General features: G+C 39.6%; 5 protein-coding genes and 1 non-coding gene across 6 annotated transcripts in view; 2 read left to right on the top strand and 4 right to left on the bottom strand.

Annotated features, from left to right (window-relative positions):
- Positions 1-1,050, bottom strand: part of LOC127108422 (uncharacterized) — a 10,758-nt gene extending 9,708 nt beyond the window's left edge. Inside the window, exon 1 of the mRNA XM_051045882.1 lies at positions 729-1,050. Within this exon, the coding sequence (XP_050901839.1) occupies positions 729-767 (39 nt within the window). The 5' untranslated portion in view covers positions 768-1,050. The remainder of the gene's footprint in view (positions 1-728) is intronic.
- A 45,917-nt stretch (positions 1,051-46,967) lies between these two features.
- LOC127104605 (uncharacterized) lies at positions 46,968-50,473 on the top strand. Its single transcript, XM_051041783.1, has 3 exons — positions 46,968-49,264; positions 49,343-49,654; positions 49,741-50,473. The coding sequence occupies exons 1-3, from the start codon at positions 46,968-46,970 to the stop codon at positions 50,471-50,473; spliced, it is 3,342 nt and encodes a 1,113-aa protein (XP_050897740.1).
- Positions 50,474-51,296: 823 nt separating this feature from the next.
- On the top strand, positions 51,297-55,595 carry LOC127104604 (uncharacterized). Its single transcript, XM_051041782.1, has 6 exons — positions 51,297-51,985; positions 52,135-52,261; positions 52,364-52,642; positions 52,749-52,850; positions 53,027-53,107; positions 55,104-55,595. Exons 1-6 carry the CDS (start codon positions 51,297-51,299, stop codon positions 55,593-55,595), a joined length of 1,770 nt encoding a protein of 589 aa, XP_050897739.1.
- A 7,987-nt stretch (positions 55,596-63,582) lies between these two features.
- Positions 63,583-67,930, bottom strand: LOC127104603 (uncharacterized). Its single transcript, XM_051041781.1, has 6 exons — positions 67,194-67,930; positions 66,918-67,044; positions 66,537-66,815; positions 66,216-66,430; positions 66,072-66,117; positions 63,583-64,074 (listed from the first exon to the last, which is right to left on the bottom strand). Exons 1-6 carry the CDS (start codon positions 67,928-67,930, stop codon positions 63,583-63,585), a joined length of 1,896 nt encoding a protein of 631 aa, XP_050897738.1.
- Positions 67,931-68,753: 823 nt separating this feature from the next.
- LOC127104600 (uncharacterized) lies at positions 68,754-72,259 on the bottom strand. The gene is made up of 3 exons (XM_051041779.1): positions 69,963-72,259; positions 69,573-69,884; positions 68,754-69,486 (listed from the first exon to the last, which is right to left on the bottom strand). Exons 1-3 carry the CDS (start codon positions 72,257-72,259, stop codon positions 68,754-68,756), a joined length of 3,342 nt encoding a protein of 1,113 aa, XP_050897736.1.
- Positions 72,260-140,227: 67,968 nt separating this feature from the next.
- On the bottom strand, positions 140,228-140,334 carry LOC127108964 (small nucleolar RNA R71). Its single transcript, XR_007796457.1, has one exon. It is a non-coding gene; the product is annotated as a small nucleolar RNA R71 (small nucleolar RNA).
- Positions 140,335-144,179: the final 3,845 nt, after the last annotated feature.

The raw sequence follows: 144,179 nt of genomic DNA, 5'->3' as shown, positions 1-144,179 counted from the left end.
ATAGTTTCAATTTAATAATATATCATTACAAAGAACATAGAAATGTAATAATCTTTAAAAAGTAAAGCAAGATTTCGAGCACTGCCTTCAAATTTGAATTCAAATCTATAAACAAATGAAGCAAAAATTTCCATTAGAAAAATAGAACAACCGGGAACTGCCTTCGAAATTTGAATTCAAATCTACAAAAACACAAAAGCTAAAAAGTTTTTAAAGAAGCTTTTCATCAGATTCTTCTTTTCTTTCATTTTTCCACAAAACTCGCAGGAATCTGATTGTATAGCTTTAACCACTAGAACTTTCCAATAATCAGTAAACATATGCCCAAATCATCACCTTAAGATAGGGAAGGTAAGAAAAATTACATACAAAACATCAACTGTTATTAAATTGAATAATTCACAACCGAATTAAAGCATAGAAGGAAAAAAACGAAAGTTAAGCTAAATTCAGTCCAGCAAATGAAAAAAAAAACTACGCTAATTAAAAACACGCGAAGCTAGAAATTAACTAAGCAAAGTGAAAGAACAATTAATCGTTAGCAATTAAAGAGAAATTAACTACTGTTAAGTAATAATTATGAATTCGAAAGAGAGAAACAAAAATTAACTGATACTCCAACTGAAGAGGCAAAGAAAACTATAAACGAGAGAAAGAATTGAAGAGGAAATTGAATACAACAGAACATAACGGAATTCGAGTATTTTCAGTAAGAGTGAGAAACTCACCGGAGAGGAAGCGGATATGGAGGGAAGCTTCCAAAACATGACGGCGGAGAAGAAGGAAGCGGCGGAGGAGGATGGGATCTGTGAAGCGTTGGTGAATCTAGCAGCGGAACATGGAATTGGAGAGGTGTAGATAGGGAATTGTAAACCCTAATTTCGATGGAGGAAGATCAAAAATACGCAAGGGCTTGAAGAATGATAGAAGAGTGGAGAGAGAGAGAGAGAGAGAGAGAGAGAGAGAGAGAGAGAGAGAGAGAGAGAGAGAGAGAGAATGATGGTAGCTACGGGAATGGAATGAGGAGTGAAATGAAAAGGAGGGGAAAGGGATTCAGTACAAAAATTATAATGTACTCTCGGAAATTATTAGTTTCTTTTCTTTTTTGTAAGGTTTTTGTAAATATTATTTTATTTTTTTTTAAATTTTGGGCAATATTAAAATACGTCTACTGGTCTACGACTACACACATTCGTTCAATGTCAATCATGTTTTATGAAATTCCGTGAATTATTTATTTTTATTTTTGCTAAATACATGGAAATTTTAATTTGACTTAGAGATTTTATATTTTTACTCACTCTTATAAAATTGGTCAATTAGTTTTTAAAATTTACTTGTTTGGTTTGATTTTCCATTCATAGTTTTTTAGGTTTAAATGTATTTTTTTATTTTAAAATAATGAAATTTTAATTTTTTATTTTATGAGAAAATGGATTATACATTAAAGGTGTAATAATAACTATTATTTATTCCGTCAAATAAGACTAAGTATTATATTTATATTGGATGTTAGATTATTTTCATTAAACTTGTATTTTAAAAAATCTTAAATATGTTTTTCGTCCAAATATATTTAATCTCTCTAAAATTTTCCTTCAAATAATGATACTCTTAAATTTTTTCATCCTTAAAATTGGTCCCTCCATTGAGGTTTCCTTGACATGTCAAATGTGTTTTTTTACCTGTATGACTTTTATTAAATTAATTATTTTTGTTTTATATTAATTAAATTGTGGGGTTATAAACCTCCCATAAATGCATAAATTCTCTCACACTTTTCATCAAGTAGTTTCTGAACAATCTTTCAAAAATTCATCTTATAACATAAAATTCATGAGTGGGAGTATATATTTTTCTCCTTTCTATCACATATCAACACAATTATCCGCAACATCTTTTCCAAATATAAACTTCATATAGAAAACATCATATTAGATCACTAACAAAAAGTATACATAGAAAAATTGGATTATAAAACTCAAAAAATTTCTTTTGACATTTATTACTTTGTTAAAAAAAGAAAAGAAATACGGTTGTACCAATCACATATTCACAATAACAAAAATAACTTTCACTCTACTTACTCTAATATTCATAAAACAATCTAATTATAATATATATATATATATATATATATATATATATATATATATATATATATATATATATATATATATATATATATATATATTATTTACATGCTTGTAGTATTGAAATTTTGTTATGAAGAATTTATCAAATTTCTAAATCACTTTATTGTTTTTTTTAACTTGATTGGTCATGGAACTTTTATTTTGTTGTTTATTGTTTCCTAGGAAACTTAAGTTTCATAGCAAACTTAAAAAACCCACATGCCAAGCATATCAATTTTACTATAGCATTCATAGATTGGATAATATATTGAGGAAAATCTTACAGTTTAGTCCTTGTCTTGTCTAATTGTATGCTTTTGATGTTGAATTTTTAGGTCCATGAAGAAAACATGGTTATAGATTACAAAGACCGGCAAATTCCTCTTGAGCGTCGCTTTAGGTGTGTCTTTCAAATTTTTACTTTGGTATTAACAGATATATGGGATCCAGAGCATTAAAACTTTGGATGGTGTTGCGACTCTATGGATTGGAAGGCATGCAAACCCACGTAAGAAAGCATATTGCACGAGCGGCTTATTTTGAGGAACTTGTTGTTCGGTACATAAGATTCAAGGTATTCTTCACTTTAAGGCAAATTCCATTATGCGTCATATGAAAAAATGCAACATGGTATTAGAGTCGTACTCTCCATTATTTATTTTGAGGTCAAACATGCATTTCCAAATAATTCATGTCATGGCTACTTACTGAAGATAATGGCAATAAGCAAAACCATGATCTACTCAGCTTAGTAAACTCAACAGGATGTGTTTTCATAACAGACACAATATGCATAAATTAACTTCAGGGTTTTGTTTTCTTTATTATCTATGTAATGTGTTCTTCCTCGTTGATGGTAAATAGTATGTGCATGCTCTGTCAAGTGAGTATATTATATGTTTTGCAATAGGAGCACCCTTGACAGAAGTGAGACATGTCAAAGCTGCTTAGAAACTGTTTGATGAAATGTGTGAGAGAATTTAAGAATTTAGGGGAGGTTTATAACTCCTCAATTTAACTAATATAAAACAAAAATAATTAATTTCATAAAAGTCACATGTGTTAAAAAAACACATTTGGCATGCCACGTAAGTATCTGTTAGTGGAAACTAACGGTAGGGACCAATTTTAGGGACAGAAAAGTTTGCGAGGACCATTGTTTGAAGGTAAATTTTATAGGGACTAAAATTGAATGTTGGCATATTTATGAGGACCTCTGGCATATATTAACCCTTTTATAAATTAATTTTTTTGTCTTCGTTTTTAAATATTTATATGTTTTTATCTTCATTTTCATTAAACTTTTAATTGGTTATGTCATATTATGATGTTGATTTTTATGAAGTAGGAATGTTTACATTTACGTGCTATCATATTTATCCATATGTTACGAATATTAAATTTGTCTATCTAAAGACTTAATTCAAAGGATGAGAAATTTCCCGTGCAAGAAAATCATCAAGAATTTTAAATAGATTGTTTCTTTCAATCTTAGTCTCTCAGTCCTTCTTTGTCTCTTTTCACCTCTAATCTGTTCTTTTTCTCCATGTCGGATCATCGGCATCGCTTTTATTAGGTGTTGTTTGTTTGTTTGTTTTGTCGAGTGTGGGTTTCCTCTTGTAGGTGTTTGCATTTTAGTTATCCTTTTCATGGTATCTTCTTGTTGTTTCTCTGATTTTTGCTTTGTGCGTTTAGGTTTGATTTGTCTTATGTTATACAATAGGCAACTATCTAGAGGAGGTGAATAGATCTCACGTTAAAAACTCGAACAAAAATTATTTTGAAAATTTTTATGGCGCAGCGGAAATGACCCAGATCGAATTGTTTAACCGAACTGCTATCGAAAAGCACAGATATGCATAAATGCAATCAAAGTATGATAATTAACACAAATTTTATCAACAAACTTTCAACCACAACCAATTGAATGTTATGCTAAAGGTATAGACCATTCCGAATGATAAACACACACAAAAATATAATAGAGACAAATTATCGAACAACTTGTGTGCAATCGATTTCGTTTAGAAGTATGTATGGTTTTATTGATATTCAAATCCAGCCACAATCTAATGGATTGTTATCAACTCAACGAAACCTTTTTCAAATGGTTTTCAGATGGATTAACCAAACGTATTGGTCGCATAATCTATGAATTCAACAATTTGCAAATGAAACGTAAAAGAGATAGAGAGAGTACACAAAGATTTGTTTAGGGAGTTCCTCAATCGGCCTTGCTAGGGGTACGTATAACCTCAATTAGAACTTGAATTAAGATAATGAAATTAAAATTACTTTGCAAAAATAGTATACAAGAGAAATGTAATAACCCAAGCCTACAAACCATATGTTTGATGTTGATTCTAACATTTTCTCTTCCCTTGACCTGAGCTTGATCAAGTCACCTAACAATGTCAATTTGATTCATCGTCTCACACTACTCCATTGCAATAACCTTTCGTTCTTCAAAGTCTTCACTCGATCGAATCCAAATTGAGAATTGTTGTAACCCAAGATTTACCAATATGATCAATCATCTCACGCTAATCCTTTGCAAGAAACCTCTGTTCTTCAAAGCATTCACTCGATCGGATCTAAAATGTGTAATCTTGTCCAAAACCTTCAAAGCCCTAATTGATCTTGAAGGAAAATCCCAGGTCAGTTTTCTTATTTGAAACCCTCAAATATCTCAACCTAATTTATAATTTAACAACCTAAATTGGACGTTATCAACATTGATTCTAGATGGAACCCAAACAAAGAATTGTTATGTGTAGTTTGTTTATGTGTATGCATAGAATGTAGGTTGAAAATGATGAGAACTCTTTGAAATCCTGGTTTCATGTAGGTTTACTCTATAACCTTAATAGAAATGATGCATGCATGAAGTATATATATATATATATATATATATATATATATATATATATATATATATATATATATATATATATATAATATATATATATATATATATATATATATATAATATATATATATATATATATATATATATATATATATAGTGTGTGTGTGTGCGCGCGCACGCGCGTGCGTGCAAGTTTGAGGCAAAAAGGAATGCAAAAGATTTGAAAAAGTCATTATTTTTTGGAAAAATATGTTGCATGTGTCGACCTATGTATGTCATGTGTCGACATATTCGATGCATGTGTCGACCTATATAGGTCATGTGTCGACACATACTGTTGGCACATCAAACAAAAGCTACATGTTTTAAAAATTACTTACATGTATTGACCTGTAAATCGTATGTGTCGATCTGTAGAAAAAAGTTTCTTCTATGTGTCGACCTATAGAACGTATGTGTTGACACATAAATTATTTTTCCCATAAAAAGTTGTTTTTAATGCATGAAACCTTTTATAACTCATTTCAAAGTGTTTTTATGCTTCCTAATGATAAGATGCACATTAAGATTCAGAGGATACCGTTCAATATACATAAACGCTAAAGTATCCTAGTTTTGACATCATACAAAATACATCTAATGGAAAGTTGAACTCACAAACTCCCTCTTTCTTATGATGGCAAAACTTGAGACGATGTGTTTTGTGTCTTCATGAAGGCGTCCCATGAACGTATGCATCCCAACTTCATCTTACATATGCTTCTCCCCCTTTGACAACATCAAAAAGAGACAAAATAATTTATGAGAAGTATCTTATATCACACATATACCAATATAACACACATAGGCATTTGCAAATATAAGATCATCAATAAAATAACACTCACATAGAATGATGTAAATATTTAAAATGCCTAAATATAAATAAAAGTGTTTAAAGCAATAATATAGCATGGTTGCTACAAATCATTCCAAATAACGAATATAATATACATGAAAGATGAATGATACAATGCAATCAAAACTCGTAAGTTGCTACAAAAGCGACACATTTACGTTACATATACCTTTGGTGCTCCCGAATGTTGCACATGCATGTGCTATAACAATGCGATTATATAGATTTATCACCACTCAAACTAAAAACATAAATGTTATCATAAAAATGACACACTACAAGAATTTCATTTACATTATCACATGTTCAAACATATTTCATGTCGAAATAGATAAACAACAATCTCACATATACCATGCAAGAACTAATAATAGATAAGATATCATGCTTATACACCAAGAACATATTCCAAGTATGTAAGAAGAATATCACGAGGTCACTATAAGCATATAAATTTAAATACATCAATTGAGATTTTTGGAAGTGAACATTCATGAAATATCTCATACATCAAGCATATCAAGCATTTGGAACATAAACAATATGCAAAAGTAAATGACTTACTTTCAAAGAGAAAAAAATGGAACAATATTACCTCGTGTATGAATTGATAGAGGATGAACTCATATGTGTTTGAACTTCCAAGGAAAGTTAGAGAAAAAGTATATAAATTGCATGCAAGAAAACATATTTAGGTAATATTTGAGATATCAATTATGCCCAATTCCCTTCGAATGTTGAAAAATGGTTTTGTCGCAAGAGGTTTGGTAAAGATATCCGCGAGTTGACTTTTGTTATCAACATGCTTAAATACGACGTCTCCTTTTTCAATATGGTCACGTAGGAAGTGGTGATGTGTCTCAATATGTTTAGTGTGAGAGTGTAACACCAGATTTTTGGTTAGATTAATAGCACTAGTGTTGTCACACATAATAGGAATATATAGTAATTTAATATCAAAATCAAGTAGTTATTGTTTAAGCCATGACATTTGAGCATAACAACTACCGGTTGCAATGTATTCCGCCTCGACAATTGACAAAGCAACAGAAACATGTTTCTTGCTATGCCAACATATTAAGAAGTTTGAAAACATGTGGCAAGTTCCACTAGTACTTTTCCTATCCAATTTGCAACCGATAGAATCAGTATAACCAACCAAATTACGATCGCTTCCCTTGGAATACTAAAGCTCATACTTATATGTACCATGAAGGTATCTAAGGATGCATTTTACGACTTTTTAATATGATTCCTTAGGAGTCGATTGATAATGAGCGCACATACACATGTCAAACATAATGTCCAACCTAGATGCAGTAAGATATATAAGAGAACTAATCATACCTCTATACTTCTTGACATCAACACCCTTACCATTTTCATCTTTTCAAGTTTCCATTTATGGGCATTGGAGTGCCAATTGATTTTACATCTTCCATACAAAATCTCTTTAGAAATTCATTGCAATATTTTATCGACACACGAATGTCCCTTTGTTGAGTCGCTTGATTTGAAGATCAAGGAAGTAATTCAACTCCCCCATGAGACTCATGTCAAACTCACCTTACATTTGCTTAGAAAACTCCTTGACAAGTTGCATGTTATTGGGACCAAAAATGATATTATCGACATAAACTTGAACTATAAGAGTATGTTTTTCTTTACGATTATGAAAAGTGTAGTATCTACCTCTCCCCTAGAGTATCGTTGATTGATTAAAAACTTACTAAGTCGCTCATACCAAGCCCTATGTGTTTGTTTGAGACCATATAAGGTCGTTTTAGTTTATAAACATGATTAGGATACTCATTATTTTCAAAATCGAGAAGTTGAGCAATATACTCTTCTTCATTAATATATCCATTAAGGAAAGCACTTTTCACGTCCATTTGAAATAACTTGAAATCTTTGGAGCAAGCATAAGCTAGTAAAAGGTGTATAGCCTCGAGGCGAGCAACCAGAGCATAAGTTTCCTCATAAGAAATGTCCTCCTCTTGTCTCCTCTTTCGTCTTCTTGATGAAGCTACCTTGAGGTTTTTTGGCCACTACTTACTAATTAACAGCACCAACAATCTTTCCAGTTTTCAAACTGTAACACCCTTCTAAAATACCCCAATAATAATTAAAATAACAAATATAAATCAGAGTAGATATGCAATTAAGGGTGTCACACTTGACACTTCACACCATTCACCAAAATAGTTTGTCATGCTCATTTATTAAACAAAATAAAACATTGCATAATCCGCAGCGGATAGAGATCAAATCAATCATGCAAACCATGCAACACATTACATGTACAGTTGTTCAACAACCAAATGAAAACAAGTAAAACATCCCGTCCCGATGTTACATCTACCAGAGCATGACTCACTAATGAACTACGCTAGACTCCAATCACTAGCTTCTACTCAATCACTGCTCGTTACCTGAAAACATAGTTGTAAGGGTGAGTTCCTCAATCGATATAATAAGCATTATAAAATATCATGTAATGCTGAGTAAATTAACACATTTCATCACCCTAATCAGATCACACATTCAGTAACGGCAACACCAACTCATAATCACAATCATATTCAGCACAAACACCAAAACACACGTATAATATTGGAATACATCCATTCATATTATACGCCATACATACATTATGCAATGAGACTCCATGCATGCGGTACCGACTATTCGTGAACACATAGTTCAACCTCACCGATCAAATCCAGATACGGCTACCAAGCTCACTAGTCCCACTCATTTGAGACCTAGTGACTCACATCACTAATTCCTCACCATGGGAATTAGCTACCACCCCAAGGGCTATGCTATGCACGCTAAATCACCTAGCATGCAAACATCAACAACAATCCACAATAATTCATCACTAATTCCTCACCATGGGAATTAGCTACCACCATAAAGGCCATACTATGCACGCTAAATCACCTAGCATGCAACATCAACAACAATCTACAATGGACATATGCTCACACTCTAAGCCATAAACAGTCCATCCACAATTGCATACATAATAGATATATTCACAGCATTATGCATACCACCACACATCATCAGCATATTTATCACATAATCATATCATGTCAAATAATAAATCACAGTATTAGCACACTCTACTAATACCTATACTGCTCAAAACAACGGGAAATGATCCCTACTATATCATACACCAATATAGGCCAATCATCAAATATGTTCACAATATTTAAATATCAAATTTCCACTTTTCCAATAGTGTTAACCGGTTAACGCCCTGGGTTAACCGGTTAACGCAACACAGAACACGCTTCCTGGCACATTTTAACAGTGTTAACCGGTTAACGCCCTGGGTTAACCGGTTAACGCAAGACAGACAACAATATTTCTCAATTCATAACAGTGTTAACCGGTTAACACCCTGGGTTAACCGGTTAACGCAAGACAGAAAGCTGTTCCTGCGCTAACACGAAGCAGAATGCAGAATTCTCCGCATTTTCCGCCGTTGGAGGACTTCCGGACCTCCGATTCCAATTCCGTAAAAAGCTACACGTTTGGAAAATCACAACTCACCCAAATATAGATTCAATTACAGCTTAATCATAACTTATTCATCACAATTTTTCAGCACTCATCATCCCAATTAGGGTCAATTCAACGGCTTATTACTACCCATTACATGTTAACCTATAATACCCATTAAACGACGATAAACCCCCCTTACCTGAGTTAATCCGGCAATCCTTTAGCTTCAAGCTCTTCCCTTCTTCAACCCTCGTTCTCTTGTTCTTCCTCCTTGCCCTTTTCTCACTTTTTGTCGCTTCTCTGGTTTTCACGTGGAAACCCTTTTTACCAAATGGAACTCTTTATATATATTCCAACTTATTATTCCAATAATAATAATTCCAAATAATATTCCAATAATAATCCAATTATTTAATTAAATTAATAAATATACTATTAACTTAATTTAAATAATTATCATATTTTATCGGGGTGTTACAACTCTCCCCCACTAAAAGAGTTTTCGTCCTCGAAAACATACCTCAAGCGAATAACTCTGGATAAGACTCCCTCATCTGACTCTCAAGTTCCCAAGTCACATTGCCACCTGCTGGTCCTCCCCAAGCTACCTTCACCAACGCAATCTCCTTACCCCGCAACTGCTTCAACTCTCGGTCCTCGATCCTCATAGGTGATGTTTCAACAGTCAGGTTATCTCTCACCTGTACATCATCTACTTGGACCACATGCGACGGATCAGGAATGTACCTCCTCAACTGAGATACATGAAAAACCTCATGCAAATTCGCAAGTGACGGAGGTAAAGTGATACGATAGGCTACCTCCCCTATCCTCTCCAAAATCTGATAAGGACCAATAAATCGAGGTGTCAACTTCTTCGATTTCAAAGCTCGACCAACCCCAGTTATCGGAGTAACACGAAGAAACACATGATCTCCCTCTTAAAACTCAAGTGACTTCCTCCTCTTGTCGTGATAACTCTTCTGACGACTCTGAGCAATTCTCATCTTCTCCTGAATCATCTTAATCTTTTCCGTAGTTTGTTGAACAATCTCCGATCCAACCACAGCACTCTCACCGGACTCATACCAACATAAAGGTGTTCGACATCTCCTACCATACAAAGCTTCAAACGGTGCCATACCAATGCTCGAATGAAAACTATTGTTGTAGGTAAACTCAATCAAAGGTAAATAACAATCCCAAGCACCTCCCTTTTCCAAAACACAAGCCCTCAAAAGATCCTCCAGTGACTGAATCGTCCTCTCAGTATGACCATCAGTCTGCGGATGATATGCAGAACTCAATCTCAGCTTAGTTCCCAAAGCCCTCTGCAAACCTCCCCAGAACTTCGATGTAAATCTAGGATCTCTGTCCGAAACAATACTCGACGGAATACCATGCAAACTTACAATCTTCTCAATATACAACTCAGCTAATCTCTCTAACGGATAATCCATTCTGATCGGAATGAAATGAGCCGATTTTGTCAATCTGTCAACAATCACCCAAACCCAACAATGAAGCATCACAGTAAACCTCAAATAGTTCTGACGGACTCGGTAATATCAGAATAGGAGCAGTAGTTAACCTTCTCTTTAACTCTTGGAAACCTTCTTCACATTTTGAGTCCCAAACAAACGCTTGCCCCTTTCTAGTCAACATCGTCAACGGTAACGCCAACTTAGAAAATCCCTCAATGAATTTCCTATAATAACCTGCAAGTCCAAGAAAACTCCTTATCTCAGAAACTGACTTCGGAGCTTCCCACTTAGATACCGCTTCTATCTTAGAAGGATCAACAGCAACACCACCTCTTGAAACCACATGACCAAGAAAACTAACCTCTTCTAACCAAAATTCACACTTAGACAGTTTAGCAAATAACTTCTTTTCTCGTAGAACTCCTAAAACCACTCTCAAATGTTCAGCATGCTCTTCTTCAAATTTCGAATACACCAAAATATCGTCAATAAACACCACAACAAACTTGTCTAGGTACGGATGGAAAATCCTATTCATATACTCCATAAATACCCCAGGCGCATTAGTCACACCAAAAGGCATTACAGAATACTCATAATGTCCATACCTTGTTCTGAAAGCAGTCTTCTGGATATCCTCAGCTTTCACACGTATCTGATGATATCCCGATCTCAAATCTATTTTACTGAACACACTCGCACCAACCAACTGATCCATCAAATCATCAATCCTCGGCAAAGGATACCGATTCTTGATCGTCACTTTATTCAGTTGCCTGTAGTCCACACACAACCTCATAGTACCTTCTTTCTTCTTAACCAATAACACTGGTGCACCCCACGGTGACACACTCGGACGAATAAATTTCTTATCCAACAGATCTTCTAACTGACTCTTCAATTCAGTTAACTCAACAGCAGACATACGGTACGGAGCCATCGATACCGGCCTAGTACCAGGTACCAAATCAATCGAGAACTCAACTTCACGCTCTGGCGGTAATTCATTCACTTCTTCCGGAAACACATCAGGAAAATCACACACCACGGCTAGATCGCAAATCACCAGTTTATCTTTAGCCTCCAAAGTCGCTAACAGCATAAACAACTCTGCCCCATCTGCTACTGCCTCATTCACCTGCCTTGCTGATAGAAACAAACTCTTTCCTTCCTCAATCCCAGGAAAAATCACAGTCTTATCAAAACAGTTGATATAAACTCGGTTAAACACCAACCAGTTCATACCCAAGATAACATCAATCTGCACTAGGGGAAGACACACGAGGTCCATCCCAAAGTCTCTACCAAAAATACTCAAAGGACAATTTAAACAAACTGAAGTAGTAGTCACTGAACCCTTCGCAGGAGTATCAATCACCATACCCCCATGCATCTCAGATATCTCTAATTTAAGTTTCATAGCACAATCCAAAGATATAAAGGAATGAGTCGCACCTGTGTCAATAATAGCTACAAGAGGAAAGCCATTAATATAACACGTACCTCGGATCAAACGATCATCTACAGAAGTCTCAGAACCCGATAAAGCAAAGACCTTGCCTCCCGACTGGTTCTCCTTCTTCGGCTTAGGACACTGTGGGCTAATATGACCCACCTCTCCACAGTTGAAACAAGTCATAGTCTTCAACCGGCACTCTACAGCCAAGTGACCACCTTTGCCACACTTGAAACACTTCTTCTCAGCACTGGTACACTCATGGAAACGATGTCCAGCCTGACCATATCTGTAACACTTAGCAGGGGCACTGGAGTCTCCCCCACTAGGTCTCTTCATTCCACTCTGTCTCTGGAAACCTTTGCCAATGGCATACGGCTTCCTGTAGCACCTCAAATTTGCACCCATCATTGTACATACATTCTCATATTAGGTCATAGCATATCATGGTCCACTGCATAGCATTGCATTGTTCCATTTGCCTCAAGTGCAAGCCAATCAAGAAATTAGGTCAAACTAGTCAGGAGATCAGTCAGTCAAGCAAGCAAGCACAATTCTCAAGGAGCCAAGGCCCTAGGGTTGGTCCAACATGTTCACATGACTTAGGGATCCATTTGAAGTGTTTTGGTCAAGGATTGGATGTTCAGAAGTCATCAGTCAATGCACAGTCAGTCAGAAACCCTAAAAGTCAACTGTTGGTCAACTGTCCACTTAATCAGTGATTTGATGATGGGATTTGGTTTGAGAGAGCTTATTCATGTCCATATAGGCCTCATATATCATGTCAAATACCATCATGGAAGAATTTGAAGCCAGATCAGAAATTTCCAAAAAGGGAAACTTGACCTGTAACTGAAACTTACCAAAAATGGAAAGTCTTGATCCTCAAACTTACATCATGATACAAGCTTCAAATGAATTTTTGCCCAACATGAAAGTTGAAGATCTTGTTCTCCCATTTCCAAAAAGTCCAAGAACACTCAATTCCCATGTATGGTTGGCAAGTTATGATCGAATCATTTTCAGAAATTCTTGAACTTCAAAAGGCCATATCTCTCAAACCATTTGGCCAATTTGGGTGGGGTTTTTTCCTACAAGTCACATTTGATCCCCTCTTTCCAAATATGTCATCCTCATGCACCAAAACATCACCATGCAAAATGGCCTTTTTGAACTTGCCTTAATTAATTTCAAGTGAGTTGAATTTTGACTTTTCAAAATAATCATTTCTAACCAATTCTACCAATCAAACATGTTCTGAAAATGCATTTAAAACTTGTTGGAGGCCCATTCTTGTGCAGTACATACACACATTACCTACTTGCTTGAAAATTGGAAAGAAAGTACATGTTTCAACAACTACATCCCACATTTTCATGGACTGAGATTTGTATCACAACATAGCAGACATATATCATGATTTTCTGTCATTTTGAAACCCCTAGTGGCAGCCACTCTCACAACCAGAAAATCCTCTTGCTCTCAATATACCATTTTCTACCAGTGGAATTGGACGGGTTTCTGTAGTAGACTGATAGCGGCATCCCCAGCTGAGTTGATTCTACCTATGGATCGCGTGGGTTATCCCTAGCGGAGTAACAGACATTCTCCAAAGCAGGGTTTATCCTATCTGAAGATTGGTTGAGTCTTCCTCCCAGTGAAGTCGCTTTACCATTCCCCAAGCAGAGTTCCCCGCAGAGTATTTCCCCAAAAGGAGTCTCCCCACAGAGTCAGAGTATCTGATCATTTCGGCTCCCTAGCCAGGGTTCATTTGCATTTTGCATGTAGTAATCATTGCATCCTCAAAAATCGCGTAGCATTTCCATTCATAAATGGAGTATTACGCCATAGAAAAATCAAACATATGCATTCATATGTTCGAAACCCCATTAGACCGTATTCCCTGCAGAGACGGATTTTTGTTCAACCTGTACAACGCATTTGCTACAGTTGCTCCAGTCAACAATTGGTGTTGATAATCCCCATAGAGGTTTATTTCCTCATCCGTTGGTGTTCAGCCTAGCCCTGTCATCTTGAGAATGTCAGTATACCCTGTCAGCATGCGTAAGTGTCTGGTATTCTTTGGTGTCGGTAAATACCATCTTTCGGTGATTTTCCAGTCATGCGTAAGTGTCTGGTATTCTTTGGTGTCGGTAAATACCATCTTTCGGTGATTCCCAGTCGTGCGTAAGTGTCTGGTTTTCTTTTGATGTCTGTAAGCATCATCTTTCGATGTTCGTAACATCGTTATCCCTTCCCTAGTGAAGATTACTCCTCTCCGTTGGTGTCGATAAACGTTGAGTTTTTCCCGATCATCCGTTGATGATTTGGTTGTGTTCATTATCTCCATTGCTCCTCTCCGTTGGTGTCAATAAACGTCGAGTTTTTCCTAGTCATCCGGTGATGTCTAGTTGTACCCTCCCTATGTGGACTTACCTCTCCGTTGGTTTCGATAAACGACGAGTTTTTCCCAGTCGTCCGTTGACGTCTGGTTGTGTTTCTCTTATTCCCATTCATCTGTAAATGTCTGGTCGATCTTTTTGGTGTCTGTAAACATCATCTTTCGATGTCTGTAAACGTCGAGTATTCCCATTCATTTGTAAATGTCTGGTCGGTCTTTTTTGGTGTCTGTAAACATCATCTTTCGATGTCTGTAAACGTCGAGTTTTCTCCCATTCATCCGTCGATGTCTGGTCGAGTTCTTCCAGTCATTCATTAATGTCTGGTTACCTCTCCGTTGGTCCCGATAAACGTTGAGTTTTTCCTAGTTGTCCGTTGGCATCTAGTTGTGATTGTTGTTCCCATCCACCATCGTTGTGATGTCTGGATGTGGCCGTGCCCTTTGAAAACAAAACCAAAAAATATATACCCAGTAACAAATATCAAATCCCAGTGGACGTTTCCATTGGTGGATCCCTGTATTGTGCAAATTTCTACGGTTCTTGGTATTCAATCCCTGTTTACCCTGAAAGTCTGACAGCCGTTGCTCTCATCCATTCGGGTTCCCAGCTGATTGAATAGGGGCAGCTGTAGCACCTCAAATTTGCACCCATCATTGTACATACATTCTCATATTAGGTCATAGCATATCATGGTCCACTGCATAGCATTGCATTGTTCCATTTGCCTCAAGTGCAAGCCAATCAAGAAATTAGGTCAAACTGGTCAGGAGATCAGTCAGTCAAGCAAGCAAGCACAATTCTCAAGGAGCCAAGGCCCTAGGGTTGGTCCAACATGTTCACATGACTTGGGGATCCATTTGAAGTGTTTTGGTCAAGGATTGGATGTTCAGAAGTCATCAGTCAATGCACAGTCAGTCAGAAACCCTAAAAGTCAACTGTTGGTCAACTGTCCACTTAATCAGTGATTTGATGATGGGATTTGGTTTGAGAGAGCTTATTCATGTCCATATAGGCCTCATATATCATGTCAAATACCATCATGGAAGAATTTGAAGCCAGATCAGAAATTTCCAAAAAGGGAAACTTGACCTGTAACTGAAACTTACCAAAAATGGAAAGTCTTGATCCTCAAACTTACATCATGATACAAGCTTCAAATGAATTTTTGCCCAACATGAAAGTTGAAGATCTTGTTCTCCCATTTCCAAAAAGTCCAAGAACACTCAATTCCCATGTATGGTTGGCAAGTTATGATCGAATCATTTTCAGAAATTCTTGAACTTCAAAAGGCCATATCTCTCAAACCATTTGGCCAATTTGGGTGGGGTTTTTTCCTACAAGTCACATTTGATCCCCTCTTTCCAAATATGTCATCCTCATGCACCAAAACATCACCATGCAAAATGGCCTTTTTGAACTTGCCTTAATTAATTTCAAGTGAGTTGAATTTTGACTTTTCAAAATAATCATTTCTAACCAATTCTACCAATCAAACATGTTCTGAAAATGCATTTAAAACTTGTTGGAGGCCCATTCTTGTGCAGTACATACACACATTACCTACTTGCTTGAAAATTGGAAAGAAAGTACATGTTTCAACAACTACATCCCACATTTTCATGGACTGAGATTTGTATCACAACATAGCAGACATATATCATGATTTTCTGTCATTTTGAAACCCCTAGTGGCAGCCACTCTCACAACCAGAAAATCCTCTTGCTCTCAATATACCATTTTCCTCATTTTTGAACTTTTCTGAAAAAGGTTGCAAAGAACTCGAGCCTTGGATAGATGCTGCATCCTTTACCATCATTTTTGAACCATTTTCCAGCCTCACATCTCCACTGTAAAGCCTTGTTCACCAACTGTTATGCTTAGCTTCTTCCATGGCAGATCGTGGTTGGAGGAAAATGGAGTGCAACTGAGCTAAAGTCTTCCTTCCATCCATCATTTAAAGCATTGTTGAGCATCTGTTTCACCTCAACGTGGCCCAACTCTCACTGAATCACGACTGTTTTCCAAATTTGGCCAGGTATCGAATCTCTCATTTTCCAAAACCATGATATGCATTAAATAGATCTCCTTGCCATGAGTATTTTGAGCTTTGAGTCACTTGATTTGGTTGGCTATTTATGAAGTTATGTTGTTCTGAAGTTTGGTGATGAAACTTGTTCTTGCTCGATACTTGTTTGTTTAACATGATTTAATGGTTATGGTTGTTGGATTTTGCCTGTATGTTGTTCACTGATCATGATGATGTGCTCATTTCCCATTTCTGGGAATTTTGTTCTTCATGATGAAGAACACACACTGTTCCCACAAACCCTAGAGAATTTGAGCCCAGAACCGTTTTGATCGCGTTTGGCCAAGCATTGCATGGTTTTGGTGTTACTGGGCCATGAAGCCAATGGGTGCGTGACACCTCTTTAAGTGAAACGATGCGTTTCACTTAAAGGGCGGAGATATTACGTTTTTGCCACTGCCAGATTTAATTATCAATTAATTTAATTTCTTTTGCAATTTTTATTTCATTTGGCATGGCTATCTTACAAAAATCATTGCGCATCCATTTTTAATCCAAATTTCATGGGAATTTTTGCATCATCTTTATCATGATCTCTACTTTTTTATCATAATTTTTCCAGAATTTTTTTTGGTGGATGGATTTCAATTGGTACTAGGGTTTGTGACATGTGCTCATATTTTGTACACCTTGCCAAAACATTTGTGAAATGGTGATACTTTATCCAATGGCCCCCAAATTTTTTGTGCTTAAACTAGACACACTCATGGTGATTTTGGTGTAGAGTTTGTGAATTTATCATTGCTGGTTTGTGAGTTATGATTTTTTGAATTAGGGTGTGACAATTTGTGTCACACCATTGATGTCCAACTTCATGATTTTCATTACCATGTTTCTTGACCTCCAAATGAATTGATTTTTTGCATGAACCTACTCTTGTATGTCTAGTTTACATGTGAATTTTATTGGAATTATTTGTGGCATTTCCTAATTGTTTGAGATTTTCTCCCCTGTTTAGTCATATGTTGACTTTTTGTGACACTTGTTCCCATTTCATTTGTGAAATTCTCATACTTTATTAGTTGGACATGAAATTTTACATGAGATAACTAGATATCCTCATATTTGCCATGGTTTTAGTCCCATTCATTTATCATACACCATCTCTGATTTATGATTTTTCTAAGTTGATTCATGTTTGGTTGACTTCTTTGAGCATGTTCAAAATTGCTTTGACTTTCTGATTTTCATTGACTGCCTTACACTTGTCCAAATAAGATGAAATTTGACATGCTTACCATGCTGTGGGTTGTGATTGATCATGATTTATTTGGTGATTTTTAGAAATGTTTAAGTTTGCTTTTGATGCAAGTCTTGCTGTTGACTCCTATGAGCTTCTGTTTGCTATACCTTGACCTAATTTGTTCATGAAATGATGATGATGATTGATATGAATGTGAACCCAATTGGTTGTGTTTCTTAATTGTTTGAACATGATTTTGGATACTTGCCCTTTGCTGTTTTGACTTTTTCATTCCCTTTTGACCCTAGGTTTGCCCTAGTGGTCCTGTTACTCACTTTTGAGCTTGTGTTTTCAGGTTGACCAACAAATGACCAATGAGGCCAATTCTTTTGATATGAGTTTGCTTGAATATCTTTGTCTAACTTGTTTGTTTTGTAGGTGGCTTGGCTCTCAAGCCTTAAGCCTTGTGCCTTGCACATTCATTTGCTTCTGACTGACTGTTGACTTCTGTTTCCTTTTGCTTTGTTTGAGGTTGTATACTAATGTCTGCTTGACTATTTCAGGTGCTTTTAGTTGCTTAGTTCCTTGTGAACTTTTTGCTTTGCTTTGCTTGTATAAGCAATTTGCATTGAGGTATATCCCTTAATCTTCATGTAGTCTGGAAGACCTGGCCTGTTACTTGGCCAGGCAACTGTCTGAAGTCCTCCTTAAGAGGCAATGTTTGTGACTGTTTACATTTGTCCCTGTACATAGTCAAAGACCTCCTAAGTGAAGAGGCAATTGGCAGAACCCAAGGGATATGCAACCTATCCCCTGCTATTCTGTGTGTCATCTGTTTTGCTCACACCACTGTGTTGATGCATTGCAGATACAAACCCAAGATCTTGTACAATCGTACAGTTGAGTCAGTTTTAAATGTGTAGAAGGGTTCCCACTTTCTGAACCCACACATTCTTGTCTTAAGCTCTCCCAGGCCAGGGATAAGAGCTGTGAAGTCTTATCTTCACTCACCTTTCATCCGCTTCACCTTAGCCCCTCAATGGCAAGGTTAAGAGCACATTCACCCAGTTCCAGAGGTTTGTTTGTTGAGGTTGATATGACCCCTCGACTAAAACCTAACCCTTGTTTGAGCCACTTGCTTGTATATAGTGTGTGCTACCTGTGCTTGTGTGTTTGTTTGACTTGCCTCCTGTGCAAGTTAGGTTTAGTTTAGACTTGCTTCCTGTGCAAGATAGGTTGTGCTTGACTTGCTTCCAGTGCAAGTTAAGTGTGTGTGTGGCTCGCTTCCTGTGCAAGTCATGTCTAGGATAGGCTGGCTCCCTGTGCCAGTTAGCTAGAAACCTTAACTTAGGGATGATTTTGCATGACAACATCTAGGCTCGAGTCGTAGTCTCCCTAGTGTTGTGTCTCCCTCTGTTATCTGGTTAGGCTAGTCCTTTATCCCTCTGTAGGGGAACTACGTCGCCCTGATCCTCATACCAGGTGAGGTACGTAGGCAGGAGATGAGCTGATCTCTCCGGGCGCCTGTGTCTTTGTTTTGTCTTGTTGTGTGCTTGGAAGCTGATGTAAGTCCATCGAGTGGCATTTGGGTTCCAGTGTGCGTGTGTTTGGTTCGGATGCTGATGTAAGTCCAGTGATTGGCATTCATGCTCCACGTTTGCCTCTTTGTGTGTGTTTTGGTTCGGATGCTGATGTAAGTCCAGTGATTGGCATTCAGGCTCCAGGTTTGCCTTTGCCTATGTTTGTTTGTGTGCGTGTTAGCCGAGCTACGAATGCTCTGATTCTTCTCTCGTCCGAGAAGATACGTATGCATAGGATGCGATATCCTAGCGAGCATGTGTCGTTTCCCCAGTCCGAACTACTTCGACTCTGATGTCTATGCCTGATAGACTAAGTAGGCCCAGGATACGATATCCTGCCGAGTCAGTTTCAGTCAGTTTCTTTTGTCTCTTTTCAGCCAGTGTGTGTGAGTTTGAGCAGTGTTTAGCAACCATTTTCCTTTCTATTGTGCGTGGATCCCGTCGAGTACGACGGATGCGTAGGGGTGCTAATACCTTCCCTTCGCATAACCGACTCCCGAACCCATTCTCTTTGGTCGCGAGACCTTTCCTTTCCCAGGTTTACTCTGAGCGTTTCCTTTCCCTCTTTTGGGATAAATAACGCACGGTGGCGGCTCTGTTGTTTCTTGTTTTCCCTCCGGTTTTTCGCGTGATGCGACAGCTGGCGACTCTGCTGGGGACTATAGAGAAGTTGACCTGTGCTGGTCCATCTTCCCTAAGCGAGTCTCTCCTAGCGCTCTCTAGGTTAGGGTTTTGGTTGCTGTTTGTTGTATTTATTGCATTCATTTGTATATATTTGCATTTACTGTTTGCATTTATTGTTTGCATTAATGTTTGCATTCATATTCATCTGTTGGCTGTGCTGTGTCTCTCTGTTGGGGTGGGAGTTACTTGAGGTAAAAGGCCCAATACCCAGGCCATGAGTGAAATTTAGGATACTTAGGAATAGAGTGATCCATGGGAAGCGGGTGGTATTGCGCCACTTAGCGGAACATTGATATCACGAGCAGTTCAGACCCTGGTGGGACATTATCGTTACATACTTCGGGTGTGTATATGATGATGTTCTGCGAAAGGTTATTTATGTTGCGTTTCTTTCGACCTTACCCTGGCCTAGATAACACCCGTGAGTGGGGAGGGTTTGATCATTACAGGTACAGTTGCTGATTGGTTGGTGATTTGTTGATAACTCTTGGTACTGATGGCGACTGTGAAGTATGGGGCATTTATTTCTGGGACGCCAGAGTTCTGTCCGTGGTTTATCAGCGGGTTCCGTTTATTTCGGATCCCCGGGTTGAGTTAAGAGTACTTGTTCAGAGGATCCGTTTGTCACCCGTTCAGTGGTTGTTCCTGTGAAGATAGTGATATAATCTCCGGTTCCGTTTATTTCGGAACCCCCAAGTTGGATTTATGGTGACTTGATCCCACAGATATGACTGGTTCAGAGAAGTGTTGGGCTTTCAGATGACTTGGTGGCACAAGGGCCTGCATTCATGCATTTGCATCATATCATCTCGCATTCATCTGCATTCGACTCATGTCTGTCCGTACTCAGGGTCCATTATTTTTTAACTAAGACTCAGGTTGAGAGACATCCGGATGTTAAAAAAATTGTTGATGAAATTTTATATGTCTCAATGAAACCAAAAAAAAAAGAGGACTGAATATTCCTAGTACGGACAGACATTGCATGTGTGAGTCATACTAACCCATTTGCTGTTCTGTAGGATTCAGTATTCAACCAGTGCGCATAACTCGCCTGTTCGGATAACCTGCTGGGGGTCAACAAATCCAAGCTGATGGATCTTCCCAACGCCGACATCCTTGAGCTGAAAGGGATAATGAGGGACTTGTTCAGTGTTGTGCAAGGGTTTGCCTTGGGACAGAAGGCCATGTCTGAGAGATTGGAAAAGATTGAGAAATGGCTGATAGTAGAGAAGGTTCAGGGGAAGGCTCCGTCCTCCGAAGTGAACAAACCTTCTGGTACTGTAGCAAGGAAATCCTCCGACAGTGGTCCATTCAAGAGGGAAGTTGAGCCAGTTGGTGTGCCTGCAAAGAAAGAACGTAGTAAAGATCGTTATCATCCTTATGCTGCCACTGTAACCGCTCCTGTCAGCAACCCACCTGCTCAACAGCAACAACTGCCACCTCAACAGAAGACACCGGGAGCTAAGAGCCAGGTGAAGAAGAAGAATGAGGATCGTCAGTTTGAGGAACCACCGGTGACTTATGCCTTTCTTTTCCAAAGGTTGAGGGATCTGGGATTAGTTCGGCCGAGGATTTTGTTTCCTATAGAACAGCAGCGGAGGCCTGCCAACTATGATGAGAGTGCCAAGTGCGAGTTTCACTCTGGGGCACCCAGACACAGCATTGAAGGTTGCAGAGCTTTTAAGCATATTGTCCAAGATCTGGTGGACTCCAAGGCTATCAGCTTGGCCCAGATAATGAATGAGGATGTCAACCCCATACTCAGGCAGGGACCAGTAAAGGTAAAGATGATGAAAAAGGTCAAGAAAGGAATAGAAGTGATTGAAGAGGGTCAGCTAAAAGTCCAATGGCTATGGTTCCAAAACCTCTGCTACGGGATGGAGCCTTCCCTGCTGTTGATAATGCTTGTGCGACTGTCACTACAGAAGGGTGTGTATTGATGAAGGACCCGACCCAGAAGATGAAGAAAGTAGAAATGGACAATGTAAGATGTAAAGTACCCAGTCTGGCAGTTGAAACCGTCCAGGTGGAGAATGCCTTTGTCGCTGAGAAAAAGAAGAAGCTATCCATTTCTTCTTATAAACAAGCTCTGGAAGTGGTGAAGAACAAAGAGGCCCAAGGCTGGGGGAGGATCATTGACATCGTGGTAAAAGCAGACATGTTTGGAGTCGGTTATCAGCCGGATTTAGAGTCGTCTAGACCAGACAGAGGATGTCGTCCACTGTACGCCTTCGTCAGTGCAGGAATGTTGGATCCTGGTCATGCCCGTTCAGTGGGTGAAGATGTTGACAGCGACCGCGAACTCGAGTTGTGGATAAAGTCGTGCGTACCAGGAAACTGGAAGGACTCCAAAAGCATCACTGTCACTCATTCTGAAGAGTAGTATTTCTATTTTTCAATTTTTGTTTGCATGAAAGCCATACGTTTTGCCCGAAACGTAATGGTCCATCGTAAGGGCCATCTCATGTGTTTCATTATGCAACATTTTGAATCAGTGATGAATGGATGTTTTTGTAGTTAAAGGCGGTGTTCCCTATTTTTCATTTAATTTTGCAATTTAAAAAAGGAAAAAACAAATAAAAATGGCAACGTTTTTTTCATTCTCTTTCCTTTTGATTTTGTCTCGTTCCAAAGTGATTACTCTCCTGATCTCACCGATAACGATTTGGTTACACCTCTGTATGACTTCGACAATTCGATCTATCATGCCAGAGAAAAAGGCGAAGAAGATTGTGATTTGCTGGAATTAGCCAGGTCATTGAAACAAGAGGAGAAGGTGATTCAACCACACGAGGAGCGATTCAAGATTGTTACTCCAAGCTCCGCCAAGGTTAGAAAGCGAAAAGCTGAGGTCGTTTCAGAGGCAAGTCAAGAGCAGAATGGTAGCCCTTTTGAAAGAGAAGGTTGATACATGTGCCTGGTTGTATCTAGATACACCAAGGTGGGATACCAATGTTTTGGGGCATAAACTACCATCAGGAGGAGACTGTGCAAAAGCTGAGGCCGACAAAGGATGAGAAAGAGAGAAGGTGTGAATAGACTATCAAGATGCGAGCAGAGCTAATCTGAAAGATGGATTCCCGGTACATCACAATGAGGTATTGGTTGATTATATGGCTCAGGTCTCAGTGTTTATCTTCATGGATGACTTCTTGGCCCAGACCAGATTGAATTGTTGCCAGATGATATGAAGTAAACCAGGTCCATCACACAAGGGGCACCTTCTTGTTCTAAGTTGATGTCGTTCCGTCACATGAGGCCGGTGCCACGTATCAGAGGTCTACGGTGACTTTGTTTCGTGATATGATTCATCGTGAAAGCAAATGCCATGTTGATGACATGATGGCAAAGTCCCAAGCAGAACAGGGGCATCCGGTAGACTTGGGGCAAGTTGTTTGACCGGTTGAGATAACTCATACTTTTGAGTCTGAATCAGTGCACTTATGGAGTGTTGTCCATCAAGCTACCGAGGCTTGTTGTGAGCGAATCAGAGGAATCGAGGTCGATCCTGCTAAAAAAAAAAAAAAAAAAAAAAGAGGGTAAGTTGTAGGAACCTCTGATTCCGATACCTCAGTGAAAGAAATAACTGTTAATCCGGTACTTGATAACCCTCGAGGGGTCTACGAGGTGCGTATTGAGTCAGCATGACTAGTCTTGTCGAAAAGAGTATGCAATTTACCTAAGCAAAAAGTTTATCGACTGTGAAACAATACACTCACTGTTCGAAAAAACTTGATGTACTTCGGCATAGGCTGCTCGCCGACTGAGACAGTGTATGCTGATTCATACCACTTTATGGATGTCCAAAATGGATCTGATCAGATATGTGTTTAAGAAGCTAGTAGCAACCCATGGAAAGGTTATCAACCAAGGAAGTTTGAGGTCCCTGATGAGGACATCTCGAGGTACTCAAATCGAAAGATTGAGAGTGACTGATCCCGGAGGAGGGGTCTGACCCCGAATCCGAACGGATTCCGATGTCTGAGGGGGAAGGAGATGAGGTGAATAAGTTAGTGCTTCCCGGATCACAGTTGGTTGCACCAACAATGGTGGCTGAACATAAAGTCTGTATCCTGGATATTGAACCTAGGGATGTGTATCTACCTGGGGCAGTGTCTTCCTCACAGAAATATGAGAAATCAGAGAAGACTGAATGGATAAGGACTCGGAATGACACGTTGAGCCCAACTGAGGGAAAGGGCTGACAGTTACCTGGCATGGGGCAATTGTACCCAGTGAACGAAGCATGTTGTTAACCAAGAAGTGTGACCTCGCGTGTACCACGTGGAAGAGTTGGTTGAAAAAGATCATTCCTCCTCAAGACGATTGTGGGGCAAATGGATGAGCAGTTATGAATGTCCATTTGTGGTCAAGAAGGTTTCCCCTGACAGAACCTTGTAGTTGACAACCACGGATGACGACGATTTTCCATCCACTGTGAGCGCGGACGCAGTTAGAAAATACTTCGTGAAAGAAACCCGCTGGACAAAAAGAATAAAGAGTCCAGGCAAAAAAGGGGCATCCCGGCGAACCAAGAAAAAGAGAAAGGTTCGGGCAAAAGTTAGGGATAAAAATAAAAGAAAAGAACTGTACACCCGGCAAGTTGAAAACCCGCAAGGGCGACTTGGGCAAAAAAGGGTATCCCGGTGGACTGAAACCCGAAAGGGCGGTCCAGGCAAAAGAGGGAATGAAACGAACAACTGCGTCTAGCATGATCATTTGTGCTCATGATGACTTGGATAATCTCCGACAGGGACCGATCGGAAGCGTCTTGTTCAGAAGACAGAAGGTGCGGAAAGTCCTGAGGACATATGAGGTGTAACTGAGTTGGAACCCGATGGGATCACAGTTTCGCGTTGCCATTAGGATAGATTTTTTTTCTTTTATGTGCAATCACCTCTTTCCAGGGTTTGCTTCCTGTGTGTTGCTCAATTGTGAGCCATCTTTTATTCCAGTCAAATAAAGCGTGTGCTCGGTCAAATAAATTTTGTTTTTGTGTCATTACTGTTTTGATTACGAAAACATCTATTCATTTTGATAAGAATATTTGCATTTTTGAAACATAGAGGTCCCTTCTGATGCATGCTTGTGAGATTGAAATTTGGAAATCTTACTTGGAAGTCTGAGTGACCTAAGTGTTGAAATATCAGAACACCTGGGGCATACCTGGGACACGTTTTTATCTGACGATCTCTTGTGCAGGTGCTGTTAGATATCTTCATTCACTTGCCAGTGGTAATATGAACCTTTTTGACAAGAGATCCCCTCAGAGTCCAACCAGGGGCAAGGGATAGATGAACCGTGAAAAGACGGTGAAGAATTACGACAACGATCCTGGAAAGTTAATCAAGAAGACTCTTCAAAGTCTGATGATTGGAAAGTATGTATGAATCCCAAGAGTTCAACCTCCGTGAAGTACGGACGAGTTGGGAATACAAGATGATGGAGCAGAAAAGTCCAGAAGAGTCTGGGAATTCTTAAAAGTGGAAAGTCAACACTATGGGTGGATGATGGATACCAGTGTTCGACGAGTCGACCGACACCCCTGTCAAACAAGCTGTATCTCCCCAGAGGATTGAGAGTGTGATCTCCTTGGCAGATTTGAGATCGTTGTCTCCTCAGCAAGCCTGAAGGTTATCACGTCTCCAGCAGGGGCAGGGGCAGAATATTTCTCAGGGTGGAGGACGTCTCCCCAGCCCAAGCCAGTATTGAAACTATCAGAGTTATTTCCCCTGCAGAGATGCCTGTAGACAGTACCTTCTTTCCCCAGCAGATCTAAGGATTGCTTCTCCCCAGCGGGCCTATGCTTGCAGATTTCCCCAGTTGAGAATCCCCGCTGAGCGCCTGGCAGTTATTTTCCCCGGGAGTCCCCTAGTGGAGTTTATCAGTAGACTGTTGGTGTGTTCCCCAACAATTGGTTTTGTGATGCTGTTACCTCCAGTATGGCCGTGAGTGCTTATCCCAAGCAGGTTTGTGGGAATTCATCTCCAGTATGATATGACGTGTTATCATCCTCAACAGAGTTGTTACTCTCACCACTATGGTTGTTCTCTCCACTAGGATCGTTCTCCTCAGCAGAATGGTGTGGTTTTTCCTCAGCAAGTTCCCCAAGTGGAGCGGGTCTCATGAAATACATCTCCAGCAGTGATTCTCCTACATATGGATTGGTTGGATCGTCCCTAATGGAGTAGCATTTATTTCTCCAGCAAAGTTCATCCTACCAGTGGAATTGGACGGGTTTCTGTAGTAGACTGATAGCGGCATCCCCAGCTGAGTTGATTCTACCTATGGATCGCGTGGGTTATCCCTAGCGGAGTAACAGACATTCTCCAAAGCAGGGTTTATCCTATCTGAAGATTGGTTGAGTCTTCCTCCCAGTGAAGTCGCTTTACCATTCCCCAAGCAGAGTTCCCCGCAGAGTATTTCCCCAAAAGGAGTCTCCCCACAGAGTCAGAGTATCTGATCATTTCGGCTCCCTAGCCAGGGTTCATTTGCATTTTGCATGTAGTAATCATTGCATCCTCAAAAATCGCGTAGCATTTCCATTCATAAATGGAGTATTACGCCATAGAAAAATCAAACATATGCATTCATATGTTCGAAACCCCATTAGACCGTATTCCCTGCAGAGACGGATTTTTGTTCAACCTGTACAACGCATTTGCTACAGTTGCTCCAGTCAACAATTGGTGTTGATAATCCCCATAGAGGTTTATTTCCTCATCCGTTGGTGTTCAGCCTAGCCCTGTCATCTTGAGAATGTCAGTATACCCTGTCAGCATGCGTAAGTGTCTGGTATTCTTTGGTGTCGGTAAATACCATCTTTCGGTGATTTTCCAGTCATGCGTAAGTGTCTGGTATTCTTTGGTGTCGGTAAATACCATCTTTCGGTGATTCCCAGTCGTGCGTAAGTGTCTGGTTTTCTTTTGATGTCTGTAAGCATCATCTTTCGATGTTCGTAACATCGTTATCCCTTCCCTAGTGAAGATTACTCCTCTCCGTTGGTGTCGATAAACGTTGAGTTTTTCCCGATCATCCGTTGATGATTTGGTTGTGTTCATTATCTCCATTGCTCCTCTCCGTTGGTGTCAATAAACGTCGAGTTTTTCCTAGTCATCCGGTGATGTCTAGTTGTACCCTCCCTATGTGGACTTACCTCTCCGTTGGTTTCGATAAACGACGAGTTTTTCCCAGTCGTCCGTTGACGTCTGGTTGTGTTTCTCTTATTCCCATTCATCTGTAAATGTCTGGTCGATCTTTTTGGTGTCTGTAAACATCATCTTTCGATGTCTGTAAACGTCGAGTATTCCCATTCATTTGTAAATGTCTGGTCGGTCTTTTTTGGTGTCTGTAAACATCATCTTTCGATGTCTGTAAACGTCGAGTTTTCTCCCATTCATCCGTCGATGTCTGGTCGAGTTCTTCCAGTCATTCATTAATGTCTGGTTACCTCTCCGTTGGTCCCGATAAACGTTGAGTTTTTCCTAGTTGTCCGTTGGCATCTAGTTGTGATTGTTGTTCCCATCCACCATCGTTGTGATGTCTGGATGTGGCCGTGCCCTTTGAAAACAAAACCAAAAAATATATACCCAGTAACAAATATCAAATCCCAGTGGACGTTTCCATTGGTGGATCCCTGTATTGTGCAAATTTCTACGGTTCTTGGTATTCAATCCCTGTTTACCCTGAAAGTCTGACAGCCGTTGCTCTCATCCATTCGGGTTCCCAGCTGATTGAATAGGGGCAGCTGTAGCACCTCAAATTTGCACCCATCATTGTACATACATTCTCATATTAGGTCATAGCATATCATGGTCCACTGCATAGCATTGCATTGTTCCATTTGCCTCAAGTGCAAGCCAATCAAGAAATTAGGTCAAACTGGTCAGGAGATCAGTCAGTCAAGCAAGCAAGCACAATTCTCAAGGAGCCAAGGCCCTAGGGTTGGTCCAACATGTTCACATGACTTGGGGATCCATTTGAAGTGTTTTGGTCAAGGATTGGATGTTCAGAAGTCATCAGTCAATGCACAGTCAGTCAGAAACCCTAAAAGTCAACTGTTGGTCAACTGTCCACTTAATCAGTGATTTGATGATGGGATTTGGTTTGAGAGAGCTTATTCATGTCCATATAGGCCTCATATATCATGTCAAATACCATCATGGAAGAATTTGAAGCCAGATCAGAAATTTCCAAAAAGGGAAACTTGACCTGTAACTGAAACTTACCAAAAATGGAAAGTCTTGATCCTCAAACTTACATCATGATACAAGCTTCAAATGAATTTTTGCCCAACATGAAAGTTGAAGATCTTGTTCTCCCATTTCCAAAAAGTCCAAGAACACTCAATTCCCATGTATGGTTGGCAAGTTATGATCGAATCATTTTCAGAAATTCTTGAACTTCAAAAGGCCATATCTCTCAAACCATTTGGCCAATTTGGGTGGGGTTTTTCCTACAAGTCACATTTGATCCCCTCTTTCCAAATATGTCATCCTCATGCACCAAAACATCACCATGCAAAATGGCCTTTTTGAACTTGCCTTAATTAATTTCAAGTGAGTTGAATTTTGACTTTTCAAAATAATCATTTCTAACCAATTCTACCAATCAAACATGTTCTGAAAATGCATTTAAAACTTGTTGGAGGCCCATTCTTGTGCAGTACATACACACATTACCTACTTGCTTGAAAATTGGAAAGAAAGTACATGTTTCAACAACTACATCCCACATTTTCATGGACTGAGATTTGTATCACAACATAGCAGACATATATCATGATTTTCTGTCATTTTGAAACCCCTAGTGGCAGCCACTCTCACAACCAGAAAATCCTCTTGCTCTCAATATACCATTTTCCTCATTTTTGAACTTTTCTGAAAAAGGTTGCAAAGAACTCGAGCCTTGGATAGATGCTGCATCCTTTACCATCATTTTTGAACCATTTTCCAGCCTCACATCTCCACTGTAAAGCCTTGTTCACCAACTGTTATGCTTAGCTTCTTCCATGGCAGATCGTGGTTGGAGGAAAATGGAGTGCAACTGAGCTAAAGTCTTCCTTCCATCCATCATTTAAAGCATTGTTGAGCATCTGTTTCACCTCAACGTGGCCCAACTCTCACTGAATCACGACTGTTTTCCAAATTTGGCCAGGTATCGAATCTCTCATTTTCCAAAACCATGATATGCATTAAATAGATCTCCTTGCCATGAGTATTTTGAGCTTTGAGTCACTTGATTTGGTTGGCTATTTATGAAGTTATGTTGTTCTGAAGTTTGGTGATGAAACTTGTTCTTGCTCGATACTTGTTTGTTTAACATGATTTAATGGTTATGGTTGTTGGATTTTGCCTGTATGTTGTTCACTGATCATGATGATGTGCTCATTTCCCATTTCTGGGAATTTTGTTCTTCATGATGAAGAACACACACTGTTCCCACAAACCCTAGAGAATTTGAGCCCAGAACCGTTTTGATCGCGTTTGGCCAAGCATTGCATGGTTTTGGTGTTACTGGGCCATGAAGCCAATGGGTGCGTGACACCTCTTTAAGTGAAACGATGCGTTTCACTTAAAGGGCGGAGATATTACGTTTTTGCCACTGCCAGATTTAATTATCAATTAATTTAATTTCTTTTGCAATTTTTATTTCATTTGGCATGGCTATCTTACAAAAATCATTGCGCATCCATTTTTAATCCAAATTTCATGGGAATTTTTGCATCATCTTTATCATGATCTCTACTTTTTTATCATAATTTTTCCAGAATTTTTTTTGGTGGATGGATTTCAATTGGTACTAGGGTTTGTGACATGTGCTCATATTTTGTACACCTTGCCAAAACATTTGTGAAATGGTGATACTTTATCCAATGGCCCCCAAATTTTTTGTGCTTAAACTAGACACACTCATGGTGATTTTGGTGTAGAGTTTGTGAATTTATCATTGCTGGTTTGTGAGTTATGATTTTTTGAATTAGGGTGTGACAATTTGTGTCACACCATTGATGTCCAACTTCATGATTTTCATTACCAAGTTTCTTGACCTCCAAATGAATTGATTTTTTGCATGAACCTACTCTTGTATGTCTAGTTTACATGTGAATTTTATTGGAATTATTTGTGGCATTTCCTAATTGTTTGAGATTTTCTCCCCTGTTTAGTCATATGTTGACTTTTTGTGACACTTGTTCCCATTTCATTTGTGAAATTCTCATACTTTATTAGTTGGACATGAAATTTTACATGAGATAACTAGATATCCTCATATTTGCCATGGTTTTAGTCCCATTCATTTATCATACACCATCTCTGATTTATGATTTTTCTAAGTTGATGCATGTTTGGTTGACTTCTTTGAGCATGTTCAAAATTGCTTTGACTTTCTGATTTTCATTGACTGCCTTCCACTTGTCCAAATAAGATGAAATTTGACATGCTTACCATGCTGTGGGTTGTGATTGATCATGATTTATTTGGTGATTTTTAGAAATGTTTAAGTTTGCTTTTGATGCAAGTCTTGCTGTTGACTCCTATGAGCTTCTGTTTGCTATACCTTGACCTAATTTGTTCATGAAATGATGATGATGATTGATATGAATGTGAACCCAATTGGTTGTGTTTCTTAATTGTTTGAACATGATTTTGGATACTTGCCCTTTGCTGTTTTGACTTTTTCATTCCCTTTTGACCCTAGGTTTGCCCTAGTGGTCCTGTTACTCACTTTTGAGCTTGTGTTTTCAGGTTGACCAACAAATGACCAATGAGGCCAATTCTTTTGATATGAGTTTGCTTGAATATCTTTGTCTAACTTGTTTGTTTTGTAGGTGGCTTGGCTCTCAAGCCTTAAGCCTTGTGCCTTGCACATTCATTTGCTTCTGACTGACTGTTGACTTCTGTTTCCTTTTGCTTTGTTTGAGGTTGTATACTAATGTCTGCTTGACTATTTCAGGTGCTTTTAGTTGCTTAGTTCCTTGTGAACTTTTTGCTTTGCTTTGCTTGTATAAGCAATTTGCATTGAGGTATATCCCTTAATCTTCATGTAGTCTGGAAGACCTGGCCTGTTACTTGGCCAGGCAACTGTCTGAAGTCCTCCTTAAGAGGCAATGTTTGTGACTGTTTACATTTGTCCCTGTACATAGTCAAAGACCTCCTAAGTGAAGAGGCAATTGGCAGAACCCAAGGGATATGCAACCTATCCCCTGCTATTCTGTGTGTCATCTGTTTTGCTCACACCACTGTGTTGATGCATTGCAGATACAAACCCAAGATCTTGTACAATCGTACAGTTGAGTCAGTTTTAAATGTGTAGAAGGGTTCCCACTTTCTGAACCCACACATTCTTGTCTTAAGCTCTCCCAGGCCAGGGATAAGAGCTGTGAAGTCTTATCTTCACTCACCTTTCATCCGCTTCACCTTAGCCCCTCAATGGCAAGGTTAAGAGCACATTCACCCAGTTCCAGAGGTTTGTTTGTTGAGGTTGATATGACCCCTCGACTAAAACCTAACCCTTGTTTGAGCCACTTGCTTGTATATAGTGTGTGCTACCTGTGCTTGTGTGTTTGTTTGACTTGCCTCCTGTGCAAGTTAGGTTTAGTTTAGACTTGCTTCCTGTGCAAGATAGGTTGTGCTTGACTTGCTTCCTGTGCAAGTTAAGTGTGTGTGTGGCTCGCTTCCTGTGCAAGTCATGTCTAGGATAGGCTGGCTCCCTGTGCCAGTTAGCTAGAAACCTTAACTTAGGGATGATTTTGCATGACAACATCTAGGCTCGAGTCGTAGTCTCCCTAGTGTTGTGTCTCCCTCTGTTATCTGGTTAGGCTAGTCCTTTATCCCTCTGTAGGGGAACTACGTCGCCCTGATCCTCATACCAGGTGAGGTACGTAGGCAGGAGATGAGCTGATCTCTCCGGGCGCCTGTGTCTTTGTTTTGTCTTGTTGTGTGCTTGGAAGCTGATGTAAGTCCATCGAGTGGCATTTGGGTTCCAGTGTGCGTGTGTTTGGTTCGGATGCTGATGTAAGTCCAGTGATTGGCATTCATGCTCCACGTTTGCCTCTTTGTGTGTGTTTTGGTTCGGATGCTGATGTAAGTCCAGTGATTGGCATTCAGGCTCCAGGTTTGCCTTTGCCTATGTTTGTTTGTGTGCGTGTTAGCCGAGCTACGAATGCTCTGATTCTTCTCTCGTCCGAGAAGATACGTATGCATAGGATGCGATATCCTAGCGAGCATGTGTTGTTTCCCCAGTCCGAACTACTTCGACTCTGATGTCTATGCCTGATAGACTAAGTAGGCCCAGGATACGATATCCTGCCGAGTCAGTTTCAGTCAGTTTCTTTTGTCTCTTTTCAGCCAGTGTGTGTGAGTTTGAGCAGTGTTTAGCAACCATTTTCCTTTCTATTGTGCGTGGATCCCGTCGAGTACGACGGATGCGTAGGGGTGCTAATACCTTCCCTTCGCATAACCGACTCCCGAACCCATTCTCTTTGGTCGCGAGACCTTTCCTTTCCCATGTTTACTCTGAGCGTTTCCTTTCCCTCTTTTGGGATAAATAACGCACGGTGGCGGCTCTGTTGTTTCTTGTTTTCCCTCCGGTTTTTCGCGTGATGCGACAGCTGGCGACTCTGCTGGGGACTATAGAGAAGTTGACCTGTGCTGGTCCATCTTCCCTAAGCGAGTCTCTCCTAGCGCTCTCTAGGTTAGGGTTTTGGTTGCTGTTTGTTGTATTTATTGCATTCATTTGTATATATTTGCATTTACTGTTTGCATTTATTGTTTGCATTAATGTTTGCATTCATATTCATCTGTTGGCTGTGCTGTGTCTCTCTGTTGGAGTGGGAGTTACTTGAGGTAAAAGGCCCAATACCCAGGCCATGAGTGAAATTTAGGATACTTAGGAATAGAGTGATCCATGGGAAGCGGGTGGTATTGCGCCACTTAGCGGAACATTGATATCACGAGCAGTTCAGACCCTGGTGGGACATTATCGTTACATACTTCGGGTGTGTATATGATGATGTTCTGCGAAAGGTTATTTATGTTGCGTTTCTTTCGACCTTACCCTGGCCTAGATAACACCCGTGAGTGGGGAGGGTTTGATCATTACAGGTACAGTTGCTGATTGGTTGGTGATTTGTTGATAACTCTTGGTACTGATGGCGACTGTGAAGTATGGGGCATTTATTTCTGGGACGCCAGAGTTCTGTCCGTGGTTTATCAGCGGGTTCCGTTTATTTCGGATCCCCGGGTTGAGTTAAGAGTACTTGTTCAGAGGATCCGTTTGTCACCCGTTCAGTGGTTGTTCCTGTGAAGATAGTGATATAATCTCCGGTTCCGTTTATTTCGGAACCCCCCAAGTTGGATTTATGGTGACTTGATCCCACAGATATGACTGGTTCAGAGAAGTGTTGGGCTTTCAGATGACTTGGTGGCACAAGGGCCTGCATTCATGCATTTGCATCATATCATCTCGCATTCATCTGCATTCGACTCATGTCTGTCCGTACTCAGGGTCCATTATTTTTTAACTAAGACTCAGGTTGAGAGACATCCGGATGTTAAAAAAATTGTTGATGAAATTTTATATGTCTCAATGAAACCAAAAAAAAAAGAGGACTGAATATTCCTAGTACGGACAGACATTGCATGTGTGAGTCATACTAACCCATTTGCTGTTCTGTAGGATTCAGTATTCAACCAGTGCGCATAACTCGCCTGTTCGGATAACCTGCTGGGGGTCAACAAATCCAAGCTGATGGATCTTCCCAACGCCGACATCCTTGAGCTGAAAGGGATAATGAGGGACTTGTTCAGTGTTGTGCAAGGGTTTGCCTTGGGACAGAAGGCCATGTCTGAGAGATTGGAAAAGATTGAGAAATGGCTGATAGTAGAGAAGGTTCAGGGGAAGGCTCCGTCCTCCGAAGTGAACAAACCTTCTGGTACTGTAGCAAGGAAATCCTCCGACAGTGGTCCATTCAAGAGGGAAGTTGAGCCAGTTGGTGTGCCTGCAAAGAAAGAACGTAGTAAAGATCGTTATCATCCTTATGCTGCCACTGTAACCGCTCCTGTCAGCAACCCACCTGCTCAACAGCAACAACTGCCACCTCAACAGAAGACACCGGGAGCTAAGAGCCAGGTGAAGAAGAAGAATGAGGATCGTCAGTTTGAGGAACCACCGGTGACTTATGCCTTTCTTTTCCAAAGGTTGAGGGATCTGGGATTAGTTCGGCCGAGGATTTTGTTTCCTATAGAACAGCAGCGGAGGCCTGCCAACTATGATGAGAGTGCCAAGTGCGAGTTTCACTCTGGGGCACCCAGACACAGCATTGAAGGTTGCAGAGCTTTTAAGCATATTGTCCAAGATCTGGTGGACTCCAAGGCTATCAGCTTGGCCCAGATAATGAATGAGGATGTCAACCCCATACTCAGGCAGGGACCAGTAAAGGTAAAGATGATGAAAAAGGTCAAGAAAGGAATAGAAGTGATTGAAGAGGGTCAGCTAAAAAGTCCAATGGCTATGGTTCCAAAACCTCTGCTACGGGATGGAGCCTTCCCTGCTGTTGATAATGCTTGTGCGACTGTCACTACAGAAGGGTGTGTATTGATGAAGGACCCGACCCAGAAGATGAAGAAAGTAGAAATGGACAATGTAAGATGTAAAGTACCCAGTCTGGCAGTTGAAACCGTCCAGGTGGAGAATGCCTTTGTCGCTGAGAAAAAGAAGAAGCTATCCATTTCTTCTTATAAACAAGCTCTGGAAGTGGTGAAGAACAAAGAGGCCCAAGGCTGGGGGAGGATCATTGACATCGTGGTAAAAGCAGACATGTTTGGAGTCGGTTATCAGCCGGATTTAGAGTCGTCTAGACCAGACAGAGGATGTCGTCCACTGTACGCCTTCGTCAGTGCAGGAATGTTGGATCCTGGTCATGCCCGTTCAGTGGGTGAAGATGTTGACAGCGACCGCGAACTCGAGTTGTGGATAAAGTCGTGCGTACCAGGAAACTGGAAGGACTCCAAAAGCATCACTGTCACTCATTCTGAAGAGTAGTATTTCTATTTTTCAATTTTTGTTTGCATGAAAGCCATACGTTTTGCCCGAAACGTAATGGTCCATCGTAAGGGCCATCTCATGTGTTTCATTATGCAACATTTTGAATCAGTGATGAATGGATGTTTTTGTAGTTAAAGGCGGTGTTCCCTATTTTTCATTTAATTTTGCAATTTAAAAAAGGAAAAAACAAATAAAAATGGCAACGTTTTTTTCATTCTCTTTCCTTTTGATTTTGTCTCGTTCCAAAGTGATTACTCTCCTGATCTCACCGATAACGATTTGGTTACACCTCTGTATGACTTCGACAATTCGATCTATCATGCCAGAGAAAAAGGCGAAGAAGATTGTGATTTGCTGGAATTAGCCAGGTCATTGAAACAAGAGGAGAAGGTGATTCAACCACACGAGGAGCGATTCAAGATTGTTACTCCAAGCTCCGCCAAGGTTAGAAAGCGAAAAGCTGAGGTCGTTTCAGAGGCAAGTCAAGAGCAGAATGGTAGCCCTTTTGAAAGAGAAGGTTGATACATGTGCCTGGTTGTATCTAGATACACCAAGGTGGGATACCAATGTTTTGGGGCATAAACTACCATCAGGAGGAGACTGTGCAAAAGCTGAGGCCGACAAAGGATGAGAAAGAGAGAAGGTGTGAATAGACTATCAAGATGCGAGCAGAGCTAATCTGAAAGATGGATTCCCGGTACATCACAATGAGGTATTGGTTGATTATATGGCTCAGGTCTCAGTGTTTATCTTCATGGATGACTTCTTGGCCCAGACCAGATTGAATTGTTGCCAGATGATATGAAGTAAACCAGGTCCATCACACAAGGGGCACCTTCTTGTTCTAAGTTGATGTCGTTCCGTCACATGAGGCCGGTGCCACGTATCAGAGGTCTACGGTGACTTTGTTTCGTGATATGATTCATCGTGAAAGCAAATGCCATGTTGATGACATGATGGCAAAGTCCCAAGCAGAACAGGGGCATCCGGTAGACTTGGGGCAAGTTGTTTGACCGGTTGAGATAACTCATACTTTTGAGTCTGAATCAGTGCACTTATGGAGTGTTGTCCATCAAGCTACCGAGGCTTGTTGTGAGCGAATCAGAGGAATCGAGGTCGATCCTGCTAAAAAAAAAAAAAAAAAAAGGAGAGGGTAAGTTGTAGGAACCTCTGATTCCGATACCTCAGTGAAAGAAATAACTGTTAATCCGGTACTTGATAACCCTCGAGGGGTCTACGAGGTGCGTATTGAGTCAGCATGACTAGTCTTGTCGAAAAGAGTATGCAATTTACCTAAGCAAAAAGTTTATCGACTGTGAAACAATACACTCACTGTTCGAAAAAACTTGATGTACTTCGGCATAGGCTGCTCGCCGACTGAGACAGTGTATGCTGATTCATACCACTTTATGGATGTCCAAAATGGATCTGATCAGATATGTGTTTAAGAAGCTAGTAGCAACCCATGGAAAGGTTATCAACCAAGGAAGTTTGAGGTCCCTGATGAGGACATCTCGAGGTACTCAAATCGAAAGATTGAGAGTGACTGATCCCGGAGGAGGGGTCTGACCCCGAATCCGAACGGATTCCGATGTCTGAGGGGGAAGGAGATGAGGTGAATAAGTTAGTGCTTCCCGGATCACAGTTGGTTGCACCAACAATGGTGGCTGAACATAAAGTCTGTATCCTGGATATTGAACCTAGGGATGTGTATCTACCTGGGGCAGTGTCTTCCTCACAGAAATATGAGAAATCAGAGAAGACTGAATGGATAAGGACTCGGAATGACACGTTGAGCCCAACTGAGGGAAAGGGCTGACAGTTACCTGGCATGGGGCAATTGTACCCAGTGAACGAAGCATGTTGTTAACCAAGAAGTGTGACCTCGCGTGTACCACGTGGAAGAGTTGGTTGAAAAAGATCATTCCTCCTCAAGACGATTGTGGGGCAAATGGATGAGCAGTTATGAATGTCCATTTGTGGTCAAGAAGGTTTCCCCTGACAGAACCTTGTAGTTGACAACCACGGATGACGACGATTTTCCATCCACTGTGAGCGCGGACGCAGTTAGAAAATACTTCGTGAAAGAAACCCGCTGGACAAAAAGAATAAAGAGTCCAGGCAAAAAAGGGGCATCCCGGCGAACCAAGAAAAAGAGAAAGGTTCGGGCAAAAGTTAGGGATAAAAATAAAAGAAAAGAACTGTACACCCGGCAAGTTGAAAACCCGCAAGGGCGACTTGGGCAAAAAAGGGTATCCCGGTGGACTGAAACCCGAAAGGGCGGTCCAGGCAAAAGAGGGAATGAAACGAACAACTGCGTCTAGCATGATCATTTGTGCTCATGATGACTTGGATAATCTCCGACAGGGACCGATCGGAAGCGTCTTGTTCAGAAGACAGAAGGTGCGGAAAGTCCTGAGGACATATGAGGTGTAACTGAGTTGGAACCCGATGGGATCACAGTTTCGCGTTGCCATTAGGATAGATTTTTTTTCTTTTATGTGCAATCACCTCTTTCCAGGGTTTGCTTCCTGTGTGTTGCTCAATTGTGAGCCATCTTTTATTCCAGTCAAATAAAGCGTGTGCTCGGTCAAATAAATTTTGTTTTTGTGTCATTACTGTTTTGATTACGAAAACATCTATTCATTTTGATAAGAATATTTGCATTTTTGAAACATAGAGGTCCCTTCTGATGCATGCTTGTGAGATTGAAATTTGGAAATCTTACTTGGAAGTCTGAGTGACCTAAGTGTTGAAATATCAGAACACCTGGGGCATACCTGGGACACGTTTTTATCTGACGATCTCTTGTGCAGGTGCTGTTAGATATCTTCATTCACTTGCCAGTGGTAATATGAACCTTTTTGACAAGAGATCCCCTCAGAGTCCAACCAGGGGCAAGGGATAGATGAACCGTGAAAAGACGGTGAAGAATTACGACAACGATCCTGGAAAGTTAATCAAGAAGACTCTTCAAAGTCTGATGATTGGAAAGTATGTATGAATCCCAAGAGTTCAACCTCCGTGAAGTACGGACGAGTTGGGAATACAAGATGATGGAGCAGAAAAGTCCAGAAGAGTCTGGGAATTCTTAAAAGTGGAAAGTCAACACTATGGGTGGATGATGGATACCAGTGTTCGACGAGTCGACCGACACCCCTGTCAAACAAGCTGTATCTCCCCAGAGGATTGAGAGTGTGATCTCCTTGGCAGATTTGAGATCGTTGTCTCCTCAGCAAGCCTGAAGGTTATCACGTCTCCAGCAGGGGCAGGGGCAGAATATTTCTCAGGGTGGAGGACGTCTCCCCAGCCCAAGCCAGTATTGAAACTATCAGAGTTATTTCCCCTGCAGAGATGCCTGTAGACAGTACCTTCTTTCCCCAGCAGATCTAAGGATTGCTTCTCCCCAGCGGGCCTATGCTTGCAGATTTCCCCAGTTGAGAATCCCCGCTGAGCGCCTGGCAGTTATTTTCCCCGGGAGTCCCCTAGTGGAGTTTATCAGTAGACTGTTGGTGTGTTCCCCAACAATTGGTTTTGTGATGCTGTTACCTCCAGTATGGCCGTGAGTGCTTATCCCAAGCAGGTTTGTGGGAATTCATCTCCAGTATGATATGACGTGTTATCATCCTCAACAGAGTTGTTACTCTCACCACTATGGTTGTTCTCTCCACTAGGATCGTTCTCCTCAGCAGAATGGTGTGGTTTTTCCTCAGCAAGTTCCCCAAGTGGAGCGGGTCTCATGAAATACATCTCCAGCAGTGATTCTCCTACATATGGATTGGTTGGATCGTCCCTAATGGAGTAGCATTTATTTCTCCAGCAAAGTTCATCCTACCAGTGGAATTGGACGGGTTTCTGTAGTAGACTGATAGCGGCATCCCCAGCTGAGTTGATTCTACCTATGGATCGCGTGGGTTATCCCTAGCGGAGTAACAGACATTCTCCAAAGCAGGGTTTATCCTATCTGAAGATTGGTTGAGTCTTCCTCCCAGTGAAGTCGCTTTACCATTCCCCAAGCAGAGTTCCCCGCAGAGTATTTCCCCAAAAGGAGTCTCCCCACAGAGTCAGAGTATCTGATCATTTCGGCTCCCTAGCCAGGGTTCATTTGCATTTTGCATGTAGTAATCATTGCATCCTCAAAAATCGCGTAGCATTTCCATTCATAAATGGAGTATTACGCCATAGAAAAATCAAACATATGCATTCATATGTTCGAAACCCCATTAGACCGTATTCCCTGCAGAGACGGATTTTTGTTCAACCTGTACAACGCATTTGCTACAGTTGCTCCAGTCAACAATTGGTGTTGATAATCCCCATAGAGGTTTATTTCCTCATCCGTTGGTGTTCAGCCTAGCCCTGTCATCTTGAGAATGTCAGTATACCCTGTCAGCATGCGTAAGTGTCTGGTATTCTTTGGTGTCGGTAAATACCATCTTTCGGTGATTTTCCAGTCATGCGTAAGTGTCTGGTATTCTTTGGTGTCGGTAAATACCATCTTTCGGTGATTCCCAGTCGTGCGTAAGTGTCTGGTTTTCTTTTGATGTCTGTAAGCATCATCTTTCGATGTTCGTAACATCGTTATCCCTTCCCTAGTGAAGATTACTCCTCTCCGTTGGTGTCGATAAACGTTGAGTTTTTCCCGATCATCCGTTGATGATTTGGTTGTGTTCATTATCTCCATTGCTCCTCTCCGTTGGTGTCAATAAACGTCGAGTTTTTCCTAGTCATCCGGTGATGTCTAGTTGTACCCTCCCTATGTGGACTTACCTCTCCGTTGGTTTCGATAAACGACGAGTTTTTCCCAGTCGTCCGTTGACGTCTGGTTGTGTTTCTCTTATTCCCATTCATCTGTAAATGTCTGGTCGATCTTTTTGGTGTCTGTAAACATCATCTTTCGATGTCTGTAAACGTCGAGTATTCCCATTCATTTGTAAATGTCTGGTCGGTCTTTTTTGGTGTCTGTAAACATCATCTTTCGATGTCTGTAAACGTCGAGTTTTCTCCCATTCATCCGTCGATGTCTGGTCGAGTTCTTCCAGTCATTCATTAATGTCTGGTTACCTCTCCGTTGGTCCCGATAAACGTTGAGTTTTTCCTAGTTGTCCGTTGGCATCTAGTTGTGATTGTTGTTCCCATCCACCATCGTTGTGATGTCTGGATGTGGCCGTGCCCTTTGAAAACAAAACCAAAAAATATATACCCAGTAACAAATATCAAATCCCAGTGGACGTTTCCATTGGTGGATCCCTGTATTGTGCAAATTTCTACGGTTCTTGGTATTCAATCCCTGTTTACCCTGAAAGTCTGACAGCCGTTGCTCTCATCCATTCGGGTTCCCAGCTGATTGAATAGGGGCAGCTGTAGCACCTCAAATTTGCACCCATCATTGTACATACATTCTCATATTAGGTCATAGCATATCATGGTCCACTGCATAGCATTGCATTGTTCCATTTGCCTCAAGTGCAAGCCAATCAAGAAATTAGGTCAAACTGGTCAGGAGATCAGTCAGTCAAGCAAGCAAGCACAATTCTCAAGGAGCCAAGGCCCTAGGGTTGGTCCAACATGTTCACATGACTTGGGGATCCATTTGAAGTGTTTTGGTCAAGGATTGGATGTTCAGAAGTCATCAGTCAATGCACAGTCAGTCAGAAACCCTAAAAGTCAACTGTTGGTCAACTGTCCACTTAATCAGTGATTTGATGATGGGATTTGGTTTGAGAGAGCTTATTCATGTCCATATAGGCCTCATATATCATGTCAAATACCATCATGGAAGAATTTGAAGCCAGATCAGAAATTTCCAAAAAGGGAAACTTGACCTGTAACTGAAACTTACCAAAAATGGAAAGTCTTGATCCTCAAACTTACATCATGATACAAGCTTCAAATGAATTTTTGCCCAACATGAAAGTTGAAGATCTTGTTCTCCCATTTCCAAAAAGTCCAAGAACACTCAATTCCCATGTATGGTTGGCAAGTTATGATCGAATCATTTTCAGAAATTCTTGAACTTCAAAAGGCCATATCTCTCAAACCATTTGGCCAATTTGGGTGGGGTTTTTTCCTACAAGTCACATTTGATCCCCTCTTTCCAAATATGTCATCCTCATGCACCAAAACATCACCATGCAAAATGGCCTTTTTGAACTTGCCTTAATTAATTTCAAGTGAGTTGAATTTTGACTTTTCAAAATAATCATTTCTAACCAATTCTACCAATCAAACATGTTCTGAAAATGCATTTAAAACTTGTTGGAGGCCCATTCTTGTGCAGTACATACACACATTACCTACTTGCTTGAAAATTGGAAAGAAAGTACATGTTTCAACAACTACATCCCACATTTTCATGGACTGAGATTTGTATCACAACATAGCAGACATATATCATGATTTTCTGTCATTTTGAAACCCCTAGTGGCAGCCACTCTCACAACCAGAAAATCCTCTTGCTCTCAATATACCATTTTCCTCATTTTTGAACTTTTCTGAAAAAGGTTGCAAAGAACTCGAGCCTTGGATAGATGCTGCATCCTTTACCATCATTTTTGAACCATTTTCCAGCCTCACATCTCCACTGTAAAGCCTTGTTCACCAACTGTTATGCTTAGCTTCTTCCATGGCAGATCGTGGTTGGAGGAAAATGGAGTGCAACTGAGCTAAAGTCTTCCTTCCATCCATCATTTAAAGCATTGTTGAGCATCTGTTTCACCTCAACGTGGCCCAACTCTCACTGAATCACGACTGTTTTCCAAATTTGGCCAGGTATCGAATCTCTCATTTTCCAAAACCATGATATGCATTAAATAGATCTCCTTGCCATGAGTATTTTGAGCTTTGAGTCACTTGATTTGGTTGGTTATTTATGAAGTTATGTTGTTCTGAAGTTTGGTGATGAAACTTGTTCTTGCTCGATACTTGTTTGTTTAACATGATTTAATGGTTATGGTTGTTGGATTATGCCTGTATGTTGTTCACTGATCATGATGATGTGCTCATTTCCCATTTCTGGGAATTTTGTTCTTCATGATGAAGAACACACACTGTTCCCACAAACCCTAGAGAATTTGAGCCCAGAACCGTTTTGATCGCGTTTGGCCAAGCATTGCATGGTTTTGGTGTTACTGGGCCATGAAGCCAATGGGTGCGTGACACCTCTTTAAGTGAAACGATGCGTTTCACTTAAAGGGCGGAGATATTACGTTTTTGCCACTGCCAGATTTAATTATCAATTAATTTAATTTCTTTTGCAATTTTTATTTCATTTGGCATGGCTATCTTACAAAAATCATTGCGCATCATTTGTTAGAAGGTCTTTTCTATCAAGAGGGTAAAGATCCCCAACATTTGAAGCAGAAGATTGTGCATGCTTGGCATAATGTGCATAGGAAAGGAAGATTCGAGCTTGGTTTGTGCAATTGTGTAGCCTTGGAAGCTTACACTCTTTGGGTGAAGAAGAGAGCTTTGGAGTTGAAGATGCCTTCACTACTAGAATAAGTCATTTTAGCCTCCTAGTTTAGAGTCGGCCACCGACACGGACACTATTAGTTTCGGCTAAGCCTACACTAACGGACTCTATCTGCGTACATCATTTAAGACAAGTTATTTTTTTTATCAGTGTCGGCAAAACCGACACTACTTGTTATGTTACCTTTGAAGAATGTTTGATTAATTTATTTAGAGTCGGTGTGACCGACTCTATCTAGTAGCATTATTTTTTAATTAGTATTTATTTACTTAGAGTCCGCGTAGCCGACGCTATTATTATAACATATAATTTTTCCATTTATTTATCTATAATATGTATATATATTTAAGGTTTAAGTATTTTATTTATTAATTAGAGTCCGCTTGGCGGACGCTATGGAATTTTCTATTTCTGACCAAAAATTGCGCGACAGCTTATTTCCCTCTTTCCTTTTCCCTCGTCATTTTTCACTCTCCCTCCATTTCATTTCACAACACGAAAACCCTAATTCCATGCTAAATCGTGAATCCGTTTTTTCCCAATTTCGTGAACCGATTCGTGAATCCCTAATCCGTGAATCCATTGAAGAATCCCTATTTCAAAATCCCTCGTTAAAGGGTTTCTGAATCATCAAAGGTAATGCATATTCATCTCAAGTGATTTCCATGGAGTTTTGGTTTAATGAGTATGAGATAGTCATATGTTTTATGTTTTCTGAATGTAGGTTTTCCAGAACTATCGGCTTTGTGGATGCTGGAATCAACTTTTCTTTGCAAGTTTAGTATTGTTTCCAAATATGTTTAAAGTCTCCTTTAAGTCTGAAACTACAAAAATCAAATTATTTGCTAATTGGTTTTCTGAATGTAGGTTTTCAAGAATGCTCATCTTACTTAGTGGAGGCAGTAAGCAGTTGTTGAATGCAAGTTAATTTGGAACCGAAGCACTATATCATCCGGGATTTTGCAAAGACAACTCTTTCTCAAGGTTAGTCATCCCTATGTTAATTTGGAACCAGACTGAACTGTTAGTGTTTGCAATAGTTAGTGTTTGCATCAGTTAGTATTTCTCAAGGTTGAGAATTATTTATGAATTGATTTTGTGGTTATGAGGAGGCTATGGAATTTCCTAAGTTCTGCTTAATTATTTCTTATGGGGTCAAACTAAAAGAGCTGAAAAAGTTTGTGCTGGTTTAGATTTGTTTTTGTGGAACCAAGGTTTCTGGTATGTTGATGATATTGATGCATGTTTTCATCCTTCCTCTTATCTTGAATGTCCTTCATGTGGTTCTCTTGATGATGTTGCCTCCGAGTAATTTCCAGTTGTTGCATTGTGTATTGATGATGCGGCTGCTTGAGTGCTTTATAGATGAACTCATATCTGTAGTTTAGTTTCCCTTTTGTTGCTTGATGTATGTCCTCTAATGCTCTAGATTGTCCTGTTCTTGATGAGATATTTGCTGTTGAGCCTTCCTTGCTTCAGGCTGAAGGTGATGTTTTCATTGTGCCACCTGATTTGGCTGTTGTGCTTCTTGAATTATCTGCTGTGCCTGCATTCCATAACTGAATTATCTGCTTCTTGAATTATCCTGTTCTTGATTATCTGGCTGTTGTGACCTGATTATTAGTGCTTGTTTTCTAACTGTTGTTGATGTGTCTTAGTTAGTGCTTTGCTTGCTTCTAGTGACTGCAATTGAGAAGTGTTCCTTTGTTCTGTCTTGTGTTGTTGTCCTGTTGTGCATTCCACGAATTCGCGATATAGGGTTCGAAGAGGTTAGAATGGTGATTTATGTTAGAACGTTCGAAGAAGCCGCAAAGTTATGAGAGAGTGAGGTTATAGTCATTTTTCAATTCTGTTTGCAGGTGATTTGCTTGAGAAGTTTGTTGGGAAAAGTTGTTAGGTAACGGTTTAGAATTTGTTGTGAAATTCGGTTAGTTGATTTTGGTCATGAGAGAATGATGGTTCTGTTAGTTGGTTCCGTTAGTTGTGAAGAGTGAAGGTTCAGTTCTGTTATAGGTTGGGAAGAGGAGTTTTGAAGTTTGTTATTTTCGGAGCGGTTGTTGAAGAAACCTGGAAGTTAGAAGTTGGTTAGTGAGGTTCAGTTTCTATTAACAAAGTTAGTTATTAGTGAAAGTGGGATGCTTTCAAAACCGTGCGTCTCATTGACATTCATACGAAAATAACAATAAGTCAGTGTGGTTTACAAACCTGTGGAGAAACCAATAGGAACTAACTGAATTAATATTACTAATACCAAAATTCAATTACAGTGGTTTTAACGGAAATGTACAAGAAATCCAAGTGTATTCTAACTGACTTGCTAATTAACATGCCGCATCATACATTGACAAGCTTTTAACGACAATATAACCGGAATTTCAAGCATTTCACATAAGCAAATTAACAAATAAAAAAACAAACATAGACTAACAGGGAGAATAATTACTAATAATTTTTTAATAACAGGAAGTCACTAACCCAATCATTTCAATAACAGTTCCAAATTTCCACTTAACTGTTTCTTAGTGTCCTAACAGGAATTTTAACAAATTAACATCCTCACAGTCTTTTTTTACTAACTGAAATTAACCTGCATAACTACATTCACATAAAACAAGGAGGGAAAATTTTACAATTTTCATTTCAGTTACATTCCACTTAAATCTCAATTTCGATTCAACTAACTTTTGAATTTCTAAACTAACTGAATTTACAATGGAATTTAATTTCAAAACAGAATTTGAGTTAAACATTTCACTCACCAAATCCACCTCTAACAGATTTTATAACTTCTCATAACAGATCCTAACTAACTAATAACCTCTAACAGAAACAAAATTGCTGCACAGTTTTTGTTATGAACTTCTTAGCTAATTAAGTGTTAGGAAATTAATTAGTTGAATGTGTTATTACTTATTAGTAATGTCAGCTGTGAACTATTGTTGAAAGTCTAATAGTTTGCTTCTGTTAATGTTAATGTTGAGTTGTTATGACTTAAATGAAACCATGATATGCTTTTATTGTGGACTGCTATTAGCGAACTGTTTGGTGATTACTGAATTTCTGTTAGGATGGAGTTAAGTTTCTGTTAGATTTCTTACTTGAGTTAAGTCTGCTATCGGTTAGTAGGTTGTTTTGAATTCTGTTATGACTGTTAATGTTTGTTAAATTTCGGTTAAGTGAAAATTGTGAGAGTTAATTAGTTAGGAAAACAGAATTGAAAAATGACTATAACCTCACTCTCTCATAACTTTGCGGCTTCTTCGAACGTTCTAACATAAATCACCATTCTAACCTCTTCGAACCCTATATCGCGAATTCGTGGAATTGTGAACCCTACAAATTTTTGAACTTTATTTTGATTTCGAACACGCATTGGCTATGTTGTGTTTTTCTCTTTTCGGTTTCCCTTGGATTGCGAATTGGTTATGTTGTAAATGAAATTCTAGCATCGGGATATAACCTTTCACCTTTGTGGCATTTGATTCGCATAGATTTTGTTTATATTTCGAATTAAGTTCTATTCTGTTGTTGTGATCACTGTCCCAGTGTTATGTTTTTTTTTCTGGTTTCGAGGCGGTTGCTTTGTGTATCGGCTAGCTTATGCGTTTTGGTTGCGTATGTTTGTAGGTAGAAGTTTTGTTTTGGTTTGTATGTTGATTTGTGTTGGCATGGTAATAATTTGGTACTACTGTACATGACAGTCTATATAGTGACTACATACTGCAAGTTGTTAGTTATTTCCATTAACATGTAGTTTTGGTTCGGTTTACATTAAAAAATAAACTAAGAATTAAGGCTTACATTGTTTTAGTTAGATTTCAGGAAGTGAGTACAATAGCTTATTGGATTTGTTAAAATATACAGCAGTTTAATAGATTTATAAATCTGTGCAGCAATTTTGTTTACGGTCTGAAATAATAATGTACAATAGTATTAAAATTTGGTATGTTCGTCATGTTTAATTTTTGAACCACTGAAAATAAAATAAAAATCCCTTGGAATGCATGTATTCTATTCTCTCCTAATACCCATTAGGAAGTTATCTGATTTTCTCCTAATACCCATTAGGAACTTATCAGCCATTCATTTTTGTCTAATATATGTTTTAATTTTCAGTGGTTGACGAGTTAATTGTTTGCCTTATAGAAAATGGATCGTACTTGGATGTACGATAGAGTATATTCCAATAGACACGGATTGAAAGAAGAGTATGTTCGCGGGGTTAAAGACTTCGTAAAGAGGGCTTTGAAACAACCTATTTGTAAATCTAAGGGAGGGATAAGGTGTCCGTGTATAAATTGCAAGTGTCTCAAGATAAGAACACCAACTAATGTTAGACTTCACTTGTATCGAGATGGATTTCAACCAGACTATTGGATTTGGACTCAACATGGAGAAGTAGAGCTCAATGTTAATACAAGGAATGATTCAAATAGTAGTGAGCATGTGCATCATGATGACCAAATTGAGGCAATGAATCAGATGGTGTATGATGCTTTTAGGCCTTATGGAGTATTCTCTCACGTGAATGATAACATAGAAGTTGAGGAATATACGGAGGATGAGTTTCCCAACGAAGATGCCAAACGATTTTATGACAAGTTGATATCTTTCAACAAGCCCATTTATGAGGGAGCTACCCAATCAATATTATCAATATCTACTCAACTTCTTGAAATTAGGTCTAATTGGCATGTACCACAAAAAGGTTTAGATTTTGTTGCACAAATGCTTAAAAGTGTATGTCCAGTTCAAAAATGCTTGCCCGATAACTATTACCAAGCAACACAGTTGGTATCTAAGTTAGGGCTAAAGGTTGAGAAGATTGATTGTTGTAAGAATGGTTGTATGTTATATTACAAGGATGATAGCAATCTATCAGAGTGCAAATTTTGTAATGCTCCTAGGTTCATTCCTCGCAAGACTGGCATGGGAAAGTACAAAGATATCCCAGTGAAGAGAATGTTCTACTTCCCAATCATTCCCAGATTACAAAGATTGTATGCATCAACTGAGTCGGCAAGTGAAATGAGATGGCATCACATGAACAAAAATAGTTCCAACATCCTTCGCCACCCGTCAGATGGAAAAGCATGGAAACATTTTGATAGTGTATATCCTGACTTTTCTAGGGAACCCAGAAATGTAAGGTTGGGTCTGTGTTCAGATGGTTTTACTCCTTACATTCAAGCGTCTGCTTCTCCATACTCATGTTGGCCAATAATAGTTACTCCGTATAATCTCCCCCCTGAAATGTGCATGACCAAACCATACTTGTTTTTGGCATGCCTCATACCCGGACCTAAAAACCCTAAATTAAAGATAGATGTCTACTTGCAACCATTGATTGATGATCTACATCGATTGTGGTCCAATGGAATATTGACCTATGATATATCTACAAAACAAAACTTCATCATGAAAGCCTGCTTGATGTGGACAATTAATGATTTTCCAGCCTATGGTATGTTATCTGGATGGGGAACACAAGGTAAATTGGCATGCCCTCATTGTATGGAACACACTGATGCTTTCACCTTGAAAAGTGGCCATAAGAATTCCTGGTTTGACTGTCATCGTCGTTTCTTGCCATCTAATCACTCCTTCAGAAGGAGTAAAAGAAGTTTCCTAAAAAATAGGGTTGTGACCAATGAGCCACCTCCCATTTCCACAGGGAAAGATATATGGGCGGTAATAAGTAATTTTCCAAAAGTTACTGAAATTGGATGGGAGGCGAAATGGAAAGAATTCGAAGGGTATGGAGTGGATCACAATTGGAAAAAGCGAAGTATTTTTTGGGATCTCCCATATTGGAAGGATAATTTGTTAAGGCATAACCTCGATGTGATGCACATAGAAAAAAACGTCTTCGATAATATATTTAATACTGTCATGAATGTTAAGGATAAAACAAAGGATAATGAAAAGGCAAGAGAAGACTTGGCTAAATTATGCTTTCGCGGGGACTTGGAGCTCCAACCCTTAGAAAACGGAAAGAATGGTAAACCAAAGGCTAGTTACACTCTAACCAAATCTGAAGCCAAGTTGGTTTGTAAATGGCTTAAGGAATTGAGAATGCCAGATGGCTATGCTTCAAACCTCAGTAGGTGTGCCAATGTAGAAAAGGGTACGGTGCATGGGATGAAGAGCCATGATTGTCATGTTTTCATGGAATGTTTACTCCCAATTGCATTCCATTCATTGCCAGATTTGGTTTGGAAACCATTAACTGAGCTAAGTCGATTCTTTAAAGATCTTTGTTGCAATACATTGAGGATGGACGACTTAATTAAGTTGGATGAGAATATTCCAATTATCATATGCAAGTTGGAAAGGATTTTTCCACCAGGTTTCTTTGACTCAATGGAGCATCTTCCAATCCATCTTGCCAAAGAAGCAATTCTAGGTGGTCCAGTACAGTACCGATGGATGTATCCATTCGAAAGGTAATTGTTGTGGTTGATTTTATTAAGTTATTGCATGTTTATCATAAATTAATAAACGTGGAATGATTGAATGTGCAGATTTATGGGAGTCTCAAAGAGGGTAGTGACAAATAAGGCTAGAGTTGAAGGTTCCATATGCAGTGATTATATACATCGCGAGACAAATTACTTTTGCTCTCATTATTTCAACTCTTTCCGTTTGTTGCCAACCATAAATCTTAGTAACAAACCTCATTTAGACAATGATGGCATTCTACCTACAATGTCCATTCTACAAAGTGGCGGTCGACCAAGTGGGAAGTCACGAAAATATTTTCTATCTGATAAGGAATGGAAGTCTTCACATGTGCATGTCTTGATAAATTGTGATGAGGTTAAACCATATCTTGAGTAAGTGTGCATCATAATATATTCAATCAAATTATTGATGCATATCATAATAGATATTTACTTATGAATCGTGTGATTTATTTCAGCATATTCTTAGAGAACCACTCTCTAGATATAGAAGATTCATCTGGGCGCATACATATAGAGTTTCCCATATGGCTGAAGAAATATGTAAATGAGGAGACAAATGGAGTTACTAACCAAGATATAATTGCCTTGTCTCGCAGTCCTGCATCAATGGCCATATCATGGAACATGTATTTTATCAATGGGTACAAGTTTCATACTGAAGAATGGAGCAAAGGTAGAAAAACTAGCAATTGTGGTGTGCACGTGAAAGGTCTTGCAGAAGGAGGAAATACTGATTTTTATGGAATAATCAAACATATCTTTGAGCTAGATTACTTTGGTCTGAAGCATAAGATTCCAGTTTTTTATTGTGAATGGTTTGATCCAACAAGGAATACGGGCACAAAGGTTCACCCACAATATAAAACTGTGGATATTAAGATGGATAAACGTTATCGTCCTTATGATCCTTTCATCCTTGCGCAAAATGCAAGACAAGTGTATTATGTCCCATATCCAGAAATGTGTAGAGATATGCGTGGATGGTGTGCGGCAATCACCACAAAACCAAGGGGTCGCGTAGAGATTGACAACATAGAGGATGAAGTACCTTATCAATCTGATGGGATGTTACCGGCGCTACCCAATGTAGAAATTGAAGCAATATCTTGTTTGCGTGACATGTCACAATTAGATGTGTTTGAAGAGATTTTTGATTGCTCTACTAGTGAAGCAGATAGAGGGCATTGATGAAGATAAATTAAGTCGCTGTGCATTTATCTTTTCCCTGTAGAGAACTTTTTCTTTGTTTACCCCTCCTTTGTTAGCAGCATTCCTTTGTATTTGAAATGGCTCCATTTCTAATATCCTTGAATTACTTGATGCTTAGGCAGATATTTGCATCCTTGAATTACTCAACACTTTTTTTGATATTGGTGAACCTGAAAATACTGGTATGTATGATATGATTACAGGGTTTCTATAATGGAATATTTGAACACTGTAGATTTCCTTGATTAATTGATTTTCTGATGACTTGTGAGTACTTTCTATTTTGTCCTTTTTCGGTTGCATTTCTGTTTCCCACTTTGCAACCTTTTCCTTCAATCAGATGCAGGTAGGATATCGTACTAAACTTTTCATTTTGATATATCATTGTAACTTGATGCTGCCAAGTATAGACTGTTAAATTACATTTGCGAGGAATTATTTTATATTATCATATCCACTGTTGTGTAAATGTATCTTATGCATTCTTTCCAACATGATAGTTTTCACGCTCCTTTGTTGCATCTTCCAAAATGTCTATGGTATCTTCTATGTAGTTCTATGCACATACCCAAGATATTTTGCAGGATGTGTGCTTTTTGTTGTATTCAGAAGTGATGCTTTCACAATTGATGAAATAATTTGCAGTGACTTTACTATGCATTTGTTGAACTAAAATTAATTTAATATTATACTCGCCACATCTTTTCTTTTACTTTTAATTTTATCAGAAACTGCATTTGATAATGTTATGATACTGTTAAGAGTGTGAGACTGACTAATCCTTTTATTTTTATGACAACAGATGACTAAAAGAGGTGGAAAAGCTAAGGTATTAGCACCAGGAAAACTTCAAGAAGAACGAAATCGCATAATTAACAAGAAGCATATCGTTAGGAAACCTGCTCAAACAACATTGTCTATGCAGGATGCATCATCGGCACCAACACCAGCTCAGGCAGCACCGTCCATGCAGGTTGCATCGTCGATGCCGACATCAGCTTCGAAAAAATCATCTGTGCAGGCTGCATCGTCGATGCCAACACCAGCTCAGGAAGCATCGTCCGTGCAGGTTGCATCATCAATGCCAACATCAGCTTCTAAAAAATCGTGTGTGCAGGCTGCATCGTTGATGCCAACACCAGCTCAGGCAGCATCGTCCGTGCAGGCTGCATCGTCGATGCCAACACCAGCTCAGGCAGCATCGTCTGTGCAGGCTGCATCGTCGATGCCAACACCAGCTCCAACTGTAGTACCTGTTCATGCCACTACCTCTGAGAAATTCAGTTTTATGCCTACTCCAACTTTAAGCCATCAAACAATGGCTGGCCCTCAAAGTATAAACCTTCAAACAATGGCTAGCCCTTCAAATTTGGCAGAGGAGGAAGATGTGGATGCTGATGAGGATGAGGCGGTGGGTCAAGAAACTATTACCCCTCTTGTGCCAACAATAGATGAGAATGGGAAAGTTATTATAAAACCATCTGGTACTGGGTAAGTCATATATATTCTCATAATTTAATAATTTAGTAGTTTTATTATTGTATTTTGTCTAAAATATATATAACCTGTTAAGAAAGTTGAGAATATTACTATCCATATGATTCTTAATAATTTAGTAGTTTTATTATTGTATTTTGTAGGCTAGTTCCTGCCAAAGAAGTTGCTGGTGCCATTAATTATGCGATACGCAAACAATTTTATAAACCTATACATCATTGGTCTGCACTCGATCCTGATACGAAAGCTGATTGGTTTAAGTTGTTTGGAGTAAGTATTTATTGACTTTTGTCACTTAAGTTGATCAAATTATATTTAAAAAAGTAACTAATTGGTTATTAATATTAATTATGTGATTTTAATTATTTTTAGGAGAAGGTTTCGTGGGATCCTTTCGATCATGCATTTGTCTATAGTGCATTTGAAAAAAAAGGAAGAAAACGATTAAACGACATGTTGGGGAAGGCGAGGAGAAAAGGGACTCGACCTTCATGGATTGGTGATGATGCTTGGGTTGAACTTCAAACTTATTGGAAAAAGACCGAGTTTTTGGCTGTGTCTTCTCAAAACAAGACCAATCGAGCTTCCGCAAGAGGCGGAGCAGTCCACACCACAGGTCGTAAGGCTCATATTGATGTTGCACTTCAACTTGTAAGTAATAAAATCCTAACAAATTATTATTATTATGAAGATTCTTTATATCTTGACAGTTTTACTCGTATTCTGTATTGATTATTGGATTATTTGATTTTTGTAGTCACGTGAACTTCAAAGGGATCTGCGTCCCGATGAGTTATTTTTAAAAACACACAAGAGGAAAAATGGTGAATGGGTTGACAGTCGTGCTGCATCTACTTATGTAAGTTCTCGTAAATTTTACTGCATCAATATTTGCATCCATGCTTTCAGAAGCAGACTTATTCAAATTAAACTCTCCAAAAAGGATCTAGTTATCCATTTTTATAGTCTAATGTAAGTTAGATATAATAGCACAAGTCCTATGTTTAACTATCAGTTTTAAATTCCTGCAATCAGTTTGCTGTGCTGTTTGATATTTGTTTTACTTGCAGTCCTAACACTAACAGTCCTAACACTAACAAATATTTGCTGCAACAAGTATAGATATCAGTTTTACTTGCAGTCCTAACACTAACAAATATTTGCTGCAACAAGTATAGATATCATTGATTCAAGTCAAAAACAGAAGTGTGATTACTCATTAGAACACCTTTTAATATATCCAACTATTTATCTGAATGAAAATGAATAGTACATCATACGATTCCATATACACATTATGTTACTGGTTTTTCATAATACAACATCCATTAATTAAAGAGAGATGATTTGGTGAGAGCATAATAAAACTAATGATAAACTAGGCTTCCAATTAAACAATATAACAGTAAAATAAAACGAAAAAACAGGCAAATGGCATAAATTTAAGAAAAGTAATAAATCCATTAGAAATATCCGAACAAAAATCTCAAACAACAACTGCAAAATCAAAAAGACAGGGATTTGAACAATAGAAAAACACAGTTATACTGTAAAATTCTAATCCACCACCTAAAACAGAGATGTTCCCTTTCCCTTCTTATCACCACCAATTTCAAAATGCTTGCACCTCTGCAAAAAAAAACTCCTAACACTAACAGAAATCAAACATTCAATTAACCATATGCTAACCACTAATTCGAACTATTTTTTTTACTTGCAGTCCAATTAAGGTTGGTATATAATTCTAATAGAGTTTCAAAACTGCTAACTCTATCCATGTAAACTAACTCTAACTTTTGTGATAATTCGTTCTATTAATCAACAAGGAGCATAGTTAGTAATATTTTTTATTAGTTTTTTTGTTTGGTTGTTACACTGTGAGTGAAGTTAGGAAAGAGTTGTTAAAATGCAATTAATTATAACTTCTGTTAGATGACAGTTGGAATGTTAATTCGGTTAGAGTTAATTTGTTAGATGTTTGGACAAGTTGAATTCTGCTAGGGAATCGATTCCATTGAAAATGAAATTCTGTCACATATATTACCTTCTAGATGCATGAGTTTACTAAGTCGATTTTGATCAAATGGAAACTAGCTTAATTGGTTCAGTCACATGAAAATGCTAGCAATCTTGTGGTGCAAATTGATTTGATTCATGATTTATGAAAACCTACTGTTAATTGATTATGCATTATTGTCACACTTATTTGAATATTAAATAGGATGGTTATTACTGTTGGCATTTTATTGAATTACTTCTAACATTTTTTAATTGACGGGTTTGCGTTTTTGTGACAATTGAGAAAATGCAATTTTGCTTGTTTTAAGTGCGACGAGTCTGTAGATCAATAATTATTTGTGGGTATGATTGCAGACATTATTGAACATCTAAGGGACTGAACTATCTAGCTTTTCTCCCAGTTTTTATTCATTATATATTTCATTCTTCGTTTGGATCTTTAACTGTAGTTTTTATTTTTTATTTTGTTATCTTTTGGTTATAACGTTTTTAAGGCTTCAGATTTTGATATTATTCATGCTTGCAGTTTTTGTAGTGGTTAGCAATGTTCCAAAAGAAGCATAGAATCAATATTATGTTGTTTTAGCTTTTAAGCGGAAAACCATTCCATGGGTTCAATGTTCATTTTGTCAGTTTCAATCCATTTTTCTTCTTTTAAGTCTTTGTTATAACATTGGATTTTTGGGCCCTGCTCAAAAAGGGCTTCTTTTTCGGGAACAAGGACTATTTAGTAATATTTATAATAATACTTGTTTATTGGTTGTTGGGAGATTTTCTGGGGACGAGGACTCATGGTTGCTCGTATAATCAAAAGAGCAACTGCGTTAGTTACTCAAGTTGGTTAACGTGAGTGCTCCTTTGTTACGTGGTGACCATAAATCCCGGATTTATCATGCCACTTCACTCAAAGCCCGCCTTTATTTGGGACTGATGAACATGCTTGAACTTGAAAAGTAATGTATACGTTCTATGTTAATGTAGTGTTTAAAGTTTGTGACACAATGGCATTATAACCATCCTATTTAATAGCCCATCTTCATCTCTAAATTCTTAACAGAGCACTAACTTAGCATTATAATGTTTTGTTATGCAGAAGACTTTTAAAGAGAAGTTTGATGCAGAACTTCAGCCAACTGAAGAAGGGAATGGAGAGGTTGTTCAGGTGTTAGATGGAGAGCGTGTAAATCAGCTATGGACAGAGGCTGCTGGGGGCCGTAACCGTGGTCGGGTTTATGGCGCTGCAGATTTAGCTATTAATCTAAAACGTGGATCAAAAAGTTTTACCCAACAATCTCAAACTCCTCAACACTCTATGTTTGGGATGTCATTAGAAGCTGAAAGAGCAGCTAGAATTAGAGCTGAACAAATTGCCGAGGCTGCAACGACCCAATTACAAGAGGCTAACGAAGCAATGCGAGCTGCTACCGAGGCTGCAAAAGCTGCTACCGAGACTGCACAAAGGATGGAGAGGGAGATGAATGCTTGGAAGGAATTTATGATGAAGAAATTTGACACTTCAACTTTTGTATCACATTCTCATCATTATGATGACGATTTGGATGATCAATCATTAGATGAAGATTGATCTTGTACTTTTAGTAGAACGAATTAATCTCGGATGTGATTACTTTTTGTGTATGTTTTTTGAAAGTTAATGTGGGTAGAACTTTTGTAGTTACTTTCACGAATGTTTAAAATTGTTTCCAAATGTTTTACCATAAATATGATATTATGGATTGAAAAAATTTGTTCGAGTGAGGTTGTCATGTTGCAACCCGTTATTGTCCTTTTTTGTTGACTTTAGAGTCGGTGTATGCAAGGCTAAATATTAGTATAGACTTTTCTATGTTGACTTTAGTGTCGGTGACACGGACGCTATCTGTTGACTTTTTTTGTTGACTTTAGAGTCGGACCGGCCAACGCTAAACATAATATTGACTTTTCATGGTTTTGAAACAACATAGCGTCGGTTCCATTAGTGTCCGCTTTATGCAAGGCTAAATATTAGTATAGACTTTTCTATGTTGACTTTAGTGTCGGTGACACGGACGCTATCTGTTGACTTTTTTTGTTGACTTTAGAGTCGGACCGGCCAACGCTAAACATAATATTGACTTTTCATGGTTTTGAAACAACATAGCGTCGGTTCCATTAGTGTCCGCTTTAGCCTCCGTCACCCCGAGGCTACATAGCGTCGGTGTATCTTTAGCCGACGTTACACAGTAGCTTCGCATCTTTTATTCAAGGCCCGACACCGACGCTAAACCGACGCTAACCACATATTAGTGTCTGTTTTTTCACCGTTAGCGTCTGTAAATGGCCGACGCTAAAAACAGTTTTTCTAGTAGTGAGTGGCAATCACCCATCTTTTGTTTGTTTTGCTTGTAGCCACGCGAATTTGCTCTTGCTGAGTATTTTTGCTTTTGATCCTCTCTTTTTTACTTTTGTTTTCCTTGACTTTTTCCTAGATCGATCTTTTGAGTCTGCAGTCCATCAGGATGCCCTAATTTTTGTCTGACTTGTTTTCAAGCTTTCGACTTAGCGGTTTTTTTTTTCTTTTTTGATTGGTTTTATTTCATTCTTTTTTTTGAACAAATCGTGTGACATTTGTTTGTTTGAATTGCTGAAAGGGTTGTGACTACCTTGCTCCTTTTGTTGGTGAAGGACAACCATTATGGACTTGTTATTTTTGACCTCGTATGAGGGATAAGATGTGGTTGATCCTCATATGGGATATTTCCTTTTTAAAATTTGAACACATGGTTAAACTAACTGAAGACTACCCTGCCCCTAGTTAAGATTAAGGGTGTTTTTGTATAGAAAAGAAACTCTTACTTCTAGGGTTAAAGGAGGGTGGCTAGGGATTATCTTCCTTATATCTCTAGTATTTAGGGATTTGAAACAATGCCTTACATCGTCAATAAAGTTTTATTCAAAAGCATACAACCAATTGTTTCGTGTATTTTGACTTCACCATTCTCCTTTTGATTTTTGCTTAACCAGGAGTTTGATACTAATAAAAAATATGAGTAAACATGAATGAATTAATTAGAAACATGCATATTCATTTCATTATTATTATTATTTAAAAACAAACGAGTTTTTACAAGTGAATAGCACTAAAAAACAACAAAGATTACAAATGAAAATGATTGAATGACGTAAAGATTAGTGGCGTGATTAGCCTTATTCCACCCACAGGTTGGGGCCATTGTGCTTGCAGAAGTTGATGTAATAGTTCTAAAGGGTTCCTTTTCAGACTCTTACCATATATGCAACCTCTTCAAATCTATCATTTCTTCCAATTTCACCACTTATGGCATTGCAGATGTGTCTGGCCGCAGAGGCATGGGGTTATTCAGAATGTTCAATCCGTTTGGTGTGAATGTGGTAGCCTTTGAGTCGATCAGGTCTTGTACCTTATGCTTCAAGGCTCTGTTGTTCTCAATTGTATTCCCTGGTGCCCCTGAGTGAAACTTACATATAACATTCGTGTCATAACCTAGAGGAAGAAGTGTTGGAGATGGTCTCAGTTCCCTGAATTGAACAAACGAGCAATTGAGCAATTGAGGGAGTAGTTGACAGTATGTCATATGAATTAGATCAATCCTTCTTTCTAGTTTCCTCTGTTTTTGTTGTCTTTGCCCTTGGGTTCTATTGTTCTGAGCAAGTGGGTGATTTTGGGAAGCTTGAGTATGTGGAGGCTATTGGTACTGAGGTTATGGTTGATACTAGAATGGTGGTTGTTGGTATTGGCCAGCAGCAACATGTGAGTAATATGGAATGGGAGCCATATGAGCTTGTAATTAAGGGTGACCATTTACCATGACAACACTTATCTTCCCTCTCGTCTTCTTGGTGAAGCTACCTTGAGGTTTCTTGGCCATTGCTTGCTGATTAACAACGCCGATGATCAATCACCATTTTATGTTATGTATTTTATCACTTATTCAAAGAAAATGTGGGTAACTTGTATTACTTTGTCTGAATTAATGTTCTGTTGAGTCCATTTCTTTATCCATTAGTTGATTTTACTATTTCATCATTATTAGCGTAGTTTCTATTTTTTGTTGCATTTTACGCTTTGGGTGTGTGCATTTTCTGCATTTCAGGTTCAAGCAGGTACTTAAGCAGGATAGAAGGTAGAAACCAAGGAGAAGCGAACATAATCGGAAAGAGATTTGCACAGTCCAATATGCTTGCTATGGCCATCTATAACACCTGTTACGGGCCGTAGCAGGGGGGCTGGCACAAGAAGCAATCATCCACTCAAACAGTGGCCTGCTACGGGATATAGCAGGGGACCTGGCACCAGACTTCTCAAACAGTGGCCTCTACAGACACCCTTAGCACAGGCTACGAGCCGTAGCAAGCATGCGTGGAAAAAAGCTCAATTTTGACTTTTCTGTATCATTCTTAAGTGAGGGGCAGTTTGGTCAATTGTAAGGCGGATGCGATGGACTTTTGTGGATCTGTTTGAATAAAGAAAAGACTTTTCTATAAGAGGGCAAAATGAGAAAACAAGAAGACACATAGGAAAAGATCAAGAAGTGATACGATTCAGAATTAGAGAAATCAAGGTTTTGGGAAAGTGAGATCTTTCATGAGCGGAAGCAATTGAAGATCAAAGTTCATATGAATACTTGTAATGTCTCCATTTTATATTTTGATTTGCTTGAATATTATGAGTAGCTAAAACCCCCAATTTTATGGGGGTCCCTGATTTGAATCTGTAATGACTTTGCATTTACATTTGCAATGACAATATTGTTTTTCAGAATTACATAATCTTTTGATGTGCTTAGTGTTTTCTCTTTTAGAAGAATTAAGATTGTTGTATGATTATCAATTAGGCTGGACCACCGTTGATAATGCTTTCATAAGATTATTCTGCAGCAGATATTACCTAGGACTAGGGATACCCTGTAGGAACCAAATTGTTCTCGATATATTAAGGCTTAACTTCACCGGTAATTTTCTATGGACATAAAGATTAGGGTTGAATGATTAAAGATTTTCTCACCAAGGCCTTGGGAGAAAATACCCTTGGAAACTGGTAGTAATTAATTAATATTTGTTGATGCAATAGTGACTCAGAGTTGTTACAGGAACAAATCACACACCTTCCTTGGCATGTTCCTTTATCTTGAAAACCCTTTTTACAAGCATTATTTATTTTCTTTGCAACTATTTTTATACAATTGAATCTAAAACCCCCAACACAAGTTTTTGTTTAATTGAAAAATAATTAAAACTCAATATTTATAAGCAGATGATCGGGAAAATAGCAAGTGTGCTATTTTTTCGATGTAGTAATAATAGGGATGTTTCCCAAAGATCGATCTCGAGGATTACGCAGCAATATACGTGTAAATTGTTACTTAATTGAACAAAACTAATTGTTGGGGTTTTGTAAAAAGTCATTGTAAGATAAAGTAAAACAGAATAAATCTTTTCACATTTTATAATAATATGCCAAGGATGGTGTATGAAAATCTCCTGTAATGACCCTTGAGTGTATATCTCCTTAATAATGAAAATTGTTTCAATTATCAGATATGAATATTGTTTCCTCCTAAGACCTCAGAGGGAAACCTTTGGTCATTCAATCTAACATCTAAGTCCTTAGGCGATTATGATGAAACCAAGCATTTACAATTTAACAAGAATAAACCGGTAACCATAGGGTATCCCTAGTCCTAGGCGATATCTGTTATGGTTTCACTGTATAAAAACCTTAACAATTGTAATCCTGCTAATTGTTAACCATACATCAATCTTGATTTTTCTGATAAAGAAAGCATTACGCATATTGCACAGTGAAATTAACAACAAACATCATATATTAAGGAAATTATAACTTCAGAGTCATTACACGATCAATCCAGGGACACCCCCCCTGGAATTGGGGGGTTTAGCCTTTCATATTATTCAAATAAGATACAAAATAAAAATGAGACATTACAAAAGGATGGGAATTTCGTTGATCTTCAATTGCATCTGCTCTTGAAGGATCTCCGTTCTTTACCGCTTTTGACCGCTTCAATCTTTATCGTCTCTAATCTGTAATCGTGAAAAGTCCCTTTCCCCATATTCAAAAATCCCCTAAATAGTTCCTGATCACTAATTTGATGTAGAAAAAGTCCAAAATACCCTCCGGGATCAGCCGTGCCAAAATACAGTAAAAATTGGAAAATGAGGTGTCCAAGCCAACACTGGTCGTATCAGGCAACACGACAGGCCGTGTTGGCTGTCTGGTAAAGAGGTCTTGACACGCCCCTCCAGGGAGGCTAACACGGGCCGTGTCAGCTGACACGGGCACCCGTCAGCTCCCTGTTTTCTTCTTCTGGCTTTCCTTTCCTGACACGGGCCGTGTTGGGCAACACGGATGGCCGTGTCAGGACTACTGTGTTGCCCAATTTCCTCTTCCGACGGGCCCAGAACGTCCAATTCGCTTGGCTATCCCTCTGGTACTCTTGCTTACACCTGAAACCAGTAAAACTACCACAAAGAGACATAAAATAGAGTATAATGATGCAAACCAAATATAATCAACAACTTGAAATAACAATGCAAAACATCTAATTTACTAAACAGAACGATAAAATAGGTAGACTAATGTGTTACCGACTTCGTGAAAAGGTGTCGAATGAGTGTTAGAAAACAAGTAGAATTGGAGACTGATCACAACCCCAAACTTATCTCATTGCTTGTCCTCAAGTGACGCCCGAGACATCAGGATGGTCACCTTCAAATTCTGCATCCACAATGCTACTACGATCTTTCGTGATTCCCTGTTCACTTTTCATTCACTGTTTTACTCTTTCCCGACTTCCGACTTTTGCTACACTTTCACATTGACGCATCTTTTGGCCTGTAGCTTTTCACACTTTCACCAAATCTCTCGGGATCAAAGTGTTTGCACTCAACCGAACAAATCATGCACAATTAACTCTTAGGTTTGAATCACAGATACCTTCATAACAAAAACACACAACACAAATTATTCGAGGGCTTTTTGGGTTGTAGCGGGGCTAAGGTGTAAGGTGGGGAAACTTAACAAATCAAAAAGGGAAATACTAGGGCTTCAGGCTCAGAGTTCGTGTTGCTACCCTCGTAACTGTGTTCAATCTTTTAATCAGAGGGTATTTCTTTTGGGCACCATTCTTGTTGGGATTCATTGGCTCTTATTTTTTTTTCTTTTTATTGCTCTTTTGAGCATGCTTTTTGCCAACTTCAAAGGAGGGGTAATCTGAGCGACAAGCTCTCTCCATCTTTGAGCATACTCCTTGAACGTCTCCTTATCCTTCTGAGACAACGACCTCAACTAGTCTCTATCTGGCGCCATATCCACATTATACTTGTACTACTTCACAAATGCTTCGCCCAAATCATTGAACGTGCGGATGCTCGCACTATCCAAGCCTATGTACCACCTCAAAGCGGCACCCGTCAAGCTGTCTTGAAAATAATGGATCAATAACTGATCATTATCAGTTTGCATCGACATCTTTCTGGCGTACATTACAAGATGACTGAGTGGACAAGTATTCCCTTTGTACTTTTCAAAGTCAGACACTTTGAACTTCAGCATGATTTTCACATTTGGAACCAAACAAAGCTCTGCAGCACTCTTACCAAACAGATCTTTACCCCTCAAAGTTTTCAACTCCTTTCGCAGTTCAAGGAATTGGTCTTTCATTTTGTCCATCTTCTCGTAGACATTAGGGCCCTCAGACGACTCAGAATGATAGATGGTGTACCACACGGGGTAGAGTATGCACAACTAGTGGCGTCACAGACATGACCGAGCTAGATGCCGATATGGAAGCAAAAGTAGGCGCGAAACCCTCTGGCACAAAATTGGGCGGCATTCCCTACGGGAATCCGGCAGGCATGTTAGGCGTAAAATGAGCAGTAGTAGCAGGAATGGTAGAGGTAGACACCTCTGAAATAAAAGTCCTCTGAGGAGGAGGAGTTGCAGGCATTGGAGAAGATTGACTTTGAGCAGCTATGACTGACTCCATCATGGCAGTCAGGCGGCCGATCTCGTCCTTCAAGTCTATGTTCTCTTGCTCTAGATGTTCCATAATCTTTGAGTGATTGTCGCGAGTATTGTATCGATGAGTCAACTTGGCTGAAGCACATAAGAAATACCAATAAGACATCTAGCGAAAGAGAAACTTGCTATTGAAATTATGCATGAAATGCAATGCTTAATTGTTTTTATTTTTCAAGGAACTTACTATTTTATTTGTAGATATATAATAATAACAATTGTAACAATTTGATTGACCATAAAGAATCTCTTTTATTTATATAATTGGAAGGATTACACTGAGTACAATTTCAGAAACCAAATAAAAAATACAAGAGAAAAGGATACTAGTCGTCCTAAGGATCCCTAACAACAATGTCAGAAGATCTGGCCACAGACACGTACTTCCTTCGAATGCGTCGAATCCAGGTCTCAAAAGAAGCCTTCATTTGAGTCTTCTCAAGGACAAGCTGATCAATAATCTTCTTCCAAGCAACAGAAGGCTAAGGCATACTAGAGGAAGATGAAACCTCTGGTTCTCTCTGTCTCTTTGTTACTCAGTCTTCAAGTAGCTCAATAAGTGCATCTTTGTCCTTAGACTCAAGTTGAAACTTCTCATGCTTTCTGCTTAAAGCATGGAAACATTCTTCCCACATATCCTTCTCTTGCTTCATCTTGGCGAGCGCGTCTTCCAACTCCTCTACATCTTGGTTAGAGAGAGTTAATGGCTCAACCACAACCATAGACATAGGTCTTTCACATGCATAAGCACTACTAGAAAAACTGTTTTTAGCGTCGGCCATTTACAGACGCTAACGGTGAAAAAACAGACACTAATATGTGGTTAGCGTCGGTTTAGCGTCGGTGTCGGGCCTTGAATAAAAGATGCGAAGCTACTGTGTAACGTCGGCTAAAGATACACCGACGCTATGTAGCCTCGGGGTGACGGAGGCTAAAGCGGACACTAATGGAACCGACGCTATGTTGTTTCAAAACCATGAAAAGTCAATATTATGTTTAGCGTTGGCCGGTCCGACTCTAAAGTCAACAAAAAAAGTCAACAGATAGCGTCCGTGTCACCGACACTAAAGTCAACATAGAAAAGTCTATACTAATATTTAGCCTTGCATAAAGCGGACACTAATGGAACCGACGCTATGTTGTTTCAAAACCATGAAAAGTCAATATTATGTTTAGCGTTGGCCGGTCCGACTCTAAAGTCAACAAAAAAAGTCAACAGATAGCGTCCGTGTCACCGACACTAAAGTCAACATAGAAAAGTCTATACTAATATTTAGCCTTGCATACACCGACTCTAAAGTCAACAAAAAAGGACAATAACGGGTTGCAACATGACAACCTCACTCGAACAAATTTTTTCAATCCATAATATCATATTTATGGTAAAACATTTGGAAACAATTTTAAACATTCGTGAAAGTAACTACAAAAGTTCTACCCACATTAACTTTCAAAAAACATACACAAAAAGTAATCACATCCGAGATTAATTCGTTCTACTAAAAGTACAAGATCAATCTTCATCTAATGATTGATCATCCAAATCGTCATCATAATGATGAGAATGTGATACAAAAGTTGAAGTGTCAAATTTCTTCATCATAAATTCCTTCCAAGCATTCATCTCCCTCTCCATCCTTTGTGCAGTCTCGGTAGCAGCTTTTGCAGCCTCGGTAGCAGCTCGCATTGCTTCGTTAGCCTCTTGTAATTGGGTCGTTGCAGCCTCGGCAATTTGTTCAGCTCTAATTCTAGCTGCTCTTTCAGCTTCTAATGACATCCCAAACATAGAGTGTTGAGGAGTTTGAGATTGTTGGGTAAAACTTTTTGATCCACGTTTTAGATTAATAGCTAAATCTGCAGCGCCATAAACCCGACCACGGTTACGGCCCCCAGCAGCCTCTGTCCATAGCTGATTTACACGCTCTCCATCTAACACCTGAACAACCTCTCCATTCCCTTCTTCAGTTGGCTGAAGTTCTGCATCAAACTTCTCTTTAAAAGTCTTCTGCATAACAAAACATTATAATGCTAAGTTAGTGCTCTGTTAAGAATTTAGAGATGAAGACGGGCTATTAAATAGGATGGTTATAATGCCATTGTGTCACAAACTTTAAACACTACATTAACATAGAACGTATACATTACTTTTCAAGTTCAAGCATGTTCATCAGTCCCAAATAAAGGCGGGCTTTGAGTGAAGTGGCATGATAAATCCGGGATTTATGGTCACCACGTAACAAAGGAGCACTCACGTTAACCAACTTGAGTAACTAACGCAGTTGCTCTTTTGATTATACGAGCAACCATGAGTCCTCGTCCCCAGAAAATCTCCCAACAACCAATAAACAAGTATTATTATAAATATTACTAAATAGTCCTTGTTCCCGAAAAAGAAGCCCTTTTTGAGCAGGGCCCAAAAATCCAATGTTATAACAAAGACTTAAAAGAAGAAAAATGGATTGAAACTGACAAAATGAACATTGAACCCATGGAATGGTTTTCCGCTTAAAAGCTAAAACAACATAATATTGATTCTATGCTTCTTTTGGAACATTGCTAACCACTACAAAAACTGCAAGCATGAATAATATCAAAATCTGAAGCCTTAAAAACGTTATAACCAAAAGATAACAAAATAAAAAATAAAAACTACAGTTAAAGATCCAAACGAAGAATGAAATATATAATGAATAAAAACTGGGAGAAAAGCTAGATAGTTCAGTCCCTTAGATGTTCAATAATGTCTGCAATCATACCCACAAATAATTATTGATCTACAGACTCGTCGCACTTAAAACAAGCAAAATTGCATTTTCTCAATTGTCACAAAAACGCAAACCCGTCAATTAAAAAATGTTAGAAGTAATTCAATAAAATGCCAACAGTAATAACCATCCTATTTAATATTCAAATAAGTGTGACAATAATGCATAATCAATTAACAGTAGGTTTTCATAAATCATGAATCAAATCAATTTGCACCACAAGATTGCTAGCATTTTCATGTGACTGAACCAATTAAGCTAGTTTCCATTTGATCAAAATCGACTTAGTAAACTCATGCATCTAGAAGGTAATATATGTGACAGAATTTCATTTTCAATGGAATCGATTCCCTAGCAGAATTCAACTTGTCCAAACATCTAACAAATTAACTCTAACCGAATTAACATTCCAACTGTCATCTAACAGAAGTTATAATTAATTGCATTTTAACAACTCTTTCCTAACTTCACTCACAGTGTAACAACCAAACAAAAAAACTAATAAAAAATATTACTAACTATGCTCCTTGTTGATTAATAGAACGAATTATCACAAAAGTTAGAGTTAGTTTACATGGATAGAGTTAGCAGTTTTGAAACTCTATTAGAATTATATACCAACCTTAATTGGACTGCAAGTAAAAAAAATAGTTCGAATTAGTGGTTAGCATATGGTTAATTGAATGTTTGATTTCTGTTAGTGTTAGGAGTTTTTTTTTTGCAGAGGTGCAAGCATTTTGAAATTGGTGGTGATAAGAAGGGAAAGGGAACATCTCTGTTTTAGGTGGTGGATTAGAATTTTACAGTATAACTGTGTTTTTCTATTGTTCAAATCCCTGTCTTTTTGATTTTGCAGTTGTTGTTTGAGATTTTTGTTCGGATATTTCTAATGGATTTATTACTTTTCTTAAATTTATGCCATTTGCCTGTTTTTTCGTTTTATTTTACTGTTATATTGTTTAATTGGAAGCCTAGTTTATCATTAGTTTTATTATGCTCTCACCAAATCATCTCTCTTTAATTAATGGATGTTGTATTATGAAAAACCAGTAACATAATGTGTATATGGAATCGTATGATGTACTATTCATTTTCATTCAGATAAATAGTTGGATATATTAAAAGGTGTTCTAATGAGTAATCACACTTCTGTTTTTGACTTGAATCAATGATATCTATACTTGTTGCAGCAAATATTTGTTAGTGTTAGGACTGCAAGTAAAACTGATATCTATACTTGTTGCAGCAAATATTTGTTAGTGTTAGGACTGTTAGTGTTAGGACTGCAAGTAAAACAAATATCAAACAGCACAGCAAACTGATTGCAGGAATTTAAAACTGATAGTTAAACATAGGACTTGTGCTATTATATCTAACTTACATTAGACTATAAAAATGGATAACTAGATCCTTTTTGGAGAGTTTAATTTGAATAAGTCTGCTTCTGAAAGCATGGATGCAAATATTGATGCAGTAAAATTTACGAGAACTTACATAAGTAGATGCAGCACGACTGTCAACCCATTCACCATTTTTCCTCTTGTGTGTTTTTAAAAATAACTCATCGGGACGCAGATCCCTTTGAAGTTCACGTGACTACAAAAATCAAATAATCCAATAATCAATACAGAATACGAGTAAAACTGTCAAGATATAAAGAATCTTCATAATAATAATAATTTGTTAGGATTTTATTACTTACAAGTTGAAGTGCAACATCAATATGAGCCTTACGGCCTGTGGTGTGGACTGCTCCGCCTCTTGCGGAAGCTCGATTGGTCTTGTTTTGAGAAGACACAGCCAAAAACTCGGTCTTTTTCCAATAAGTTTGAAGTTCAACCCAAGCATCATCACCAATCCATGAAGGTCGAGTCCCTTTTCTCCTCGCCTTCCCCAACATGTCGTTTAATCGTTTTCTTCCTTTTTTTTCAAATGCACTATAGACAAATGCATGATCGAAAGGATCCCACGAAACCTTCTCCTAAAAATAATTAAAATCACATAATTAATATTAATAACCAATTAGTTACTTTTTTAAATATAATTTGATCAACTTAAGTGACAAAAGTCAATAAATACTTACTCCAAATAACTTAAACCAATCAGCTTTCGTATCAGGATCGAGTGCAGACCAATGATGTATAGGTTTATAAAATTGTTTGCGTATCGCATAATTAATGGCACCAGCAACTTCTTTGGCAGGAACTAGCCTACAAAATACAATAATAAAACTACTAAATTATTAAGAATCATATGGATAGTAATATTCTCAACTTTCTTAACAGGTTATATATATTTTAGACAAAATACAATAATAAAACTACTAAATTATTAAATTATGAGAATATATATGACTTACCCAGTACCAGATGGTTTTATAATAACTTTCCCATTCTCATCTATTGTTGGCACAAGAGGGGTAATAGTTTCTTGACCCACCGCCTCATCCTCATCAGCATCCACATCTTCCTCCTCTGCCAAATTTGAAGGGCTAGCCATTGTTTGAAGGTTTATACTTTGAGGGCCAGCCATTGTTTGATGGCTTAAAGTTGGAGTAGGCATAAAACTGAATTTCTCAGAGGTAGTGGCATGAACAGGTACTACAGTTGGAGCTGGTGTTGGCATCGACGATGCAGCCTGCACAGACGATGCTGCCTGAGCTGGTGTTGGCATCGACGATGCAGCCTGCACGGACGATGCTGCCTGAGCTGGTGTTGGCATCGACGATGCAGCCTGCACGGACGATGCTGCCTGAGCTGGTGTTGGCATCAACGATGCAGCCTGCACACACGATTTTTTAGAAGCTGATGCTGGCATTGATGATGCAACCTGCACGGACGATGCTTCCTGAGCTGGTGTTGGCATCGACGATGCAGCCTGCACAGATGATTTTTTCGAAGCTGATGTCGGCATCGACGATGCAACCTGCACGGACGGTGCTGCCTGAGCTGGTGTTGGTGCCGATGATGCATCCTGCATAGACAATGTTGTTTGAGCAGGTTTCCTAACGATATGCTTCTTGTTAATTATGCGATTTCGTTCTTCTTGAAGTTTTCCTGGTGCTAATACCTTAGCTTTTCCACCTCTTTTAGTCATCTGTTGTCATAAAAATAAAAGGATTAGTCAGTCTCACACTCTTAACAGTATCATAACATTATCAAATGCAGTTTCTGATAAAATTAAAAGTAAAAGAAAAGATGTGGCGAGTATAATATTAAATTAATTTTAGTTCAACAAATGCATAGTAAAGTCACTGCAAATTATTTCATCAATTGTGAAAGCATCACTTCTGAATACAACAAAAAGCACACATCCTGCAAAATATCTTGGGTATGTGCATAGAACTACATAGAAGATACCATAGACATTTTGGAAGATGCAACAAAGGAGCGTGAAAACTATCATGTTGGAAAGAATGCATAAGATACATTTACACAACAGTGGATATGATAATATAAAATAATTCCTCGCAAATGTAATTTAACAGTCTATACTTGGCAGCATCAAGTTACAATGATATATCAAAATGAAAAGTTTAGTACGATATCCTACCTGCATCTGATTGAAGGAAAAGGTTGCAAAGTGGGAAACAGAAATGCAACCGAAAAAGGACAAAATAGAAAGTACTCACAAGTCATCAGAAAATCAATTAATCAAGGAAATCTACAGTGTTCAAATATTCCATTATAGAAACCCTGTAATCATATCATACATACCAGTATTTTCAGGTTCACCAATATCAAAAAAAGTGTTGAGTAATTCAAGGATGCAAATATCTGCCTAAGCATCAAGTAATTCAAGGATATTAGAAATGGAGCCATTTCAAATACAAAGGAATGCTGCTAACAAAGGAGGGGTAAACAAAGAAAAAGTTCTCTACAGGGAAAAGATAAATGCACAGCGACTTAATTTATCTTCATCAATGCCCTCTATCTGCTTCACTAGTAGAGCAATCAAAAATCTCTTCAAACACATCTAATTGTGACATGTCACGCAAACAAGATATTGCTTCAATTTCTACATTGGGTAGCGCCGGTAACATCCCATCAGATTGATAAGGTACTTCATCCTCTATGTTGTCAATCTCTACGCGACCCCTTGGTTTTGTGGTGATTGCCGCACACCATCCACGCATATCTCTACACATTTCTGGATATGGGACATAATACACTTGTCTTGCATTTTGCGCAAGGATGAAAGGATCATAAGGACGATAACGTTTATCCATCTTAATATCCACAGTTTTATATTGTGGGTGAACCTTTGTGCCCGTATTCCTTGTTGGATCAAACCATTCACAATAAAAAACTGGAATCTTATGCTTCAGACCAAAGTAATCTAGCTCAAAGATATGTTTGATTATTCCATAAAAATCAGTATTTCCTCCTTCTGCAAGACCTTTCACGTGCACACCACAATTGCTAGTTTTTCTACCTTTGCTCCATTCTTCAGTATGAAACTTGTACCCATTGATAAAATACATGTTCCATGATATGGCCATTGATGCAGGACTGCGAGACAAGGCAATTATATCTTGGTTAGTAACTCCATTTGTCTCCTCATTTACATATTTCTTCAGCCATATGGGAAACTCTATATGTATGCGCCCAGATGAATCTTCTATATCTAGAGAGTGGTTCTCTAAGAATATGCTGAAATAAATCACACGATTCATAAGTAAATATCTATTATGATATGCATCAATAATTTGATTGAATATATTATGATGCACACTTACTCAAGATATGGTTTAACCTCATCACAATTTATCAAGACATGCACATGTGAAGACTTCCATTCCTTATCAGATAGAAAATATTTTCGTGACTTCCCACTTGGTCGACCGCCACTTTGTAGAATGGACATTGTAGGTAGAATGTCATCATTGTCTAAATGAGGTTTGTTACTAAGATTTATGGTTGGCAACAAACGGAAAGAGTTGAAATAATGAGAGCAAAAGTAATTTGTCTCGCGATGTATATAATCACTGCATATGGAACCTTCAACTCTAGCCTTATTTGTCACTGCCCTCTTTGAGACTCCCATAAATCTGCACATTCAATCATTCCACGTTTATTAATTTATGATAAACATGCAATAACTTAATAAAATCAACCACAACAATTACCTTTCGAATGGATACATCCATCGGTACTGTACTGGACCACCTAGAATTGCTTCTTTGGCAAGATGGATTGGAAGATGCTCCATTGAGTCAAAGAAACCTGGTGGAAAAATCCTTTCCAACTTGCATATGATAATTGGAATATTCTCATCCAACTTAATTAAGTCGTCTATCCTCAATGTATTGCAACAAAGATCTTTAAAGAATCGACTTAGCTCAGTTAATGGTTTCCAAACCAAATCTGGCAATGAATGGAATGCAATTGGGAGTAAACATTCCATGAAAACATGACAATCATGGCTCTTCATCCCATGCACCGTACCCTTTTCTACATTGGCACACCTACTGAGGTTTGAAGCATAGCCATCTGGCATTCTCAATTCCTTAAGCCATTTACAAACCAACTTGGCTTCAGATTTGGTTAGAGTGTAACTAGCCTTTGGTTTACCATTCTTTCCGTTTTCTAAGGGTTGGAGCTCCAAGTCCCCGCGAAAGCATAATTTAGCCAAGTCTTCTCTTGCCTTTTCATTATCCTTTGTTTTATCCTTAACATTCATGACAGTATTAAATATATTATCGAAGACGTTTTTTTCTATGTGCATCACATCGAGGTTATGCCTTAACAAATTATCCTTCCAATATGGGAGATCCCAAAAAATACTTCGCTTTTTCCAATTGTGATCCACTCCATACCCTTCGAATTCTTTCCATTTCGCCTCCCATCCAATTTCAATAACTTTTGGAAAATTACTTATTACCGCCCATATATCTTTCCCTGTGGAAATGGGAGGTGGCTCATTGGTCACAACCCTATTTTTTAGGAAACTTCTTTTACTCCTTCTGAAGGAGTGATTAGATGGCAAGAAACGACGATGACAGTCAAACCAGGAATTCTTATGGCCACTTTTCAAGGTGAAAGCATCAGTGTGTTCCATACAATGAGGGCATGCCAATTTACCTTGTGTTCCCCATCCAGATAACATACCATAGGCTGGAAAATCATTAATTGTCCACATCAAGCAGGCTTTCATGATGAAGTTTTGTTTTGTAGATATATCATAGGTCAATATTCCATTGGACCACAATCGATGTAGATCATCAATCAATGGTTGCAAGTAGACATCTATCTTTAATTTAGGGTTTTTAGGTCCGGGTATGAGGCATGCCAAAAACAAGTATGGTTTGGTCATGCACATTTCAGGGGGGAGATTATACGGAGTAACTATTATTGGCCAACATGAGTATGGAGAAGCAGACGCTTGAATGTAAGGAGTAAAACCATCTGAACACAGACCCAACCTTACATTTCTGGGTTCCCTAGAAAAGTCAGGATATACACTATCAAAATGTTTCCATGCTTTTCCATCTGACGGGTGGCGAAGGATGTTGGAACTATTTTTGTTCATGTGATGCCATCTCATTTCACTTGCCGACTCAGTTGATGCATACAATCTTTGTAATCTGGGAATGATTGGGAAGTAGAACATTCTCTTCACTGGGATATCTTTGTACTTTCCCATGCCAATCTTGCGAGGAATGAACCTAGGAGCATTACAAAATTTGCACTCTGATAGATTGCTATCATCCTTGTAATATAACATACAACCATTCTTACAACAATCAATCTTCTCAACCTTTAGCCCTAACTTAGATACCAACTGTGTTGCTTGGTAATAGTTATCGGGCAAGCATTTTTGAACTGGACATACACTTTTAAGCATTTGTGCAACAAAATCTAAACCTTTTTGTGGTACATGCCAATTAGACCTAATTTCAAGAAGTTGAGTAGATATTGATAATATTGATTGGGTAGCTCCCTCATAAATGGGCTTGTTGAAAGATATCAACTTGTCATAAAATCGTTTGGCATCTTCGTTGGGAAACTCATCCTCCGTATATTCCTCAACTTCTATGTTATCATTCACGTGAGAGAATACTCCATAAGGCCTAAAAGCATCATACACCATCTGATTCATTGCCTCAATTTGGTCATCATGATGCACATGCTCACTACTATTTGAATCATTCCTTGTATTAACATTGAGCTCTACTTCTCCATGTTGAGTCCAAATCCAATAGTCTGGTTGAAATCCATCTCGATACAAGTGAAGTCTAACATTAGTTGGTGTTCTTATCTTGAGACACTTGCAATTTATACACGGACACCTTATCCCTCCCTCAGATTTACAAATAGGTTGTTTCAAAGCCCTCTTTACGAAGTCTTTAACCCCGCGAACATACTCTTCTTTCAATCCGTGTCTATTGGAATATACTCTATCGTACATCCAAGTACGATCCATTTTCTATAAGGCAAACAATTAACTCGTCAACCACTGAAAATTAAAACATATATTAGACAAAAATGAATGGCTGATAAGTTCCTAATGGGTAATAGGAGAAAATCAGATAACTTCCTAATGGGTATTAGGAGAGAATAGAATACATGCATTCCAAGGGATTTTTATTTTATTTTCAGTGGTTCAAAAATTAAACATGACGAACATACCAAATTTTAATACTATTGTACATTATTATTTCAGACCGTAAACAAAATTGCTGCACAGATTTATAAATCTATTAAACTGCTGTATATTTTAACAAATCCAATAAGCTATTGTACTCACTTCCTGAAATCTAACTAAAACAATGTAAGCCTTAATTCTTAGTTTATTTTTTAATGTAAACCGAACCAAAACTACATGTTAATGGAAATAACTAACAACTTGCAGTATGTAGTCACTATATAGACTGTCATGTACAGTAGTACCAAATTATTACCATGCCAACACAAATCAACATACAAACCAAAACAAAACTTCTACCTACAAACATACGCAACCAAAACGCATAAGCTAGCCGATACACAAAGCAACCGCCTCGAAACCAGAAAAAAAAAACACAACACTGGGACAGTGATCACAACAACAGAATAGAACTTAATTCGAAATATAAACAAAATCTATGCGAATCAAATGCCACAAAGGTGAAAGGTTATATCCCGATGCTAGAATTTCATTTACAACATAACCAATTCGCAATCCAAGGGAAACCGAAAAGAGAAAAACACAACATAGCCAATGCGTGTTCGAAATCAAAATAAAGTTCAAAAATTTGTAGGGTTCACAATTCCACGAATTCGCGATATAGGGTTCGAAGAGGTTAGAATGGTGATTTATGTTAGAACGTTCGAAGAAGCCGCAAAGTTATGAGAGAGTGAGGTTATAGTCATTTTTCAATTCTGTTTTCCTAACTAATTAACTCTCACAATTTTCACTTAACCGAAATTTAACAAACATTAACAGTCATAACAGAATTCAAAACAACCTACTAACCGATAGCAGACTTAACTCAAGTAAGAAATCTAACAGAAACTTAACTCCATCCTAACAGAAATTCAGTAATCACCAAACAGTTCGCTAATAGCAGTCCACAATAAAAGCATATCATGGTTTCATTTAAGTCATAACAACTCAACATTAACATTAACAGAAGCAAACTATTAGACTTTCAACAATAGTTCACAACTGACATTACTAATAAGTAATAACACATTCAACTAATTAATTTCCTAACACTTAATTAGCTAAGAAGTTCATAACAGAAACTGTGCAGCAATTTTGTTTCTGTTAGAGGTTATTAGTTAGTTAGGATCTGTTATGAGAAGTTATAAAATCTGTTAGAGGTGGATTTGGTGAGTGAAATGTTTAACTCAAATTCTGTTTTGAAATTAAATTCCATTGTAAATTCAGTTAGTTTAGAAATTCAAAAGTTAGTTGAATCGAAATTGAGATTTAAGTGGAATGTAACTGAAATGAAAATTGTAAAATTTTCCCTCCTTGTTTTATGTGAATGTAGTTATGCAGGTTAATTTCAGTTAGTAAAAAAAGACTGTGAGGATGTTAATTTGTTAAAATTCCTGTTAGGACACTAAGAAACAGTTAAGTGGAAATTTGGAACTGTTATTGAAATGATTGGGTTAGTGACTTCCTGTTATTAAAAAATTATTAGTAATTATTCTCCCTGTTAGTCTATGTTTGTTTTCTTATTTGTTAATTTGCTTATGTGAAATGCTTGAAATTCCGGTTATATTGTCGTTAAAAGCTTGTCAATGTATGATGCGGCATGTTAATTAGCAAGTCAGTTAGAATACACTTGGATTTCTTGTACATTTCCGTTAAAACCACTGTAATTGAATTTTGGTATTAGTAATATTAATTCAGTTAGTTCCTATTGGTTTCTCCACAGGTTTGTAAACCACACTGACTTATTGTTATTTTCGTATGAATGTCAATGAGACGCACGGTTTTGAAAGCATCCCACTTTCACTAATAACTAACTTTGTTAATAGAAACTGAACCTCACTAACCAACTTCTAACTTCCAGGTTTCTTCAACAACCGCTCCGAAAATAACAAACTTCAAAACTCCTCTTCCCAACCTATAACAGAACTGAACCTTCACTCTTCACAACTAACGGAACCAACTAACAGAACCATCATTCTCTCATGACCAAAATCAACTAACCGAATTTCACAACAAATTCTAAACCGTTACCTAACAACTTTTCCCAACAAACTTCTCAAGCAAATCACCTGCAAACAGAATTGAAAAATGACTATAACCTCACTCTCTCATAACTTTGCGGCTTCTTCGAACGTTCTAACATAAATCACCATTCTAACCTCTTCGAACCCTATATCGCGAATTCGTGGAATGCACAACAGGACAACAACACAAGACAGAACAAAGGAACACTTCTCAATTGCAGTCACTAGAAGCAAGCAAAGCACTAACTAAGACACATCAACAACAGTTAGAAAACAAGCACTAATAATCAGGTCACAACAGCCAGATAATCAAGAACAGGATAATTCAAGAAGCAGATAATTCAGTTATGGAATGCAGGCACAGCAGATAATTCAAGAAGCACAACAGCCAAATCAGGTGGCACAATGAAAACATCACCTTCAGCCTGAAGCAAGGAAGGCTCAACAGCAAATATCTCATCAAGAACAGGACAATCTAGAGCATTAGAGGACATACATCAAGCAACAAAAGGGAAACTAAACTACAGATATGAGTTCATCTATAAAGCACTCAAGCAGCCGCATCATCAATACACAATGCAACAACTGGAAATTACTCGGAGGCAACATCATCAAGAGAACCACATGAAGGACATTCAAGATAAGAGGAAGGATGAAAACATGCATCAATATCATCAACATACCAGAAACCTTGGTTCCACAAAAACAAATCTAAACCAGCACAAACTTTTTCAGCTCTTTTAGTTTGACCCCATAAGAAATAATTAAGCAGAACTTAGGAAATTCCATAGCCTCCTCATAACCACAAAATCAATTCATAAATAATTCTCAACCTTGAGAAATACTAACTGATGCAAACACTAACTATTGCAAACACTAACAGTTCAGTCTGGTTCCAAATTAACATAGGGATGACTAACCTTGAGAAAGAGTTGTCTTTGCAAAATCCCGGATGATATAATGCTTCGGTTCCAAATTAACTTGCATTCAACAACTGCTTACTGCCTCCACTAAGTAAGATGAGCATTCTTGAAAACCTACATTCAGAAAACCAATTAGCAAATAATTTGATTTTTGTAGTTTCAGACTTAAAGGAGACTTTAAACATATTTGGAAACAATACTAAACTTGCAAAGAAAAGTTGATTCCAGCATCCACAAAGCCGATAGTTCTGGAAAACCTACATTCAGAAAACATAAAACATATGACTATCTCATACTCATTAAACCAAAACTCCATGGAAATCACTTGAGATGAATATGCATTACCTTTGATGATTCAGAAACCCTTTAACGAGGGATTTTGAAATAGGGATTCTTCAATGGATTCACGGATTAGGGATTCACGAATCGGTTCACGAAATTGGGAAAAAACGGATTCACGATTTAGCATGGAATTAGGGTTTTCGTGTTGTGAAATGAAATGGAGGGAGAGTGAAAAATGACGAGGGAAAAGGAAAGAGGGAAATAAGCTGTCGCGCAATTTTTGGTCAGAAATAGAAAATTCCATAGCGTCCGCCAAGCGGACTCTAATTAATAAATAAAATACTTAAACCTTAAATATATATACATATTATAGATAAATAAATGGAAAAATTATATGTTATAATAATAGCGTCGGCTACGCGGACTCTAAGTAAATAAATACTAATTAAAAAATAATGCTACTAGATAGAGTCGGTCACACCGACTCTAAATAAATTAATCAAACATTCTTCAAAGGTAACATAACAAGTAGTGTCGGTTTTGCCGACACTGATAAAAAAAATAACTTGTCTTAAATGATGTACGCAGATAGAGTCCGTTAGTGTAGGCTTAGCCGACACTAATAGTGTCCGTGTCGGTGGCCGACTCTAAACTAGGAGGCTAAAATGACTTATTCTAGTAGTGAAGGCATCTTCAACTCCAAAGCTCTCTTCTTCACCCAAAGAGTGTAAGCTTCCAAGGCTACACAATTGCACAAACCAAGCTCGAATCTTCCTTTCCTATGCACATTATGCCAAGCATGCACAATCTTCTGCTTCAAATGTTGGGGATCTTTACCCTCTTGATAGAAAAGACCTTCTAACAAAGTGTTATTAGGTTTGTATCTCAAGAGGAACCCAAGTTAACGACGAGCCAAAGCAGGGTTGTAGTTAATTCCTCCTTGTGTACCAATGAGAGGCACGTTAGAGAATTCACCATAGCAATCAATAATATCCAATCTGCTTAATGAAGGATCATACCAAACTATATCATCATTAGTGAGAGACATAAGTCTCTAATACCATCGTAGACATTGTTTGTTCTCCATAAAAGTAGGCGTCTAAGGCAAGTGCGAAATAAACCACTTGTACAAGAAAGAAACACATCACACAATCGTTCCACCACCTTTAAAATTCCTCAAATGTAAATAGAAGTACATATCTCCTAACAAAGTAGGCACATGATTCCCAATCAAGAAAATTCTAATGGCGTTAACATCAACAAAACCGTCAATGTTAGGGAATAAAGCCAAACCATAGATGAGCAACACAAAGATGGCTTCAAAAGCATCTATACTCCCGGCTTGAGCAAAGGTAGTAGCTTCCTTGATGAGGAACTTAGAAGTTAACCCAAATAGTCCTCCTTTCTTCACCCAATGAGCCTCTATCTCAGACTTCTTCAAGTGAAGAGCTTCAACAATAAGATGAGATCTGGGAATCTCTTCCAATCCACTAAAGGGAACTTTGTTAGAAACAGGTATTCCCAAGAGATAGGCATACTCCTCCAACGCAGGCACAAGCTGATAATCAGGAAAAGTGAAGCAATGATAGAGAGGGTCATAGAACTGAGCCAACACACTCAAGAGTCCTTTAACCATGTCAGTAGATAACACAGATAGAAGCTTCCCATGACGTTTTTTGAAATCCAAGGGATCTAATACAAAAGATGATAGATTCCTTAACTCTTTCAAGTCGGGACATCTGAAAATGTACTTCCTAGTGTTCCTTCATCCACAATCCATGGTCTGAAAATATTTGCAAATAAGACCTCAGTTCCTTGAAAAAAAAATCGTGTGATGAATGTTATGATGCGCATGAATGCATGAATGCAACAATCACAAATAAGGGATCACACACAAGGCAAACAAACAAAGGTCAATTATGAATCAAGTCATTGTCAAGATCAATCATCCATTTTGGTGGATTATGGGTTTTACCTTATCAACACCCAAGTTCCATTGATATTGACAAGACTTGATTGGATCAACCAAGAATCAAGGGTTTGTTGTGAGTCACGAGCATGAAGTCTGGGTAAGGACCATCCCAAAGGAGTGAACTACAGATAAAACCTGTAGGTCATGTTCTAAAAAGTTCTTAGAGTCTTAATTCCATCCATCGGATATTACAGGTTAGGATGAGTGACTCATCAACCCATAATATTCTTAAGAGAAACTCGTCTGAGTGTAGTATCGCGTAACAACTGTTATCAAGTCTACACTTGAACAGTCTCCGCACTACGTCCTAAATAGGCCAAGATGGTTTAAATGTTCTACGGTCCTTAGCTTCTCGGACCCCAAATCAAAGATAGTAATGCCTAGCCACAAATAACTTGTGTGACATTCATAACTCCAAAAGGGTCTCCACTGAGTAGATGGGTGTCGCAACGCGAAAAATAACCGGCGGGAAAATGCAGGTTTACAGAGCCGCCACCGACGCTATTCATCCTATGACGGAAAGGGAGCGCAGGACTAACCTAAGAAATGGGAAAGGAACGGTCTTACGACCAGAGATTGCAAGGTACGGGATTCGGTTATGCAAGGGGAAGGTATTAGCACCCCTCACGTCCGCCGTACTCGACGGGATCCACGCTCAAAAGAATAGGAAAAGGTTGCTAATAAACTGCTCAAACAGAATGCACATACACTGGAATAATAAAACAGGTGAAAGAGACGGAGGAAGTGGACTCGGCAGGATGTCGCATCCTGGGCCTACGTAGTTTGTCAGAAACAAACATCAGAGTCGACGTAGTTCGGGGAAACGGGAAACATGCTCGCTAGGACATCACATCCTATGTCTACGTATCTTCTCTATCCAGAGTAAGAATCAGAGCACTCGTAGCTCGGCTAACGCACGCCGAAACAAAACACCGAAAAGAGACGCTGAGACGTCAAAAGAAAACACAAGAAGGAAACAGAATGCCAATAGATGGACTTATATCCAACTCCAAACAAACAAAAAGGAAAGAGAATGCCAATAGATGGACTTATATCCGACTCCAAACAAACACACGCAAAAGGAAACAGAATGTCAATACATGGGCTTACATCCGACTCCAAACAAGTAACAATCGCTAACCAGCGAACACCAAAGAAAAAGGTTATCAGATTGACAAGCTAATATGGAGTCTGGAACTCGAGCCTAATAGTTGTCACACAAACACAAAGGGTGAACAGACAAACTAATAGGGAGTCTGGAACTCGAGCCTAATAGTTGTCACACAAACACACACAAAAAGGAAAAAGGGTGCCCGGAGAGATCTCGCTCGATCTCCTGCCTACGTATCTCATCTGGTATGAGAATCAGGGTGACGTAGTTCCCCTTAACAGGGGTACAACTCTCCTAACCAGAGACCAGGGAAGTAACAAACTAAAAGGGAGACTTACTCGAGCCTAATAGTTGTCATGCAATCCACAATCCCTAAGTTGAGGTATCTAATCAGAACCTAACTCGCACAGGGAATAAGTCAATTCAAACAGCAAATAAACATCAACAAAAATGAACAGACATCACACTCTATATACAAACAAGAGGCTCAGACAAATGGTTGGGCTTTAGTCAAGGGGTCATATCAACCTCGACAAACAAGCCAAAACTGTAGGGGTATGCTGAAGCTCTTAACCACTGACATTGACCGTCAGGGTGAGCAGATGAAAAGTGGTAATGAGGATTAAACCTCATGCTCTTAACCCTGGCCTGGGTGAGCTCAATGACAATGAAAGCGTGGGGATCCAGAAAGAGGGACCCTATTCCACTTGACTGACTCTATACAGAGATCTTAGGTTATGTTCAAGAGCATCAACACGTAGTGCGAGCATAATGAACGACTCACAAAATAACAGGGGATTGATTGCTAATCCCTTCTATCTGTCAATTTCCTCTTCACTTAGGAGTACTTAGCAAGTAACATGCCTCACTTGGAGGTCTTTGACACAAATATAAACAATCACAATCATTGCCTCTTAAGGAGGACTTCAGCCAAATACCTGCCAAAAAAAGCGACAGGGCTTCTAGACTACATGGAGTGAGAAGGCTAAACAACCTCAGTGGTATATCAACCACACTCCAAAGGAAAGCAAAAGCTAGCTAGCAAGCGACTAATGTACCTGTACAAAATCCAAACAGTTAATATTGTATTCAGACAAATCAACAGTCAACAACAGTGAAACCAATGCAACTATACACAATGCAAGTCATAAGTGCAAGCACTCAAGTGAGTTCATCACATAAATTGACCTACAAGACAACAAGAGTTAGTAATCAAAGCAACTTGCGTCTCAAGTAATGAGACCAAACCAAACATTAGTGCTAAATGCTCAATACCTGAAACACAAAACACAATTGGTGAGTACAAACCACTAGTACAAAGACTAGGGTCAAAGGCAAGTCAAATGACCAAAACAGAAGTCAATATTTCACATGAAGCATATTCAATCAATCAAGAAAGAGTCCTCAAAAGGACCAAAACCAAATCATAAGCCAAAGCCATCAAATGATCCACGTAACACAAAGGCAAGCAAGGTGCACGCAATTGGACATCTAAATAAGAAAATCCAAATTAAAACAGAAAAGCATCCAATGATCATGAAATTTTTTATGTGAATTCAACATGTTATGAACATACATCATGCAAAAAATTAGATCCAGAAGAGCTCAAATGATAGGCAAATGAAAATGCACAAATGTAACATCAAATATGTGACACAAATTGTCACACCATATGTTCATGTGTCCAAAACAGTGATGGAATATGATAAAAATCTCAAACCAAATCCAAAAAATCACATCACATGTTAGGATTAGGCATGTCAAATTTCAAGTCAATTGGATCAACAATGAGCATTTTACAATCAAATGAATGCAACATATCAAAATGATACAAGGCTCAATAAAAAAATATCAAATAAAAATCCAGAAATCCACAAATCATGAAAATCATATGAAAAAATACTAGACGTTTAAACAAACATGTGAAAAAAAACTTGGATCAAATTGAAGCATTTTACAATTTTTAGTGATTTTTGGAAGTTTGATGAAATAAAATGAAGCAAAATGGAAATAATGAGGGAAAATGGAGTTTGAATTAAAATCAGAAGATACACATGCCAGGTTCGAACTCGCGCCTCAAGGATCAAAAGAAACGCTTAATTAAAATTCAAAAACACATGCCAACGCCAGGAATCGAACAGGTGCACGCATGGTTCAAAAGAAATCAAAATAAATTTCAGAAATACAGGCGCATGGAATCGAACTCGTGTATCCACGGTCCAAGATGAGCGCTCAAATGGAATTTAAAACAAAATGTGCGAGCGAAGGTTCGAACCCGCGTATGGACGGTCCAAAGTGCCAAAACGCAGCGTTTTGATCAACAGCCAGGCAAACCCTAGCGCACAGTTGCAGACGGCGGGGCAACCGTCTTCTCCAGCGAGACAGGCGGAGCTCCGCCACGAAAATTTCCAGAATTCGTCGTGCCTTATATCATTCGAAAGGTCTCGCCACGAGGAATCCAAATCTATGATCATCTAATCCTAATTCATCATACATTTCATGAATCGAGCAAAAACATTATGAACATCAAAACTTTAATTCCACATATCTCACTCATTATCCAGCCAAATTCAAAAATATTTATATCAGCATCATCAGCATAACAAGCTCTACAAGATCATGTACACGAAAAGGCAAATAATGAGATTCGAATTTCACCTTGTTTGAGATGGCAGTGCTTCAAATCGTGTCTTTCAAGCCTCCATAAGCTCCAGATCTGCTCCAATATGATTGATTAGAAGCTTTGAGTAAGAAGCAACACTTGAATCCTCCTAGATCTTGCTGAATTTCAAACTTCCATTGACATGTTCATGTACTTGAATAGCTTCAAAACCAGCTCAATTGCCACGAATAATGGATGATCCTTGCTCAGAATTCCATGAGGATGATGAATCTGCAACAATCTTGAAGAGTTGTGTGAAGAAATTTGAAATTCAAGGAGAGAGAGAAATTGGAGGGAAAGATGAATTTGAGATCTAGAATTGTTGTTATGAGCAAATTCTGTTATAATTAGGCTTATATACCATTCACTAATCACACTGAAATTGGAATTAGGCAATGGCTAATTGAGATTAGAGAGACATAAGGTGTTTTGCAAAATGCACAAGTGTGCTTAGCATGAGCAATGTGCACGTGAACAGTGCCATGCTAAGCTTCAAATCCACTTAAAATCCTTCAATAAACAACATGGGATTGGTATTTTGCTCATGTGATTCACCAAATTCAAATTATCCAATTTCCCTCCAAAATGCACTTGTATGGACACTTGATCATGTGAGCTTCTTTCATGCAATGCAATGGTTGATTTGGAAAGTATTGGTCAAGGCAAGCATTTTGCAAAAAGAGTGGACCAATTTGGAGTTTTGAATCAAAAGTTATGCCATGTTGAACTTCCATGTATGCTTTGTGATCATTTGGCCATAACTTCTCAACCAATCATCATATAATCATGAAATAGGACTTTTTGAAAAGGGGAGAGAAAGATCTTCAACTTTCATGTTCACCAAAAATCCATTTGAAGCGTCTTTGATGTTGATAAGTCAAGTTGAATGTGGACCAAAAACTTGCCATTTTTGGAAACTTGAAATTACAGGTCACTTTCCATTTTTGGAAACTTTTGCTATGACTTCAAATTCTTCAAGATAGATGTTTGAAATGACAAATGGACCTCTTTTGAACATGATTGAGGTGTTGAAACTCATTTCCCCACCTCACAGCCCTCAGTTGACTGCACAGTTGACTTTCTGGTCCATAGATGACCTAGACATGCCCTGATCAGCTTGAACCTCCACCACTTGGGAAAATGGCTCAGAAATGAAACCCTAGCTTATGTAAGCTCCTTATGATACTCATGTGATCCTCATCTCAATAGAATGCCTCATCTCCTCGAGAAACCCTGGTCGAAAGAATGCCATTGATTAGGGTTGACCAGAGGTCAAAACCCTAATCCCAAGGAACTTGAGGATGCACTCTGAAACTCTTGATGATGATAGAACCATGATGATGGTAATATATCCTAGCAAACAAGATAATGCTCACCCTCCTTGAAGAACCAAGAAAACCCTAATTGAAGCCCATGCCCTCAGATGGTTGATCAACAGGGCCAAATGGACACCGCACTATGAGGGTCCGTACGTGGTTAAAAGGATTTTCTATGGCGAAGCTTTGATGCTAACAACCATGGATGGCGAAGACTTCCCATCCCCTGTCAACTCAGACGCAGCTAAAAAATACTTCGCATAAAATAGACCCGCTGGACGATAAAAAGAATAGTCCAGGCAAAAAAAGGGCATCCCGACGAACCAAAAAAAAAAGAATAAAGAGGTTCGGGCAAAAATTAGGGATATAAAAAAAGAGTACACCCGGTGAGTCGAAAACCCAAAAGGGCGGCTCAGGCAAAAATGGGTATCCCGGTGGATTGAAAACCCGAAAAGGGGGCGATCCAGGCAAAAGTTAGGGAATAAGCGAATAACTGTGATCTGAGTTCATCCGTGTTATATCACCGTTTCATTCAATCCGGCAATCTTCGAAGGTTAAAGATCGACTAATCATCCACTTCAGAAAGCAAGATGAGCAGAGCGTCTTGAGGACATACGAGCCATAACAGAGTCGAAACTCGGTGGGACCCCGTATCCCCATTGCCATTAGGATAGTTCTCTTTTTATAGCGATCACCTCTTTTCAGGGATCAGCTTCCTGATACCCTCGCCTATTCCTGGCACAAATTTTCTCCCCAGTAAGAGTCGAATAATTCAGTTAAAGAGCCTCTTTATTTTTCATTTATCAGTTTGTTTGCAAAAATGTCCGAATTTTTGATAAAACATATTGCATATTGTTGCGGTGTATTCGTCGCCATATGATTTATCAATTAAACCACAAGCAAAGCAATACAATGAAGTTTCGAGTCGCCACCGCACTTTTATTTATCCAAAGGATTGGCTAAAAAGCGAACAAAAGCCTAAGAAGTTTTACACGTAGAAAACTAATAAAAGATCAGAGATTCCGGGTAAGGGGTAAGTTACGTAATGGGAAGGTGTTAGGCACCCACTACGTCCTAGGTACTCCTAGGGAGCCCTTTTCACACTTATTGTAAAGGATTGTTATTTGTTAAGACATATGCATTGTGCAAACAGGAGTGAGATGATGAGAAAAGAATGTACAAGTTTTATTGGGTTTGAGCGGATGAACCCGCTGCCTACGTACCTTCCATCAAAGGTAAGGATCAAAACGCCGTAGTTCGGCTAAAAGATTTCCAAAAGTGAGTTGGATTCAATTTTAAACAATAGCACTGAGGCTTTTCATTATCAATGGGAGAACACTCGACCAAAACCAACATCCACCATGCGAGGATAGCTTCGACGTACGAGAGGGGTTAACCCTATTTTCGGTACGGAAGTCTTACTGTCGACTCACTAAAGATAAGGTGAGGTTTACATCAACCACAATGATAATTGAAACCTACAGCTAATGCATGAAAAGATTAATGGACATGGCCAAAACAAGTGAATGAGTGAAGTTAATGGATTGTGATTATGAAAGTGAAGTCAAAGTATGATTAAGATTAATTCAAAAGAAGTATTATGAAATGGAGTTTGTGAAAAGAGTCAAGGACTTGAGTCCAGGTTTTTAGTTCGAAAAACATGAAGATGTTTGCACAATGTCTAAGTCAAGTTTAAGATCAAAGTGTGAAAAGGTTCTAGAACACAATGAGGATGAATGAGTGAGGATGGAAAGTAAAGCTTCTCAGGAGGTTCACTTCTTGAGATCATATGAGAAATGATTCAAGGGTGTCCTTTGGAATGGAAAGCGAGTAATAAAGCAAACAAACAAATGATACCGGATGCCACTCAATGGTCTTACACTAATCTCCTCAAAAGCGGATATCGGATACCAATGGCTGGGTTTACACCAATCTCCTAAAACAGAACTGGATATCAGAGGCCACTCAATGGTCTTACACTAATCTCCTCAAAAAGAAAACAATGAAGAAATATGGAAGTCAACTGCCAGCTTGTGGGACTTAGGTTAACCCCACACATGATCATAGGAAAGCAAATGCCAACTTGTGGGACTTATAATTGCATCCTCTCACAAACAAAGAAAGCAGAACAGGGATGTCAGATGCCAACTTGTGGGACTTACTCTAACACACAGTATGATCCTAGGAAAACAACTGCCAACTTGTGGGACTTACAATTGTATCCTCACATACAAAGAAACAAGGCAACAAAACAAAAGTAAGATGAGTGGCCAATGTGATGGTCTTATACTCACTTCCATATCATAGGAACAAATGCCAACTTGTGGGACTTACAATTGTCCTCAATGGGTAAACAACAATAATGATGTCAAACAGACAAAAGAGATGCTCATGCATTAATGACAATTGATGGTGATAAATGCATAACATATAGGCAAGCAAATGCACATAGAGCAAGCAATCAGTCAATGAATAGCAAACAGCACACTCTATAGCCAAACAATTGGGGGCTCACACAAGAGGGTTTGACTTTGAAAGTCCACTGTAATGGGTGAAGGTCGCTCTTAACCTGGCCATTGAGGGGCTCAGGTGAAGCAGATGAATAGGAGATAAGGGGTGTGCCTCATTGCTTCTATCTCAAATAAGAGAGAGCATCAAATAGAAAGTGGGGGAGTCCAGAAAGATGGAACTCTTTCCCCATTATTGACTCGATTAGATCTTGGGTATTTATCTCAATGCTTCAACCAGGTACTGGGAGCAAAGAGAGGACACACTGAATAGTGGGGGATAGATTGCTTATCCCTACCTTCCACCAATTGCCTTACTTGAAGGACTTTTCCTGCTTAGGACAAATTTAAACAAACACAGGCATTGCCTCTTAAGGAGGACTTCAGACAGTTTGCCCGGTCAAATAACAGACCGGGTCTCCAGACTACATGAAGAAGAAGTAATTATACCTCAAAGCAAATGCTAAAAAGCGAAGCAAGCAAGTTCAAAGAACTTAGGCAACTAAAATACCTGAAAAAAAGTCAAACTCATTAGTAAACAAGTCAACAGTCAAAATCAAAAGAAATGGATAAACAGTCAACCACAGGAGGTCAACTGTGCAAAGCAAGACTCAAGTTACATGAGTCACCTACAAAACAAAAGGTTAGCACAATATAGACAAACAAACATCAATCAAATTGGTATGATCTTGGAAGCACTATGCTCAACCTGAAACAGATAAACTCAACATAAGTCCAAAGGACCACTAGGACTAGCCTAGGGTCAAACATGAAGGAAAAAGTCAAGGCAGCAAGGAAAAGTCAACTCAAAGTCAAAGTCAACCAATTAGAAAGCAATCACAATTGGGCCCACAATCATATCATGCATTATGATCATTTCATGAACATTTGAAACCAAAACAAGGCAAAGGAAAGCATACAAAAGTCAACAGAATGACTTGCATCAAAAGTCAACCTAAGCAATCTCAAAAATCATGAAATAAATCACACTCAATCCTAACATCTAACATGGTATACATGTAAAATTTCATGGCATTTGGATGAGAGGAAGGCAGGCAATTAAAATCATGAAGTCATACAAAGTTCAAGTAAGCATGGTGAAAGTCAACAAGCATGGGTCAACTTCAAAAAATCATATCAATTTGAAAACAGAAGAGAAATGAATGATATTAACACCAATGCAAAGCTTGAGATGTCTAGTTATCACATATAAAATTTCATGGTCATGTGGTATGGTATGAGAATTTCACAAAGGATTTGGCAAGGCATAGCACAAAAAGTCAACAAATGACCAAGCATGGAAGAAAATTCTCAATCAAATGGAAAACAGCAAGGTTAATTCCAAGAAAATTCATACATGAAATAGACATACAAAGGATCATTCATGCAAAAAATGGGGTCAATTGGATGCAAGGAAGCATGTGAACAAAATTGGGGAAAATGCATGATCATGGTATAGCAACAAATGTAACACATGACTTCAAAAAATCATAAACAGCAAACCACAAATGGGAAATCCACAAACTCTATATGGAAACAAAGTTCAACATGTCTAGTTTCATCACAAAAAATTTCAAAGGCAATGGATATGTCAAGAGTATTTCACAATTGAAATGGTAAGATGTATCAATTTGGCATACATGTCAAGAAAATAATTATCAATGAAAAACCAGCCAATGGAAAATTAATTAAAATTCACCATAAAATAGTAGACATCTTCATGAACATGTGGAAAAAATTTCATAATTTTTTGGTGAAAAATGAAGGAGAAAATAATTGTGGAATTTTGGATGAAAATGGGTGAAATATGAAACAAAATAGCAAGGCAAGTGGGGTCAAATGAGGTCAACGATGGCATTTCAGTAAATAATGGGTTCATTAAACGAAACTGCAGCGTTTTAGGCCAACCCAGGAAATGTCCTGATTGGCTAATTTCCAATGAAACAGTAAACGCATGGGAGAAAAACCAAGACAGCCAATCCAACTTCAAGATTCTGGGAAATCATACAGCATTAGGGTTTTAGGAAGCAACCATATGCATTCAACATTCATGCATCAATTAGTAAAGATGAGAACCTATCAACAACATGTAAACAGCATGGCACGACAAAGCAGCATGAACAACTCAAAACCAACCAAACGAAATGCCAATCTGGTTTTAGAAACCCTTAGGATTTGGCAGCAGGGCAACAGATTCCACTTCCTAATTCATCATATCATCAAGAAAATTAAACAAACATGGCAACTAGCATGTCATTGAAGATGGTTCATGTAATCAAAAAAACAAATAACAAGCAGCCAGCAAAAGTTCATGTTCTGGGCAGGTGTTAGGATTTATGCAACAGCAAGTTTAACTTGTTCATGCTAATCAACATAAAACGAATACAAACAAAATTCCAAACACAGCCAGGCCATAGAATATTAACATTCAATGTGACATCAAAACAACACAAACCAAACACACTGCTCATGAATTTCCTGGGCGGATTTCTAAGGTTTCAAAACAGCAGCATAGCATTTCATCATCTTCATCATTAATCACACACAAACACAAATAAACGACATTAATAACCAACATGGCCATGCAACCACTATTATCATCTATCATCAATCAACAACAAACGCACTTATTCATGGGCAGAAAACTGGGCAGGGTTTTATGAGCAGGGTATCACCTTCATTGAAATCCAGAAATCGTGAAAAACTTAACAGTCCAAAACATGGAATCAAACACATCGTTGCGCTCAATAAACAACATACAGTGTAAATCCAGCGAGCATGACCAATAAGACACAACAACATCCAAGAATCGAGTAAAAACAAATTTATGCACAGCAATATAAATCCGGATTTCTCACAGTATAATTAACCATTTGACATGAAACAACTTTCAGAATGCTCAACAACATTGAAACTACATATGGCATAGCAAAGTTTTGTAAAAAAGGTTGGTCGAAAATCTTACTTGTTTTGGAGAAAATCATGATGCAGTGATGTTTTGGATGATTCAAGTGCAAACAGGTGAAGATGATGCTTGGCAATGATGAATTCTTGAGGAAAATGAACTTGATGATGCTTGGAAGTTCCCACGATTCAAGCTGCCATGGTTGGTCCTTTGAAGAAAGCAGAACAAAGAGATGATTCCAGCTCGTGTTGGATAGTGAAAATGAGCTCAGAAATATGTCTAGATGAAGGAACCATGGAGGTTTGTTCAAGGGTCTTTGGTGTTTTAGCAGAAAAAATCCAATCGTGAAAAATGCAATGAGAGAAAATGGGAGAGTTTCTGGTGTGGCTGCTGTGAACTTAGGGTTTGAAGTGACAGAAAACAATGCTTATATTGTCTGTTTAGGGTCACTAATCCATATGGTAAGCTAGCTTTGACTTAATGAACCTATTTGCAAAAAGTGCTAAGTGGAGCAAATGGAAATGGAGGTGTGTATTGGGCACGAATTGGGCTTGAATTATGCTGCCAAAGACCTACAGGTTTGCTGTTTTAAACCTACTCATGAATTGCTCACTTGGTTTTGTGTTTAATGAAGCTAATTGCACTTTTGCTAAACTTGCAAACATGGAAATGGAGGGTGCAAAACCCTGGTCGAATTGGGCCTCAACAGGCTGCACAATGGCTTGTAACTCCACTGTTTTTGGTCTGCACCATGCATTGTCAACTTGTTTTTGTTTTTAATATGCCATTTGCAAAAATTGCACCAATTTATACCTTTGGCCAAAATTATGACATAATGATGAAATGGACATGAAATTATGCTTAGAGCAAGTCACAAATATGATATCAAGTGAATCCCAATTGGCCAAATTAAGAAAAAGTCCATAGATCAAAAAGTCAACTATGAGTCAAACTTGGATTTTTAAAGGAATAGGTCCAAAAATGCCATTTTGAATGGTAAGGTTTTAGGTCATGAAATTTATATTTTTGGAAAGAGGATGAAAAATGTGGTTTGTAGGAAAAAACCCCACCAAATTTGGCCTTATGGTTTGAGAGATATGCTCAGTTGAAGTTCAAAAATTGATGAAAATGAATTGATCATATCTTGACAACCATACATGGGATTTAGGAGTTCTTGGACTTTTTGAAAATGGGAGAACAAGATCTTCAACTTTCATGTTGGGCAAAAATTCATTTGGAGCTTGTATCATGATACAAGTTGAGGATCAAGAAGTTTCTATTTTTTGGCAGTTGAAATTACAGGTCCAGTTCCTATTTCTGGAAAATTTTCTGATTGACTTGATTTTCTTCCATGATGTTGATTCCCATGACATATGAGACCTACTAAGACATGAATAAGCTCCTTCAAACCAATTCCATCCATCAAATCCAAAGAATCAACCACAGTTGACCAACTTTGACTTTCCTAGGGTTTTTGACTGTCTAGGCATGAACTGATAAATTCCAAACCCTAGTTCTTTGAGACTCTGACTTCAAATGATGTAACAAGACATATGAACTCTTGATTGATGACCATGGTGCCCAAATTCCACAAGAATGGCCACCATCCACTGCTTTGACTGACTGTTGATTATCTAGGGTTTCTGTCCTGGCTTTGCACTGACTGCTGACCTCTGAGCCTTCAACCCTTGACTTGAACACTTCAAAAAGACCCCCAAGGCATGTGAACTTGATGGACAAACCCTAAGGCCTTTGCTCCTTGTGAAACAACTTTGCTTGATTAGTTGACTGATCTCCTGATCAGTTTGACCTAATTCTTGCTTGCTTGCACTTGAGGCAACTGGGGACAATGCAAATGCTATGCAATGCATCATGATATGTTATGACCTAATATGAAATGGTATGTACAATGAGAGGTGCAAATTTGAGGTGCTACAGCTGCCCCTATTCAATCAGCTGGGAACCCGAACGGATGATAGCAATTGCTGTCAGACTTTCAGGGTAAACAGGGATTGAATACCAAAGAACCGTAGAAATTTGCACCGACAGGATAAGATACACGTGAACCACGTCATTTACCGATGACAAACTGCAAGACAGCTTCAGAAAAGCAAAACCATTTACCGATGGTTGAAGAAACTGGAACCTTGATATTTACCGATATCGGCTTCAGCCCGACCATTTACCGATGGTGGCTGGGGAGAACAAACCTCTGAAAAACAAACCATTTACCGATGGTTACAAACTGGGACCTTGATATTTACCGATATCAACTTCAGCACGACCATTTACCGATGGCGGCTGGGAAACAAATGATGTTGAAAAGAAGCAAGACCATTTACCGATGGTGGCTTCAAAGAAATTGGACATTTACCGATGTCAACTTAGCAAGACCATTTACCGATGGCTGCTGCAACTGGGAATTCGATATTTACCGATATCGAAGAAAACTGGGCCATTTACCGATGGCATCTCCGCTGGGGACTCGATATTTACCGATATCGAAAGAAAACTGGGCCATTTACCGATGGCATCTTTGCTTGGGGAGGAACAAAATCTTTGTGGTGATACCAGACAAACCGTTTACCGACGACTTCTGGGGATTTTGATTTTATTAGCAAGAGAACAAAGAATGACCAGACATTTACCGATGACTGGGATGAGACACGATGTTTACCGACATCGAAAGATGATGTTTACCGACATCAAAAAGAATGACCAGACATTTACCGATGACTGGGATGAGAAATTTATTGGTGAGAGACAGACGAATATTTGCAACTGAAAACCAGATAGGACATTTACAGATGACTCTACTGGGGATTTCTGCTGGGGATTATCAGACATTTACCGATGACTGAGGGAAAGACTCGATGTTTACTGACACCGAAACAATGGTGTTTACCGACACCAAAAAAACGACCAGACATTTACCGATGACTGGGTGAGACTCGATGTTTACCGACATCGAAAGATGATGTTTACCGACATCAAAAGAAAGATAGAACACACGTGGGCGCTGACATGACACTTACTGGTATCACAAAGAACAAATCTAATATGTTGAAGCAAGGCTGATCGCTTGCTGGGAATCTCACTGGGGAGAAACAGACTATCTGTCGCCATCGGGTGAGGAAATAAACCTCTGTCACCATCGGGTGATGAAATACCTCTGTGGGGATAATCAATTCTGAATGCTGTCGAAGCAACTGTAGCAGACTGGTGCTGATGTCGAACAAAAAAGATCCGCCTCTGCCGGGGGATACAGTCTGATGCGGTTTCGAACACATGAATGCATATGTTTGAATTTTTCCATGGCGTAATGCTCCATATGGAATGGAAATGCTACGCAACTTTGAGGATGCAATGATTACTATATGTAATGCAATATGATGAGAACTCTGCGGGGAGAGATACACAGGTCGACTGTGCTGAGAAGTCTTCAAGATGAAATCTACTGGGGGAAGCAATACAAACCGCTGCTGGGGAGCCAACAAAACAAATCCACTAGGGGAAGACAAAGCAACTCGCCGGGGAGTAATGAAACAACTTTGTTGGAGAGAAATGAATCAACTCTGCTAGGGGAAAGCAAAGGGAAACCTGCCGGGGATAGCCCAATCAATCCATGAAAAATTCCGCTTGGGGAAATAAAAAATCCGCTGGGGAAGCTAAACCAGGCGACTCTTTGGGGATGAGGTTTCATGCAAACCTCATATAAAACAGACTGCTTTGGGGAATAACTGCTACTCCGCCGGGGACGACCCACAATATTCACAAGTAGAAATCAACTCAGCTGGGGATGCGGATATCGATCTGTCACGATAACTCACCCAATCCTCTGGCGGGATAAACTCTGCTGGAGAGGTAACTGCTTCACTGGGGAAGGCTTGAACAATCCATAGCTAGGATAATGATTCTGTCTGGGGGAAAGCACTGCTGGAGAGTGCTCACAGGCGACGACCTTACTGGGGAAAATATTCACAGGTGACGACCCGCAAATCAGAACAACAGATGCCCCAGGGAGTACATGGACAAGATACGCTCAAGTGTCCTCAACATTCAAAATGATTTTCAAATGTTTTAATCTTTCTGCACGTCATTGTTTAGCCTTCATGTTTTTATATGCAATGTTTATCAAAAATCGGACGTTTTCGCAAACAAAACAGTAAAAGTAAAAACAAGGGCAATTCATCTGAATAGCGACTTTTATTGATTGAAAGTGTGCCTGAAAAGGCAAAATACATTGGGAAGCAATTCCTAGAAAGAGGTAATTGCGCACAAAAGGAAAAAATAAACTATCCTAATGGCAATGTGAACACGGCGTCCACTGTTTCCCAACTCTGTTATAACTCATAGATCATCAGTTTCCTCCCAATTCCTTGCTTTCTGAGAAGAATGACTGGACCGATCACATCTGTCGAGATGGTAGCTGACGAAGCATGACGAAGTACAGATGACTCAGACTGTAGTCTTCGCTTTAATCCCTCTTTTGGCTGGATCGCCCTTTCGGGTTTTCAATCCACCGGGATACCCATTTTTGCCTAAGCCGCCCTTGCGGGTTTTCGACTTACCGGGTGTACGTTTTTCATTTTTATCCCTAACTTTTGCCCGAACCTTTTCTTTCTGTTTTTTGGTTCGCCGGGATGCCCATTTTTGCCTGGACTATTTTGTTCTTTTCGTCCAGCGGGTCAATTTACGCGAAGTATTTTTTGACTACGTCTGAGTTGACAGGGGAAGGAAAGTCTTCACCATCCATAGTTGTAAGCATCAAGGCTCCACCGGAGAAAACCTTCTTTACAACATATGGACCTTCGTAATTAGGAGTCCACTTGCCCCTGTTATCTGTACCGGGAGGAAGGATCCTCTTCAAAACTAGATCGCCAGTTTGAAATGTCCGAGGACGCACTTTCTGATCAAAGGCTCGCTTCATCCTTCTCTGATACAACTGCCCATGGCATACAGCTGCTAACCGTCTTTCTTCGATAAGGCTTAACTCATTAAACCTTGTACGAATCCACTCGGCTTCGTCCAGTTTGACATCCAATAGTACCCTCAGAGAAGGGATCTCCACTTCAACTGGTAGGACTGCTTCCATACCATACACAAGGGAGTAGGGGGTTGCCCCGGTCGACGTACGCACTGAGGTACGGTATCCATGCAAAGCGAAAGGCAACATCTCATGCCAATCTTTGTACGTAACGACCATTTTCTGCACAATCTTCTTGATGTTTTTGTTAGCCGCCTCTACAGCACCGTTCATCTTTGGTCTGTAAGGAGAAGAATTGTGATGTTCGATCTTGAAATCTCTGCATAAGTCTTTCATCATTTTGTTATTGAGATTCGAACCATTGTCAGTGATGATTCTCTCGGGAACTCCATAACGACAGATGATTTCTTTCTTGATGAACCGAGCAACCACTTGTTTGGTGACGTTGGCATAGGAAACTGCTTCCACCCATTTGGTGAAGTAATCAATCGCAACCAAGATGAAGCGATGTCCATTAGAAGCAGTTGGCTCTATCCTCCCAATCATGTCAATGCCCCACATGGCAAACGGCCAGGGCGAGTTCATGACATTCAACGGGCTTGGTGGCACATGCACCTTATCGGCATAGATTTGACACTTATGGCATTTCCGAGCGTATTTGAAGCAATCGGATTCCATAGTCATCCAATAATATCCGGCTCTCAGCAATTTCTTCGACATTGCATGACCACCAGCGTGGGTACCAAACGAACCCTCGTGCACTTCTTGCATCAACATGTCTGCTTCGTGTCTATCCACGCATCTGAGCAAGACCATGTCAAAGTTCCGCTTGTATAGCACATCATCCTGATTCAGATAAAAGCTTCCAGCAAGCCTTCTCAGGGTCTTCCTATCATTCTTCGACGCACCCTCAGGATACTCTTGAGTCTTGAGGAAATTCTTGATGTCAAAGTACCACGGCTTATCATCAATAGCATTAACAGACTCGGCTGCGAACACATATGCAGGCCTCTCGAGTCGATTCACAGCAACATGTGGCACATGATTCCACCAATGAACCTTTATCATAGAGGATAAAGTAGCCAAGGCATCGGCCATCTGATTCTCGTCCCGGGGGACATGATACAACTTTACCTTCTTGAAGAACGTCAGTATTCTTCTGGTGTAATCTCTATACGGAATCAGATGTGGCTGGTTTGTATTCCAATCTCCATTGACCTGATTGATCACTAGAGCTGAATCTCCAAATATGTCGAGTGTTTTGATCCTCAGATCAATGGCTTCTTCTATCCCCATGATACAAGCCTCGTACTCAGCTTCATTGTTGGTGACGTCGAATGTCAATCTGGCAGAAAAAGGTATATGAGCACCTTTGGGATTGGTTAGCACTGCGCCAATACCATTACCGTTCATATTCACAGCCCCATCGAACATCAGTGTCCACTTGTCATCAGGATCCGGTCCTTCCTCAACAAGTGGCTCTTCACAGTCTTTCGCCTTCAGATACATGATGTCTTCATCAGGGAATTCAAACATCATAGGCTGATAGTCGTCGATCGGTTGCTCGGCGAGATAGTCTGACAGAATACTACCCTTGATGGCCTTCTGCGACGTGTACTGAATGTCATACTCCGTTAAGATCATCTGCCAACGAGCAACACGTCCGGTGAGAGCTGGCTTCTCAAAGATGTATTTGACTGGATCCATCCTAGAAATCAACAGAGTAGTATGGTTCAACATATACTGCCTTAGTCGGCGAGCAGCCCAGGCCAAAGCACAGCAAGTTTTCTCGAGCAGTGAATATCTTGTTTCACAGTCGGTAAACTTTTTGCTCAGGTAGTATATGGCATGCTCTTTTCGACCAGACTCGTCATGCTGACCCAATACACACCCCATCGAAGTCTCGGTGACTGATAGGTACATGATCAGTGGTCTCCCAGGAACTGGAGGAATAAGGATTGGAGGGTTTTGCAAGTATTCTTTGATTTTGTCAAAAGCTTCCTGACAGTCATCATTCCATTTGATCGCCTGATTTTTTCTGAGTAGTTTGAAAATTGGTTCACATGTGGCAGTTAGATGAGATATGAACCTTGCAATGTAGTTCAACCTCCCTAAAAACCCACGGACTTGCTTTTCCGTCTTCGGTTCAGGCATCTCTTGAATAGCTTTAACTTTAGCTGGATCTACCTCAATCCCTTTCTCACTGACAATGAAGCCTAAGAGCTTCCCGGATCTTACCCCAAACGTGCACTTGTTCGGATTCAGCCTCAGTTTGAACTTGACCAGTCTGTCAAACAACTTCTGCAAATTTACCAGGTGCTCCTCTTCCGTCTGCGACTTCGCAATCATATCATCCACGTACACTTCGATTTCGTTGTGCATCATGTCATGAAAGAGAGTCGTCATTGCCCGCTGATAGGTAGCACCGGCATTCTTCAGCCCAAATGGCATAACCTTATAGCAGAACGTGCCCCAAGGTGTAATGAATGTCGTCTTTTCCATGTCCTCTGGCGCCATCTTGATCTGGTTGTAGCCTGAGAAACCGTCCATGAAAGAGAATACCGAGGACTGAGCCGTATTATCCACCAATACATCGATGTGAGGTAATGGGAAATCATCTTTTGGACTTGCCCTGTTCAGATCCCGGTAATCGACACACATTCTGACTTTGCCATCCTTCTTTGGCACTGGAACGATGTTGGCAACCCAAGGTGGGTAACTTGTAACAGCCAGGAAACCTGCGTCCCACTGCTTTTGAACCTCTTCTTTGATCTTGACAGCCATATCAGGACTAGTTCTGCGAAGCTTCTGCTTGACTGACGGGCATTCTTCTCTGAGAGGTAACCGATGCACCACAATGTCTGTATCCAAACCCGGCATATCTTGGTATGACCAGGCGAATATTTCCACATATTCTTTCAGCATCTCGATTAGCCTCCTCTTGACAGAGTCTTCTAAAGCAGCCCCAATCTTGATCTCTCTTCTGGCGTCTTCGGTACCTAGATTGACAATTTCCAACTCTTCCTGGTGAGGTTGGATGACCCTTTCCTCTTGCTTCAGTAGTCTGACCAATTCTGCAGGGAGTTCACTGTCTTCCTCACTCTCCTCTTCAGCTTGGTAGATGGGATTGTTGAAATCATACTGAGCCATAACAGAGTCGTTCACAGTGGATGCCAAAAGATCATTTCTGCATGTTTAATGTTTTGTTTTTTTAGAAAAAGATTTCAATAAAGTCACAAAAAACAAAAACATTGCCATTTTTATTGTTTGAAAAAGTGAGAAAACAAAAAAATAGAAAGACAAAGATCTCAAAATTTGATTGAAAAAAACGTCCTTTATTTATAAACATTGAGAACATGATGTGGCCCTACAATGAACCACTACGCCCTGGGCGGAACGTAGGGTTTTCATGCAAAATGATAAACAAAAGAAAATTACTCTGTCAGTAGAGTAACTTGGACCACATCTTCTGCTGTCCAGTTGTTGATAACCTCGCCTGGTGCACAAGGGCGGACCCAGACATCCAAATCACAACCACAGTCCTCACCATCAGTAGCAAAGACGTCCCCATGGTTCATCAGCCCAGCGCTGGTGAAGGTGCTCGGACCTGCTTGTACACGCTGCTCTGCTGCGAGAGGCTCGTACCCAATGCCGAATTTATCTTCTTTTACAGGCAAGTCAACCATCTTGCCCCAGCCTTCAGCCTTACCGGAGTCAACAACCTCTTTGGCTTGCTTGTACGATGATATTGAAGCACCTGGCTTCCTCTGCTCTGCACAAGCTACACCTTCCAATGCCACAGTCTCAAATGCCTGGCACAGGGTTTCATGGATCTCGCCATCCACCTCAACATATTTGAATGAGGAGAGATGACTCACCAGAATCTCCTCTTCACCACAGACGGTCACGATCTGACCGTTCCAGACATATTTGAGTTTCTGATGGAGAGTTGACGAGACTGCTCCAGCGGCGTGTATCCAAGGACGCCCCAACAAACAGCTGTAAGCAGGCTGAATGTCCATCACATAAAACACGATGTCGAAGACTTCTGGACCTATCTTCACTGGCAAGGTGACTTCACCAAACACAGAACGTTTGGATCCGTCGAATGCACGCACGATCAGGTCACTGGGAGTGAGCACGACTCCCTCGACATCTATCTTCTTCAATATCTGCTTTGGAAGGACATTCAGGGACGACCCGGTGTCCACTAGCACGTGAGATAATACTGCGCCCTTGCACTCCATAGTGATGTGCAAGGCCTTGTTGTGATTACGACCCTCAGACGTTAGGTCTAGGTCAGTGAAACCTACACCATGCCTGGTACTCACATTTGCTAGTACACCCTCCAGCTGGTTGACGGATATCTCTTGCGGGACGTATGCCATGTTCAGCATCTTCAACAGAGCGTCCCGATGTGCCTCAGAACACATCAGCAAGGAGAGTATCGAGATTTTTGACGGAGTTTGGTTGAGCTGATCCACAATTTTGTAGTCACTCTTTTTGATGATCTTCATGAACTCCTCAACATCTTTCTGAAAAGAACCCTCAGCCTCCTTCTGAGCCGGTTCTTCGTCAACCACCGCCTGTTTGCCCTTAGCCCTTGCGGATGACTCCGCAGCAGCCTCCCTCACAGGCTGAGGCGCAAACAGTCGTCCACTCCTTGTGAAGCCTCCCTGTCCTCCGACATTGTCCACCACAGGACTTGTAACAGCAGGGATCCTCACAGGAGCACTGATCGTAACTGGCGTTTGAACAACCGACCTTGTCTGGTTACCAGCCCTCCTATCTCGGCGATAGGCATTGTCATAACTCCAGGGCACAGCTCTACTATTTCCAACTTGTCCTCTGCCGGACGCCACAATAGTAGCAGGTGCTCTGATGGTTACCGGAGCAGAAATGGTAACCGGAGTATTGCTGGTGGTGGGTGTACTGACAGCCCCACGTCCCCTTCCTTCAGCCGGCTTATAAAAAATGGTGACAGTAGACACTGCCCCATTATCTCTGGTAGCACGGCTAAACTGTAGACAGCCTTCGTCCATTAACCTCTGAATACCAGTCTTCAACTGGTCACAACCGTCCATGGCCTCTGAACAGCCCAAACAATCTTCTGAACAACCTGGGTCAACACCCCCCTTTAGCAATCGGCCCTTGACGACCAACAGAGATGTCTGAACATCTTCGACATTTACAATCAGGTCTTCAGCTTCCCCATCTTCAATGTTATTAACCCTATGCCCCCCATGTTGCGGCATAGGATTGTTTACCACATTCGGAACCGGAGAGAAATTGATTGTCTTGGAATCAATCAGATCCTGAACCTTGTGCTGAAACGCCCGACATCTTTCGGTATGGTGGCCTGGTGCCCCAGAGTGAAAGTCACATCTTACATTCGCATCGTAGCCGGGTGGCAGCACAGTAGGAGTTGCCATCGTACGCAACTCTACAAACCCTAGCCGGAGTAGCTCGGGTAGTAGTTCTGCGTACGACATGGGCAGAGGGTCAAATCTCCTATCAGGATTCAATCTCTGTCTCTGCTGAAAAGGACGTTGCTGCTGTTGCTGCTGTTGTTGAGGTCGTTGCGGTTGTTGCGGTTGTTGTTGAACTCTCTGTTGTTGTGGACGCGGTTGAGGTGCAGGAATGGTCACTGCAGCGATTGGACGATACTGGTCCCTGTTGTTGGCTCTGTAAGCACTCCCTCTGTGCTGTACAGCGTTGGTTTCTCCTTCTCTACGGCGAGGTGCCCCAGAGAAGGGTTTCTTTGATGACGATGAGGAACCAGTATCGTGGATCCTCCCAGCCTTGATCAGGCTCTCAGTTCTTTCGCCGCAGATTACGACGTCAGAAAAGCTTCCGAATGGGCAGCTTCCCATTCGATCCATATAGACACCTTGTAGAGTGCTAATGAACATGTCAGTCAACTCCCTTTCCAGCATAGGGGGTTGAACTCTCGCAGCTAGTTCGCGCCATCTCTGGGCGTACTCTTTAAAACTTTCATTGTTCTTCTGACATAAACTTTGTAACTGAGTTCTGGTTGGAGCCATGTCCATATTGTGCTTATACTGCCTGAGGAACGCCTCACCCAGGTCTCTCCAGCACCGAATTGAATCCCGCTTCAATTCCATGTACCAATCCAAGGATGCCCCAGATAGACTATCCTGGAAGAAATACATCCACATCTTCTCATCGTCTGTATATGCGGATATCTTTCTATAGTACGCCTGCACATGGGTGCGAGGGCAAGAGGTACCGTTGTATTTGTCGAATGACGGCGCCTTGAATTTGTGCGGGATTCTGAGTCCTTCAACCAATCCCATGTTCGTAACGTCAAAACCGAGGGAGTTTTGACATTCCATTGCTCTGATCTTCTCAGCAAGGGCCTCAACTTTGCGATCTCTCGCATCATTTCTTCCCAAGATATTGTCGTCTTCACTGAGCATAGTAAACAAATCCTCTTGTCTGTCAACAATCGGAATTCTATTACGGACCGGAGCATGGATGACTCTGGGACTAACAACATCCGGAGCGATCGGTTGACCATCGACTCGGATACCCCTCAACTCTTCACCCACAGCGTAGTTGTTGACGGGAATAGCAGCGGCAGGGACTTCAGGAACCGGGTTTCCTTCTTGCAGAGGCTGGTTGGGCGGTGGCAATGTAGCTTCTTGCCTCTGGACCATTGCTCGTAGCTCTTCTTGGCCTTGTGCGACCCCTTGCATCATGTGAATGAACTGGGCCATGCTGGCCCTCATCTCTGCCAACTCGGCTTGAACCTGATCCATGTTGCGTTGATGGTTGAGCCTTGTTGAGTAGCGGTGCGGCCTTTGGTCAGCTATCCTGTCTGGACACAGGAATCAAAGTGAGAAGATGGCCTGAGAACACCTGTTATGCAAATGAGATGAGTATGATGCATGCAATGCTTGTGCAAATGCTTTGTTTTCAAGGAACCCTTAGGGTATTGTTTGCAATATTTTGAATATTTAGACATTTTTGTTTGCTCACGGAAATATTTCATTCAATATATTGAGACAAAGAAATACAGCGTTTCTGATTCATTACAAAGAGAAAAGGTAAATAACATCCTATGGATCCCTAGAAGCTCGGGATGCTGGAAGACGGGAAGTGCACAACTTCTTGATCTCCCTCTCATAGGCAGCCTCCATGTCAGCTTTCTCTTTGGCAAGTCGATCATACTTCCTCTTCCAGAATTTGGATGACTGAGGAAGCAGAGAAGTCCAAGTGTCGTTCGGATCGTCGATCACTCGGTGCTCGAGAAATTCAATCATAGCATCCTTCTCCTTGAGCTGTTGCAGCAATTCCTCCCTCTCACGGATCCAGGCACGCGAAAGGTCCTCCTCTCTCAACTCCTCTACACGTTGGGTAGGGAGGGTTGAAGGCCCAGCCACATCCAACGGTGTAGGTCTTGGATGATCGTACGGCATCAGGTAGGTGGCAGCTCTCTGTCTGACCCAAGAAGTATAGGGCTCCAAAGCAATGCAGTTCTTTGGACCCAATTCATTCCTACTTTTCTTGTGAATACTGCGCCAAGCACGGACAAATCTGGCTTTCAGGCCTTGGGGATCTTTACCCTCCTGAAAGAACGCGCCTTCTAACAGAATGTTATTAGGTTTATCCTTCAGGGGGAACCCAAGCTGACGACGTGCAAGCGTAGGGTTGTAGGTAATCCCACCACATGTACCAAGAAGAGGCACATTGGGGAATTCGCCACAAGAATTGATGATCTGAACGGTAATCCCCAGCAGAGTCGCCACTTTTCTGTTGCGGTGTATTCGTCGCCATATGATTTATCAATTAAACCACAAGCAAAGCAATACAATGAAGTTTCGAGTCGCCACCGCACTTTTATTTATCCAAAGGATTGGCTAAAAAGCGAACAAAAGCCTAAGAAGTTTTACACGTAGAAAACTAATAAAAGATCAGAGATTCCGGGTAAGGGGTAAGTTACGTAATGGGAAGGTGTTAGGCACCCACTACGTCCTAGGTACTCCTAGGGAGCCCTTTTCACACTTATTGTAAAGGATTGTTATTTGTTAAGACATATGCATTGTGCAAACAGGAGTGAGATGATGAGAAAAGAATGTACAAGTTTTATTGGGTTTGAGCGGATGAACCCGCTGCCTACGTACCTTCCATCAAAGGTAAGGATCAAAACGCCGTAGTTCGGCTAAAAGATTTCCAAAAGTGAGTTGGATTCAATTTTAAACAATAGCACTGAGGCTTTTCATTATCAATGGGAGAACACTCGACCAAAACCAACATCCACCATGCGAGGATAGCTTCGACGTACGAGAGGGGTTAACCCTATTTTCGGTACGGAAGTCTTACTGTCGACTCACTAAAGATAAGGTGAGGTTTACATCAACCACAATGATAATTGAAACCTACAGCTAATGCATGAAAAGATTAATGGACATGGCCAAAACAAGTGAATGAGTGAAGTTAATGGATTGTGATTATGAAAGTGAAGTCAAAGTATGATTAAGATTAATTCAAAAGAAGTATTATGAAATGGAGTTTGTGAAAAGAGTCAAGGACTTGAGTCCAGGTTTTTAGTTCGAAAAACATGAAGATGTTTGCACAATGTCTAAGTCAAGTTTAAGATCAAAGTGTGAAAAGGTTCTAGAACACAATGAGGATGAATGAGTGAGGATGGAAAGTAAAGCTTCTCAGGAGGTTCACTTCTTGAGATCATATGAGAAATGATTCAAGGGTGTCCTTTGGAATGGAAAGCGAGTAATAAAGCAAACAAACAAATGATACCGGATGCCACTCAATGGTCTTACACTAATCTCCTCAAAAGCGGATATCGGATACCAATGGCTGGGTTTACACCAATCTCCTAAAACAGAACTGGATATCAGAGGCCACTCAATGGTCTTACACTAATCTCCTCAAAAAGAAAACAATGAAGAAATATGGAAGTCAACTGCCAGCTTGTGGGACTTAGGTTAACCCCACACATGATCATAGGAAAGCAAATGCCAACTTGTGGGACTTATAATTGCATCCTCTCACAAACAAAGAAAGCAGAACAGGGATGTCAGATGCCAACTTGTGGGACTTACTCTAACACACAGTATGATCCTAGGAAAACAACTGCCAACTTGTGGGACTTACAATTGTATCCTCACATACAAAGAAACAAGGCAACAAAACAAAAGTAAGATGAGTGGCCAATGTGATGGTCTTATACTCACTTCCATATCATAGGAACAAATGCCAACTTGTGGGACTTACAATTGTCCTCAATGGGTAAACAACAATAATGATGTCAAACAGACAAAAGAGATGCTCATGCATTAATGACAATTGATGGTGATAAATGCATAACATATAGGCAAGCAAATGCACATAGAGCAAGCAATCAGTCAATGAATAGCAAACAGCACACTCTATAGCCAAACAATTGGGGGCTCACACAAGAGGGTTTGACTTTGAAAGTCCACTGTAATGGGTGAAGGTCGCTCTTAACCTGGCCATTGAGGGGCTCAGGTGAAGCAGATGAATAGGAGATAAGGGGTGTGCCTCATTGCTTCTATCTCAAATAAGAGAGAGCATCAAATAGAAAGTGGGGGAGTCCAGAAAGATGGAACTCTTTCCCCATTATTGACTCGATTAGATCTTGGGTATTTATCTCAATGCTTCAACCAGGTACTGGGAGCAAAGAGAGGACACACTGAATAGTGGGGGATAGATTGCTTATCCCTACCTTCCACCAATTGCCTTACTTGAAGGACTTTTCCTGCTTAGGACAAATTTAAACAAACACAGGCATTGCCTCTTAAGGAGGACTTCAGACAGTTTGCCCGGTCAAATAACAGACCGGGTCTCCAGACTACATGAAGAAGAAGTAATTATACCTCAAAGCAAATGCTAAAAAGCGAAGCAAGCAAGTTCAAAGAACTTAGGCAACTAAAATACCTGAAAAAAAGTCAAACTCATTAGTAAACAAGTCAACAGTCAAAATCAAAAGAAATGGATAAACAGTCAACCACAGGAGGTCAACTGTGCAAAGCAAGACTCAAGTTACATGAGTCACCTACAAAACAAAAGGTTAGCACAATATAGACAAACAAACATCAATCAAATTGGTATGATCTTGGAAGCACTATGCTCAACCTGAAACAGATAAACTCAACATAAGTCCAAAGGACCACTAGGACTAGCCTAGGGTCAAACATGAAGGAAAAAGTCAAGGCAGCAAGGAAAAGTCAACTCAAAGTCAAAGTCAACCAATTAGAAAGCAATCACAATTGGGCCCACAATCATATCATGCATTATGATCATTTCATGAACATTTGAAACCAAAACAAGGCAAAGGAAAGCATACAAAAGTCAACAGAATGACTTGCATCAAAAGTCAACCTAAGCAATCTCAAAAATCATGAAATAAATCACACTCAATCCTAACATCTAACATGGTATACATGTAAAATTTCATGGCATTTGGATGAGAGGAAGGCAGGCAATTAAAATCATGAAGTCATACAAAGTTCAAGTAAGCATGGTGAAAGTCAACAAGCATGGGTCAACTTCAAAAAATCATATCAATTTGAAAACAGAAGAGAAATGAATGATATTAACACCAATGCAAAGCTTGAGATGTCTAGTTATCACATATAAAATTTCATGGTCATGTGGTATGGTATGAGAATTTCACAAAGGATTTGGCAAGGCATAGCACAAAAAGTCAACAAATGACCAAGCATGGAAGAAAATTCTCAATCAAATGGAAAACAGCAAGGTTAATTCCAAGAAAATTCATACATGAAATAGACATACAAAGGATCATTCATGCAAAAAATGGGGTCAATTGGATGCAAGGAAGCATGTGAACAAAATTGGGGAAAATGCATGATCATGGTATAGCAACAAATGTAACACATGACTTCAAAAAATCATAAACAGCAAACCACAAATGGGAAATCCACAAACTCTATATGGAAACAAAGTTCAACATGTCTAGTTTCATCACAAAAAATTTCAAAGGCAATGGATATGTCAAGAGTATTTCACAATTGAAATGGTAAGATGTATCAATTTGGCATACATGTCAAGAAAATAATTATCAATGAAAAACCAGCCAATGGAAAATTAATTAAAATTCACCATAAAATAGTAGACATCTTCATGAACATGTGGAAAAAATTTCATAATTTTTTGGTGAAAAATGAAGGAGAAAATAATTGTGGAATTTTGGATGAAAATGGGTGAAATATGAAACAAAATAGCAAGGCAAGTGGGGTCAAATGAGGTCAACGATGGCATTTCAGTAAATAATGGGTTCATTAAACGAAACTGCAGCGTTTTAGGCCAACCCAGGAAATGTCCTGATTGGCTAATTTCCAATGAAACAGTAAACGCATGGGAGAAAAACCAAGACAGCCAATCCAACTTCAAGATTCTGGGAAATCATACAGCATTAGGGTTTTAGGAAGCAACCATATGCATTCAACATTCATGCATCAATTAGTAAAGATGAGAACCTATCAACAACATGTAAACAGCATGGCACGACAAAGCAGCATGAACAACTCAAAACCAACCAAACGAAATGCCAATCTGGTTTTAGAAACCCTTAGGATTTGGCAGCAGGGCAACAGATTCCACTTCCTAATTCATCATATCATCAAGAAAATTAAACAAACATGGCAACTAGCATGTCATTGAAGATGGTTCATGTAATCAAAAAAACAAATAACAAGCAGCCAGCAAAAGTTCATGTTCTGGGCAGGTGTTAGGATTTATGCAACAGCAAGTTTAACTTGTTCATGCTAATCAACATAAAACGAATACAAACAAAATTCCAAACACAGCCAGGCCATAGAATATTAACATTCAATGTGACATCAAAACAACACAAACCAAACACACTGCTCATGAATTTCCTGGGCGGATTTCTAAGGTTTCAAAACAGCAGCATAGCATTTCATCATCTTCATCATTAATCACACACAAACACAAATAAACGACATTAATAACCAACATGGCCATGCAACCACTATTATCATCTATCATCAATCAACAACAAACGCACTTATTCATGGGCAGAAAACTGGGCAGGGTTTTATGAGCAGGGTATCACCTTCATTGAAATCCAGAAATCGTGAAAAACTTAACAGTCCAAAACATGGAATCAAACACATCGTTGCGCTCAATAAACAACATACAGTGTAAATCCAGCGAGCATGACCAATAAGACACAACAACATCCAAGAATCGAGTAAAAACAAATTTATGCACAGCAATATAAATCCGGATTTCTCACAGTATAATTAACCATTTGACATGAAACAACTTTCAGAATGCTCAACAACATTGAAACTACATATGGCATAGCAAAGTTTTGTAAAAAAGGTTGGTCGAAAATCTTACTTGTTTTGGAGAAAATCATGATGCAGTGATGTTTTGGATGATTCAAGTGCAAACAGGTGAAGATGATGCTTGGCAATGATGAATTCTTGAGGAAAATGAACTTGATGATGCTTGGAAGTTCCCACGATTCAAGCTGCCATGGTTGGTCCTTTGAAGAAAGCAGAACAAAGAGATGATTCCAGCTCGTGTTGGATAGTGAAAATGAGCTCAGAAATATGTCTAGATGAAGGAACCATGGAGGTTTGTTCAAGGGTCTTTGGTGTTTTAGCAGAAAAAATCCAATCGTGAAAAATGCAATGAGAGAAAATGGGAGAGTTTCTGGTGTGGCTGCTGTGAACTTAGGGTTTGAAGTGACAGAAAACAATGCTTATATTGTCTGTTTAGGGTCACTAATCCATATGGTAAGCTAGCTTTGACTTAATGAACCTATTTGCAAAAAGTGCTAAGTGGAGCAAATGGAAATGGAGGTGTGTATTGGGCACGAATTGGGCTTGAATTATGCTGCCAAAGACCTACAGGTTTGCTGTTTTAAACCTACTCATGAATTGCTCACTTGGTTTTTGTTTAATGAAGCTAATTGCACTTTTGCTAAACTTGCAAACATGGAAATGGAGGGTGCAAAACCCTGGTCGAATTGGGCCTCAACAGGCTGCACAATGGCTTGTAACTCCACTGTTTTTGGTCTGCACCATGCATTGTCAACTTGTTTTTGTTTTTAATATGCCATTTGCAAAAATTGCACCAATTTATACCTTTGGCCAAAATTATGACATAATGATGAAATGGACATGAAATTATGCTTAGAGCAAGTCACAAATATGATATCAAGTGAATCCCAATTGGCCAAATTAAGAAAAAGTCCATAGATCAAAAAGTCAACTATGAGTCAAACTTGGATTTTTAAAGGAATAGGTCCAAAAATGCCATTTTGAATGGTAAGGTTTTAGGTCATGAAATTTATATTTTTGGAAAGAGGATGAAAAATGTGGTTTGTAGGAAAAAACCCCACCAAATTTGGCCTTATGGTTTGAGAGATATGCTCAGTTGAAGTTCAAAAATTGATGAAAATGAATTGATCATATCTTGACAACCATACATGGGATTTGGGAGTTCTTGGACTTTTTGAAAATGGGAGAACAAGATCTTCAACTTTCATGTTGGGCAAAAATTCATTTGGAGCTTGTATCATGATACAAGTTGAGGATCAAGAAGTTTCTATTTTTTGGCAGTTGAAATTACAGGTCCAGTTCCTATTTCTGGAAAATTTTCTGATTGACTTGATTTTCTTCCATGATGTTGATTCCCATGACATATGAGACCTACTAAGACATGAATAAGCTCCTTCAAACCAATTCCATCCATCAAATCCAAAGAATCAACCACAGTTGACCAACTTTGACTTTCCTAGGGTTTTTGACTGTCTAGGCATGAACTGATAAATTCCAAACCCTAGTTCTTTGAGACTCTGACTTCAAATGATGTAACAAGACATATGAACTCTTGATTGATGACCATGGTGCCCAAATTCCACAAGAATGGCCACCATCCACTGCTTTGACTGACTGTTGATTATCTAGGGTTTCTGTCCTGGCTTTGCACTGACTGCTGACCTCTGAGCCTTCAACCCTTGACTTGAACACTTCAAAAAGACCCCCAAGGCATGTGAACTTGATGGACAAACCCTAAGGCCTTTGCTCCTTGTGAAACAACTTTGCTTGATTAGTTGACTGATCTCCTGATCAGTTTGACCTAATTCTTGCTTGCTTGCACTTGAGGCAACTGGGGACAATGCAAATGCTATGCAATGCATCATGATATGTTATGACCTAATATGAAATGGTATGTACAATGAGAGGTGCAAATTTGAGGTGCTACACATATGAACCTAATGGTGGCTTTTGCAGATGATTTGCACAGGAAAACATTTAAAATTGCTTTGAATGTGCTTAATCCCGGACGGTGAATTCAAACCGAGTAATTCCCCCGAGGCATACGTGTATTTTTTGTTGTAGGTCACAGGAACCGGATGCCAAGTCATAAATCCTCATCCCCAAGCGGTTGACAAAGTCTCTCCTCAGCAGAGCATGTTCCTCAGCAGAGCATGTTCCCCAACAGAGTTGACAGTATCCAGACTGTCTAGCCCCAGTAGAGTTGACAGTATCTAGACTGTCTATCCCCAGTAGAGTTGACAGTATCCAGATTGTATATCCCCATCGGAGTTGACAGTGCCAGACTGTATCTTCCCGGCAACAGCGAAGTGGTTGCATACCCAACAAATGAGAGGGTGGTGTTCCCAGTGTTCATCTCATTCCCCAGCAGATTATTTTTAACAGATTTGTTAATCCCCAGCTTGAGGACGATTAGCAAGTTCATATCCCCAGCAAAGGTCGTTTCCTACGACATTTCCCCAGGAAGTGTTTTCCCCACAGACTCTCCTCACAAAGCCTCGCCGAACAAAGTTTCCATAGTTGATACTCCCCCCGCAAGGTCAACTTTTCAAGCAGCCAATTTATTTTTGGTGGCTCATTGGTCCCGGCAGACGGATCATTCCCCAAAGAGCATTCAAGGATTGATACAGCGATCTGTTCCCTACCGGAGTTTGCTTCCCCAAGCAGATTTCTTTTTACACCATGCATAACATTTGCATTTGCATGCATATCATATCAAGCATACACATAAGCTGATAAACAGGTTCTTCCAAGCAGACTAAAGAATTACTTTACAACCAAGGTCATGAGATCCAGCCAGAGGATCAAGCGTGAGTGATCCAGCCTGAGGGTCGTTTTGAAGATTCAGCCTGAGAATCGTTTTCCAGTGATCCAGCCTGAGGGTCATTTCGAAGATTCAGCCTGAGAATCGTTTTCCAGTGATCCAGCCTGAGGTTCATTTTGAAGATTCAGCCTGAGAATCGTGTTCCAGTGATCCAGCCTGAGGGTCATTTCGAAGATTCAGCCTGAGAATCGTGTTCCATTGATCCAGCCTGAGGGTCATTTCGAAGATTCAGCCTGAGAATCGTGTTCCAGTAAGCCAGCCTAAGGCTCAATTTGAAGATTCCCCAGTGAAGTCGCCTACAAGCTTTATTTCCCCAGCAAGCCCAAGTCTAATTGAGGAGTCGTTACAACATGTTCTAGCCCGAAGAATATGTACGAAGCCCAAAAGTGGAATATTCTCGAAGCTGCATATCTAATATGAAGGTTGGGTGTAGATTTCAAAAGAGGGTCAACCAGCGCATGCCTCAGATGCGGGATCCTAATGATGGGAATTTATCATCAAAACAATCCAGATCTAGCCAAAAGATCGAAGTAGATTCAGCCAGAGAATCGAAACAAAGAAGATCTAGCCAGAAGATCGAAAATCGCAACAATTCAGATCTAGCCAGAAGATCGAAGTAGATTCAGCCAGAGAATCAAAGGAAATAGATTCAGCCAGAGAATCGAAACGAAGGAGATCTAGCCAGAAGATCGAAGAAGATCTAGCCAGAAGATCGAAAATCGCAACAATTCAGATCTAGCCAGAAGATCGAAGTAGATTCAGCCAGAGAATCAAAGGAAATAGATTCAGCCAGAGAATCGAAACGAAGGATATCTAGCCAGAAGATCGAAGAAGATCTAGCCAGAAGATCAAAATCGTATCCAGCCCGAGGATCAAAATTAATATCCAACCAGAGGACTAAATTGAGTATAGGTTCAGCCAGAGGATCGAAACTCCAGATTAAGCCAGAAGACTGATTCAGATCCAGCCAGAGGATCGGAAGAAAAATAAACAGCGCGGTGTATTTCCGCGTTTTTGTGGTGTTCTCGGAGCGCAAATTTTCGGTCTGTCTTTGGTATTCAATCACAGCTCACCCCGTTTGTCTGATAAGCTGTTCGCTTTCATCCTACTCGGGTTAGCTGATGATTGAATAGGGGCAGCTGTAACACCCCAAAATTTGCCCTCCTCATTCATGCATTCATTTAGCATTTCATATTGCATTTCATCATGTCAATCAGAATTAGATCCAAGAAACTTTATTTAAAAAAAAAAAAAAAAAAAAACGAAAAATAAAACGAAAAATAAAACAAAAAAAAAAATTAAAAAAAAAATTAAAAAATTAAATAAATAAATAAAAATAATAATAAAATAAATAAAATATAATAAAAAAAAAACTTGGACTTGGACCTCTCTCATTTGAGCCCACAAAGCCATGAAAATCAGGTTATAAAAGAGGGAGAACAGACAGAAGAAGGAGGAGAAGTAAAACACTCTAAGGTTTCCTTGGAACAAAACCCTGGAGGAAAAAGATAGTGAGAGAAGAGCTAACAGAGTTCAGAGCAACCTCCAAACCTTGAAGGGAACTCAACTGCACAGAATCACCTCTGTCTCCCATAAACCCTAAAGATTATTTTGTAAACCTCACGGGTGCAACATAATTTCAATCAAGTTCTCCAATCAGGTTTGCCCTTATTCCCATTACCTTTGTGCTTTGAATACTCTGAATGTTTGAGGTATTATGGGTGAATTTGATACCCTTTTGATGCATGTGTTTGACAAGAGGTGTAGGCCTCCTACCCTTGATTGCTTTTTGTGAGCTTTTTGTGAATTGAAAGGGCATGATTCATGTGGTTACATTTTGATTTGGGGGCAACCCTTGATTACCCTATTTTTTTGTCTCTAACCTGTTTGTTGAGTTTTTTTGTGAGGGCTCATATGACTCTTGCAGAGATGGTTTGCGTGGTTTTCCCACTTTATTTGTGGGATACCCCCTGGAGTTTCATTCCGATTACCTGTACTGACTCACCTTTCTTTGATGGCATTAGCTTGGGAGATCCCTGGGTTTCTTACTCCTTTAATTGCTATTACTTCGGATCTTTATCCGTGTGGTACTTTTACCTCTTTTCCGCATTTTATCGCTTTCTTAGCTGGAAGACCTCGATAGGAGGCATTTGTTTTCTTTTGTTTATTTACTTCTGAGCCCCCTTGTTGGCACATTTACTTTATACATGTTTGTTTTGTATGTGTTCGTATCCCTGCAGGTAGCGCGGTTCCTTCGTCAAGGACTGCCTTTTTGCCCTTGAGCATCCCAAACCCTAAAACCCAAAGCAACACGTTAACTCCTTCTACTACAGGCGAGTAAGTCTCCAAAGGTCGAGCATCCGGTAGATTGCGTAGTGACGTCGTTCGTCCAAAACCCAATCCATAACCCCGTAGTTAGCCGAACTACGGCTTGCTCTGATTCTCATTCCAGATGAGATACGTAGGCATAAGACGCGATGTCTTAGCGAGCACACATCCCCCCAACCCATAGGTCAGCCGAGCTACGAAGACTCTGATTCTCATATTCAGATGAGATATGTATGCAGTGGATGCGACATCCGCGCGAGTCATTTTCATTTAACCCTTTTTTTTGGTAAACAGCACAAGATAAACTCACACCCTTTAGACAAGAACTACAAAAGTGGATCCCATAGAGTACTACGGATGCGTAGGGGTGCTAATACCTTCCCTTCGCATAAACGACTCCCAAACCCAAGATTTGGTTGCAAGACCCCGTCTTGTCCTTTCCTTTTTCAGGTTTACTTCGAGCGTTTCCTTTCCCTCCTTTGGGATGAATAACGCACGGTGGCGACTCTTCTGTCATTTTCTTTCGCCGGTTGTTTTTTCGTGCACTGTATTTTTCAGGTTGCGACACATATGATATGCAAAATGCAAATGCCTAATGTCCTACAACATGAAATTCAATGTGTCAAACTAGTCCCAAGAAGAGGAGGGCAAATTTTGAAGTGTTACAGCTGCCCCTATTCAATCCACTGTGAACCTGTCGATATGAATAGCCTCGACTTTCAGATGATCAGAGTGAAGAGTGGTTGAATACCAAGAACAGACAAATAATTTGCGCTCCGCTGGGGATTATTATATATATATTTTTTGCTTTTCTTGAACCCCACAACTTTTTGATTGATTCTTTTCTTGAACCCCGATACTTCTTTGATTTTTTTTGCTTTTCTTGAACCCCAAAACTAATATTTTCTCTTCCACGCGGATGATCCATGATCACCGCATTTGAACCCCGAAAACTTCATGTCAAACTTGCTGCCAAACAATAAACCCCGTTCTCCATTTGAACCCCAGTCGCCTGACGATAACTCGCGATCGTCGTTGTGAACCTCACTCTCCAGAAAACACCATGTGTCTCCTTTTCTCCATTTGAACCCCGTTCTCCATTTTGCCATGCTAATTCTGTTGGCAACGCCGGAAATAACAACAACCACCACTCTGATGGCGACACATCAGAGGGCACACCTTCACGAAATGAAGGTAACATGTGCATTTCTTCCTCCGAAGACACCTATAACGACTTCTCCTGGCCTCGCCAAAGTCTAAGGTGACACATGATCAGAAGACAATCCTAAGGACATCATCCCGGATACCATCTTCAACTCCAATCTCCAGTTGAACCCCATTCTCCAGAAAATGCCCCGCACTTCCCTTTCTCCATTTGAACCTCGTTCTCCAGAAAATGCCCAGCACTTCCCTTCTCCATTTGAACCTCGTTCTTCGTGCTGACCACGTAACGTTCTCTGATCTTCATTTCCATCTCCGCCCGACGGAAATTTTTCCTCCAATATCGCACTACTGGGGAATATTGTTGCTTCAACGTCACGATGCTAAACTCCTCAGAGTAACATCTTCCAACTTCCAGCTAAACCCATTCCTCAAACGGTAACCACGGCTTGAGACTAGCTTATGCCTGCAATGCTGATGCATGACTTTTTTTCAGCGTAATGCTCCATAACCATGGAAATGCTACGCAATGAGGTATGCAATATGCTATGCTTTTCTAAATGATGAATGCATAAAAAGTATCCCCCTCAGGGGACTCTACTAGGGAGCTTCAGGAACTCGATATCTCTCCAATCTCCAACCCTGCTGGGTAATTGCACTGCTGCTGGGGAAAGAACAACCCTCACTAAGGATGACCTCCGCTGAACCCGATCCTCTTGGGGACTTCGCTGGGGAAACTACCAATGCACACCTCCGCTGGGGAAACAACAATCTTCAGACTTGTTGGGGAACTAACATTCTCAACCCTGCTAGGGGAAACAACAACCTTCAGGCCTGGCTGCCGAAGAAATGCCGATTTCGAACCTGTTGGGGAGATACGACATACTTGACGCAGAGCACCCGTCGACTCGTCGAACACTGGCATTTATCTTCTAACCAGAGTATCAACTTTCCACTTCAGACTTTGAAGAGTCTTCTTGGTTCATCACCTTGTATTCTCGACTTCCCTCTACTCCGAGACAATCGATCTCCTCAGATTCGGGCCAACTCTCCGGTCCCCAGACTTTGAAGAGTCTTCTTGATTAACCCTCAAGGATCGTCGCAATTCTTTCACCATCTTTTCACCATTCTTCGACTTCTTGCCCCTGATTGGACTCCACGGGAATATTTTGTCAAAACGAACGCTTCGCGTCACAACCTGCAAGTGAATGAAAATAACCAACAGCACCTGCAAAAGAGATCGTCAGATAAAAACGTGCCCCAGGCGTGCCAAAGTTTCAACACCTAGGTCACTCAACCTTCCGAATAAGATTTCAGGCTTTCAATCTTATAAACATGCATCGGAAGGGACCCATATGTCTCAAAATGCAAAGATTCTTTATCAAAATAAACGGATGTTTTTGCAATCAAAGCGGTAATGAAAACAAAAACAATTTTTTTGACCGAATATGCATTTTATTGATTGAAAAAGGTGGCTCGTAACTGAACAATACAAAGGAAGCAATCCCTGAAAAGAGGTAATTGCGCACAAAAGGAAAATCTATCCTAATGGCAATGTGAAATCGTGATCTCATCGGGTTCCAACTCGGTTACACCCCATATGTCCTCAAGACTCTTCGTGCTTTCTGCCTTCTGAACAAGACGTTTCCGACCGATCTCTACTGGGGATTATCCATAGGCCATATCCAAGGCACAAATGATCATGCTAGACGCAATTGTTCGTTTCAATCCCTCTTTTTCCTGGACCGCCCTTTCAGGTTTTCAGTCCACCGGGATACCCTTTTTTGCCCAAGCCGCCCTTGTGGGGTTTTCGACTTGCCGGGTGTACAGTTTTTCTTTTTATCCCTAATTTTTTCCCGAACCTTTTTCATTTTTTCTGGTTCGCCGGGATGCCCATTTTTGCCTGGACTATTTTATCCTTTTCGTCCAGCGGGTCTCTTATACGAAGTATTTTTTAACTGCGTCCGCATTCACAGGGGATGGAAAATCCTCGCCATCCATGGTCGTCAACAACAAGGCTCCACCAGAGAAAACCTTCTTAACCACGAATGGACCCTCATAATTGGGTGTCCACTTGCCCCGACGATCGTTCTGAGGAGGAAGGATCCTTTTCAACACCATATCTCCTACGCGATACACACGAGGTCGCACCTTTCGGTCAAAAGCACGCTTCACTCGTTGCTGGTACAACTGCCCATGACAAATGGCCGCCAGCCTCTTCTCCTCAATTAGGCTCAACTCTTCATACCGAGTCCTTACCCATTCAGCCTCTTCCAATTTCACGTCCATCAGGACTCTCAACGAAGGAATCTGGACCTCAACCGGTAACACGACTTCCATCCTATACACGAGCGAGAAAGGCGTTGCCCTAGTAGATGTACGCACCGAGGTTCGATACCCATGTAATGCAAACGACAACATCTCGTGCCAATCCTTATAGGTTACGACCATTTTCTGCACAATCTTTTTAATATTCTTATTAGCTGCCTCGACCGCCCCATTCATCTTTGGACGATAAGGAGAAGAATTGTGATGCTCGATCTTAAATTCCCGACAGAGTTCTGCCATCATCTTGTTGTTGAGATTAGAACCATTATCAGTAATGATTCTCTCGGGAACCCCCTATCTGCAAATGATGTCCCTCTTCAGGAACCTGGCAACAACCTGTTTTGTCACATTAGCATAAGACGCCGCCTTCACCCACTTGGTGAAGTAGTCAATAGCCACTAATATGAACCGGTGCCCATTCGAAGCCGTAGGCTCGATCTTCCCAATCATATTGATACCCCACATAGCAAACGGCCACGGAGATGACATTAAACTCAACGGGTTTGGAGGTACGTGCACCTTATCAGCATAAATCTGGCATTTATGACATATCCGCACGAAGTTGAAACACTGGGCCTCCATCGTCATCCAATAATAACCAGCCCGTAACAACTTTTTCACCATCGCATTCCCACTGGCATGGGTACCAAACGACCCCTCATGCACTTCTTTCATCAATTGGCTTGCTTCTTTGTCGTCGACACATCTAAGCAAAACCCAATCAAAATTCCGCTTGTACAAAACCCCATCTCTGTTCAGATAGAACACCATGGCCAACCTCCTCAGAGTCTTTCGGTCCTTCTTGGATGCTCCCTTAGGATACTCTTGGGTCTCCAGATAGCGCTTGATATCATAATACCACAGCTTTTCATCATCAGGCGCTGCGTCGACAGCAAACACATAAGCCGGTCTATCCAGACGTCTCACCTCAACGCTAGGGAACTGATTCCACCATTGCACCTTAATCAAGGCGGCCAGAGTAGCCAAAGCATCTGCCAACGAATTCTCTTCTCTCGGCACATGATGTAATTCCACCCTGGTAAAAAACGTCAACAATCTCCTCATATAGTCCCGGTATGGAATTAAATGAGATTGATGCGTATACCATTTCCCGTTAACCTGGTTCACAACCAAAGCTGAATCTCCATAGATAACAAGGTTTTTGATCCGCAAATCAATCGCCTCTTCGATCCCCAAGATACAAGCTTCGTATTCAGCCACATTGTTGGTGCACTCAAATGTTAGCCGGGAAGCAAAAGGAATGTGGGATCCTTTCGGCGTAACCAAAACAACACCAACTCCATTACCATTCACGTTAACGGCCCCATCAAACATCAGAATCCATTCAGACTCAGGGTCAGGCCCCTCCTCCGGGATTGGTTCCTCACAATCTTTCGATTTGAGAAACATGATGTCCTCATCAGGGAACTCAAACTTCATCGGTTGATAATCCTCAATGGGTTGCTGGGTGAGGTAATCAGACAATACACTCCCCTTAATTGCTTTCTGAGAGGTATACTGGATATCATATTTAGTCAAAAGCATTTGCCATCTCGCAACCCGTCCGGTCAATGCTGGCTTCTCAAATATATACTTAATCGGATCCATCTTGGAAATCAACAAAGTGGTATGAACCAACATATACTGTCTCAGTCGGCGAGCAGCCCATGCCAAAGCACAACAAGTTTTCTCGAGCAGTGAATATCTTGTTTCACAGTCGGTAAACTTTTTGCTAAGGTAGTAAATTGCGTGCTCTTTTCGACCAGACGCGTCATGCTGCCCCAATACACACCCCATAGACCCCTCGAGGACTGTCAAGTACAGAATTAACGGTCGTCCCTCCACAGGAGGCATCAAAATCGGAGGCTCCTGCAAATATTCTTTTATCTTTTCAAATTCCGCTTGGCAATCATTATTCCACCTGACCGTTTGATCTTTTCTCAACAATTTGAATATGGGTTCACACGTGGCCGTTAGATGAGATATGAACCGTGAAATGTAGTTCAATCTACCTAAGAAACCACAAACCTCCTTCTCTATTCTCGGTTCAGGCATTTCTCGTATTGCTTTTACTTTAGCAGGATCAACCTCGATTCCTCTTTCACTTACAATAAACCCGTGCAACTTACCGGACCGCACTCCGAAAGTGCACTTATTCGGATTCAACCTCAGTCTGAATTGTCTCAACCGGTCAAACAACTTGGCCAGATCTACCAAATGCCCCTCTTCTGTTTGGGACTTTGCTATCATGTCATCAACATAGCATTCGATTTCATGATGAATCATATCATGAAACAAAGTCACCATAGCTATCTGATACGTGGCACCAGCATTTTTGAGACTGAATGGCATCACCTTATAACAAAAAGTACCCCACGGTGTGATGAACGTTGTTTTCTCCATATCATCTGGCGACATTTTGATTTGATTATATCCAGAAAAACCATCCATGAAGGAAAACACCGAGAATTGAGCCGTATTATCTACCAACACATCGATGTGAGGTAATGGAAAATCATCCTTCGGGCTAGCTCTGTTCAGATCCTGGTAGCCCACACACATCCTCACCTTTCCATCCTTCTTTGGCATCGGCACAATATTCGCGACCCAAGGCGGATAATTAGTGACGACGAGGAAACCAACATCCAACTGCTTATGTACTTCTTCTTTAATTTTCATGGCCATCTCAGGTCGAGTTCTGCGCAACTTCAGCTTCACTGGAGGACAATCTGCTCTCAATGGTAACTTGTGCACAACGATATCGGTATCCAACCCTGGCATATCTTGATAAGACCAGGCGAAGATATCAACATACTCTTTCAACAAGGCTACCATTCTGCTCTTGACATTCACCTCCAAAGCGGCCCCGACTTTCACTTCCTTTCTAACCTCCTCGATTCCCAGATTCACAACCTCGACTTGCTCCTCGTGCGGCTGAATCACCTTCTCCTCTTGCTTCAACAACTTGGCTAATTCCTCCGGCAGTTCACAATCGTCTTTGCCTTCTTCTTCGGCATGATAGATCGGATTGTCGAAGTCATACGAGGGTGTAACATGATTGTTATCAATGAGATCCGAAGAATGATCGCATCTGCATGAATGTTGATTCATGCATTGCTTTAGAGCCGGAACGAAACAAATTAAAAGGAAAATGAAAACAATCATTGCCATTTTTATTTTTTTTATTAAACTGCAAAAATAAATGAAAAACAGGGAACACCGCTTTTAATGAAAAAAAACATCCTTTTATTAATGATGCGAATATTGCAAAATGAAACACATGCGGTGGCCCTTACAATGAACCATTACGTTTCGGGCAAAACGCATGGCTTTCATGCAGACAGAATTGAAAAACAGAAATATTACTCTTCACGTAGAGTGACAGTGACGATCTTTTCAGCCTTCCAGTTCTGGATCTCCATCCCTGGTACGCACGGTTTTATCCACGAGTCGAGCTCGCAGTCACTATCGATCTCTTCACCCACCGTACAAATGTGATATGGATCTAGCATTCCAGCACTGGTGAACGTGAACGGCTGACGACGTCCTCTATTCTGTCCAGACGAGCCTTGTCCCGACTGATAGCCAACCCCGAACCTATCTGCTTTCACCGTAATGTCTATCATTCTTCCCCAACCTGGGGCTTCTCCACTCTTCACCACCTAAGCGGCCTGTTTGTAAGAAGAAATGGACGGCTTCTTCTCTTCTTTGGCAAAAATAGCATTCTCCACCTTGACGGTTTCGAATGCCTGACTCGGTGTTTCAAATATTTCACCGTCCATTTCCACATATTTGAACGATGACAAGTGGCTGATAAAAATATCCTCCTACCCCCAATCAACTTTCTCAAATCGGAGACGTCCCCCATCCATCATTCTCTGAATCGTATCCCTCAGCATTACACACCCATTCGAAGTGACAATGCAAGCAGCACAACAATTATCACAACCAGGGAAAACTCCACTCTTCATCAGATGTCTCTTGACCACAGACATTGGAGTCCTCAACTGATCCACATCCGTCACCTCTATTTTTCTCTTATCCTCTGACATCACATTCACCCCCATAGGACCATGCACCGGCATGGGGTTAGCATTAACATTCGGCGTCGGTGCAAAATTGATGGCTTTAGAATCCACCAAATCTTGAACGACATGCTTAAAAGCTTTACAACCCTCAATGCTATGCCCGGATGCACCAAAATGGAATTCACACTTGGCGTTCTCGTCATAACTGGCAGGCCTCTGATCTGGTCTCACCGGAGCCAATGTTCTCAGCTGAACCAACCCCAGATCTTTCAACTTTTTTAACATAAATGTATAAGTCACGGGTGGCCTATCGAACTGACGATCTGTCATCCTTCTTCTCACTTGGCACCCAGCTCTCTGTGTTTTCTGTTGAGGTGACTACTGTTGTCGTTGTACAAATTGATTACCAGCAGGAATTGTTACTGTAGCAGCATACAGGTGGTAACGATCCCTACCGTGTCCCCTTTGAGCACACACAACACTCAATTCTCCCTCATTCTTGCGCTGACCATTACCAAAGGGCTTCTTTACTCCAGACGACGGAGCATTTCCCTGTATTTTCCCCATTCTCAGCCAGCTTTCAGTCCTCTCCACCTTCTCGGCGATTGCTTTTTGACCCAAGGCGAACCCTTACATGATGTTGATCAATTCACTCATCTTCTCTTTCAGCTTGAGAATGTCAGCGTTGGGTGGATCCATCAGTCTAGGTTTGTTGTGTCTGGTAGGGTATCTGTGTGGACGAGCTACGTGCAAGGGAATGATTCGGCATGCGCGAACAACAATTCCTCAGTCAATCAAACATGTTAGGTACTGACACCTGCAAAACAGAAGACATGTTATTATGACTCACGCATGAATGCAATGTCTACCCATATGAGGAACATTCTGTCCTTTGATTCTGGCTTCATCGAGACGGATAATAATTTGACAATAACATTATGGCATTAGGATGTCTCTCAACCAGAATCTCAATCGAGAATGTACCTTGAGTATGGATAGACATGAGTTAGATGCGGATGAATGCAAAATATGGATGATGTAGATGCATGAATGCAATGCACTGTGCCATCCTCCAAGTCCTCTGAAAATCAACTGTACTGAATTCCGGTCTCTGAACTAATCACAACCATCTGAGGGAATGAGTAACCACAATTCCGACTTAGGGTTCCGAAATAAACGGAACGGAGGATACATCACCATCATCACAGAAAATCCTCTGAACAGATAACAACAAGATCCTCTGAACAAGTACCCTCAAACTCAACCCGGGGATCCGAAATAAACGGAACCCGCTGATAAATACCACGGACAACACTCCGGCGTGTCAGAAATAAATATCCAATCCAACTGAACCAGAGTCACCATCAAATAGTCACCAACAGAACCTGTGCTGTAAGAATCAACCCTCCCCTCACAGGTGAATTCTATAAGGTCATCCTAAGGCGGATAATGGTCTCGACAATTGGACAAGATACTCAACGGGTTTGCCATTTCGGGTGTGCCGTTGCAGCTCTCGTAAGATCATCTAAACCAAAGATCCGGGAAAGAACGGTCACCGAAGTCAACAGCTCAAAAGAGGTAACCCAACCAAAGTGGACTACTCCACCCGGAAGAGCTCTCTCAGATGAACCTCGTCCGGCTGTGGTATGTCACGTCGCAACAACATGCTGATCTAACATGTGAGGAGACGTGAGACCACACTAATCCTAGGTGTATACTCGGGCCTGGGTTTTAGCCCCACTCAGAACACCCATCCCAAATCAAAGGAACCAAACCTGTCCAGAATCCAGCACAATGATAATATGATGCATGCAAACATTTATGCAAATATATACAATCACAGTATAATAATCATAAATGCAATAAATAGAGCAATAAAAGCAACCAAAACTACCCTAGAGAGCGCTAGGATTGACTCGCTTAGGGAAGATGGACCAGTAAGAGGTCAACTTTATCATCCCCAGCAGAGTCGCCAGCTATCGCAACGCGAAAAACAACCAGCGGGAAAATACAGGTTTACAGAGCCGCCACCGACGTTATTCATCATATGAAGGAAAGGGAGCGCAGGACTAACCTAAGAAATGGGAAAGGAACGGTCTTACGACCAGAGATTGCAAGGTACGGGAGTCGGTTACGCAAGGGGAAGGTATTATCACCCCTCACGTCCGCCGTACTCGACGGGATCCACGCTCAAAAGAATAGGAAAAGGTTGCTAATAAACTGCTCAAACAGAATGCACATACACTGGAATAATAAAACAGGTGAAAAAGATGGAGGAAGTGGACTCGGCAGGATGTCGCATCCTGGGCCTACGTAGTTTGTCAGAAACAAACATCAGAGTCGACGTAGTTCGGGGAAACGGGAAACATGCTCGCTAGGACATCGAATCCTATGCCTACGTATCTTCTCTATCCAGAGTAAGAATCAGAGCACTCGTAGCTCGGCTAACGCACGCCGAAACAAAACACCGAAAAGAGACGCTGAGACGTCAAAAGAAAACACAAGAAGGAAACAAAATGCCAATAGATGAACTTATATCCAACTCCAAATAAACGAAAAGGAAACAGAATGCCAATAGATGGACTTATATCCGACTCCAAACAAACACACGCAAAAGGAAACAGAATGCCAATACATGGGCTTACATCCGACTCCAAACAAGTAACAATCGCTAACCAGCGAACACCAAAGAAAAAGGTTATCAAATTGACAAGCTAATAGGGAGTCTGGAACTCGAGCCTAATAGTTGTCACACAAACATAAAGGGTGAACAGACAAACTAATAGGGAGTCTGGAACTCGATCCTAATAGTTGTCACACAAACACACACAAAAAGGAAAAAGGGTGCCCGGAGAGATCTCGCTCGATCTCCTGCCTACGTATCTCATCTGGTATGAGAATCAGGGCGACGTAGTTCCCCTTAACAGGGGTACAACTCTCCTAACCAGAGACCAGGGAAGTAACAAATTAAAAGGGAGACTGACTCGAGCCTAATAGTTGTCATGCAATCCACAATCCCTAAGTTGAGGTATCTAATCAGAACCTAACTCACACAGGGAACAAGTCAATTCAAACAGCAAATAAACATCAACACAAATGAACAGGCATCACACTCTATATACAAACAAGAGGCTCAGACAAATGGTTGGGCTTTAGTCAAGGGGTCATATCAACCTCGACAAACAAGCCAAAACTGTAGGGGTATGCTGAAGCTCTTAACCACTGACATTGACCGTCAGGGTGAGCAGATGAAAAGTGGTAATGAGGATTAGATATCATGCTCTTAACCCTGGCCTGGGTGAGCTCAATGACAATGAAAGCGTGGGGATCCAGAAAGAGGGACCCTATTCCACTTGACTGACTCTATATAGAGATCTTAGGTTATGTTCAAGAGCATCAGCACGTAGTGCGAGCATAATGAACGACTCACAGAATAACAGGGGATTGATTGCTAATCCCTTTTATCTGTCAATTGCCTCTTCACTTAGGAGGACTTAACAAGTAACATGCCTCACTTGGAGGTCTTTGGCACAAATATGAACAATCACAATCATTGCCTCTTAATAAGGACTTCAGCCAAATGCCTGCCAAAAAAAGCGACAGGGCTTCCAGACTACATGGAGTGAGAAGGCTAAACAACCTCAGTGGTGTATCAACCACACTCCAAAGCAAAGCAAAAGCTAGCTAGCAAGCGACTAATGTACCTGTACAAAAGCCAAACAGTTAATATAGTATTCAGACAAATCAACAGTCAACAACAGTGAAACCAATGCAACTATACACAATGCAAGTCATAAGTGCAAGCACTCAAGTGAGTTCATCACATCAATTTACCTACAAGACAACAAGAGTTAGTAATCAAAGCAACTTGCGTCTCAAGTAATGAGACCAAACCAAACATTAGTGCTAAATGCTCAATACCTGAAACACAAAACACAATTGGTGAGTACAAACCACTAGTACAAAGACTAGGGTCAAAGGCAAGTCAAATGACCAAAACAGAAGTCAATATTTCACATGAAACATATTCAATCAATCAAGAAAGAGTCCTCAAAAGGACCAAAACCAAATCATAAGCCAAAGCCATCAAATGATCCACGTAACACAAAGGCAAGCAAGGTGCACACAATTGGACATCCAAATAAGAAAATCCAAATTAAAATAGAAAAGCATCCAATGATCATGAAATTTTTTATGTGAATTCAACATGTTATGAACATACATCATACAAAAAATTAGATCCAGAAGAGCTCAAATGATAGGCAAATGAAAATGCACAAATGCAACATCAAATATGTGACATAAATTGTCACACCATATGTTCATGTGTCCAAAACAGTGATGGAATATGATAAAAATCTCAAACCAAAGCCAAAAAATCACATCACATGTTAGGATTAGGCATGTCAAATTTCAAGTCAATTGGATCAACAATGAGCATTTTACAATCAAATGAATGCAACATATCAAAATGATACAAGGCTCAATAAAAAAATATCAAATAAAAATCCAGAAATCCACAAATCATGAAAATCATATGAAAAAATACTAGACATTTAAACAAACATGTGAAAAAAAACTTGGATCAAATTGAAGCATTTTACAATTTTTAGTGATTTTTGGAAGTTTGATGAAATAAAATGAAGCAAAATGGAAATAATGAGGGAAAATGGAGTTTGAATTAAAATCAGAAGATACACATGCCAGGTTCGAACTCGCGCCTCAAGGATCAAAAGAAGCGCTTAATTAAAATTCAAAAACACATGCCAACACCAGGAATCGAACAGGTGCACGCATGGTTCAAAAGAAATCAAAATAAATTTCAGAAATACAGGCGCATGGAATCGAACTCGTGTATCCACGGTCCAAGATGAGCGCTCAAATGGAATTTAAAACAAAATGTGCGAGCGAAGGTTCGAACCCGCGTGTGGACGGTCCATAAGTGCCAAAACGCAGCGTTTTGATCAACAGCCAGGCAAACCCTAGCGCACAGTTGCAGACGGCGGGGCAACCGTCTTACCGGCGAGACAGGCGGAGCTCCGCCACGAAAATTTCCAGAATTCGTCGTGCCTTATATCATTCGAAAGGTCTCGCCACGAGGAATCCAAATCTATGATCATCTAATCCTAATTCATCATACATTTCATGAATCGAGCAAAAACATTATGAACATCAAAACTTCAATTCCACATATCTCACTCATTATCCAGCCAAATTCAAAAATATTTATATCAGCATCATCAGCACAACAAGCTCTACAAGATCATGTATACGAAAAGGCAAATAATGAGAGTCGAATTTCACCTTGTTTGAGATGGCAGTGCTTCAAATCGTGTCTTTCAAGCCTCCACAAGCTCCAGATCTGCTCCAATATGATTGATTAGAAGCTTTGAGTAAGAAGCAACACTTGAATCCTCCTAGATCTTGCTGAATTTCAAACTTCCATTGACATGTTCATGTACTTGAATAGCTTCAAAACCAGCTCAATTGCCACGAATAATGGATGATCCTTGCTCAGAATTCCATGAGGATGATGAATCTGCAACAATCTTGAAGAGTTGTGTGAAGAAATTTGAAATTCAAGGAGAGAGAGAAATTGGAGGGAAAGATGAATTTGAGATCTAGAATTGTTGTTATGAGCAAATTCTGTTATAATTAGGCTTATATACCATTCACTAATCACACCGAAATTGGAATTAGGCAATGGCTAATTGAGATTAGAGAGACATAAGGTGTTTTGCAAAATGCACAAGTGTGCTTAGCATGAGCAATGTGCACGTGAACAGTGCCATGCTAAGCTTCAAATCCACTTAAAATCCTTCAATAAACAACATGGGATTGGTATTTTGCTCATGTGATTCACCAAATTCAAATTATCCAATTTCCCTCCAAAATGCACTTGTATGGACACTTGATCATGTGAGCTTCTTTCATGCAATGCAATGGTTGATTTGGAAAGTATTGGTCAAGGCAAGCATTTTGCAAAAAGAGTGGACCAATTTGGAGTTTTGAATCAAAAGTTATGCCATGTTGAACTTCCATGTATGCTTTGTGATCATTTGGCCATAACTTCTCAACCAATCATCATATAATCATGAAATAGGACTTTTTTGAAAAGGGGAGAGAAAGATCTTCAACTTTCATGTTCACCAAAAATCCATTTGAAGCTTTTTTGATGTTGAGAAGTCAAGTTGAATGTGGACCAAAAACTTTGCATTTTTGGAAACTTGAAATTACAGGTCACTTTACATTTTTGGAAACTTTTGCCATGACTTCAAATTCTTCAAGATAGATGTTTGAAATGAAAAATGGACCTATTTTGAACATGATTGAGGTGTTGAAACTCATTTCCCCATCTCACAGCCCTCAGTTGACTGCACAATTGACTTTCTGGTCCACAGATGACCTAGACATGCCCTGATCAGCTTGAACCTCCACCACTTGGGAAAATGGCTCAGAAATGAAACCCTAGCTCATGTAAGCTCCTTATGATACTCATGTGATCCTCATCTCAATAGAATGCCTCATCTCCTCTAGAAACCCTGGTTGAAAGAATGCCATTGATTAGGGTTGACCAGAGGTCAAAACCCTAATCCCAAGGAACTTGAGGATGCACTCTGAAACTCTTGATGATGATAGAACCATGATGATGGTAATATATCCTAGCAAACAAGATAATGCTCACCCTCCTTGAAGAACCAAGAAAACCCTAATTGAAGCCCATGCCCTCAGATGGTTGATCAACCATTCATAGAGACCCTCAGGCTTGAATCATGTAACTTCCCATCTTCTGACAAGACTTTGGAGGATGACTTTCTCATTTCCATATGATATGCAAAATGCAAATGCCTAATGTCCTACAACATGAAATTCAATGTGTCAAACTAGTCCCAAGAAGAGGAGGGCAAATTTTGAGGTGTTACAATGGGTCTCAAGCCAACTTGTTAAGGACTACTCCACACAAGTCGAACATGACTATACCATCCTCTTATCTTAATTGAACTCATGTTCGGGTTAGAACTTATCTCACCACTCAGAGATCACCAAGCATAACAAGCAGATTATATCATACAAACAAATATACATACATCAAATATACAACTATATACACACAAAAAGTAGGCTAAACCCACTGGAGACTACTCCCCAACAGAGTCACCACTTAATTTCTGTAGCGGTAAATTCATGACCATCAAGCTCTGGATGAGTTAAACGTCAATAAAACCAGAGTCTCCACCGCGCTTTTATTGTTTCCAAGTGAAAAGGGAAAAGTACAAACAAAACCCAAAAGATAAGAAGTTTTCAAATCAAAACTAATAAATGCCAGAGATTACAGGTAAGGGGTTGGTTACACTGAGGGAATGTGTCAGCATCCAAAGTGTCCTAGGTACTCCTAGGGAGCCCTTTCTTGTGTGCATATGCGTTTTTGTATAAATGATGTTTGGAATAAATAGAGTGGAGGGATGATAAAAGAATTCATTAATTATATTTTTGTGTTTGACAAGACCTTCGGACTTGTGCCTATGTACCAACATAAAAATGAGAGATCAAAACCTCGTAGTTCGTGGTATCGATTCCAAAGTGAATGAGTTGCTTTTTAACAAAAGTTTAAGTTTAACAAAGGCACAAGAGGCCTAAAAATGGTTTAAATGAGTGTTAATTCTTTTTGGATTTTGAAATTTTAAGTCAAGTATAGTTAGGTTCATTTACAAGTTTGATTAAGAAAAGAGTTTTAAAAATGCAATGGCATAAGGCCAAAGTTTATAATTTGCAAAATGGTCTAAGTTTAGAAAACAAACACAAGAAAAAAAAATTTAAAAGGAAGGAGGGATTTTTTAAATTAAAGAAATGGGGAAGATATGAAGAGACTAATCATAAGCACAAATTTAAAAGTTGAGAGTTGAAAAGATCTAACCAATGGGTTGCAATCCAATGGACAAGAATGTCATATAGAAATCCAAATTTCCCTTGGACTTTAGAATCAAGCAATATCAATACAAAAATAGCAAGATGAAGATCAAGACATCAAATAAAGATATCCACATCCAAGCTTAGCAACTCCATGATCTTCTTCAAATTTCCCATGTATCAGATGGCTTCAAAGATGGCATAAGACACAAGTTTAAAATAACAACTTCAATATGATCATGTTGCAGATGAACTCAAATGGATCTTCAACATTGTATCAGATGAATGCTCACTTCACAAGCACGTGGTTTCATGAAAGTTGGCATTGGCCAAGTCCTTTGCATAGGGAGTGTTGCATAGATTCTAAATCCAATAGTCTCAGATCAAACCAATAGTCCACACAAAATGTTTTTTTATGGTTTTTGTTATTATTATGTACATTAAGGTCAAAAGACCACACAAACAACCAAGTATAGACAAACACAATATCACAAAATATAGCCCAAGCGGGCAAAGTGAAAATGGCATTAAAGTAAACAAATTGAATGGTATGAATAATGGCAAATGAATAAAAGCTTAAAGTTTAAAGTGCATAAAAGTAAATGACTTGAAATTAAGTGTTAGTTGTTAGTTGATTAGAAGTTAGTGTTACTTTTGCTTTGTTTTTTTGTTTAAGTCATTCTTTGGAGAACACTCAACCCACTTATCACAAGCATGGATCCTTGAGCCAAGACATCTTCCAAAGGAAGGAAAAAAGGCCAAGTTTCCACATAATACCATGAAAGAGGGGAGACTTACAATCTCACTTACTAGAATGATATGCCTTTTTTGTGTCCCAAATTTAGCGCTATGTTAAGCAATCGTAATTGGACTTATGTAGAAGTCACAACTATTTGAGGCCGGTCTATAGAGTTTTGGTGTTAATGCATGTTAGAGACATAGTATAATGGACTATGCTCATGAAACATACCACACACAAAAAGAATATGCAAAGTGGTGGACCTAATCTCATCCATACTCATGTTGATTTTGCAATCAACTAGCCTTAGGATATAGAGATATCATAGGTCCATGACATGAACGAATAAAGAATGGGAATAATATAAAGAGGGAGGGGGAATGGAATCAACACAAATTGGTCAAAGGACGACTTTTACCAAATTAAGACCATTCATTCATTTTGGGAGATGAAATGTACATTTCATCAATCCCCTAAATCCAATGATCTTAACCTAACAAAGTCAAATCAACCTTGACCAAGGCCCAACAACACAAGTCAAACTCAACAAGTCAATTAAAATGACTCTACACAATTTATTTGGCATTTAAACAATTAAAAATAATCAAAATATGCATTAAATTAAATAATGGTTGGTCAATTTCCTAAAACCTCATCAAAACACCAAAGGAATGACCATGAGATTTATCATAGGTCAAATAAGGTCAAAGGACCTTGGAGAAAAAATTTCATAATTTTTGGAAACTTAAAACTATTTTTAAACAATTAAAAATATTCACAAAATCAATTAAATCATGAAAAATATTAATAATGATCCAAAAAATAATTTTAATTCAGAAAATGAAAGAGGATTTTATTTAATTTTTTTTGGTGAAACTCTCATATTTTTTGGATCAATATTAAAATTAATATGAATTAATGAAAATAACACAATTAAAATGAAATTCAAATAATCAGAAAAAACGTGGACCACTTGATCTCCCTCATTAATTGAGGTGGCAGATCAAGTGGCCACAAGCGCGCATTCCATGATGAACTTGAGTCAGCGTGCCACAAAACAAGTAATCAAAGCCAACGCCCGTGATTAAAACAATTTGAATAGATCATATGGCTCTGGACCTTGCCAACTCACCACCGGAGCAAATCTCCGGTCACCTTCTCAGGCGAGCCTCGTTGGACTGGTCCAATCATAGCCATCACTAAAATAAAAAAGAAGGACATGATTTTAAGGTAAAAATGACATTGATCACGAATCTGGCCTCAATTCATCCTAACTCCAAGTATATTGAGAGATACATGGAGTTGAAATTTGAGGTACATGATCTGAGTTGCTTCGATTTGACCTCAAAGAAACTCAACCTTCTTGCCTATATTGGTAGGACTTCAGACAACCAAGGAACCAAGAGAATTATGGAGAATTGAGTGAGAATCGAAGAGATGAAAATTTCTGGAAAATACCTTCAATGTAGGTCAAAACTCACTTGCTTTTGCTTTGATTCGTGCTTGATCTCACTCAGGAAGCTTGCAGAAGTATATTAGAATCAACCAAAGGCTTTGGATCCTTGGAGTTTTGAATCTCAAAATAGTGAGATCCAAACTCAATTTTCAAAGAAAGTTCTCAAGATTATCCTCTCAAATGGAAGGGTTTAGGGTTTTGGATCAAAGCTGGGGCGCAAGGGTCGCCAATTCTGAACCTAGAGGCTTCTATTTATAGCTGAATCACATGTTATTTGCACCTTCAAATTGAATTTCCAAATTTGGCAATGGATGATGCATGCTTGCATGGGCGTGACATACCCATGAAGTCACTCCTTTAGGTCCATAATCAAGTGTGAATGAGTCTGAAATCAACTTGGAATGCAAGGCAATTGTACACAGCTGTTTGAAGTTTTGATTTTGCCAAATGATAATGCCATGTTCAAGCCATGCCTAGACCATTCAAATCTTGTCCAAAATGGATGAAATTGGACTTTTTGGAAAGGTTAGATCAAGAGGAACATCTCTTATGTTGAACACATTTCCATTTGAGGCTTGTATCATGGTGAAGTTTGAGGTGGAAGTTTGGAAATTTTAACATATCAAATTTTTTTCTAAGTGTCAAGTCATATGTTCTCTTATTCCACCTTGGCTAACTTATTATATGAGCTTCAAATTAGAAACGTTCCTTCATAAAAGTTGTATATCTTTCAAAGTCCTTCAAAATGGTCACAAATATGACCTTATTTGGATTTGATATGAAGGAGTTATCCATTTTTTAAGTTGAGGAAAATCACTTGTTCAATGGTATTGGTCCAAAATGACCTATAATGTATCCTCATATGACATGCTCATAAAAGTTGAATTAGCTCTTCCTCCAAACACCAGAGTTGAAGTAGACACCTTTAATTTGATTGTGAAACTTAGAAATCTTTCATATCATAAAAATTGAGCAAGTTATCACCTTGGGAAGTTGACCTCAAAATTAGGGTTTAGACAAAATGACCTATAATCTTTCAACATAAAAAATAACTTTCTGAGAAAAACTAGCTCTAGACCTCAACATGAAAGTTGTTTGGAATGTCATCTAGAGTAACTTTGCTCTTGGAATCATTTTCATATGATACAAATTGTAGGAGATAGGGTCTAGGGGACCCCAGTTTTGGTCAGATGAAATCCTCTGGTCAACCACCATCAACCAACTTGATAGCTTGCAGTCCTCTTGACTTTTGGGACTTATGGGAGATCATATATGCATAAGATGATGACATTTTAAGTATCCCTTGAAGTATTTGATCAAAGGTTGAAGAAGCTTGGTGAAGAAGTTACACAAGATACCCAAATGAACTAGGGTTTCCAAGGCAAACCAATTCCAAACTCTTGATGCTTTCTTGACCAAAATAACATGTAAAGATCATAGGGACTCATATATGATGTCTAAAGCCATTGTAGACCAATCCTTGTTTGAGATCTTATTCATGAGGGTGTTAAACCCTAGATATGAGCTTGATGGATCAAAGGTGATCATGTGCCTTACCTACAAAAGAGTTAGACAAATGCAAATACATATTTTTTTTTGGTATTTTAGTTAGTAGAGATAATAAATACGAAGTAAGATACAATCAAATGGTGCTTGGTGATCTCTCCCAATGCAAACCCAATGAGTGAGGGGTAAGGAGGATGCCAAGGTATGATCCCAATGCTAATGCATATAATGAGATAGCATGAAGGATCTTAGGGTCAAAATTGGGATCTTACAGCGGGTTGGTTGGAAAGGTTCAGGGTTAAAATAAAAAATTGCCTCAGTATGTACATGTGTGTTATAAAATTCCAGTATCTCTTATGCAAACCCAGAGAGACAGAGACATACCTGGAAAGCTCTCATGATGACAAGTGTTTGGCTTTTTGTAGTCCTCACCATGTTTGGTATATCTTGTAGGCTTCCAAGATACCTCTCAGTGTGATGTAGCTTCGTCTTCACTTCGGTTACAAAGTATTCTTGAGAAATCCAATGATAGAGAGTCGTGTCCGATTATTCAGATCAACAACATCAACTTTCGGGGGTTTCCAGAAGAGCAAGTAGAGGAATGTATCTTTCATCCAATCGCTTCAAGCCTCATTATTCATCTGGCACGAATGTCCTCTATCTGTAACACACATAATACCACAAAACTAATTATTTTAAACATACATAACAAAATGCTGAAAAGACTAAGACCAAAATAAGAAATAATAACCCCCCCATACTTGAACCAAACATTGTCCGCAATATTTAATCCAAGATAGAGAGGGACTCACACAGGTTCACTACGGTGGCGGGAATTGCAACATCAGCTGTTACGTCATCGTGTGCATCTCCTCCATAAGAGTCCCTTGACGGGCTTGCTCTAGGACTTGGCGTGTTTGCTCCGCTCGGAGATCGCTGATTTCTGTCTGCATCCATGACCATTGGTCCGGTGTCACATATGACGACCCAGTACCTGGGTGCGCGGTATCCTCTGGCGGAGCAACAAACTGCTCATGTTCCTGCACCTCTTCCTCTTGTGGGTCTCCTGCAACAAATGGGTCAGCATTGTGCTCGTCCATATCATCTTGGACGACACTCTCATATAGCCAATTGATCGTGTTGGAAATGCTAATTTATGCAGAGTCAGGAAGAGCCATAATAAACTGACCAGAACTCATTAAAGCATAATAATCAAAAATTTGTGATATCATACTATAAGACCCCAATTTTGGCCCTAAGATCCCTCATGGCCCATATCATATCATATCATGGCCTCAAGGATCATTGCATGCCCTAGCTTCCCTCCTAGTGGGTGGGTTGTCTTGTGAGTGTGGTTCTTGATCACCAAGCATGTATTGAATTGTATATCATGGCCTTTCATATGTTTACTAACCAAAAAGTACAAAAATATTGTCATCTAACCATGTTACTTGCAGCTGAAGCAATCAACAGTCAATCAGTCTAATCAGTCATTGGGCAATGGATGGTGGCCATTCTTGAAGAATTTGGGCACCATGATCAATAATCAAGAGTTCATATGAGTTATGACATCATTTGGAATCAAGATCTCAAGTGATTAGGGCTTGGAATTCATCAGAAGGTGGTTCAGTCAAGCAAAACCCTAGAAAGTCAACCCTTGGTCAACTGTGCATTTAATCAGTGATTTGATGGTGGGAATTGGTCTGAGAGATCTCATTCATGTCCATATATGCCTCATATATCATGTCAAACATCATCATGGAAGAATTTGAAGTCAAACCAGAAATTTCCAAAAATAGAAAGTTGACCTGTAATTGGAATTTGCCAAAAATGGAAAGTCTTGATCCTCAAAATTACATCATGATACAAGCTTCAAATGAATTTTTGCCCAACATGAAAGTTGAATATCTTGTTCTCCCATTTCCAAAAAGTCCAAGAACACTCAATTCCCATGTATGGTTGGCAAGTTATGATCAAATCATTCTCACAAATTTTTGAACTTCAAAAGGCCATATCTTCCAAACCATTTGGCCAAATTGGGTGGGGTTTTTTGCTACAAGTCACATTTGATGCCCTCTTTCCAAATATGTCATCACAATTTACCAAAAGTTCACCAATCAAAATGGCATTTTTGAACTAGCTTGAATTATTTCAAGTGAGGTGAAAAAGTGAGTTTCCAAAATAACCATTTCCAATCATTTTTACCACTTGCAAATGACCAGAAATTGCATTTAGGATGTGTCCAAAGCCCAATTTCGTGCAGCCTCTTACACCCCATGCAAACTTGAGTTGGTTTTAGCAAATTTCCAAAACATGGCATTTTAGCAAATTTTGATTACCATTTCAATTAGCCAACTTAAACCAACATTAAACAGCATACATATATCACATTTTCTGCTGAACACAACCCTAGCAGCCACAATTCACAAACAGAAAAAGCCATTTCCTCTCAAATACTCATTTTCCTCATCTGAACTTTTTTTCGAAAATCTTCATAAAACCCATGCTTATGTGCTTTGGTTCATGATATACCAACCTCTGTTAAGCCTTTGCAAGCAACAACACCCAACTGTAAAGCCATTACAACTCTGTTTTCATTAAAGCTCCATCCATGGCAGTCCACGATTTGAGCTGAAATCAACATTGTTGAGCTTAAAGTCTTCAAGCATTCATCATTTGGAACTCAAAGCAACATCTGTTTCATCACAAAACAACCAAACAACACCTGAATCGACACTGCTTTGCAGATTTGGTGAGTTTTCGATTTTCACTATTTACAAAACCATGATATGCATTAGATAGATCTCCTTGCCATGAACATGTTGAGCTTTGAAACACTGAAAATGGTCAAGTAATTTGAAAGTTATGTTGTCTTAAAGTTTGGCATGTGAATATGTTTTTGCACATCTCTTATTGTTCAGCTCGATTCCATGAAAATGATGGTTGGATTTATGATGTATGTTGTTTGCTGGTTCTAATGATATGTTTGATTTCCATTTCTGGGCACAAAAAATTTCGCGATTGTTGATGATGATGAACAGTGCCATGAACCCTAAACCCCATTTCCAGAAATCGTGTTGGCTGTGTGATATTTTCGTTTTGCATGAGAAATACACTATTCCATTGCCCATGACCAGTAGCTGAGTGACACGCTCATGTCTGTGCGCAGCGTTTCATTTAGAGTTTCACATAATTACACAAATGCCACCGGTTCCATTTAAATCCATTAATTCATTTATTTTCTTCAATATTTATTTCATTTTGTTACACCATCTTTGAAAAATCATATCACATCCAATTTTAATCCAAAATTCAGGAGAATTTTTTCAAATTGTTCATCTGGATCTCTAGTTTTTCATCATGATTTTTCCTGAATTTTTGGATGAGTGGTTTTTAAATGGTGCTAGGGTTTGTCACATGTGACCATTTTTTGTACACTTTGCCAAATCAATTGTGAAATGATGATGCTTTATCCAATGGCTTCCAAATTTTTTGTGCTCAAACTAGACACATTCATGGTGATTTTGGTGTAGAGTTTGTGAATTTATCATTTCTGGTTTGTGAGTTATGATTTTTTGAATTAGGGTGTGACAATTTGCGTCACACCATTGATGTGCAACTTCATGATTTTCATTACCATGCTTCTTGAACTCAAATTGCTTTGAATTTTTGCATGAATGTACTCTTGGATGTCTAGTTTACATGTGATTTTTCTTGGAATTATTTGTGGCATTTCCTAATTGTTTGAGATTTTTCTCCCCTGTTTGGTCATATGTTGACTTTTTGTGACACATGTTCCCATTTCATTTGTGAAATTCTCATACTTAATTGAATGAACATGAAATTTGACATGTGATTAGTAGACATCTTAAGCTTTGTCATGGTTTTGATCCCATTCATTTCTCATATGTTGTCACTGATTTATGAATTATTGAAGTTGGTATATGTTTGGTTGACTTCTTTGAGCATGCTTGAACTTGCTTTGACTTTCTGATTTTCATTGACCAACTTCCCTTGATCCAAATGAGCTGAAATTTGATATGCTTACCATGTTATGGATTATGTTTGATCATGAATTACTTGATGATTTATTTAATTGTTTATGATTGGTTTTGAGTTAAGTCTTGCTGTTGACTTCTATGAGCCTCTATATGCCATGCCTTGACCTAATTTGTTTATGAAATCATGATGATGAATGATATGAACATGAAACCAATTGAGTTTGCTTCCTGATTGTTTGAATATGATTTTGATTGGATTTCACTTGCTGTTTTGACTTTCTCATTCCTTTTTGACCCTAGGCTTGTCCTAGTGGTCTTGTTGCTCATGTTTGAGTTCATTTTTTCAGGTTAAGCAACAAATACCCAAAGAGATCATTACAAATTGATTGAGCTTGATTTGTTTATCATGGATAACTTGTTTGTTTTATAGGTTGCTTGGCTCACATGCTTTGAGCCTTGTGCATTGCACATTTACCTGATTGTTTTGACTGTTAATCCTTATCCATTTTACTTTGACTTTGAGTTGTGTACTGATTCTGTTTGACTGTTTCAGGTACCTTTAGTTGCTTAGTTCTTTAAGAACTTGCTTTGCTTTGCTTTAATAGCAATTTGCATTGAGGTATAATCCCTTTTCTTCATGTAGTCTGGAAGACCTGACCTGTTATTTGGCCAGGCAACTGTCTGAAGTCCTCCTTAAGAGGCAATGCTTGTGTGTGTTTACATTTGTCCCAAGCAGGAAAAGTCCTTCAAATAAGGCAATTGGTAGAACCCAAGAGATAAGCAACCTATCTCCTACTATTCTGTGAGTCTTCTCCTTGCTCCCATTACATGGTTGTAGCATTGAGATCCAAGCCCAAGATCTATAGAGTCAATAATCTGTGGAGAGAGTTCCATCTTTCTGAACTCCCACACCTTCTGATATTCAAATGCTCTCCCTGACCAGGGATAAGAGCAATGAGGCACACCCCTCATATCCTTTCATCTGCTTCACCTTAGCCCCTCAATGGCAAGGTTAAGAGCACCATTAACCCTATTCCAGTTGGCTTCAATGCCTAACCCTTTGTGTGAGCCTGATTGTTTGGTTATAGTGTGTGCTGAATGACTTCATTGATTGATTGCTTATTCCATATGCACATGTTTGCTTGCATGCTTTATGCATTTATCATCATTAATTGCTCATTAGTGCATGATCATTTCATTTGTCTCTGTGACATATCCTTGTTGTTTGCCCATTGAGGACAATTGTAAGACCATCAGTTGGCCATTGTTCCTATGATATGGAAGTGAGTATAAGACCATTTCATTGGCCACTCATCTTCTATTTGCTTGTTGCATTGTTTGATTGTATGAGAGGATGCAATTGTAAGCCCCTGTAAGTTGGCATTTGCTTTCCTGGGATCATATGTTGCATTGTTTGATTGTATGTGAGGATACAATTGTAAGTCCGTGTAATTTGGCATTTGTTTTCCTATGATCATATGTTGGAGGTTAGAGTAAGCCCAGATAGATTGGCATCTGACATCCAGTGTTTGCTTCCTTTGTTGGATATTGATATAAGTCCAGATAGATTGGCATCTGGTATCCACTTTTCATTTCTTTGTTGAGGAGATTAGTATAAGTCCATTGAGTGGCCTCTGATATCCATTTCTGTTTTAGGAGATTGGTGTAAATCCATCTATTGGTATCCGGTATCCGCTTTTGTTTGTGAGATTGGAGTAAGACCATTGAGTGGCATCCGGTATCATTTGTTTGTTTATTTTATTATTACCCATTGCCTATTCCAAAGGACGCACTTGAATCATCTTCTATATGATTTCAAGAGGTGAACCTTCTAAGAAGTTTTACATTCCATTTTCATCCACTCATCCCCATTATGTCCTAAACCTTTTCACACCTTACTTTCAAACTTGAGATAGATATTGTGCAAACATCTTCATGTTTTTTTTCAAATTAAAAAACCTGGACCCCAAGTCCTTGACTTTTTCAAACTCCATTTTCATAATACTTCTTTGAATTAATCTTAATCATACTTTGACTCTACTTTCATAATCATAATCAATTAATTTCACCCATTCAATTGTTTTGGCTTTGTCCATTTTTAAGCTTTTCATACATGAGCTATAGGTTTGATTTATCCTAGTTGGTTGATGTCGATCTCACCTATTTGTCCTTAGTCGATTGAATTGTAAGTCTTCCTTGCTTATTATAGGGTTAACCCCTCACTAGCAAGTTGAAGTTGTTCTCACATGGTGGACTCGTTGTTTTATAAGGTTGAGTTTTCTCCCGTGGATAACGTAAGACCTTAGGGCTTGTGTTTAAAATTGAATCCACTAACTTTTGGAAGTTTTTAGCCGAACTACGGCATTTTGATCCTTACCTTTGATGGAAGGTACGTAGGCAACGGGTTCATCCGTTCAAACCCAATAAAAATTGTATATTCTTTTCTCATCATCCCAATCATGTTTGCACAATACTTATGTCATAACAAATAACAATTTTATACAACAAGTGTGAAAAGGGCTCCCTAGGAGTACCTAGGACGTGATGGGTGCCTAACACCTTCCCATTGCGTAATTTACCCCTTACCAAGACTCTCTGATCTTTTTATTAGTTTTCTACGTGTAAAACTTCTTAGGCTTTTGTTCGCTTTTTAGCCAGTCCTTTGGATAAATAAAAGTGCGGTGGCGACTCGAAAATCATTGTATACTTTGCTTATGGTTTAATCGATAAATCATATAGCGACGAATACACCGCTACACATACTTTGCTGAACCAATGCGTTCATGTCCAGTTTATGCTTACCTGCCACTGGCATCTCATTAAGTGCAGCAGGGTCATATCCGAAATGGTGGCAATCTGTGTGATTATGCCCCCTGTGGAAATTCCCTCTTGGGTTGCTCTCCTCACTCGACCCAGGTAATCTGTTGCAAATGCTGCAACGCTCACAGCAACTCGGTTTGCCATGGAAAACAAAAAGAAGAGCTCCCTCTAGGTAGCCACACTTGTGTTATCACCCCTACCAAAAAGCGTGAAAGCTAGTACCTTTTGGGCATACCTGAAACAAGGGTTCTGAATGCTAGATGCTTTCGCCTCTTTAGCAACATAATCTGATCGTCTCGTGATGGCCAACCAGAAAGGCTTAGCATCAAAACTATCTGGTATGACTCCGGGGCCATATAGGGGTAGGCGGAGAATTTCACCCAGCTGTTCCACTGTCGACTCGTGGTCGACATTGTATAACCTGAAAGTCATTGTTCCTCCACAATACATCGTTGTACCTATCCAACCTTTTTTTAACTTGAACTCAATGGTGCTCAAGAATTCTAAAGTGATGCGCTCATAGGTAGGCGTTTCACAATGCAAAAATTCAAGCATGACGAGGACATGGAACACCCTATCTAATTCTTTCGACAGACCCAATTGAAATAGAGTATCAGTGCATAAATATCTTGTCGATGTTATCTCTCGCTTAACGTGAGAAGAGTACCTTCATTTGTGCTTCGGGTTATCAAAGATTATATCGTGCGAATTCGGATGACGGATGGTTCATTTCCGAGGTCTGGACGATTCAGCTTCAGTTTGCTTCCTTTAGAAATTCGCTTCGGCGGCATGATTAATTCCTGTAACACAAATATATGACCCCAAAAAAAAGTATGGAAAAAAAGGAAAAACGATTACTGTAGCCTTGTAGAGTAAGGAGAGTATAGCAACTTTTGTGAAGGGTGTCGGCGATTTGGACAAAGTAAAGTGGCAAAGTTGTGAGCTTTTTGGTGGCGAGGTTATGGAGAAAGTTGAAGAACAATGGAGGAAGGAGAAAGATGTGGTAAAAATGGGAGAGAGGAGGTGAGAAAATAAGATTTAATGGGTGAGTTTAGGGTAGAATGAGTTTAAGTGGTGGAAAATCCGGGTGGGGTCCACCAAATCACAAAATCCAAAATTTGAAAATGGCGGTTGGGCCTGACACGGGCGGCCGTGTCATGCCACTGTTTTTTTGGCTCCCCCTCTAGTAGAGCTGACACGGGCGGCCGTGTCAGCCTACTGGAGAACTCATCCTCCTCAGCTCCTTGCTTGACATAAGCCGTATCAGGTGACATGGGCACCCGTGTAAGGGCTCTATTTTTTCACAAAAAAACTTGATTTTTTTTCTTTGTTGTCCCACTCTCTGTTATCCAATTGTCTTCTATGAGTTTAGCTCAAACCTTTTCTTCTGCACTATATGATTTACCTGCGAACCTACAAATAAAATTGGAAACACATCAAACACTGAAATAATTAGAATAAAACTGCGTGGGTTGCCTCCCACAAAACGCTGCGTTTAACGTTGCATGGATCGACGATCGTCTCTCTTATCCTCTAAGACGAACATTATCGATCAAACCACTTTCCTGCCCCTTGTAGTAGTGCTTCAACCTTTGTGCGTTCACCTTAAATGTACCCCCATTACTTGGATTTTTAAGTTCTATTACTCCATGGGGAAACACTTTGTGAACCAAAAACAGACCTGACCACTTGGATTTCAACTTTCCTGGAAAGAACTTTAACCTGGAGTTGAACAAGAGCACCAGTTGTCCCTCGACAAACTCCTTCCTCTGCAGCTTCAGATCGTGCCATTTCTTTGTCTTCTCTTTGTAGAGTTTGGCATTCTCATATGCTTGATTCCGAAACTCCTCTAACTCGTGGAGCTGAAGGATTTGAGATTCACCCGCTTTAGCCAGATCATAATTTAAGAATTTGGACACTCGAAACGCTTTGTGCTCCAACTCTAGTGGCAAGTGAAAAGCTTTACCATAAACTAACTGATAAGGAGACATACCTATGGGCATTTTGAAATTCGTTATATATGCCCATAGTGCATCTTCTAACTTTACTGCCCAGTCTTTCCTAGATGTGCATACCATCTTTTCCAATATTTGCTTTATCTGCTTGTTGGACACTTCGACCTGGCCACTCATTTAAGGGTGATACGGAGTGGAGATTTTGTGTTTAACATTATATTTCTTCAGCAGATTCTCCATCAGTTTGTTCAAAAAGTGAGTACCTTCATCTCTAATAAGTGCTCTCGGCACCCCAAATCTCGAAAAGATATTATTCTCCAGAAATGTCACAACCGCTTTAGAGTCATTGGTGGGTAATGCTACTACTTCCACCCACTTTGATACATAGTCTACTGCTACCAAGATGTAATTCTTCCCAAATGACGGTGGAAATGGCTCCATGAAGTCTATTCCCCAAACATCAAACAATTCAACCTCCAGCATATCATTTTGTGACATTTGATTTCTCTTAGAAATATTCCCCGTTCTTTTATGTTTGTCCTATTCTTTGACGATGTCTTGGGCATCTTTGAACAATGTGGGCCAATATAGACCTGACTGGAGAACTTTGGTCACTATTCTATCACCACTGAAGTGTCCTCCATAATTCGAGTCATGACAAGCTCTAAGTACATCCCTTTGTTCCTCCTCCGGGACGCATCTTCTGACTAGCCCCATTCACTTATCTCTTATATAGAAATGGGTCATCCCACAAGTAAAACCTGCAATCATGAACAAACTTTTTCTTTTTGTTAGAGTCAAAATCGTTAGGGATAACATTCCCACCAAATAATTCGCGTAGTCTGTGAACCAAGGGATACCGATAACAATGAGGATGTGTTCATCAGTGAACTCATCCTTTATCAGTCTCTTTTCTTCTGTTTCTTCAACTGGTGACATTTGGGATAGATGATCTACCACTATGTTTGCACACCCTCTTTTGTCCCGGATCTCTACATCAAATTCTTGGAGGAGTAAGGTCCACCTGAGAAGCCTCGGCTTAGAGTCTTGTTTAACAAACAAATATTTCAAAGCGGAATGTTCAGTATACACGACCACCTTCGGTCCTAACAAGTATTGCCTGAATTTGTCAAATACATAAACCACGACCAACAACTCTTTCTCAGTGGTTGCATAGGTCATCTGTGTAGGGTTTAACACATGACTAGCATAGTAAATGGCATGTAATAACTTCTCTCTTCATTGTCCTAGGACTGCCCCTACATTGCATAGAATTAAGAGAGCTATGGCCGAAGATCAAAACCAAAGACCTCTTAAAGATTTCGCTCAACCATCTAACGAAGAACCTAGTTCTAGTATAGTAAACCCAACCATACCAGCTAATAATTTTGAACTTAAACCATCCCTATTGCAACTAGTGCAACAGAGACAATTCGCGGGTCTCACTACCGAGAACCCTAACCAACATTTAAAAATATTTCTTCAATTAGCAGATACTTTTAAAACCAATGAAGCTTCTCCTGAGGCAATACGTTTAAGATTATTTCCTTTTTCCCTAAGAGATAAAGCCCTATCATGGTTAGATTCCCTTCCACCCTATCATGGGATAACCTTAGAAGAGTTTTTCTTGCTAGATATTTTCCCCCGAGTAAGACCGCCATTTTTCGAAACCATATAACTAGATTTACCCAAAATCAAGGAGAATCGCTGTTCGAAGCTTGGGAGAGATATAAAGAGTTGTTACGAGCATGCCCACATCATGGTTTAGAAAATTGGTTAATCATTCAAACCTTCTATAATGGACTTCATTACAACACAAAGATGACCATCGACGCTGCCGCAGGCGGTGCTCTGATGAACAAACCTTATCCTGAAGCTAGTGCCCTCATCGAAGATATGGCTCAAAACCATCAATCATTGGGAGTCGAACGAGCGAAAGTTGAGAAGAAGGAAGCCCAAGGAGGAGTGCATGAACTAAGCTCTATAGACATGATGCAAGCTAAAATGGACGCATTAGCCCTCAAAGTCGAGCATATGTGCATAAACCCGAATACTGTAGCCGCAGTTTCATCGGATTATGAGATATGTGGAACCAAAGGACACCAATCTGCAGAATGCAGTCTATTAAACGAAACCCACTCTGAGCAAGTGAACTACACCCAAGGGAACTCATACTCGAATACCTATAACCCTGGATGGAGGAATCACCCAAACTTCTCCTATAAAAATAATAACTCTATTCAAAATAATGCACCTCCGAGACCTAGTTATCAAGCCCCTAGATCAAATCAACCTATGCAATCTGTACCATCAAAACCGAGCCTTGAGAAAATTATGGAAAATTTTATCACCGCTCAAACCCAACAAAACAAGGAGTTCATGAACCAAAACATTCATGTTAACAAATTGATTACTCAGTTAGGAACCAAGGTTGACCAAATAGTTACTCATACCAAGATGCTTGAAACCCAGATCTCTCATGTAGCTTTAAACCAAGCCCCTCAGACTACACCTGGAGGACAATTCCCTGGACAACCTCAACAAAATCCGAGAGGACAAGCCAATGCCATTACCCTACAAAGTGGGAACGCTTATGATGAGCCACCAAACCCTAGATTGAGTGAACCCGAATCTTCTAAGGAATGTACCAAACCCACGGACAAAGTAAAGGAACCAGAGGAATCTGAAAACCAGGATGGTCGAGAAAAAGGAGAAGAACCTAAAGACAAAACTTACGTACCACCCCCACCATATAAACCACCTATACCATATCCGCAAAGACTCAAACAAACCCAGATCAATAAACAGTATCAAAAATTTATTAAAGTTATAGAAAAACTTCATGTAGAAATCCCTTTCATATAAGCCATCACCCAAATACCTTCTTATGCAAAATTTCTCAAGGACATCCTTACCAACAAACGTAGACTTGACGATCCGAAGCCTTTGGAATGTAATGTTATTTCCGAGGACCAATTAGCAAAGAAAGATAAAGATCCTGGAAATTTCTCCATTCCTTGCCTTTTGGGTAATCATGTCATCGAAAAAGCTTTTCTAGACTTAGGAGCTAGTGTGAGCCTAATGCCTTTAGCGGTTTGTGAGAGGTTAAACTTAGGAGAATTACAGCCCACTAAGATGTCACTTCAGTTAGCTGATAGATCTGTTAAATATCCGATAGGTATTTTAGAAGATGTTCCTGTTAGGATAGGTCAGTTATTTATCCCTACTGATTTTGTCGTCATGGACATCAAAGAGGACAATGATATACCAATTCTTCTAGGTAGACCATTCTTATCGACTGCAGGAGCCATAATAGATGTCAAGAAAGGAAAGTTGACATTTGAGGTAGGTGACGAGAAAATAGAATTTATACTTTCGAAATTTCTTATGGCACCTGTGATGGGAGACTCATGTTATGCCTTAGATATAATTGATGAATGTGTTAGAGAATTAGAACAAAAAGAAATTATAAAAACAATTAAGTTACCATCAACCCCCATAAAGGAAGATGATGACTTTAAAGAACCTTACATCGATGATAACCTTTACGAATATTTATCCCTTACCCCAGATCCTATGCCATGCCCTAAGAAACCAACCTTAGAACTTAAGGAACTGCCTAAGAACCTGAGATATGAGTTCCTCGATGAAAAGATGAACCGTCCAGTTATAGTCAGTGCTACCTTGAGCCAAGAGGAAACGAACCAACTTTTAGACGTTTTACGAAGACATCCCTCAGCCTTAGGATATAATATCTCTGACCTGAAAGGTATAAGCCCATCTGTATGCATGCATCAGATTTCGCTAGAAGAAGATTCAAAACCCTCTAGGGAACATTAGAGAAGAATAAACCCTATAATGAGTGATGTTGTTAAAAAGGAAGTTCTTAAGTTACTTGAGGCAGGTATCATTTACCAGATCTCAGATAGTAAGTGGGTGAGCCCTGTGCATGTAGTACCTAAAAAGGGAGGCATCACAGTCGTGCAAAACGATAAAGGCGAACATGTAGCAAAACGTTTAGAAGGAGGATGACGGATGTGTATAGATTATAGAAAATTAAATAAAGCAACTAGGAAGAATCATTTCCCTTTACCATTTATAGACCAGATGTTGGAGCGTCTAGCCAGACACTCTTACTTCTGCTATCTAGATGGATACTCTGGATTCTTCTAAATACCTATTCACCCCGAAGATCAAGAAAGAACTACCTTTACATGCCCCTATGGAACTTTTGCCTACAGACGAATGTCGTTCGGCCTCTGTAATGCCCCAGCTACTTTCCAATGTTGCATGATGTCAATCTTTGCAGATTACCTAGATGGTATCATGGAAATGTTTATGGATGATTTCTCGGTTTGCGGATTTGATTTCCACAATTGTCTTGCTAACCTTGAGAAAATCCTAAAGAGATGCGCGGAGGTGAACCTCGTGCTAAACTGGGAAAAATGTCATTTCATGGTAACCGAAGGAATAGTTTTAGGACATATAGTTTCCGAAAAAGGTATAGAGGTAGATAAAGCTAAAATAGAAGTTATAGAAAACCTAAAACCACCAAAAACCATCAGAGAAGTCCGAAGCTTTCTTGGACACGCTGGATTCTACCGGCGTTTTATTAAGGACTTCTCCAAAATAACTAAACCTTTAACTGGACTTTTAATGAAAGATGCTGAATTCATTTTCGATGAAAAATGTAATGACGCATTTAATCTTTTAAAGCAAGCATTAGTATCTGCACCCATTATGAAACCGCCCGATTGGTCGGAACCTTTTGAGATAATGTGCGATGCTAGTGATTATGCAGTTGGAGCCGTTCTAGGACAAAGGAAAGATAAAAAATTACATGCCATTTATTATGCCAGTAGAACCCTAGATGCTGCCCAACTTAACTACGCAACAACTGAAAAAGAATTACTCGCTGTAGTTTTCGCTATAGACAAATTTAGATCTTATCTAGTAGGAGCAAAAATTATTGTTTACACCGATCATGCTGCCATTCGTTACCTATTAAGTAAAAAAGATGCCAAACCTAGGTTACTCCGATGGATTCTATTACTACAAGAGTTTGATTTAGATATAAGAGATAAAAAAGGCACTGAAAATGTAGTAGCCGATCACCTTTCTAGGCTAGAACATCTAAAACCAGAACTAATACCCATAAATGATGATTTTGCCTATGATAGACTGATAGCTAAAGTAGAAACCATTGAAGATGATAACCTAGATCCTTATGAGCAACCCCAAAATTCCTTAGCAATAAGTAACGTACCATGGTATGCAGATTTCGTTAATTACCTAGCTGCTGATATAGTACCCCCTGATCTTGACTACCACCGCAAGAAGAAATTCTTCCACGATGTGAGAAACTTCTATTGGGACGAACCGCTCTTTTTCAAAAGGGGTAAAGATGGCATTTTTCGCCGTTGCGTTCCAGAAGAAGAGGTAAATAATATTATCGAGCATTGTCATTCTGCACCTTATGGTGGACATGCGAGCACCTCTAAGACATACGCCAAGATTCTTCAAGCTGGCCTATTCTGGCCTACCATGTGGCGTGATGTCTATGCTTGCATTGTCAAATGTGATAGATGCCAACGCATTGGAAACATTTCAA

This window comes from Lathyrus oleraceus, chromosome 7, assembly GCF_024323335.1.
Source record: "Lathyrus oleraceus cultivar Zhongwan6 chromosome 7, CAAS_Psat_ZW6_1.0, whole genome shotgun sequence".
Lineage (NCBI taxonomy): Eukaryota > Viridiplantae > Streptophyta > Magnoliopsida > Fabales > Fabaceae > Lathyrus > Lathyrus oleraceus.
Note: the sequence above shows the minus strand (reverse complement) of the source record. Positions and strands in the feature narration are given on the sequence as shown.

Excerpts from the sequence above, each read along its gene's own strand:
- LOC127104600 (XM_051041779.1), bottom strand. The coding sequence starts at position 72,259 with ATGGATCGTACTTGGATGTACGATAGAGTATATTCCAATAGACACGGA. Across the intron at positions 69,885-69,962 it reads TGGATGTATCCATTCGAAAG|ATTTATGGGAGTCTCAAAGA; the intron begins GTAATTGTTGTG and ends TTGAATGTGCAG. Across the intron at positions 69,487-69,572 it reads GAGGTTAAACCATATCTTGA|CATATTCTTAGAGAACCACT; the intron begins GTAAGTGTGCAT and ends GATTTATTTCAG.
- LOC127104604 (XM_051041782.1), top strand. The coding sequence starts at position 51,297 with ATGACTAAAAGAGGTGGAAAAGCTAAGGTATTAGCACCAGGAAAACTT. Across the intron at positions 51,986-52,134 it reads ATAAAACCATCTGGTACTGG|GCTAGTTCCTGCCAAAGAAG; the intron begins GTAAGTCATATA and ends TGTATTTTGTAG. Across the intron at positions 52,851-53,026 it reads GTCGTGCTGCATCTACTTAT|TTTGCTGTGCTGTTTGATAT; the intron begins GTAAGTTCTCGT and ends TCCTGCAATCAG.
- LOC127104603 (XM_051041781.1), bottom strand. The coding sequence starts at position 67,930 with ATGACTAAAAGAGGTGGAAAAGCTAAGGTATTAGCACCAGGAAAACTT. Across the intron at positions 67,045-67,193 it reads ATAAAACCATCTGGTACTGG|GCTAGTTCCTGCCAAAGAAG; the intron begins GTAAGTCATATA and ends TGTATTTTGTAG. Across the intron at positions 66,816-66,917 it reads ATTGGTTTAAGTTATTTGGA|GAGAAGGTTTCGTGGGATCC; the intron begins GTAAGTATTTAT and ends AATTATTTTTAG.
- LOC127104605 (XM_051041783.1), top strand. The coding sequence starts at position 46,968 with ATGGATCGTACTTGGATGTACGATAGAGTATATTCCAATAGACACGGA. Across the intron at positions 49,265-49,342 it reads TGGATGTATCCATTCGAAAG|ATTTATGGGAGTCTCAAAGA; the intron begins GTAATTGTTGTG and ends TTGAATGTGCAG. Across the intron at positions 49,655-49,740 it reads GAGGTTAAACCATATCTTGA|CATATTCTTAGAGAACCACT; the intron begins GTAAGTGTGCAT and ends GATTTATTTCAG.